This window comes from Cuculus canorus, chromosome 16 (assembly GCF_017976375.1).
Source record: "Cuculus canorus isolate bCucCan1 chromosome 16, bCucCan1.pri, whole genome shotgun sequence".
Taxonomy (NCBI): Eukaryota; Metazoa; Chordata; class Aves; order Cuculiformes; family Cuculidae; genus Cuculus; species Cuculus canorus.
In genome coordinates, this window is record NC_071416.1 from 9890107 (window position 1) to 10002030 (window position 111924).

Sequence of the window (111924 nt, forward strand, 5' to 3'; positions counted from 1 at the left end):
CTCTCCACCTTCCTATGTGCATGTCGGAAAGATGCAGCACCCAGATCAGGCATCAGGTCAGTGAGTGCGGCCACAGCTTATCTGCCTATAGAACCTGCTCTGAACCTCCTTTTTTTTCCTCTTTAACTTTGAACTCAAACTTTACAGTAGGTACCAAAAGTCATTTCATGTGGGTTGACTATAGCCAGTCTATCAGCTGGGTTGGTAGCACCTCAACAACTCCCAGTTCCACAGATTTCCTGAAGAAATCTTTTCTCTCCTGTTTGAACAGTACTTTTGAAGATTCACATCTTAAGACTCTCACCTATATAAGAATGACTCCAGACAGTAATGAGGAGAGTGATGGAAAAATAAGAAACTGGAACAGAATTGCCATTGCAACATCTACTGCAAGAAAGTTTTGGACAGAACTTAAGGAAATATACATGTATTTTTCATCTTAGCTGTCCCAAACTCAAGAAGCACTAAATGCCATTGAATTCCAGAAATCACCAGAAATCAGCATTTCAGGGTTGCTTCAGAAGCTGTGGGAAAGCTGCCCTTATTTCCCACACAAGCAAGGCAGGACCCCAGTGCCAATGCATGTGAGCCAGTTACTACTCAACTATAATTGAGATTTAAGAGCTATCATTTCCTCTTGGTTAACCAAGGAAATATTTATGGCCAAAGTCTGGTGCCAAGCACAATATTTATGACCAAATTTTTAGCACTGACTGCATTTTTTAGTGCTGGTATTTGTGCAGAGGACGTAGATCACATTCACACAGATGTGGGCATGAAATTGAAGCCTGGAGTCCTCAAGACAGAGTTTGGAGCATAGTCTGTCTTTGGCAGATCTCATGCTTGCCTTCACAGCAGCCTCAAAGAGACCACTTGAAGTAGATATAAGAAGGTCTGGATTGCTCTGCTCTGCTCTCCACGCCCAGATAAAATGACCTCTGTTTAGGGTACTGGTACTGGCATGGGTGTTCTAGATTGTGTCTATGCATTGAGATGGAGGGCTTCAAATCAGAGTGGCATCTCCTGAGCTACCCCGATTCAACGAAGGCTGGAGAAGCTCGCAGCTCGTGCTCTCCAGATGGTCCACGCACCACTGAGCCCCTGACATTTATAGCCCGTAGTGTTCAGGAGATTTATTTCACTTCACATTAAGTGAAGACATGTTCCCCCAGGAGCTCAGGTGAGGTTGTAGCTTATTCAGCCACCTCATCTTCCTAAACCCTCCTTTGCTTGTAGCATGCAGTGCTCTCCAACAGCTTTGAGCTGGTTGGGAAGGTGTACTCTGTAGCTGGTGCTGATTATAGGGAGAAAAGGGAAAGGATTTGTCAATCAGTCGACTTCAGGTTACTTTAACAAATAAAAGGGGCATCCATTGCCCTCTGGTGAGGAAGGACAAGAGACTAATTTAGATCTACAAAGCTGAGTAGTGAAAAGAAAGCTATCCTTGGAGCGCAAACTTCTCAGGAGAAACAGGGTTCTGTTCTCTAGTTTAAAAAACACCTTACTGAATCTCAAGAGGGGAGAAAACTGCATCCTTGCTGTTCACAGGCTCTTTACAATGAAGTGTAACATTTATAAATAACACATGAAGTTCATCTGATTTGTAACGTGAGGTCTTTAACAGCTGTAGAGATGGAAGCCTTAATGAGGCCATGACTTGCTGCTTTGCTTCTTTTCCATTTTGATGGTTGGGTCACTTCGTTTGTTGCTTTGTTTTAGCATAGCCAGAATCACAAACCCTCTTGGTGTTTTATTAATAATGAACCTTACTTGGAAATTCCCAGGTAATGTCTGAGTGAGGAACAGCAAGAGGAGAAATCCAGAGAAGAAGAAATAGCTGGATTAGTGCATGTTGTCAATACCATGAGTCAAGGACTGGAAAAAAGGATCATCGCCATTTACACAGCTGTGGAGGAGAGAGAGGTGGGAACCAGCCAGGAGACAAAGGTGGTGAGAGAATTCCCCTTCCATTCCACCAGCACAGCCTGTCCAGTGGTAAATATGACTGGATGCTCCCCAGAGCTTTGTTAAGGTCTAATCCTGTAAGGTGCTGAGCTCCCTTAACTCCCCGCTCAGCAATGCATGAGAATTTCAAGTACCACAATAGGTTAATGCATCAGGGCTCTTGTGCTTGGATTCAAATCTTAATCAGCTCACAGACAGGAGGGAGAGATGTTCCATTAGCGATACTCCCTGCTGAGAAGAATATATATAATCTGCTCCATGGAGCATCTCTGCATGGAGCAGAGCTGTGGGGGCTGGAGCCGTGGAGGCTGCCCTGCATCAGGACTATGTGGCCCTGGCTGGAGGACACATGTCTGCAGTGGCCCTGAGTAATCCCTGATCAAGACCCTCTTCCCAGCTTTTCTGGAGCCCCTTTCAGTCCTGGAAGCTGCTCTAAGGTCTCCTTGGAGCCTTCTCTTCTCTGGGCTGAACAACCCCAAGTCTCTCAGCCTGTCCTCATAGCAGAGGTGCTCCAGCCCTCAGATCATCTCCGTGGCGTCCTCTGCAGTTGCTCCAACAGCTCCATGTCCTTCCTGTGCTGAGCACTCCAAAACTGAACACAGGGCTCCAGGTGAGGTGCCACAAGAGCAGAGTAGAGGGGCAGAATCCCCTCCCTTGTCCTGCTGCTCACACTGTTTTGGATGCAGCCCAGGACAGAGTTGGCTCTCTGGACTGCAAATGCGCTTTACCAGCTCGTGTTGAGCTTCTCATCTACCAGCATCTCAAAGTCATTGCCCAGTGGAAAGCTGGTTTCTGGCTGTGGATGCAGTAGTTATAAAGCCATAGCACTGCCTTTGTCCCCAGAATCTGGTTGTTGTCATGAGGATGCTCGAGCAAATAATAAGAGCCTACAGTAATATTACATGGTTGGAAACCCATCCACCCCACAGACAGCTTTTGAGACAGAAAGAAGCCTGGGTGTCATAACCATATCTACTTCTTTGGAAGTAATCATTACTACACTTTCTTTTTCTTTGTTGTTTTTACCCCCATGGAGGTGTCTCAGCTTTCCCGCATAGCCAAAAATCACACAGTAAGCATATTTGATTTAGTTCAAAATGTCTTTCAGACTCTTCTGGCACTTTGCAGGCAATCTGAAATAGATCTGCATAAATCAGAGTCACTTTTGTGAGGCCAGCAGTACCCTGCGGATTTCCGCAGAGGCAGAGCGAGCGTGCTCTTCTGAGAAACAGCTTCTCACATCCTTCTGATCTCCTAATGCCAGTGCACATTTCACTGAAAGGAGATCTCTCCTCCTTCACTGTTGGTTTTCTTCTCACTGCTTTTGCCTCACCTGAAGTCTCGGTTGATGACAAAGTGGTTAGGAACGAGGAGAGAAATTTTTATCACAGGGAAGGAGACAGGGATGGAGACAAGGAAAGGAAAATCGGATCACCTTTGAAGGCAAATATGTTGTTTCTCAAGCATTCCATTAACTGGCTTTGTCCCCTGTGTCAAACCCAAACAGGGAACGAGTAAGGAGATATTACCATTATTATGTCCCGCTTCTGTAGATTCAAACATGCGGATGACATTTTACAAGATAAACAGAGGCCAAGGGCTTGCCCTGGGGAGCTGGCAGGGCCATGGGAGGCAAGACCATGGAGAGAGAGGGCAAATTCAAAGAAAACATGCAGTCCTAGGGTTCCCTGTTAGTGCCTCTGCCTCCTTCAGCAGTGGAATTTGTTCCATATTGAACCAGAAAGGGCTGAAATGGGAAAAATACATGTCAGAGTGCAGAACACAAGGCAGTGGATTCAAGAGTTAGCAGGTCCTTGCAAAATGCAGGGCTGCATCAGAAGAAATGTGACCAGTAGGTCAAGGGAGGGAATTCTGCCCCTCTACTCTGCTCTTGTGAGACCTCACCATGAGCCCTGCATTCAGTTCTGGAGTGCTCAGCACAGGAAGGACATGGAGCTGTTGGAGAGAGTCCAGAGAAGATCACAGAGATGATCTGAGGGCTGTAGCACCTTCTGTACAAGAACAGGCTGAGAGACTTGGGGTTGTTCAGCCTGGAGGAGAGAAGGCTCCAAGGAGACCTTAGAGCAGCTTCCAGGACTAAAGGGGCTCCAAGAAAGCTGCGGAGGGGCTCTTGATCAGGGAGTGTAGGGATAGGATGAAGTGGAATGGTTTTCAGCTGAAAGAGGGGAGATTGAGATGAGATCTCAGGGAAAAATATATAACTGTTAGGGTAGTGAGGCCTTGGCCCAGGTTGCCCAGACAAGTCGTGGTTGCCCTCTCCCTGGTCAGGTTGGATGGGGCTTTGACAACTGGATCCAGTGAGAGGTGTCCCTGCCCATGGTAGGGAGTTGGAGGTGGATGATCTTTAAAGACCCTTCCAACCCAAACCATTCCATGATTTTATGAAAATCATGGAATTCTTCTAACTGGCCCCAAACTCTTGAACCTGAGCTTGTTATTGGCTCGTCCTTATTCCAAGGACAAGTCTGAGATTTCATTGAAAGCCATGGGGGAAACACTGCTGTAGTGTCTCTTCAGTTCAGTCTGCAATCTTCAATAGCTGGGATGTTTGCATTCAGTTTTTGTGAACATCTGGATTACGCAAATTATCCGCATCTTTTTCAGACAAAGGAAGATAATAATAATGAGGAGGCTTAGAGCCGGTTGCCTAAGAATCAGGCCAGAGTTGCAGCTTTCTCCCACAATAAAATATCATTAAAACCTTTAAATGGCATCTTTTGTCCCAGTCAGAGTCCCTTGCACGTGTACCAGTGGAAGACATTGCCTTCCAAATACACACAGGAACTGATGGAAATTTTGTTATGGTCCAATGATGCAGAAAGAAACTGGCAGTGAGATTTAACAAGGTCACTTCAAGGCACAGGCACCTCTGTAAAATACGCTCATTCCCCACATCACATAAAAACAGGGCCAGGGAGGTGAGGGATAAACCTTTCACTTCTAGGAAATGATGATTTATGATTAATTTCTAGAAGAAGGAAATCCTTTTTTAATCAGAATTATTTATAGGGTTAATCCAAAGGCAGTATTTACTCTCCAGCTCCCTTCCTCGCCAGCACAGAAACCAAGGCAAGGTGAAGATGGATGGACTTTGTCCATGGGATTTGAATTAACTCTGCGCAGGAGGGCCTGTAGTCAAGGATACCTGTGTTATTTATGGCCAAGGTTTTCAAAAGGGAATAGCTGATCTTGGATCCCTTGGGTCTGGTGGCCCAATGCATGACCCGTGCAGAGTATCAGCCTACTTGAAAAATGGCCTTTACAAATCCTATTTCCCACCACGAGCATTTGGGAATTTGCACGATTTGTTGTATCTGGTGCTTGTGGTTGGAACTGGATGGGCTGAAACCAGGATCCCCCCTTTTAATGCTGCTGTGTTTGAACTACACGGTGCTTTATCCAGCAAGGAGCGGAGGAGCAGGCACCCTAAGGGCTGTCCCCCTCCCTCCAGATTTTATATAGCAGTTTAAAGCAATGGGTTTTCCTGGTTGCTGTATGGATATTTGGGAATGTGTGGTTGCAGTGTGTGACTGAGCGATGCTGCTTTTCCCCTTTTGCTACCCTACCTGCACAGGACCTGGCTCTCAGGATGTATCCCACACTTCAGCTTTAAGTTAATTTGATCTCACATCTGCTGTTCATTAAATTAACTCTGGATGGTTCCCTGGAATGAGCGCTACAGATTTTTATAGCACATCACAGGTGCTCAGGTGCAGCATTGAGGGTCAGGACATCCAAAGCAAGGCAGGGAAACCATGCAGGAGTCCAACCACTTGAAAAATTTTGGAAAGGTTTGTCATTTGAAAAGACTGACAACTGTTGAGGAAGAGATGAGACAAGAAAAGATGAGACGAGTTTGGTACTATGGTGGTGTTACTTACAATCTCACTATAGACCTGTTTTCTCTTGTGGCTTTAATCCTCCCCATTTTCAGTCAGCAATCTATTATATTGGAAGATATTTGAGACGGTTTGGGAGTAGGGAAATCATTATACATAAAATATGTAGCTAGTACTATCAGAACAGACTTTGATTAATTTTGCAGCTGGCAAAATTACCCCTGCCTGCAAACGAAATCCATTTGCTATCCATGTGGAAGTAATTGTGTTAATATCAAAGCTAGTTTTAAAATGAAAGAGAGAGGGCTCTACTCTGTGTCTCTCATGTGAGGAATCAGGGATGCGAGATGAAGGGCTACAGTGAGAATTCCTTGCTAACACAAGGAATTATCCTTTCCTCCACAAAAATTCTTTACGACTTCGTTATTTATGGTGCATGTAAGGTGGGCTCAGGTGTAGAGGTACAGACAAGGGACCTCCTGCCTCAGTGTCACCTTTGGGTTGGTCTTGCCTGTGGGCAGAGACTAATATCTCTATTTGTACTACGTGTTGGTACGGCACCGAGCCCTGTTCTCATGGGCAGGTTCGTCAACCCAATAACTGTCGACAGCAAAAATACACGCCCAGGCCAGAAATATCTCTCAAACTAATTACCTTGTTGGTCTACAGGAGTGATTTTGAAATGCACTTGGATGAGATTAAACAGACAGCTTTTGTTAATTAACAACTGTTTGGGTCTCCGGGTGTTATAAAGACCCCAGATGGCCCCTTATCCACCACCTCCCGCTGCAGCTGGGGTCTGGATCTTCCCTTTTATTCCTCATTGGAAAAGTTTTCCTCCCTGCAGCCTTTTCGCTGGAGTGCCCAGATTCTCTCCTCCTCCTCCTAAGCAGGGGGTGGGCAGGTCTAACTCCATTAAATATACAAAGATATTGTGTTCCCTCTCTGCTCGGAGGGTTGGCGTGGGCACCGGTGTCCCCAGCAGCAGCAAAACCTGAGCAAAGGCTGCCCAAAGGGCTGGGGGAAGGGTGAAAGCAGCAGCAGCAGCAGCAGCAGCCACAAACACACTGAGCAGCCAACCCACCCCCTTGGAAAGGGGAGAGGAGGAAGCAGGAGAGCCCAGAGAGGCTGTGCATTTGGTGGCTCTTCACAGGAGCTTTCTGCAACCCTTACTCATCTCTTGCAAGTATTTGTGCCTCGGTGCCTAAAGGGAAGAGCATCTTTCTAGGAAGAAGAACTGCACTCCAGTCAGAAGAGAGAAGAAAAACAAACCAACCACCGGGTCTCATCCCTTCCCAGAGGCAGGTGAGAGGGAGAGAGAAAGGAGTTCAGGGGAATGAAGCTGGAGGATCCGGAGTCTCCGAGAGGAAAAGTTGCCCTGAGGGGAGACTTTGCATACTAGAGCCTGAGCTCTGTTCCACAATGGGATTTCTCGTGTCTAAAGGAAACCTCCTCCTCCTGCTGTGTGCCAGCATCTTCCCCGGTAAGTTTGAGAAAGCTTTCCTCCCCAGGCTCTGCTCTTTAGCTGTTTTCTCCTTTAGCCCTCTTAAAGGCTTGCTGCGAAGAACGGTGCCTATCAGCAAGGAATTCCCCCACTCCTGCATCCTCCTGCCCCATCGCTGCAGGACCCCTGAACCTCCCCCCCGCTTGGCTTTTATTTTCTCCTCCTTGCCTGCTGTGGTGGGGAAAGGGTTAAAGCCGCCGTGGGGAAGGGGACAGGAGGGAGAATCCAGGCAGGGGCTCAGCATCCTGCTTCTTGTCTGGGTTTGTCTTTCCCCGAGTAAAGTGTGTTAATGTGTCTCCAGGCTACGGCTCCGGGTGGGCAGAGCGCAGCCGGCGCTCAGCTAATGCTTCCCTTTGTATAATCCAGGGCAGCTAGAGACTAAGTAGGAGCCATATTCCGTGAAGGATGCCCCTGGCTCCTCTCCCCGCTGGCTGCGGTGGAGGATGCCTCTGCTCACAGCTCCCCTGGAAGAAGGGTGGCTTGAATTTTTAATAACCAACAGCTCCGGTAGCCTACGTGCAGGGTCAGGGCTGCTCCTTGCAGCCTGCAACTTCTAAAGTCATTGCGGAGGGGAGCTGCGCTCTTGTTATCCAATTTGTTCTCCCTCCTGTCCTCTTCCTCACCCATCGTTTTTGTGAAAAGCCAGCTAAGAAGGTGAGTTTGAAGAGCTGGATTTCGGTCTGCCCTTTTTTTTTTTTTCTTTTTTTTTTTTTTGGGATGCATTTGATGCCAATTTCTGTGTGTAAATCTGATCTAAAATGCCTCTCACCCAGGAGGAAGCTCCTTTTTGCCTTGCCCTTCTAATATCCCTCTTTCCTACTTGCAGGTTTCAGTGCTAAAAACTCGCGGTGAAGTGGCCGTTAAAACAGATTAAGGGGAGAATGGCCCATGTATTGGTTTTCAAATGGTTTCGCTGATGCTCCCACTTTCTGCAGAACAATCCTGCTCTGCAATGGAAACCCTAGATTGGGAGTTGACCACGGTGGGGGAAGAGAGTGAGAAATCCATGGCAATGCCTTTGGTAATGGGGAGGCAAGTCACCAGGGTGGCATCACCTTCCCATGTGTCCCTTTTTGCCCATCTCTGAGATTAGCTTGGTCTTCCCACCTTAGAAGGGTCCAGCTCTGCTGGCTCTTGGATCTCCAAGCGTTTCATGCCATCATGCCTTCCCCACAGCCTTCGGCCACGTGGAAACCCGAGCTCACGCGGAGGAACGTCTACTGAAGAAACTCTTCTCCGGTTATAATAAGTGGTCCCGCCCCGTTGCCAACATTTCTGATGTGGTCCTTGTCCGCTTCGGCTTGTCCATTGCCCAGCTCATCGATGTTGTAAGTGCAACAAGTGACCAAGGTTAACCAGGTCAGGGCTAGGGGAGAGGTGGGTTTCACTGGCTCATCCAGGGTCAGCTTGGGAAGACTTTGCTCTCAGCTGAGAAGGGAAGAGCTTTTGCGCTGACAGCTCTGCTGAAATGAGGGACGACTCATGTGAGTAGCTAGCTGGTCATCAAAGTGGATCCTATATTCTTCTTTCACTGTAGGCAAAATCCCGAATTCCTTATCAAAACCCGTGAGACTGATCACAGCAGAGAAGTGGAGCAACTGGTGTAAATGGCAGAGCCCTGGCTAAAGAAAAAAACAAATCGTTTGCAATATGAGCCACTAATATTGCACTAATTTACACAAGCTAATAGGAACAGTGGCTTATGCCTCTCTGGGAGACAGCTTGCCTGAAGAGCTTTCTGCAATTGAAAGTTTTGAGGGTTTTTAGGTTATATTAGCAAGGAAATTGTTTCTGCGTGTTTGCTCAAGTAGAAGTTACATGTGCACAAACCGTGGTTTGCAGTCTGGCCAGAGCGCACTGAAATGGTGTTTAAAGGATTACCCTGTCACAGTGTGGGGAGGTCAGGTGTGACTCTGAAGGTGATCCCTGCAGGGCTGCAGATGTTAAGCACACACAGAGGCTTTCTAGATTGTGCACATCTTCTGTCTCCCAGGACAGTGTGTTTGAGTAGACTTGGCATCTCTTGGGAAGTATCAGCCTCGTTTTCAGAGGCTCTCTGTCGCTTTTACTGTATTCATGTGGCAGAGTAGAAGGGTGATAATGGAAAGTGTAAAGCAACTTAAAGGCATTACTGGTGTGGGACACTCATAACGGATGACTGTCTGTAACATTCTATGTTTTGAAATCAGGGTTTCGAGATGCAGAGGAAACAGAGCCGAGGGTGCGGGAGGTGGGCGATCAAAGACACTAGTTGCTAGAAAGTTGCATCTCCTTGTGTACAAGCCATCAGCTTTCAGCTTCGCAGCACAGAAATGGTCTTCCACTCCTCTCCTCTCTCTTACGTCAGCTTACAGGATCCAGGGCTGTTTGCAGTTGCTAATGTTAAAGTTGTACGGTTCTCATCTGAATAATTGATAAGACTAAAGATGAGACATTAGTGACTGTGGAGGCATGAGAGAGACTTTCCATTATGTAGCTGCTGAGTTGTGGAAGAGAGCGGATCAATACACCTGCTTCGTAGTGCTATTCCCTATTTACTCGGGAGGAATTAATCTTAAAATCAAGTTGGTGGTTAGAAATGCAACCAGCAGGCAATTCTGTGCCAGGGCTGGTGGGTTCAGCTGGACGAGAGCTCTCGTCCCTTCCTGCCCCAGTCTGTGTGGTTGGGCCCTGGTGACACCCCTGCCACCACGGCAACACTTCAGCTGCCTCTCCCCCTCCCGACAGAGATGCTGTTTTGTTGCAAACCCCATTGCAATTGTTAGACCCAATGTTCAGCTCCCAACGACAAGAAGTCTGAAAGAGAAATCAAAGCCGTATTCAAACCCCAGCTCCTGCTGATAAAAGCTGGCGGTGGGGGAGCAAAAATCAATGTGGGACTTAACATCCCTGCATGTCCTTACCTCACCCTGGTGTGCTGAGGGACTTCTGAGCCCAGAAAAAAGCGGTAAGGGATCAAACATATATCTAGGAGGAGCCACTGAGAAACACGTTCGGACACCTAAGCCGTGTCTCTGCAGGACCTTGTGTCCTGCACTCACCTTGGGAAAAGAGGCTGGGAAGTGCAACACCATCTTTGGTTCAAAATCCCCCCCCTGTCCTCTGGGTTCATTGTGCCTGGGAGAAGTAAGCGGTGCAGGCGGAGGAGACAGTCAGTCGTTAGTGCCTTGCAAACTCCCTACGAGATAAACCCGTGGGACTAGAGCCATGCTTTGCTTAGGTCAGGAGGATGGCAGAGCCCTCAGGCTTAGTGATGGGTAGGAGTTTCCACCAAGGGACTGCAACCAGCCAGGAAGGAAAATTCCAGTAAAGGGTAGCATCTGCAAGGCTGGGGTCCCCTGTGGGGGAGACTCTGCTGGAGACCCTCGAATGCTTGAGTTAGAAAGTGGTGGAGAAACAGATACTCAAGGACTGGTCCAGCCCAGGGTATGGCAGCAGAATCCCACTAAATTGAAGTCCGTCTGCTCACAAGATTGCTTAGGTGCAGGCTCAGCTGTTTAGTGGTAGCAGGCAGCTGTGCCTTGTCCCATGTTAAATGACGGAAACATCTGCTTGTTGTTTCCAAGATGGAATTTATTTATTGCAGAGGTGATTTATAATTACAGAAACAAAGTGTAGTTAAAAGAAATTTAATGAGTTCCTTGGACCGCTTCCCTTGCTTCTGTAACTAATACCTGATTTTGTATTTCAGGATGAGAAAAATCAAATGATGACAACGAATGTCTGGGTGAAGCAGGTGAGTTCACCAAAACGTGTTTTTCCTTGTTCCTTTTTAGTTTTTCAATCTGAGCTCTCCCAGCTTTGTAACGGCCTCATTTTTTGGCAGGAGTGGCATGACTACAAGCTACGCTGGGACCCCCAAGAGTATGAAAATGTCACATCCATCCGAATCCCCTCAGAGCTGATCTGGAGGCCAGACATTGTCCTCTACAACAAGTGAGTCTGAACACTGTGACCAGGGGCCAAACCCATCCTTGAAGATTTTCCCTGCCCATGGTGATAAGGTGCTTCTTGTAATTGTTCCTCCTTATTTTGGTTGAATTCTGTGTAGATTCTCATAATATTGGTCCCTGAAATGACATGAGTAACGTTCATCACATGGTTTTCATTTTCCTAATGATAGTTGCTCTGGACAGTGAGCTTTGTTGGAGAACACTAGGTATTGTTTTCTCTTCTGTTGGAAACACAATTAAGCTGGAGTTGAGCTTTCAGTCCTCTTGAGTTTCATTTCACCAAGCCAATTACCAAAGATGGGCTTAAATAAGGAAAATAGGCTGAAACATCGGACTTCTGTGTCTACAAATTGCAGGTCAGCCCAATAACATTCTAGAATTCTTCTTAAATAGATACTTGTTCCTAATCCCAAATGCTTGAAATCTGTCTCTTGTATGGACACTTTCTAGGGAGCAGGTGGGGTTTTTCTTGCTTTCCCTTGGAGCCTGTTGATATTCTTAGAAACGCTGTCCAAAAGTCAACGCTGTTTTCTCCTCGGCTTATCATACCAGAGCTCTCCAGCCTCCTAAGATGTAGGGTATTCCAGCCTCCCTCTCCAGCACAAGCTTCAGAAAAAGCACTTGCTGCAGGTATCAAACAAAAACATCTTTGCATGTGTCTAACACTCAGAGAAAATGCTCACAACAGAAGCCAGGCTCATTTTTAATGAGTAGTTCTAGTTCATTATGATTTTGCTTTTGTTTTGTTTAAAAAAAAAATGGCCGAGGGAGGAATCTGTCCAGGGGATTGTGAGCCCGGGAGACCATGGAAATTATCTTTCCCATTTGCTTGTCTCTGATCCTCAGCATTGTGGAGTGATTGCAAACCTCTTGGAAATTGCTACACCCTCACACAGCACCTTTCAGAGATTAGCCCGATGGCAATGACTAATTCGTAAGCACTTGGACCTTCCTATCCTACAGGGACACACTGTGAGTGTGAATATTATACAAGTGCCTCACATTGCAGCCAAGAAAGGTGTTCACAATTTCCATTGGAAGAAGAAAATGAATGCCCTTGTCATTGTTTAATTAGTGACAATGGTAAGGATAATTTTTTTGGAGCTGGCCACAGCAGCTATTCCAGAACATCCTCCTTATCCTCTTCTGGGGTGCGAGTCTTTCCGCCTTGCCCACCTTAGGGGTCCTGACTCAGTCTGTTTTGCCGGGAGGCGTGGCAAATAGAAGGTCTAACTTATAGGCGACCTTCTACTACTCAATGAGATCTAGTGCCCCACCTACCTAAATCCAAGCTATGTCTCTCTCTTTATCCATACTAACTATTAATGATCATGCATTCTTCTCTTGGTTGTCATGAGTCTATCTTGCATTTTTAATAGGTTACTTTATCCATGAATTAAACATAGATATAGGCGCCAACAATTAGCCAGTCAGTAATGGTTTTCCATTAATTCTTTATCTCTTTATTGCTCTGTTTGCCCATGCTCTTTCATACAGTATTGTGTAGATTGTTTTCTGCCCGGAGAGATACTTCTCTCTTCTACCTAACTTATTAAACACATCTGAAGCCGCAGTCTGTATCTTGGTTGCACTGCTCTAACAATCAGGTTTCACTATTTCAAGGGCTGCAGGGCAAATGCGGTGCATGCAAGGCAAAACCTGTAGCGTGGTGGGACACCAAGATGAGGGATTTTTGCATGGTAGCTCATCAACCGCATGACCAGACAGGGTTTCTCTTTGCAGGCATCTCTGCTAGAAATGTTTCAGAAAGAAAGGTTTTGCAAAGACAGTGACCGGGCATGGGTGATGCTGGCAAAGATTCCCCTCTCATGTTTTACCTATATATAGAGTTTAGGTTGAATTCAAAGTAACGTACATGCACAGAATTCTGTGTCCGTAAGAGCAAGAGGTTGTGTGCAGAGAACTTGGTGGAAGAGAGGGAGCAGCCACACTGTCCTTTTGCACTGTTGAGGCCTTTTAATGTGGGTTATTTATTGCTTATCACATGCTCTGCTAGAAGTATGGCATTTCTGTTTGCAATGGTATCCTTTGGAAAAGAGACCTTCTGGACAGGGGATTATACAAATGCCTCTTCTGGTTTCATCTTGGGGTATATATAGAAATGGTGAAATTTAAATTGATTTGAGATTTACATCTTTAAAGAAAACTAACTCCTTGTTCTGAGGTTATTCTAAGTATCTAAGCTCATTATTGTCAAAAACTTCCATTTATCCACTCTAGAGGCCCAAATTAAATCAGTAAACTCGGCCGGTTTGGCCTAGAGAGTACATGTAGATGTCAACATTCATAAGGAATCTAAAACCAAATTAATATCCTACAGGGAAATTAATATGCTGTTGAATTTTCAGGCTTGATGAGATAAGTTCCAAGACTCTGTAAACAGTTTCTACTAGATGTGAGAAAGCACATGCGTAACAGAGTAAAATGAGTTAATAGTGAGCGATAAAGCCTCTTCTTCTCTGCCAAGAGGGCCAGCTGTTCCTTATCTGAGGCTGTAAAAGCTCTTCAGACACCACCAAATCATTTATAAATGAATTATCTAATCCTCTGCATTGGCTTGTTTTCCCCTTCATGAATTGAATTTAAGCACGTTTTAGTTTTCCTTTGTATATTTAAAGTAAAAAAGAATAATTATTTTTGTCTAATCAGGGAATAAGTTCTTGGCACTGGATTTAGATTTCCCCCCCCCACTTCTCCACCACTACATGGAGCCATTTGGACTCCATGGAACACGGAAACTCCAGAGGAGAAAACCTTTGAGCAGGGAATTTGAACTAGATCATCTCCAGAGGCCCCTTCCAACCTGTGAATTTGGAGTTACCATTTTGGTAGCACAAAATGATCGTTAAATAAAATGCTCTCTGATTTGCCTTTGGAGACTATTTTAATCTGAACATTACAGAAGCATCTCTTTAATGCCCGCCTAAAGAGTGCAGGGTACATTCTTTAAAGGGGTCTTGAAACCCCAGTTTGTCTTGGTTACTGCTGTTCAATGAAAAATGCTCTAAATGAGGACATTCGAGCTATATCCATTTATGTTTATAGCTAATTTTCAGGCTTTTAAAGCTCTGTTTGGATTTAAATTGTATCATCAGAAATTAAAATAAATATGTGCCTCATTTACATGCATTCTGAAAACATTTAATTTTGTGAGATGATGTATCTCCCAACTTCAGGGAAAATAGAAACTGGCAAAACAAAAAAGCCCACATTCTCCATCGGCGGAGCTTTTTAATGAAATGCTGTGGATGGCTGCCAGTAAAACAATGCCATTCTTGAACCCTTATAAACTTAGAAGTTGTTGGAAGATCAGCCTTTATTCTCAGAATGGGGAATCAGAGGCTACAAAACACAGCAACACGATTACCATTGGCAAAGGGATAACTGTCTTCTCTCTATTGGTATGCACTGTTGTAGTTGACATGAAAATATAAGAGCTCCGGTACTTTATTAGTGAGGGATTTTTAGAGCTGTTGGGTCAAAGTAATCAGGAGAGCCTGACTATCTTAATTGTCAAGTGCTCATGGGGATGTTTACGTTGTGCTCACTCCTTCTTCCAAATGGCTTTTTATGGCAGCCTTCAGAACGCAGTGGTCTGGGCTGGACGAGATGAAAATGTGCTACCACGATAGAGGGATGACTGCAGACTTTCTCCATCCTGCTATATCAGATCTCCCACCTTCCTGTCTAAGGAAACACTCATGTCAGTGCACAACTTGGCCAGGAATGTTTTTTCCCCTCTACAAAGCTTCCACAAGGAAACAGGGTTTCCCCAGCCTCTTTCCTTTGCAGTCAGTTGTCTCGCCTTCATTCCTTGGAGGAGACAGGGGAAAGGCTTTAAAAATACCATCAACAGCCAGACGACCTTGTTTGCTCCCTCTGTCATGTCAGGAGGAGCAGAATGAAAGCCTCACTCAGCACGGAAGCATCTCTCTAGGCTCACCTCACACCGGCAGGGTGCCAGCAAGTGTAGCTTTCAATCCAGAAAGCATATGCTTGAAGGTCCAGTGTGGGTGGTAAGCTTGAGGAGGGAAGTAAAAATATATGTGTGCACAAAAGGCTAAAACAACTTTGAACACTACCTTTGCGTGATGTAGCTGGCTTGGGTACAGTCTACATACAACAGCATGGCTAATTTACCCTGCTTACAAATTGCTTAAGTATCTCTACATGGAACTGCAATGAGGAGTTCAAACATGCCCAGTAAAGTCAGAAATTACTTCAGAGCTCTGTTTGGTTGGTGAGGGAGAAGGAGGAGGATCGTGGTGTTTTATGGCTCCTCAGAGTCCTTAGCTGACTCAAATGCAAGAAGCTATCCTGCTGCTGGTTTCACTCCTGCCACAGCACTGCAGGTAAAATCCAGCTTGGAAGGCAGTGCCTGTGTTACTTGTAAACGTGCGTGGGCCAAAGGCGACTCAGGATGAGGCTGGTTTGTTAGGCAAGCAATTAAAAAATATCTTTCCCATCAAAGCAGCAGGTCATTTGTGGAAATAATTGACTCAGGAGATCTGCAGCATCACACTGGTTGTAGCTACGCTCACAGGAGAGAGGCGTGTGGCTGGTCACGCAGAGGCTGCAAAACTGCCAGACAAGACACTTCTGGGAATGAAACACAACCATGTGAATTATTATTGCTCCTGGATGGATTTTTACCAGGTTTCCTGTCCTTTTCCAACAGTTTTCGAAAGGAAAAACAGGCACCTGTGCTGTTTATCCAGCACCTTACACATTGCTCTACCTAAGAATGGAATCACTACTGGATGCTTGTTATCCATTTGCTGTAATATGAGTCCAATTACAAACATATTGTTCCATTAATGAACGATTTAATCATGCCTCAGAGATCTCATTAAATGCAGAATTGGATTCCAAATTCCTCTTGAGATTTAGAAAGAAAACCACCAAGAACTGCAAACACGGACTGTTGCTTGTTCTTGTTTCAGTCTGGCTTTAGAGTGCAGGCAAAGCCCAGGAGAAAAGATGTTTTTCACCCAAAGCAGGTGGTCCTGGTGTGTAAATTAGATTTAAGAAAGAAGAGGTATGAAAGGAGTTGCACAGGATAAGGGTGTTGCTTGGTTTTGTTTGCATCGCAGTGAAACACAATGGCGGTTTTGCCTTGACCCCTTTGGAGCAGCAGTCTGGGTTTGTACATATTTTTAGCTTCCCTGTCAAAAAAAGAAAGACATTTTAAAGGTTTAGAAAAAGTCTCATTCAGAAGTCAAAGAGCTCTAGGTCCTTTAGGGTTCTTTTGGGTTTTTTTTTTTGTCAAAATCTGCCATGAAGAGCAAAGGCTTTCAATATAGAAACAAAGAAGAATCATAGAATGGTGTGGGTTGGAAGAGACCTCAAAGCCCATCCAGTCCCACCCCCTGCCATAGGAAGGGACACCTCCCACTGGATCAGGGGCTCCAAGCCCCATCCAACCTGGCCTGGAACCCCTCCAGGGATGGGGCAGCCACCACTGCTCTGGGCAGCCTGGGCCAGGGCCTCCCCACCCTCACAGGAAAACATTTCTTCCTAAGATCTCATCTCAATCTCCCCTCTTTCAGCTGAAAACCATTCCACCTCATACTGATCAAGAGCCCCTCCCCAGCTTTCCTGGAGCCCCTTTCAGCACTGGAAGCTGCTCTAAGGTCTCCCCACAGCCTTCTCTTCTCCAGGCTGAACAACCCTAACTTCCTCATGTGGGAGGTTGTCCAGCTCTTGGATCGTATTCATGACCCTCCTCTGGACCAGTTCTTCTGCACAAACAATAATTCTGAGTTTATCTTTCCATGTATGCAGTCAACCTGGCAAACTGCCTCAAAAGGCAAAGATCTGGGCTGAAATCTTGGGAGCTGGGAGCAGTTGCCAGCTCTGCTCAGATAACATCAGTCAAGACAGTTCACTGAGGTTCAGATCCTTCGTGTTTCCCAAAGTGAACAACACTACACCAGTCTCACTGGAAGCCAGTGTGGTCATGGACTGACAGTGATGCTTCACGGGGCAAGAGGAAACATCAGTCTCTTTTTTTTCCTCCTGTTGCATATGAATTATGGTTGCTGTCCTAAAGAAATACACTTAGGGAAGTTCCTCTGCCTTCAGTGGTTTAAGGAACCCCTCTGGATTGTCCCCATAGTGTTTATGCTGATAGTGGTGAGGAAGAGGAGAGTTGTGATCCCTGTGTACCCTGTCGCTGTATGGCTGCTGTCACAGCATATCTGAGCATTGAGGCAGCAGAGTGGGGCCAAGAGACTTTGCCGACTGCAGGGAAAGTGTCTGCAGGCTGGATCAACTCCAGGCAGGAGAGCTTTCTATCTGTATCAGCCTGAATAATTAATCTCAAGTTTTTAGCAGAAGCTCTCTCTGCCCTGCTCAGCTTCCCCATTGTTTAGCAGTGTTGATGTTTGCCATTCAGCGTCACACAACAGACTTCTTCCTCCATATCCTGAGCTCTGCAGTGGCTTGAGGCGGGTGTTTAAGATGATCCCTAATTCCCCGCCTCCTTCTTGGATGGTCTTTTCTCTACACCTGTGGCTAGACTTGAGAACATCGCTCTACAAACAGATTCCACTTGTTTTTTGCAGTTGGGATTTCAACCTTTCAGACATTTGCTCTGGATGAAAAAAACAAATGCAGTTCTACCTAAAGCTCACCCACATTTTAAGGCTGCTTGAACCAGGGTGTTTGATGCAGGATGTGACTGTCCAAGGATACTAAAATCCTCTCTCTGCAAACAGAGATCAAGGGAGAGAAAAGTTGGAAGTTTCAGCCAACCACTGCACAAAGGGGCTGTGGGTGTAGGGGTTTGGCTCGCTTTCAGGTCATTCAAACGCCTAGTCTTCATCATGATGATTATTTGAACAAAGAGATATGTTGCTTGTGCAGCTCTGCATGCATCAGGTTTGCCTCTTTGTTTAAGCTGGCTGCAGATCCTGCACACGCTGCCTGGAAGAAGGACGTTGCTGTAGAGAAGGTATCTGTGGACTTGGCCCCAAACATGGAATTTAAATGTCACAGTCTACATATCTCATCACTGAGAGCAGGGGAGGAACAGGACATGTCCATGCAGGACATTAATTACCTGCTGTGCTAATTGACTGTATTAATGAGCTAATTTATTTCTGGGGTCTCCATGCAGCAGAACAAGGAGCAGATTCAGGTTAATGTGCAGCAGCAGAGTTGTGGGTGCAAGGAGGGAGTGGAACGGTGGCTGGTGATGCAGGTACAGGACAGGGCTGTCTCCAAGTTCGGTGATCCCTTTCCCAGAGTTAATCAGTCTCCCTCCTTTCTCCAATGCTATTACAGCTCAGGGATGGCATTCCCTGGTGGTTTTTCTCCACAGCTCCCCAGTACACTTACCTCTCCTGTTGCCTTTTTTGATCTCCTTCACTTGCGTCCAAGTCCCCATGATGAGCTGGAAGCAACTGGTGTCATGGATGCACGGCACAATGTTGCGGGAAGTCAGTGCACTTCTCCCACACCACCCAGCTGAGAAAAGGAGATCTGAAGCCAAAAAAATACAATGTTTTATTTTTTCACTGTCTGGAAAATGTCTTTCTGCTCTAAAACCTTGGGTTGTTATCTATTTGTCTTATACCATCACACAGACCCCAGCTAAGAGTCCTTGTAGGAAGACACCTTAAGAGGTAGCTCTCCTCCTGGCTGGGGAATCAAGAGATTAATTTTCATTATTCCTATTAACAGGATGTTCTCACTGTTTTCCATGTAAGAGGCTGAATGGTTGCCCAACAGTGTTTCATTTATAGCAGCTGTCACAATTAATTCTGCAGAGCCCGCAGCCACAGCACCTGATAGGGGCTCCTCCCACCTCTCTAAAGCAAACTCAACCCTTGACAAGGCGTTTATGGGACACCTTCAAGGAAAACTTGTATGCATTCACCTCAAGGACCCAACTTTCAGAAGGTGAGGGCTCACATCCGCATGCAAATCCAGTGCTGGTATGAGCCAACAGAGTTAAAAAAGGGCTGGATAGATTGGATGGAGCCAGTGTTTGCACATGGTGTGCATCTTGCATCTCCCAAGTGCCCCAAGTGACTTTTTGGAAGCCAGATACTCTATGTTCCATTTCTTTAACAGAGTTGAGAAGTCCCAGAGAAACCTTAGTCTTTTTTTTCCTCTTCCATCTCTTTTCAGTGCCGACGGTGACTTTGCAGTCACCCACCTGACCAAGGCCCACCTCTTCTATGATGGGAGAATTAAATGGATGCCACCTGCTATCTATAAAAGCTCCTGCAGCATCGATGTTACCTTCTTCCCCTTTGACCAGCAAAACTGCACAATGAAGTTTGGCTCATGGACGTATGACAAAGCCAAAATAGACTTGGTGAGCATGCACAGTCATGTGGACCAGCTGGACTACTGGGAGAGTGGGGAATGGGTCATCATCAACGCTGTGGGCAACTACAACAGCAAGAAATATGAATGCTGCACAGAGATCTACCCTGATATAACTTATTCCTTCATTATCCGGAGGCTGCCACTGTTCTACACAATCAATCTGATCATCCCCTGCCTGCTCATCTCCTGCCTGACTGTTCTGGTCTTCTACCTGCCCTCCGAGTGTGGGGAGAAGATAACCTTGTGCATCTCTGTGCTGCTGTCCCTCACTGTATTTCTGCTGCTCATCACAGAGATCATCCCATCTACCTCCTTGGTCATCCCCCTGATTGGAGAGTATCTTCTCTTCACCATGATATTTGTTACCTTGTCTATCATCATCACTGTCTTTGTGCTCAACGTGCACCATCGTTCCCCACGTACACACACGATGCCTGACTGGGTGAGGAGGATCTTTCTTGACATTGTTCCACGCCTCCTCTTCATGAAACGTCCCTCCACAGTCAAAGACAATTGCAAGAAGCTCATTGAATCCATGCACAAAATAACCAATACGCCAAGGCTTTGGTCTGAGACTGACCTGGAGCCCAACTTCACTACCTCATCTTCCCCCAGCCCCCAGAGTAATGAGCCATCACCCACATCTTCCTTCTGTGCCCACCTTGAGGAGCCAGTCAAGCCTCAGCCTATCTGCAAATCCCCTTCTGAGCAGTACTCAGTCCTGCACCCAGAGCCTGTACAGGTGACCTGTTCCTCTCCACAACCCTCATGCCACCCCCTGAGTGACACCCAGACCACCTCTATCTCAAAAGGCCGATCAATAAGTGTTCAGCAGATGTACAGCCCCCATAAGGCAGAGGAAGGGAGTATCCGTTGTAGGTCCCGGAGCATCCAGTATTGCTACCTGCAAGAGGACTCGTCCCAGACCAATGGCCAATCCACTGGCTCTCCAGCATCCCAGCGGTGCCAGCTAAATGAAGAGCAGCCACAATACAAACCTCCTCAGTGCAAGTGTAAATGCAAAAAAAGCGAGGCAGCTGGCAAACCAGTTCAAGGAAGCAAGAGTCACAGCGCCAAAGAGCAACATCTCCTGTTGATGTCCCCAGCTATGAAGCTGGCAGTGGAAGGGGTGCACTACATCGCAGACCACCTGCGAGCAGAAGATGCGGATTTCTCAGTAAGTATGCTCACTTACTTTGCTCTCCTTGGGTATTTGAAAAATATCTGTTGAGGAAGCCCCACCAGACCTGGGGGCTGTACAGAGAAAACGCTTGCTGATGTAGGTTCAGCCATCCTTGGCATCATGGCTTTTGAACACATCGGCACAGCTGGAGAGTTTTCCTTGGGCTCGTGGCAGGCAGATGAACCAAACGGCCTGATGAACCAAAGGCAGATGAAGCTGCTCTAGAACAGCTTTGATTCTCCAGCAGAAAACAGAAGTAAGTTGTTAGGTAGGAAGGAAACAGCTAAGGTTGTGAAAGAGACCCAAAAAAGCAGTCATCTGGTGGGAGCATAGCAGACTTATTAATTATAGAGAAGCCTCTGACAGACGGGGAATTCACACTCTCTGTTTTCTATTAAGCTTTGACTCTGGCTACTGAGCCTGGGAAGGCAAATTCCCCAAGCAGGTTGTGGATGTGGGAAGCTCATCGTAGCGTGGGCACATCGCAGGGTATGTTTAGCTCTACGTGATGCGATTCCTCATTAGTGGACTTCCTCAAGAGCAGGCAGCTCTCTGGGGGAAGGTGGGTGGACGAACAAATGTCACACTTTCTCTGAAGGGGTAAATATGGCTACAAATAGAGAAGGAAAGTAGAAGCTGGAAGAATTCCTTTTAATAGAGATGGTGATGAGTGTATGAATGCCACATCCTCTCACACCTCTTGTAGCTCCTCCTCTGCAACGTTATGGATATGGTGTGCTGGCTAATCATGGCCATAACAAAGGATTCCAAAAGGTAACTTGAAGTTAGGACTCTTGCTAAAGAAAAGTCTTATCTAGCTTCTCCTAGAGGGATCCATCAGCAAAAAGTACTATTTCAGCTGTCCTTACAGGTTGGTTATCTCAAGCTTTAGAGTGAGTGCAAGCCGTAGTGCTTTTATGCAAGGCTTCCTGGGTACGTAGAGTATCTTTATATTTGCATTTTTCACAGCACTGAGCACTTAACAGCAGCAACAAAAGATTAAATGCTGCTGTCCATTTATATACTCCATAGTACCGTAGTCTGAGAGGTCTCTGTTCTTTAATGTATTTCACTTCACAACATCCCTTTGAGGAAGTAACTGTTTATTACTCATGTTGAGGAGTGACAGCCAAAATACAGAGATGAGGCGACCTGTTCAAGGTCACAGAACAAATCTGTGGCAGAGATGGGCTGTGAATCCCTGTTTTCATTACTTGACAGCCCAGCACTCTTTTGCAGGGCTGAAGCATTTCACAGGCACAGTAGGACTGCAGGAATTAAACTTTGCTCTCTCCTCCCTGCAATAATCACAAGTAAACCCATGGAAGTGAGTTGATTTTAACTCATTTGTTTCCCTGTGGTGTAAATGAAAGATTATTGCACCAACAACACTTCCCATTTCAACTGATTCTCTTTCTGCTGAGCTTGTTGATATCAAGATCTGAATCAATAAATAACTTGGGTTCTTTCCTCTTAATCCATGATTACAACTTCTTTTAAAATGAAAACAGTCTTCAGAAGCCACAAATTGTCTTTTTATACCTTCCACTACTCTTCCTTTTTGAAACAAAGTGGTTATGCTGAGGAGAAAGCTATTTACAGGACTAGACATCAAACGCAGAAGAAAAGGAACAGTTTTGAGGGCTCCGAGCAGACCTCCCGCCAGCCCAGGCTGCAAAGACACCAGGAAAACACCCAGCAATGAGCAGATAAGGGTCACCCCCAGGACCACTGATGCATTGGGGCCCCAGGAAGAGCCTGCAAACCTGCCCAAAGTTTTCTGCTCTTTCACAGCAGTTGTGGTTGGCACAGGAAGCAGGAGTTGGCTTTTCAGATTTGGGGGAGTGATTGCTGAGCCTGGCCTGAGCCCATAGTGTTTTCTGACTCCAAGTAAAGCCCAGTAGAAAACACATTTTTTCTGGAGGTGGAAATGGCAAGGAAGGAAATATCATCTTCTGGAACTGAAATTTACTGTAAGGAGCAGAACCGATCTAATAAAATGAGAATTTATTGGGGGAAAAAAAGCAGTACTTGGAAATTTGCTTTCATCCTAAAATCAAATTGTGGCATTTCTTCATGGAAGCCTTCAACAAATCTTTCAGCAGGCACCTCTGCTGCAGCCACAGCCCCTGAGACACAGCTTGCTGTCTGCTGGGTAATATTTTCAGAGACATGCACCTTCCCAGAATGAGAACAGTGCTGCTTTTGAAATTTCTCTCTTCTAAAGCACCATTGCCACAGGGGCAGTTCTTCTAAATTAAAAGTAAATAGCTCATTTAATTAAGTGCTTCAGCGAAAAGAAATTGGGAAATGCAAGAGGCAGTTGTTTGTTACAAAAAGATATCTGCAAACAATGCCAGCGCAAAGGTACAGTGGGGAAAATGCAAGACTGAATCGTCACTGCACACGATAGAAATGCCTTTAGAAATTAATTACAGCCTGAGAATCAAAACAAGTTGCATATCACACGTGAGCCAAAAGAATCAGCCACCAACAGCCCTGAAAAGCCTTAACTATGTGCATCTCTGGCCGACTCTAATAAGTAGTTTGAAGACAGCTTAAATATAAAATGGGAGAGAATAGAACCGAGGGGGAGGGAACATGGGATAATCTCACCGGTTTATTTTTAACAAAGTAGAAAATAATCACTCATGAGAGCTCTAATCTGCACTGCAGGCTCTGGGTCCTGGGGATCAGAGGTCACCAAAGCACCTCAGCTCTCCGCTCAGATCCTGGGACAGGATGCCCTGCTCCCTGCAAGGAGCTGGACCAGGGAAGAGCTGCAAATTCCCTTACCTTTCAGGAATTTCGGGTGGGGAAACCAGGTGGTACCTGTCTTTGATCCTTTCCTGTAAATAGTTTTGAGCGAGCTTCTAAAAACGAATCAAAATAGAGCTCAGGAGCTGAGGTGGCAGATGTTGGCAGCTGCAGAGATGTCAGAGAGGCCTCTGTGGATCATGCTCCATGTCAGGTGCTGGAAGTCAGGGAAAAGCTACAGCACTGCCAGGAAACAAAATAAAACAAAAATCCAGATAATTTTATTTTCATTCTGCTGGGGTTTTTTTTGTCATTATCTCTCCATAATTTCCAATTTCACCCTTCCGTGCTCTCGGTCTGAACCTGGGTATTGATTTTACAAACATCTGATGCACTCCCAGCCATCATTTGCAAGATGGGCTGAGTACTCAGGCATAGACTATTGCATTTGAAAGCAAAGTTCTGTTGAACTTCTCAAGTTATTCCTCTTACCCGGTTTCCCCCTTCTTTTCTGAAAAAGAAACTAATCTAATACATTTCTTCTCTCTGCGTGATCTAGTAGTCACTTTTACTAGCATGGATACTCAAAAAAGAGCTTATTTTGCCAGGACAGGGCAATATTTACTCAATCCAACTTTCCAGTTGGACGTCGGATGGTAACTTTCAGATTTTCTTTCCACATCGGTCAAATAATGAAGCACTAATCCCATGAACACAACCACCCAGAGCCTGCTTAGCTGCTCTTCTCACCTGGAATTATAAGCAGGAGACTCACTCCAGCTCTTGTCAAGTGATGAGTAGACTGGAAAATGTACAGCAAAGGAGAGTTATCCACTGAGATCTTATCTTGGGATGAGGGAATTCTTTTTCAAGGGTCACCGTTTCTTTTACTCTCCCTCATCCATCTCTAGATGAATGAGCTAAGAGCTACAGAATCATAAACCAACATGGTTTCATAGAATCGTACAATCACTAGGTTGGAAAAGACCTCTGAGATCATCAAGTCCAACTGTTTCCTCCAAGAAGATAACAAGCTTTAGGATGAAGTTGTTTACCTCAGTCTACTGAATAATAAAGACCTGCTTAACTTGGTGCTGTTTTTAAAGGGAATAAGATTCAGGATCAGTTTGTGAAAGGTTTAACATGCCAAAATGAGGTAAATGCACACACCTTAGCTGTGAGGAATTATTGTCTTAGCTCAATGTTGGTCACAGAAACCAGGATTGTAAATGCTCTCGCTCTGACCCATCCTGACTTCTCTGTACCACCCACAAGGTATGAGATAAAATTTAGTGGTGCAGCTGATTAAAGAGATGACTCAAGGTGAGTTTTCACACACTACATTGCACTCACTGCATTGTGCCAAGAGCTTGTTTGCTTGGTGTTTGACAGATCATAATAGGACTTGAAGTTGCCACTGTACCTGTGAAAAGAGCATCTGCTGCTAATGGCTATTGGTAATTGGACTGCTTCCCTTACCGTTAATTTTCAGTATAATCATAGAAAAAAAAAAAATCAAGCCAGGGCTCATACAAACCATCTTTTATCTCACACCTACTGTTCTGGGCTACTCTCTTGTTATTATCTGTTTAAAATGAATGTAAAGCCTTCTACTATTGTGTTCTATTATTAATGCACTGGGTGTTTCACACTGCTACAGCCCCGTGTATGTGGCAGCTTCAGGCACTGTTTGCTTACAGTTTCAGACTGGTGGGTGCAGTAAAGCAGCCCCAGTCAAGATCAGCCTTGGCTTTGCTGCCTTCTCCTCCTCACACCACTCTCCTAACATTCTGCACTGAAGAAGTTTGAGCTCGCTCCCACTGAGATGTTTTCCCTTAAGAGCGAGGCAGCGTGCCAAATTCCATCCCTCGGGTCTATTAATCACCAAGCGGGATATTGTAGGAAATTATAATGGGTACAGCCATATCAAATAAAACTTTACCATCTGATCAGTCCTCTTCCTGGCAAGAAATTAATAACAGCAATGTAATAAAAGAGATTTTCATATGTATGTGGTTTCTTTCTTAATGAAATAGCCATTTACAATTCTTGCCTGATGGTATTAATAAGTACTAGTCCTCTCCAGAGAGGAATTGCTGGAAAATCCTCCTGCAGCAAGACAAAAGTGGAGTAAAGCAGAGTGAGGACCTCCAGTTCTCTCATTTGCTGGTTCATTTTCACTGTTTACTCACCCAAAGCTCTAAATCCCTTCACAGAAAGAGTTTGGCTTCGTTAATCTGCAAGCAAATCTATTTACGAGCATGGGGAAATGAGTAATTTCTTTACCCCCTCCCTGCCCAGTTTGAATTGCAGCCTCGTTTACACACCCAGTTACAGCTGTTGCTCATGAAAACAAGATAGTGAGTGTGCAGAGGAGCTAAATTATGGCATATGTCATCCCTGGAGAGCTGTGAATAGAGTTTGCAATTGCACATGCACACTCACACAATCTGGGAATCTGTCTCCCACATCAATGACAGGTAGAATAAACATTTGCCATCGTATGGGCCCACCCATACGATGACATTCTCCTTCTAGCTCTGGGCTTAAATTAAAAAGTCCTGCTTTGGAATAAACTATTAATAGTCTTAAGTAGTTTTCATCTCAAACACTCATTAATAATTGGCCTTTCCTTGCTGTGTTCCCAGGTGAAGGAAGACTGGAAGTACGTTGCAATGGTCATCGACAGGATCTTCCTCTGGATGTTCGTCATTGTGTGCTTGCTAGGCACTGTTGGTCTCTTCCTCCCACCATGGCTGGCAGGAATGATCTAAATGTAGCTCCAGAAAGAAGAAAGTATATCCCACTCTGTGGATTTTAGTTTACCTGGAAGGAGAGGAGCAGAGAGATGGAGGCAGTTCTTTCGATAACTTACCGGGTATCCGTGCATGAGTTGCTCCAGCGATTTCTGAGGATACTTTCTGAGGTTACATCATTTTGCCAAGCCATCTTCATCTCCTCCATCTAATTTAGGGGAAAAGTTCTTATTAAAGTCTGTACATAGCATGGTGGCATTCATTGGCATTTACTTGGCAATGTAAGAACACGAGCTTGTTCCCTAAAGCAGCACATAAAGAGGCTTCGCATCTACAAACCAGCTCCTGGCAAATTAGCTCCAGTCATCTTCAGAGGTCTCGGTGTGCCCTGCCTTAGTAATTTTACCCTGTCAAGCTGAAGTGGTTCAGGACTGCGTATCCCTGTATGAGTCATTTTATAAATAAAGTTCCAGATTTGGGATACCTGTGTAGGATGTGGTTTGTGGTTTGGGAAAGCAGGACAGACTAGAAAGGCTGAATGAACTCCTCAAGGCAGCTCAGCCCCTTTGGGACCAACGGTGATCATTAGCTCGCCAAAACCCAACATTTATGGTCTTTGTATTAACAGGTTTAATGGCTCTAAATCGGAAGGGGGAAGATTTAGATTAGACATTAGGAAGAAATTCTTCACGTTGAGGGTGGGGAGGCCCTGGCCCAGGTTGCCCAGAGAGAAGTTGTGGCTGCCCCATCCCTGGAGGTGTTCAAGGCCAGGCTGGATGGGGCTTGGAGCCCCTGATCCAGTGGGAGGTGTGGAGTGCGACTGGATGGGCTTTAATGTCCCTTCCAACCCAAACCATTCCAAGATTCTGTGATTCTAGATTTGACTTTAGCCAATGCTCTTCATGGCTGAGTGAGTATCATGCAAATGCAGGGATGATTTGGGGTTAAGGTTTAGACTGTTGGTAGCACTTTAGTGTATCTCCAAGGGAAAATTTCTTGGCTGCTGTGAAATAGCAGAGGGTCATCCTGAGCCAAAACCCCCTTGCTGTAGGTATAGAAGGTGCTTAGAGATGAGGAAGCCACAGCAGAAATCCAGGACAGTGTGCTAATGCAATAAGAAAACGTGCCAGTACATGGGAAAACCTAAACGGGACACAGAGGAATTCACAGTGGTGCTCTGCAGCTGTGCTCTTCCCAGCTCTATCCGAACTAAACCAACCTTTCTTGCCTACCTTATCCTTGCTTTGAGACTTCTTGCAAGAAGGCAGGGAAAGGCACCACAGGCCAGAGGGACTGGGGGAGGCTGGAGTGAGGTCCTACTGTAGGGGAACATCAATGCATGATGGCACAGCTGAACGAGACGTGTGGGAGAGAGGCTGTAAGAGAGAAGATAAGCACTGGCTTCATGTATCTTCTGGCTTTTCTCTGTATGCATTTGCAGCCACAGGAGAATAACCACACTGGGACAGACCATAAAAGTCTGTTCAGCTCAGCATCCCCTCTGTCTGGTATTTACAGACCCACCCTCCTCATTCTCATTGCTGGGTGGGAGCAGCCCAGCAGCACCCAGCCCAGCATCTCTTTGCTTACTTCACAAGTCTTAAAGGCAGAAGGGCTTATAAATGCTATGCCACAGTGTGCAAAGAAAGGCAGACACAGTCTAAAAATACAGCCTTCCCCCGGGACCTGCTGTGACTGCGTGACTCAAAGCCCAGGCTGGCAGCTGAGGGGCTCTGGGCTTCACTCAGCATCTCCTCCGCAGCCTGCAGCTGGGATCTGCATGCGTACGACTGTCTGGCCACGGTGAGATTTACGGCTGGGCAGCTCTGAGCCCAGAGCTTTGGAGAACACACACCAGGAGAGCCAAGCAGCTGCCTGGAGGCCAGCATGGAAGGTCTGGGTAGAAGCCAGAGCCTGGAGTAGGTGAGACTCCAGGTGAGATGTGTGGCACCACTAGCCTGGCACGTGAGGCTCGCTGATGCCACATCACTCAGAGAGCAGCAGAGAGCTGCATAGTATTGTGATGGCAACACTGGAACTGAAACAACTTGGTTTAAAGAGACTTCTTTGAAATCCACGTTGCTGCATTCAGTCTGAACAGTGCAGGCTAAAAATCAATGCAGGGATCAGCTTGTTTGGCCACATCTAAGAAGCCACAAGTGACCTCCGTGTTCACAGTCTCAGCCAAGTGCTTGGAGCCTGTACACCTCACAAAAACATAAAGTAGCCGTGGTTTGGGCCAGTTCCATGAGGAATTGTGCTAGCACAGTGTGGGGAGGGAGGATGAGGGAGCCCAAGCTGCTGCTGCCTCTTTACTTGTATTCAGAATAAAGAAAGACTCAGTCTTTGGAGACGCTAATTTATCCCTTTTCACAGTCAGTGAGTTTGCTTATGGCAATGGAAGGAAAACAAACAGTCAAACATCTTCAAGGTCTAGCGCATAACTTTACCAACAGGGGCTGCATTGCAGGCAGAGCTCGTGGAGGTGGCCTGAACTCTCACCAGTACCTTTCCACATTCAGAGTGCACCAATAAAATAATCCTGAAGCTGGGACAATTTGTGGCCCTGGGCATTGCTTGGAGATTGGCTTTATATTGCCAGACCACAGCAGTGCCCACAATGGCTATTCAGTGCTCCCACTACAACGTCCTCCTCTTCCTCTGTCTCCTGAAGCCACGAGTACCAAAAGCACTGGAGCAGGTGGGAGGCTTGGCTGTGCATGCATATTTTTTGGCAATAAAACCACAAGCACTTTCCAAGCTAGGTTGGAAAGGCGGCAGCAGCAGCTCGAGTCTCTGCTCACGCCTCCCAGCAAACATAGGCACAGGCAGCAGCAGAGAGACGGCCAAAGCAGACCAGGGGTGGTGGAGCCACAAGAGTGAGAGATGGTTTTAAGAGACAAATATTTAAGGTGGCATATTGTGAAATTCAGGTATAGGCTGTGCTTTGTTGACAGCAAAGGACCCATCTCAGATCTGCATTTTTTGTGCAAAACACAATTTTTTTTGCCAGTGCATGCAGTGTGATGGCAGCATCTCAAGGGGAGAGCTGTGCTGTGACAGCAACAGAGCAGGACTGCCTGGTGAGGACATGAAACTGCAATACAGTCCCTGACAGGACTGCCCTGCCATTCAGGAGGAGGAGGAAAGAGCCACACCTATCTGCTCCATTAGCACATCAGAAGTATTGGGTGTGATTAGGAGCGCTATGGATGTGGTTGTGTCCCTGAAGACTCAGCGGCACTGCAGGATCACTGGCTTTGTCAGGACAAGACGAGAAATGACAGCTGAAACAGGTTACAAAGATGTACTGGCATGCGGAGAGAAGCCTGGGTAACGCAGGTCACTGGCATCCTCTGTTTTCCTAACATCAGAACACTGTTCATACAGTGGCAACTCTATTTCTTATCAGGTGGCTTTAATAGTTCCCCAGTTTAAAGTTCAAATAAATTCTTGCCTTCTTCTTCTAATGTGTCTCTTTGTAAAATCTAAGGGGAGAAAATAAGAATAAACACCTACCGCTTTTTCTTAGACAGGTTATTCCACCCTGGAGGTTGTTAAGGAGGATGCTGTCCCTCTATAGGATTCAGTGATCAGAAACTGGAATAAAACTGGGACATGAATCAGACTATAACTGTGAAATAATGAATAATTCTACTATTCCAAACCCGTGAAACACAAAGACAGAGATTTTTAGCATATGAAAGACTCCAGGAAAATATATGCACCAGGCTGTTAATATTTGCAATGTTCCTAGCTCAGAACCGATTCCCAGGATTTGACTGAACAAGCTGACATCAGAGGAAGAGTGAAGAAGCAAGACTGGGATACAGCAGAAGCTCTAAAACTGACTTGGAAGAGACCCAGAGCAAAGTAACAGTTTTTCAGGATCTTGTAGTGCAAAACTAAGCTCAGAGACACCAAAGGCATCACAGAAAGCAGTTGTGGACGATGATCTTTCCTGTTTTACTTGTGGAGGAGAGATTGTATCCTCACCGTAGTGTTTCATGCTTTCCCACCAGCACAGCTCCATTGGCCATGAATAGATAAAGGCCAAATGCATGGAAATTTAACTGCGATAACCTTGGTTACAACCATTCTTCTGTTTTTCCCTACATCCTCTTTCTTCTGGCTCCCTAACGCTTTGTCCAGGTCACCTTCCCAGCCACTGGACACACAGGGTATTTTATCTGCAGCTGGTTGGTAGGATGATTTATGTAATCTCCATCTCCCCGGCTGTTTTCTGGACTGGTTTCCATCACATTATCTCATCCTGCAGTGAGCTAATCCACATAGCATGTACCACCTCTCCTTTGGATAAGTTTCTCTTTAGACATTTATCAAGAAGTCCACTTGTGTAGAGACAGACAAGCAGAAAAATACATGCATGAGACATAAAATTCACACACAGTGCTAAGGAAAATCCTCCTATAACAGCCCCACCTGCCTCAATAGTCCCCGTGGGCTCTCCTCCACCGCAGTGACATCTGTGTATAATATCATTTAAACCCATCCAGGATGCATTTTTTTTATTTCAACCTTAATTCTGGTCAAGCCACGACATTGAGCCTTAGAGAAAGCCTTTTCAGAGCAGCTTGTTAGTACTGCTAGTCCTCAAGACTTATTGTATCTTACTCCTGAGACCAATTTAATACCTTAAAATGATGCTTGTAGCAAAACAATCTGTTTCTGAAAGGTCCTCAGCTTCTGCCAGAATGCAGCTGCACCAGGTGGGTCAAAATCTGCAGCAGGGATAAAAATCCAAATTAATGGCAAGTTAGAGCCTGGCGGAGAGAAGCTTTAAAGAGAGTGAAGATAGGGTGTTACGCTACCTACTGTGGGGAAAAGAAAGTCTCTATGACACAGACACTTGAAGGCAGCAATGAAAACGAGCAAATGAAGACAAAGGATTTCAATAACTGAACAGAAAGGGAGATAATCTGACAACAGTCTGCGAAGGGGAAGGAATGGAAAGAACTTGTGGGATTTCACAAGGATGTGTTCAATTTATGCACGGAGGTTAATCCATAGTTATCCAGAAAACAGGTTTGAATCCAGAAAAATGTACATCCAAGCATTTATTTGTAGTGATTAAAGCTTTGAGAATGAAGTCCTCACTGAGGAAAGATCAGCAAGAGAACTTTTTAAATGGCACTGCTAATGAAACAATACTGTTCTTCACTACAGTTTGTGTTAAAAGTGATAAATCGGGCCAGAAAAGTACAAAGCATACTGAAGAACAGCACAAGAGGGAAAACAACAGGTTGTGTTCAGCAAAGAGCGTGGGATGTTAATATTCACAAATGCTGGTTCTTGTACTGACTGACAGAGGAGGGAACAGCAATTTGGGCTGGGCAGGGGCTCAGAGCTTTCCCACACCTCCACCTTTAAGGCTGCTGTGTTTCTCTTTACTGAGATCTTTTCTGTTTGTTGTTTAATAGCACACAACATTCATTGCTGGATTAGGACACCCTCAGTGCCTAAAATCTCCCAAAAGAAGTGCTCCTTCAAGGAATCGCCTTACAAAGCACTTGTATGTATGCTCTGTGATAGCAGATAGACTAAGTATCCATGATTTCAAGTGACTAAAACCCCCCAACTGACAAAGCTTAGGAAGATAAATGGACAAGTTGTTTGTGCAGGTTGTCTGTCTCTTAATCAATAGCCCTTCAGGGACCCAGTGTTGTTAAAGTCTGACCCTTTGCGCTGTGTCTGAAATAATCACACAAATAAAGGTTACTTGAAATTCTACCAAACAGATTAGATCCCAAGACAGTGAGATGATGTCGGTGACTTTCAGAAATAGTGGATAAAGAAAAATAGAGGACCTCTATGTCAACTCACCTGCAGTTAGTGGCTTTGAGCAGACAGAACAGCAAGTTCAGGAGTAGGAATTCGGCTGTGCTGATTTAAATTGGAAAGGGAGAAGAAGTACCTGCAAAATGCAGATGTTGCACATGGATATACTTACCTTCCCATGCCTGTGAGCATTCCATGGGAACAATTTTAGGTTCTGCTGTGCAGGGCATCTCTTTTATCTTCTTGCCTTTCCTGTGTGCTGCTTTGTATGTGCCAGTTATCATGAATATTGAGTTTTACATCCAGCGCTAAATGCAGAACCCCTTGGAATGCAGGGTTGGTAGGTTTATTTTCATAATGTTTTCACTTTTCAGAGAACAGGGGAAACAGATCAAAAGCTCTTTGACCTGTATGAACAGAAACACCTGCACACGTTCAGGGTGCGTATGTCAAAGAACGTGTGTCTTCCAAACACCACGTTCTCAATGTGCTCTTCTGACGTCTCCTCTTTCTTCTGGCTGGAGCCTTGTCTGCAGCAACACTTCATCTAAGCTAGAAAGATTTCTATTTCTTATGCCAAGGCGACTCTGGAAAGTTCATTTTGAACAGAAATGTTACTGCTATCAGAGTAGTGTTTCTATTAATTTTCTGATATTTTCCAAAGGGAACTTATGTCATACTGAAAACATTAATTCTTGGGAGTTTCTAGACAATGAATATACATTAAGCCAAGGACTAATTTGAATACTTACAGGATGCAGTAATCATGTTACTTTTGTTGCAGAAAGACTCTCCCACAGGTCTGATATGTTCAAATATTCCATTAGCAAAAGTTTTTAATTCTATAGAATCATGGAATCATTAAGGTTGGAAAAGACCTCTAAGCTCATCCAGTCCACCCCTCAGCGCAGCCCCACCATACCTGCTAAACCACGTTCCAAAGTGCCACATCTACAGGGTTTTTTTTAACCCCTCCAGGGATGGAGACTTCACCACTTCCCTGGGCAGCCTCTTCCAATGTTTCACCACTCTTTCAGTAGAGAAATTTTTCCTAATATCCAATCTAAACCTCTCCTGGTGCAACTTGAGACCATTTCCTCTTGTCCTGTCCCTTTTTACTTGGGAGAAGAGACCAGCACCCGCCTCACTACAACGTCCTTTCAGATAGTCATAGAAAGCAATAAGGTCACCCCTCAGCCTCCTCCAGGCTAAACAAACCCAGCTCCCTCAGCTGCTATTCATAAGACTTAGAATTTTTCCATAATGTCAAGAAGAAACAACATTTAGATTCTGTGTCTAAACAACCTAATTTTCTTAAGGTATTTTTCTCTTTGGTATTTATGCGACAATCCAATTTCTAAATGTGGATTTATTTTCTGTTAAATCGTTGAAGACCGACTATAGCCATAAGAATCCCCAGTTTCCAGTCTGCACGTAGGTACAGAAATTGCACATCCAAACTAAGCGCACAGGAATATACACGACGCTCCATTTTTTGCCTCTTAGCATCTTTGAAAAAACTGCGCTGATACTTTCTGCTTCGTTCCACTTTTTCAAAACCAAAATATTTTGTTGCTCCAGGTTTAAATCAGTTCAGAAACAATTGTTTCTGAAGCAGGGGCAGTTTACAAGCAGCCCAGCTGAGCACCGCCTGAAGCAGCAATTGCAGAGGAGGTACGTGTTTATCAGCACCTGTACAGTTTGTTCTGGATGCATATTAGACTATGGCTCACTCAAGCACAGGAGTGTAACGCGACAATTATCTCCATGTCTTGTATGTAAAAGTCAGACTTGGAGCTATTCAGTGTTCCACCTGATAAAATGTAAAGTAGCTACTGAGACTGCAGGAGGCAGAGCTGGAAAAGGCCAGTAGGTTAATCTCCAGCTCCTCTTGGTACATGGCTTTGCTCTGTCTGATCTGAGGCTTTGCTTGACAGTTACCAAGCCCCAGAGAGCAAGGTTAAACAGTAGGGTTTGTCACGTCACGGGAAGGTTATCACGCTGTCTGCGATGCTTGTGTACGTAACAGCCCTGCAAGGAAGCCATCAACAGAAACAGTCAAAATGGTGTTAGGCTGTTACCTTGTCAACCAACAGAAAAGGCGGTTTTGCTCTAGTGGATTGGCATCTCTAGGCACGAGGCGCTGTTTTTCTCTGTGCTGGGGGCACAGAATAACAAGTGACAAAAAGAAACCACAAACAGGCAAATGGGCAAAAATGACCTGTTATTTCTGAGTGTTTCAATACATTATTTCTTTTTTCAATACATTATTTCTTTTTCAAGTCTGTCAGCCTGCACCTGTGACCGCGCCTTTGCTTTGCTGTGGGATGTGCGGTGTGAGTTGGAACGCTGCAGTGCTCCGGTGCTGAAGAACAGACACGTGACTCGTTTGAACACAGGCTGGTTTGCTGGATTTAGTGTTTGATTGACTTGTCCATAAAGAAATGATGAGACATTAAAAAAACCACAAACAACACATCTGGTGTTCTGGTTGCTGCTTCCCTCGGAGCGCATGGAGCTGTCACCCAGAGATTTCCAGGGCAAAGCAATGTCTTCAGCTGCCTCTGCACCACCCGTCAGGGGATGAAATCTGTGTGTGGAAAGAAGACGAGGCCACTGAGCAGACGGCTAAATCAGTGTCAAGTACTGAGAAGGAATGGTATAGAATTAATTCTTCTCCTTTGTAAATCTTTTGTTCGGTGCCAGTGATCCTCTTCATTTCCCAGGACTTTGTGCAACTGAGCCTCCATGAAATGCATCTGTGGGAACTGAGATAGTGTTCCTCTCTACCCATCATGGAAACATTGATGGGGACATTAAGAGCTGAAGATGCCCCCATAACCACTCCATCTGCTCAGATACTGCTGCAGTTGTGTGTTAATCTATGAAGGATGGCTTAGGAGCAGACAATTGAACTGGCTTTTATCCATATGAATTGCATGTGAATCATCCTGATTGCTTTGCAAAGGAGGCTTTTGCAGGACAGTTAGTGTCTGAAAGATGGGCAGAGGTCTGTGCTCAGCTTAGGAGAAGTAAACACAGAGACCAGTTCTAAAATCAACTTTTGCACCTAGACCATCAGGACTTACCTCTTCTACCTGCCTCATAACATCCAGAGATATCACAACCCCCTGGATATCCAGGCTGTCCAGGTTGCCCTCTGACACCAGGAAAACCTGAAGGACCGGCATTCCCAGGATAACCCTTTGGACCTGGCTTCCCCAGTACGACTTCTCCTGGTGGGCCTGAAGAAGGAGAAGCACTGTAAGTTGTAGCAGATCTACATTGGCTGCTTCAGTGTAATACCTCTTCTATATTTTCTCCATCCTAAACAGTATCTAATTTTCTAAGTATTGTTTCCTCATTTTAGTGGAAGAATTAGACCTGCCAGTCAGAAAATGTCTTCTGAATCCACGTCACTAGAGGTCTTATTCTTTAACTTAAGGATATCCAGCTTGGCTAATAATGGAGCCAGGCTGTAAGAAAGCAAAGCCCACCCATGTGTCAATGCAGAAAATCACCTTAACCCCAGGATCCCTCTCAGAGTCATTGTCATTTGCGTCTTTACGTCACCAGAATAAAAATTTAAATACAGAGGGATACGTTTGACTGCCTTCCCTCGGTAGTGTCTGGTTTGTTACGCCAGTGGCTAACCTCCCACCGACTTTAAGTAACAGGGATCAGGATGGAGGAATACGCCAAGTCCTTACAGATTACTCCACAAACCTTGCGGGTCATGAGCTGAATTTTCAAAGAGTTTCAATTCCCTGAGTGTCTGGTCTTGCATGCAAAAAGGCAGGAAAGCTAAAATTCCTTGAATGTGTCTCAGATCCTTAAAATACATCATTACCTGGGAATGAGTACCAGGGGGAAGAGATTGCTTGGAGCATTCACATGTCCTAGCAGAGAGGAACCATCCAGGATGGTGCTGTGGTGGGAAGATCAGTCTGTCCCACCACAGAGGTCTTAAGGCTACACTTAGTATCTGGCAGCTGGCGAGCTCCAGGTGGCCTTACTGGGTGAATCCAAAGAGGTTGTAATCACTCTACCTGTTCTTCCTCTGGGTCCTTGCATCCCTTCCTCACTGGCTCCAGGCATCCCTTTTTCTCCCTTGGGCCCTGGGGCACCTAAGCACAGATAAGACAAAAGTGTCACTTCACTGCGTTTTGTGTTTTACTCTGAATTAATGCTCCCACTAAGGTCTTCTTAGACGAAGTGAAGCAGAGTCACAGCCTTTGGCAGCACAGAGAAATACCCATTACTTTCAATTCTGTCTGGGGCTCTACTTGCTCTTCCAGAGTGGCCAGTTGCCCATGACCAACAGGGCTCCAACCAACAGTGACTTGCAGCTAATACTGGTGAAAATGGAGATTTTAAACAGAGAAATACATAGTGGTGGGGGTGTCAGTGCATTGGCTGGAGTGTGACTTTGAATATTACTTTGTTTTCCTCATGTCTTCCTTTAGCATTTTCCAAGATCTGCCATTTCCGCTCAGACGTGATCCCTTCCACCGCCACGTGCTCATCCAAATGTCTGTTTCTTTTGCCTTTCTGTCAAGAAAGCCTCCCACCCTCTAAAATCAAACTCTCCATTCACCAAAGCTAAAAACTGGCCTTCCTCTCAAAACAGAGCTTTCCAAAACAGTGGGCCTCCTCTCTCTTCTCCCTGCTCTTTGAGCTAACTTGTGTTTCTCTTCCTAGAAGAGAGAGGTCCAAAAGGAAAATAGCAATCAGATGAGATAACATCATGGGTTATATTTTGAGGACTGCTGGGAGTACTGAAATGTTTAGTTACAGTATCAAAGTTCTAGTAAAGAATGCTTACGAATCCTTCTGTCCATACCTCTTTCTCCAGGATACCCATCTTTGCCTGGCTGCCCAGGGATGCCTTTTTCTCCTCTTTCTCCATTGCTCCCAGGTGGACCTGGAGGACCTGGTGGTCCTGGTTCCCCTGGTTTTAATCTTTCTTCCCAAATAGGAACTGGTTTCCTTGAATGTTCATGAATGAATGAGTCAAATTTCAACACATGAGCTGAGAAGGGAAGATAAAAAACAAATGAATGTTTCCTTGGCTGGAAAATTCAGAGAAGAGACAAAAACAGAGGATGTTGTCTGAAAAGGTACTTAAAACTATCAGCTAGTGCTAAAAAGTTGGCAGTACAAACTCAGAAAGTGAAGACGAAGATGGGCAGCTGAGTCACGACTGTGCTGTCTGACCCTGGGCAAACTTCTGCTTCTCTTTGTGCACCACAGCACAGGAGCTTTACCAAAATCTCATGAGGAATTAGCGAAAATCACTGAAAGAATAATTCCCTTCAAAGTAGTTTCAAGTCTTCCCATCAGAGAAAACTAAAAGAAGCATTGCAAAGTGGCCAAGGGTTTTCCCAAGACATATTTCACAGTTCACAGTGCTAATACCATCCAGTAAAACCAATGCAGCACTGAGAGCCTGTGATGAGGCATTTGTTGCACGTGGTGCTCAGCACGACTGAGGATGAAGGAGCTCCTTGGGTCACTACAGCTTCACACTGTCTCTCCTCTGGTTTTGTTCACAGCTGCTGGAGAGGCACAAACACATCGGCAGTTGGGCTGCTTATACTCATAGCAGAATAATAGAATTATTTGGGTTCCAAGGGACTTCAAAGCTCAACCAATTTCACACCCTCTGCCATGGGCAGGGACACCTCCCACTGGATCTGGGCTCCAAGCCCCATCCAACTTGGCCTTCAACATCTCCAGGGATGGGGCAGCCACCACTGCTCTGGGCAACATCTGCCAGGGCCTCTGCACCCTCATGGGAAAAAAAGTTTCTTCCTAAAATCTCATCTCAATCTCCCTTCTTTCAGCTTAAAAACGTTCCCCCTTGTCCTACCCCTGCACTCCCTGATCAAAAGCCCCTCCCAAGAGCTTTCCTGGAGCCCCTTTCAGCACTGGAAGCTGCTCTAAGGTCTCCCCAGAGCCTTCTCCAGGCTGAACAACCACAACTCTCTCAGCCTGTCCTCGTACAGGAGGTGCTCCAGCCCTTGGATCATCTCTGTGACCTCCTCTGGACTTGCTCCAACAGCTCCATGTCCTTCCTGTGCTGAGGACTCCAGAATTGAATGCAATACTCACTCTGAATCATCCGCTCACAAGCCTGGCTAACGAGCTGGTAAATTGTGGCCAGAGACTGCGGTTCCCCCTAAAGTGAAACAATTTTAAATAGAGGCAGAAAAAAAAAAAAAGGAGAGTATTAATGTCTCTTAGAAAGGTTCAACAGCATAATGCACGATAGCTTTCTGCCCATTCTTTATGTCAGCTTGGGTTTCAGAGGTATTAATTACTGTGAAATGCAGCTTCATTTATTTATCACAAAGCTCTGAAGCTGCAACACTGAAATTGGGAAACATCAATGATTGCCTTTCTCCTGCACATCAAAAAGCCCAGACAGAATCTCTATAATTACCGAAGCTACCAAAAAAAGAAGAGTAAATTTCACTCCCAAATTTTATCAAAAATGATGTTCAAGTCTAAAACTCAATGTTCTGTGATATGTAAAACATTTAATATGATCAGATATTACAATATCCTATCTTTGTCTAAATCTTTTATGAAGATCGATTCTTACCGTTACTGTATTCTGAATAAATCAGATCTGAAGGATTCTTTAGAAAGTTTTAGTGAAGTAGAGAAAAGCAATAAATATGCAAAAAGCTGCTTAAAAATAAACACTGACTCAGTGAAAATTCATAACGATCACACTCACTACCTCCAAAAACATTTATAAAATATACAGCCCCGGCTGGATCACTGTGCAGATTACCCAGGCTTAAAGAAAAAAGCTTAAAACAACACCCAAGGGAGGGGGGAAAGGAACGTTCTATGCAAAAAAACCAGAAAATGTGTAGAAAAGGAAAAGCTGGTGGGAATACAAGGAGAATGTTTTTAAATATTATAATACTGAGGCATTAACTTGAGAGGAAACTGATTTGACAAAAGCAGCTCACCCCTGTCTGAAGCCTAATTCACATAAGTCAGTGTTCTGGTTTGAGCTAAAGTAGAATCAGTTTTCTAACTTCTCAGTTAAGCCATGTCTTAGCAACTTCGTTTTCTGAAAGTTAACTGCGTGTTTTACAGACTGTTTCTCTCTAGAAGTGAAAACACAGGGCAGAGGGATGCAAAAAGGCCAACACTCATCCCTATAGGAACCAAGGCCATCCTCGGGGTGGTGTGATGTTGTTGGTGAAAGGGAAGGAAGAGGGTCACACCTGCAGGAAGGAGCAGACAGGACGAACACCTCCAAACTGACCAGCGGAGTATTCCATCCCATATGTGACATACTCAATAGAAAACTGAGGGATTGATGATGGGGTCAAGCCCCCTTCTTTGATGGCTGGTGTCCAATATAGACCTCATCTGTCTTCCTGCCTCCCGATCCCAGGTCCTTCCATTCCTGAATCTGGTTTCTGAGTTCAACCTCCTCCTGCAACTGAGTTCAGCCTGAGACCTTTTCCTCATGCCTGCTCTGCAGCATCAGTGGTGACTTAATCATCCAGGGAGAGGGCAATTTAGTATATTTGTTAATATTATTATTACTATTGCTGCTGCTGTTGCTGCTTCTGTTTAAAGCTGTTTTAGTTTCCAACCACCAAGTCTCTTTCTCTCATTTCCCTTTCCCTGGGAGGGAAGGAAGGAATTGGGTCACAACTGCTCATGTTTAGCTGCCAGTCAAGCCAGACCAGGGCTAAACTGTAACAGTCAGTCTTGACAATGAGACTCAGATTTGTAGAAAGACATGGGGTCTCTTTTTAACCAAAAGTAACCTTCAAAGGCAGCGTAGAGCTCCTGCCCTCATGGCCCTGTGCTGGGGTGTGCCAGAGGACTACCACAAGTCATTTCCCTCTTGCACAATACATTGAAAAAAAGAGCAACTTGATCAAGTCAAGAGGTTTTGGTTTTTTGTCCTCGGCAAAGAATGGCAGTTGGCATTTCTTCTTCATTACCACAACTGATACTAAAAAGCTCCGAACTGCTGCAGGATTGTTTATATCCCACCAGCACGGCCAGCGCAAGAGAATGGAAAGGCAGCAAGAAGCTATAGGTACCTAGAGTTATTCAACACCAAGAAGGTTTATATGTGTAAGAACAGCCTGCAAAGCAGGTGACCACATCCACTCTTTTGAGTGTAGGATACAGCGACAGTGTTGTTGCCCAGCACCAAAATAACTCACTTTCTCTCCTCGTTCTCCTTTAGGACCCGGCAGACCCTACAAGGAAAGGAAATTAAAAATAAAAGTCTAGGGAAAGGAAGAGCAGTAGAAAACAGAAATTCGGTTGGGTTGGGAGGGTTTATGTTAGTGGGACACGGAACACAAAGGTTGTTTCCCACACTCTTGTTGTTTCCTTGACCTCGTGACAGTGACCAGAAGAGCTTCAAGCTTGTAAGAACATTTTGGCTTCTTTTTTTAAGGAAAAGACTAGTAAAGCAGCAGCTGGAGAAGTGGTGTAAAACACCGTCAACACAGATGCAGAGATTCCTCAGATGCAAACTTAGATTTTCCAACAGAGCAGGTTTTTTTTCTCATCTGAGAAGTAATAACTGTGACACCTAGACCTGCTGTTGCCACTACAACCCAGCACCGACCACTCCAGCTCAGGACTGACTTTATTGCTTTATTACATCAAAAATTTGTTTGGATGTTGGATTTTGTGCAGCTTGTGAATCTACAGAGAGCAAAGGGAGGTAGGATGTGTTAAATGCTCTATCAACAGTTAAGTAGCCTGGGCTTTGCTTATCCAAACATCTTAGGAAGGATGAGTGTGAATTAAAACTGTTCTTTAGACAGCTCAGAGGGAGAGCTGCTGTAGGAACAGCTTGTTTCCACTAAATTATTTCATCTCTTGGCCTTCTTTGAGACCCTAAAGCAGAAACTTACTGTTGGCCCAACATCACCTGGAGGTCCCTTCTCCCCGCTGTTGCCTCGGGAGCCTGTCACTCCTTGGAAACCCTGCAGATATTAATTACAAAACACAGATAAAAGTCCAATTACTTCCAAACTTTCTTCATCTTCTGTTCAAGGCTGACAACTCCCTACATCTCCAGGGGCACCAGTAGTTTCAGTTTAGAGGACTCTAGAAAGGGCATTGTAGCCTTAAGGTTTATGTCGGTACCTCACCCAGTCATGAGTCCAATGCTAAGAGTATACTGGGATGAGTCATATTCCCATCATTTCCTATTACTGTCTCAATTACTGTCAAGCCAGTGAAGCTGAGTTTTGCCAACAAACTGCAACGTGTTTTTCACTCTACAGGCTTTAGATCCTTCATTATATATTCAGATTCAGACTCAGCCTAGAGCATAACCTTTTCCTTCAGCCTCCTAACACCATGCTGTTGTTTTCTTTTTCTTTTAAGACCTGTGTTTGCCTTTAATGCTTTACAACAGTAGCAGTGCCTTAGAGAGTGGGAAGTGTCTTCTTCGGTGATCTCCTCTTTGTGAAGTTTCTGTGCCCTTTGGAGCCATAAAAGGAAGAAACAAATAAGCCAAAACCAACCAGCAGAAATACTTTCTCTTACCATTTTCAAGCTATTATGTTTAAGCACAACAGAGATTAGCAACTCTTCTGATCAATGAAAAGGAATGAATCTTCAAGGCAGCACCAGAACAGCTCTCACAGCTCTGAAGGCTGCGGTGCTTTCCTCATATTTAGAAAGCCAAGGTTCAACCCTGTTGGCTCCACATCTTCCCAGGATGACCAAATCAAGGTTATGAGCTGAATTCAACCTTAGCTCCCCAAAATACCTCACTTCACCACAAATACTGTGGGGTGTAATGCAAGTGAACAATCTCCATCTCCCACTGTTCAAGACTGCCAAATGCCTTATAACTCAGCAGCGAGAATCTGTAACTATCAGGCCCCTCTCCCATCATTTAAAACCAATTTTGGTTCAGTTTCCCATGTAAAGTGAAGGGTACCTGTTTCACAGAACTTGGAAGGGCTGTGGTGCTTTCAAGTTAGCACATGGATGTAAACCAACAGATGTAAGGGTTCTGCTCTCCTGGGGACGACAGAGTGTAAATGTAACTGTGTACAGGCATCCTTGGCAGCAGATATTGGAAACATGGAAGGGATGGGGACATTTCACACCTGCCTGTATCCTCCAGCTCCTGCTGGTTTCGGTGGAAGAAGCCCATGTACCTCAAGCTGAACTAAAGTTGAAAAACATAGCACCCGGAAAGCAAAAATAACAAACCAAGCATGTCCTTGCTGGTTTTAAGTTTCCCCAGGACTTATCACAAGAAATTGAGGATTTTCTTTTTACACTGGCAGAGGACATGGACATGTGCACAAACCCCTCTGAGAAGGGGGTTTGCCCTGGCACCTCTGGGTGACACCTGGTCAGTTGTTCCTGCTGAGGAAGAGATATCCATATGCATCACTCACAGCGAGTACTCACCCTTGGTCCAGGAGGTCCTGGAGGCCCAGCTGTGCCTTCTAGTCCCCTCACGCCCTGCAACACCAAGTCCAGTCGTTTATTAATGAAAGGAATCAGAGACCTAGTAAGCAATGGGATGGTTTTTCTATGTGCTGCTTTTAACAGGAGCTTGCTAGGAATAGGTAAAAAAAAATACATCTGCCAAGCAGGCAAGAAGGGTGGCACGTGGTCAAATTTGGCCAAACCAGAGATGGCCCCATTTCCCTCAGCCCAACCCTTCTGGTTTTGTGAAAAGACCATTTGTTTGTGCACTGAGTGTATTAGGAGTGCTGGAGGTTCCAGATCTCTGCTGATACACTCAAAGCAGAACTTCAGGCACCCATGCATGAAAACTCAGACATGAGGTATTTTTACCTTTGCACCTTGAAGACCATCCTTGCCTGGAGCTCCCTGCATGCCAGGAATGCCCTGTAAATCAGAATTGCTGGGTAAAGTTGGCATCTGATAATCATTGCTCTAATTCATCTTGTGACAGGGGACATAAGAAAAAGATGGAAGAAGAAGCAGAGTTATTCATAATACAGAGCAGTCACTGTAATCCCACCTTTAATTCCATTATATCTAGATCCAGATAGCACTATTTTTCTTGCACCAACTGACTCAGTTTCCCTTGGGAAAGTGATGATAGCCCAAAATTAAAGGCAGGTTCCAAGCAGACCACAGTAAAACTATGGCATTTCAGTCCTGCTTAAAGTAGCTATTGGGAAAAGTGGACAAATCTTTGAGACCATTAGAAGGACCAGTGACTACCATTACCTGCATGCCAGGACTTCCAGTGTCTCCTTTCTCTCCTTTAATTCCTGGTGGTCCCTTGAATTAAAACAGAGCACATAATTAGGCACAATGTGGCATTCCTTTAAGGCAAAGAGCATCCTGCTGCTCCACATCCATATCCCAGGTTGTTCCAGCTCGCTGTGGTTCTACAGGATACTTTACAGCCACAGCACATGCATTGGGATTCTGCCATCCCAGACACGCAAGAAGCAGCTTCTATCTCTACTCCTTGCCAAGCAATAATGATCAGTGCAAAGAAAAATGCTGGATTACTCCACTGGGCTCTTTTCTTTACAGGCACATTAGAGAGGGTTCAGACAAAAGCAGTCTTTTGCCAGAATGACTACATGCAGGGCCTTTTCAGCATGGAAAAATGACCATCATTTCTCTCTAGTGCAGCTGCCCAGCTGTTAGTCAGGATGATGTAAATGTATAGATCACATTTTGGGGGCTTTATTGAGACACCCATTTCTAAGACACGATCTAACTGCAAAGAGCAAGTGAGAAAAAAAAACCAGGGGAAGAGATCACATACCACAGGACCCTGAACCGTGATTCCTTGGGAACCTGGAGAGCCTTGTTGGCCACTAGGACCCTTTGGCCCTGTTTGTCCAGGTGGGCCTGGTTCACCCTGAAGCCAAAAACATGGAGTCAAACATAAGGAAAGAAAGCAATTAGTGCCAGCTCTCCACAAACGCTGCACTGTGTGACCTGGGTCACCATGAGCTATCTACAGGGTTCAAGATGAAGTCAGGACAGGGAAGGGATCTCTAGTAACTACAGCTGCATTTGCCTTTTAGGTCCAAAGTTTTGGTGCATCTTTCATGGGAACAAAGCACAGTTCACCTTTCCAAGCTGCGAGTCATTCCTGTTATTCCAGGTGGCCAGAGAGCAAAGGGAAATGTTTCTTAATCAGTGGCTGAGATCTGCATCCATTCACATTCCATCCCCAAATCTTTCCCCTGTAACCATAGTGCTTCCCCAGATGTTATCCTGAAGAAGGGGGCCACTGGGCTGGTCAGTCTCTGCCCTGCATTGTTCAGTGAACACTTGCACCAGGGCTTGATCCAGTTGTCCTGGAAGTTTGAATTTTCATACTCAGCCATTTCCTATACTCACCTCCGGGCTGCTCCCAAGGGCTTTGTGTGCTTCTTGCTCTGCTTCGCTCCTCATGCTGTTCTGCCCCAGAGCAGTACCAGTTTGTCTAGTTTGGAAGCTGAGCAGCCAGAACAGGCAGAGCACAAAGACTGACAGTCTCCAGCGAGGCTGCTTTCAGAGAACATTGCTGCCCACGTACACTGCATTAACTCAGGATAGTCCCCAGCCTAAGGAGTCCAGCTCAGACCAAGACTGAACACATCCAGTTGCACTAACAGAGGAGTCTACACTGCTGCATCATGCCCCCAACACGGCCTGAAGCAAATAAAGCCAGAGGCAGCACTGAGGACAAGGACTCACCTTGGGTCCTGGCTCCCCCTGCTCCCCTTGAGGGCCTCTCCTCCCAGGGCTGCCCTGCCAGTAGGACACAAAGCTGCCGTTAGGAATATGATCATCTTTATTGCAGTGCAACCATGAGCCTAGGGGACAGAAGTTGGTGCACTTTGCTGTGCACAGTGAAAGAGATTTCCTGCCCAGGAGAGCTTGCAGCAGGTGGAGGCAAGAAGAAAATGCATCAAGCCACCCAGCAAATGTGGAAAAGCAGAGAAGAGATAGCAGCACAGCCTCTCCGTGACAGCTGTGCTCACCACCAACAGGGAGAGATGGACCTTCAACCCGTTCAACCACCTCCCTCCAAGAGCCCCAGCAAAGCCCTGCTGAGACAACGAATAAAGAAAAGGGTCACATACAAACATGGGAATACGTTTGAGAAGGAAAGGAAAAGGCACTCATGTCTACAACCCTTTAGGACTACTATGTTTGGTTTAACAATACCATCCCAAGAGAACACATACACACTGAGATCAGGAAGAGCAGCCAACTCTGGGGAGACCTGGCTTAGCTCTGCAACTGCATAACTGCAGGACGCAGGGCAGAAACCAATCCCCTGGCATGAACCAATATCACGCAAACTTTCGCCGTCTGAATCTGAAATTTTCTATTCTTGTCTCTGAAAAAACATATTAAGGACTACATACAGGCAGAGAGCTTTGGGAAAGGTGCTTTCAGAAGCTCCCAGAAGCTCATTTCAGAAGTCAGCTGGACCTGGTCAAAACCACTCATTAAGGACAGTGCTAAATACAAGGTGGGACATAGCCTTGCTAACTGGAGTTTTAAAAATAGCAACACATGCTGTTGTAACTGCAGCAAATTACCAAGGGTTTAATGGTGCAAGGATAAGGTTATGTGTCAAAACTATATTTTCTCTAATGCTTCAAAGAGTCTTGCTCTTTAAAGAGTTGTACTGCAGAGATGTTTAAACCACAGGGCAATGCAAGCCGGTAATTATGTACTTAGGATATTGAAGCAAACTGTTATGGTGGAGTGTGCTGTGTAATTAAACTTCCACCAGAATGAGCATGTAATTACTCTGCAATAAGGCGCTGTGCCTTGCAAAGCGTGAAACTGAATTCACAGTTAAACCACAGCAATGCAAGGGCTGATCTGAAACCTTTGCACTTGAGCAAAGAGGCCTGTGGTTTTATTAATGGTTATATTCCAGGACAAAAGCACCTGGAGGGGTCAAAATGGGGTGCTCTGGGCAGGTTGTAAGGTTTTGGCTGCCTTGTGGGAATGAAATGCTTTTCCCTAAACTTCCAAAACGCAAACTTTTTAATAGCAACTGTCCTAGTGTTTAACTGGAATATCTCCTCCTGCAATTCAAGCCCGTGGTGACTCTCCTGTGTTCATAATGAATCATAGGATCATAGAATGGTTAAGGTTGGAAAAGATTTCTATGTTGAAACTTAGGTAGGTTGAAACTAGATGATCTTTAAGGTCTCTTCCAACCCAAACTATTCTATGATCATCAAGTCCAACCATCAACACAACACCAACATGCCTACAAGACCATGTCGTGAAGTGCCATATCTACATTCTTTTTGAATCCCTCCAGAGATGGTGACTCCACCGCTGCCCTGGGCAGCCTCTGCCAGCACTTCACCACTGTCAGTAAAGACAATAGAATCATAGAGTCGTTAAGGTTGAGGGCAAAATATTATAGGAACGTTATCCTCATGCCTGACACCCAAACAACATGAAGCAACACAAGAGCATGCAATATACTGGGTGGAAGGCTGGACTTACAGGGGGCCCTGGAGGTCCTGGCAAGCCCGGCCGGCCAGAAGTACAAGAGCAGGCAGGAGCTAAGGCAGGACAGGTCTCCTCGTCCCTCTGAAACAGAAGCAAGCCAAGGTGTCATGAGCAGCAGCCTTTCAAGAGCAGGATGGACCATAGGTAACATTTTGAGTATTTCAAAATTCAGTTTTTCAGCTGGGGAAGAGCAAACTTTTTCTTTACTCCACTGAGATTTTTTTTTTTTTTTTTTTTTTGTGAACAATTCGGTGTTTTATTTTCCTCTCAAATAAGCTTAGACAAAAAAATATGAACCAGTCCTGCCTGACATTGCCATAGCACATACTGGGAGATAATTTTCTCCTTGATACCTATTTATATACCCCACCCAGCAGCTTCCTGCTTTGAGAAGAATATATGAAAGGAAGAGTGGAGGGTGAGGGGGATGTGTAGGTGTGGGGAGTAGTGGTGAAACTCAGGGCTGAGGTGGCAGCAAAGCCCTAGGACTGTCAAGGCTGCTGTCACAGATGAGCTCCTGACAGGAGGGAAGTTCACTGCACCGGCATTTGGAGTGTTCTTTCCTTTTGAAACAAACACAATTTTGTTCACTTCACCAAGAATATACACAAATGTTGTTCCCAAGAGAAGAGGGAAAAACTATAGTTTCCCTTGTGAGCCTATCAAAATCATTTGCAGTGTCACCTCAGTGCCATGGACTTGTTCCATCAAGCCCAGCTTCACGTCAATTAGCAGAGAGGTCCCTCTTGTCTTACCAATGCAGGGAGATCACAGCATCTGTCTTCCTCCGCCCCTATGCTGCTGCACATGATCTGCAAAGACTGCAGCTGGAACTGTGGAAAAAAAGAGAGTTTGACAAAAAAGTAGCATTGGCACACATGGGCCATCACCGAATCTCATGACATGCTAAAAATAACCTGCAGTGATGATTTGACAGAACTCCTCTATCTGGTCCCAAATATAATTATGCAGAGAAAAGTCATGACGTGTAAAGTACCACTGACCACAGAGTGGTTTACAAGCCCTCGGATCTCTGTGTCTTGCTAAGCAAGTCAAGAAGCAGCTTCACACCAGCAAAAGCCAAGACTCCACCTAAACTGTTCACAATCCTGCAATAGTGAGCAGATTCTTAAGTAATTTGGCTTCATCACCAGCAAAATGCGAGCACAGACTTTGCTTTACTCCCCTCAGGGGCATGGAGATAAGAGCAAATGTGGCACAAGCACTTCCCAGGACAAATGTGATGCCCTCCCCGAAACCCCCAACCTGTCTTTCTCACCACGCTGTCGCATCTTCCCATTCTGATTAACAAAGCACACACTGCACAAAGCCAAAATGAAATAACAAGGCAAAAACCTTTTTTTCTCTTTCCTTGACACCATTTCTCATCTTTTTCTCCTTCCACTCCATGCATTTAAGAACGAGCAAGCTGTAACAGCCCTAGGAGTGTGCCATGCAGCATACAGATATAGATGAGCCCCATAGAACAAGCGGGAGTTAAAGATATCTTAAATTAAATAAGGTTCCATGATAAGCAGTAATGAGACACTCTGTCTTCAAGGGCAGCAGAGCTGTGGAAGATGTGAAGTTTTGCCAGGCTTGAAAGGCAATGGGAGCAGGGATGGCATGAAGCTGTTCATCACTTATAGCTGGATCTGTCTAGCTAAGCTGCTAGCAGGGAGAATTTGTGAGGGACAAGGAGAGCACAGATTCCTGCCTTGTTGGCCACAGGTTTGGGATCAAATTGCCGCAGAATTTCTTTAGGAAATAAGCAAATACTGCTGGAATATTGTCCTCTGCTCTGTTATACAGCTGACCCCGTATTTTCCAGGCAATTCCAAAGTCCACTTTTATCCTTAAACATCCCGGACCTCTGCCTCTCTCTTTGCAGTCAGGCACAGCAGACAAACTGCTTTTCCTGCACTGCTTTGAGACAAGGGAGGTTGTCTATTATCTGATGGGCTGTTTTCCCCTGGACTTCTAGATCTAGAAGCAGAGCTAAGGAGTAAAACCTTCATAGGAGTCATGAATTATTCTCTACAGTCCCATGGTGAACGATGGACTTGCCCCTTATTTTCCTTCTATTCAACATTCCCATTTTGTGGAGTAAAGTGTGGCAACGGACTGCCAGGTGGTGTCATTCATGGGTGGTTTTGCCCACAGGGCCAAGTGTTGGGCCATCATAAAGCGTGACACCAAGCTCACACTTTCCTTTATTCTTTCCTATCACGGGGAGTGGGATCTCTGCAGCGCCGAGTGATCCAGGAAGGACTTTGTGATCCAGCCTGGCACCGAGTATTTGAGTCGGGTTTTTTTTTCAAGATTATTTTCCTGTCATTTGCATGCAGACAGGCGAGCTCAAACACGCAGGGGGCTGAGGCGCATCCAGCCCTGTTGCCTTCAGTCACCGGCATTTCCCAGTATCACTTGGTGGGGGCTGATGTGCACAACCTTCCCTTGCAGAAGCGGATCCCAAACGCTGCCTGCTTCTGCCTCTCAGTGCAGAATCGGTGCTTCCCTGGTCCCCAGGTGACGCTCACACTGCTGCCTCTGATCACCTCAAAGCGAGGCAGGAGGCGAGGGGGACAAACGTCGCGCTAGGAAAGCTCGTTAAAATCACAGGGATCAGCGGGATCAGGGCACGGTTGTGCATCACAGCAGCGTTTGGAGGCATTCCGAGTGAGAATGATGCAAGATGGCACTTCTCTCCATCTGCCCACCCCAGCCAGGCCCAAATTGAACTTCCCTGGCTCTCTGACAGCACGGACCACTGGGGACTCACCGATGCAGACCCACTCCTGGGTCCTCTGGTCCTTGTCACCTTGCCCAGCATGATGAAGCCAGCGGTGGAGATGCTGCCGACGGTGTTGATAGGCTTCTCTGCTATTTTCTTACAGTCCAGATAGAGTTTGATCTTGAAGTGGCTCACGGCCACGTGCACCTGGGCAGCAGGTGGAAAGAGGCGGGTTGGAGCTCCACGATGAGCTGGGGGAGTCTTTTAAAGACAATCATGCCTTCTGCCCAATTCCCAGACTGCTGCTGTTACTACTGGTGTGTTTTTAATGAGCAAATGGAGCAGTGGGGCTCAGGAATAAGCTTTGGTACGTGCTGTGCCTGCTGTGCAGCACTGCACTTTTCCCTGATGTTCCCTTCATCTCTCCTTCGCAGAAGCCTTTCTGGAGTTGTAGTATTAAATAATTCACTTTTCAGAACTGGCTGAATAATGAAACTGCCTACAGTACTGATAGAAAGTGCTTCATGCTTATTTGGGTGGGATACTTTTGCTCTGAGGACAGAGATGACCAAAAAAACCCATATTATGAGTGATAAAGTAGTTTTCTCACAAGGATAGATTCACCTTTTCCCTTCCTTCCAGCACTAAATGGCCACTAAAATCCCCACATTAAAAAAAAAAGTTTGATTTTTCTATTTTTCCTGATTATTAAGACCTAAACTCCCTCATCTTGGAGTTTCTGGGGGGAAAGGAAAGAAATCAATATGTGAAACTCATATTTTAAGTAGAGGATGAGGCATGATTTTTTAGAATCAGACTCCAGCGTATCAAATAGGTTTGCCAGTTCCCAGCCAATCTGGATGCAAAGCGTTTGTATAATCACTCCTCACTTTGAACAAGACACATTGATGGCATAATGCTCTCAGAGTGGAGTGAGATCGTGAGCCACATTTCTCCCTCTCTTGATAAGGACCTTATGAAAGCTCCCATAGAATATCTTCTTCACTTCCTGCTGGTCAAAGGAAACTTCCTGCAAATCAGCCTTGTAGTCGTGATTGAAATAGGTCAAGGATTTCTTACTGGCTACAGGGAGAATAGAACAAATGACAGCTTAGAATTAAAAGAGAAATTAATTTCTCCCACATACTGAACAACAGTAAATAAATAGGCTTGAACATGGTGAAAGACTTCATAATTTATCATTAAATATTTCTAGAAAAAAGGAATGTGTAAAAATAAAGAATATGCTACAAGCAGACTAAAAATTAAAATATATCTTTTCGTTGCAGACGGAAGCATTTAAAATGCAAGGTTGGCAACAACAACAAAGCTTCTCAAAACTTCTGACTGATAACAAGAACATTAAACCATTAAAACTTTCCAAGGCAATACCAAAATGAGTTCTGCTGCTTGCAGAAATGTATGCAAATACCTGAATTTAATGTATTCAACAAGAAACCTTACGGTCAAGGTTAACGCCAAGGAGGGGCTGGAAGTCCTCATCTGTTATTTGCCACACAGCGAAGGGCTCTTTGGGGGTCTCGGGCAGCAGGCGCAGGAGGATGCTGATGGTGTGCTCGGGTGGGATTGCAAAGAGGTGGACATCACTGGAACGAGACAAGTCAAGTGTCAGTGGCTTAAAACAGCGAGAGTCAGCAGGCAACATCCTGCAGACTGGGCTCATCCATTGTGTTTCTTAGGAAGAATGGCCTGGAAAAGCTTCACCCAAAGGAGCTGAACATGATGCACCAGGAGAGAGCCAGGGCCCTGTATTGCACATCACTCTCAGGCTGTTGAAGTCTGTGCTGAGTGATGAGCCCCCACGGGCCTTCCCCTTGTGCCCAGGGACAACCAGGTGGAGCCGTCAGTGTCAGTCCTTCACTGCCAGAGCTTCCTTGGGGAATGTCAGGAAACGGCAAGTGCAGCCTTAATGCTTTTCAAAACAGAGCCCAGTAGGAGCTTGCAAAACATCCCTGCCAGGCTCCAAACCACTCCCTCAGGTCTCCTCTTCAAGAAGGAGGAACGATCCTCAGGTAGCACGGGCAAATCTTTAAGCCTTGGCAGAAATTAGTGAAAGTTTCTTTCAGGGCTAAGCACAGAAAACCCTTTCTAGGTTCCCACATCCCAGCTGTAGAATCCAGGCTGAGCGCAGGAGCTCCTGACAGCACAGCGATGCCCATCAGCACAACCCAGCTCCTCCAGCAGCCACTGCCAAACCTGTCGGAGCACACGGGGCAGGAGCAGCAGCGAGAGGATACGAGGCAAGGAGGAAGGTCAAATTGATTATGCCTGAAATATATCTGTAATCTGAACCAGGACACATTTGCATGGGCATACACACAACTCATCAAGCATCTTCTCAGCACTGATTCATAAGTAATGCCAGGTTCTTATTTCTCTCTCTGTTTCTGAAGGAGTAATGTCCTTGAAAGGCAGCTGAACAAAGGGATTTACCCATAATTTTCTGAGTATTTAAACCAAAGACTTCTCCGAATCTCCCCTACTCTGTTTACTCTAAGAAGCTTTGCTTCTTTAACTAAGATTAAACTGAGCCAGTGCCTTAGTAATTAGGCTTTAAACAAAGTAGTGCTGAATGCCAGGAGTCAGATCATTCCTGATTTTTTATCATAAAGAATGAGGGAGATCATGGGAGCTGCCTGGCATGCTTGGGACCCTAAGGAGAAGCGTCATATGCAACGAAACAGGGTCAAGACAAAACCCAGAGTCAGTGGTTATTCCCTCTCCTCAGTAAGGACCCAAGCTGAAAAGAGCAGCTATGAGAAGTATTTTCTAAATCGAAGACCTGTCTCCAAACTGGAGATGCTGGGAGGAGGGACTGAAGATGAAAGATGTGACCTCAAACTGCCATCACTAAAGTGTACGTGGTTGTGGGCAGAATAACTAAAGAATGGTGCAGTTTCCTACATGACATGATCCTTACATCCATCAAAGCAACCAACAATGCTGGAAAAAGGGATTTTGTAGAAAGGAAAAAACCTCACTGTGAAAATGTTTGTCTGCACAAAAAATGTAATGAATACCTCTGTTGTGTCCCCTTAACTTCGCAGGACACAGTCCATAATCATCTTGAAGCAAGTTAGAGATTAATTTCTGTATGTATTAAAGAAAAATGCTTTGGTGCTCTTTTCAGTCTACCTATGGTTGGATTTAGCTCTTCATCTTTATAATTTCACATTGATGTTGCCAGTGGGGCCGCATCATTCACCCCCAAATCAGCGATCTTCCTCTGCTGTGAGCATAGCTAACGTGTATGTGTGAGAGCAATGACAGAATGACACCGGTCACAGCTCTGGTCCCACCTGGTCCTCAGGGTGAGCTGAGTGTCTCTGAACAGGGTGAAGGTACGGGAACCGCTGAAGATGAATGGCTCCATAGCTACGCCGTTAATGGAGGCGTATTCTTTCTCTACTAAGCCAAAAGCTTCCATCATATCAAATCCTGGAACAGACAAAGGAAAACAGAAATAAAAGCGGTTAGAAAAGAGCGTAAAAAAGGGCGATTGCAGAGAGGATAGAATTAGCCTCTAGCTACTACGGAGAAAGCAACAGAAAAAAAGCCATAGCAACATGGACATCAGCAATGCTGTGCAAGCTCACTAGAAATCTGGCGTGTACTTCGCAAGTCACAGCCACGGAAAAAAGTTTGCATCCGAATCTGCACCCTCTGCACATATTTACTGTAATCCCCTCCTCTCGGAGAAGAGTAGACTAAAGATGGAGATGGTCACAATTATGTTTTCAAATCTCCAGAATGGAAAACAAATGAGAAAGAAGTTACTCCAATAAGTTCTCTTTTTCAACGAGATGCGAAAATATTATCTTCAAAAGACATGGAATCAGTCCAGTAATTGCTAGCAAGGAAAGAGAATTATTTCTGCCCTGAAATGCCTTACATTTAAGAATCAGGAAAATTAGGAAAGAACTTTAAAATACAATCATTTCCATTTCTCTCTATTTTCATGAGACACCCAGGGGTGAACTGCCTGACACGGTCTACAGAAATTCTCTCCTGACATCTCTGACATCGTCTCCCTGGCTCGTGCAGCTTCATCTCGTTCTCCCAGCTCATCATTAAAGCTCCGACTCATTTTCCCATTTCAGTTTTCTCTTTGGTAAGACAAGATCTTGCAAATGGGATTCTTTTTTCTTCAGTTTATCTGAGTTTGCAGCAGGCTGGGATGAAGGAGATAGCTCATTCTTTAGCAAATGGAAAGGCTACAACTTTGTTACAACGTCGTCCCTTCACTCTGGATTCCCTCACCCCTTCACCATTTACAATTTTCTGCAGTCTCTACGTTTGAGCTGTTGTTTCGCCTGAGGGTTGGTCCAAGGTGCTGCTTTTTTTTTTTTATTATTATTTTTTTTTTTCATTTTCCAGTAGTACTAAGGAGTTTGTCAAAAGAAATGACCTACTTGAGAACCATTTATCTCTGAAATAGAGCTTCTGGCACTGGAACTTCCTTTAAAATGTGCAGGAAATAATGTAGTGTAAAGACTGAAAATAAAGCCTGAGTCATAATTATAAACATATTGCAATATCATAGAATCATAGAATGGTTTGGGACCATAAAGCCCACCCAGTTCCAGCCCCTGCCATGGGTAGGGACACCTCCCACTGGATCAGGTTGCTCAAAGCCCCATCCAAGCCAGCCTTGAACACCTCCTGGGTAGTGTTTTGCCACTCACAGCCCAGCACCACTGAGACTGGATGTGCTACTGTACCTCGTACGGAGCCTTGGGTAGAGCTGATGGTGGGGCAGGCTGTGAGAAAAAAACAAAGGAGAAAAATTATTAGGGAAAAAAGCACAGTGTGGATTACAGAAGCAAAATGAAGACTGTTCCTCTAGGCAGAGCAATGGGAAAATATACAAAAACTTAGAATACGCTACAGCTTAATTCAGAGCCTAGACTTTACCTTGGTTTTTTATATATATGAAGAGAGTTAATGTTAATGCAAACATAAAGGTTGTTCCTTGGCTTACCCATCACCAAAAATGAAAATACTGTCTTTCATCACCAACCATTTTCATGATTGCTTTCTAACTCGCCTGGCACCTTACAATATGAGATACAAGGGAGCATCATGTTCTGCAAGATTCTATTTTAAAACAGACATCAAAGCACTAGGTGCTTTAGTTTGGTTTTTTTTTTTCACTTTTACTGCAACTTGCACCTTAATGTTGTTGTAAAATAAACAAAAGTATCTGCCGCTCCAAATTTTGTACCTGAAATTCAAAAGACACACAGCAATAATACGTATCTCAACCTGAGAATTTGCCTTTTGAACTCACAAAGAGTTTTGGCAAAGTTACGCAGTTTGCCTTTCAGAGATTCCTTTGATGAATCCTGTCAGATGCCACAGGACAGAAAGCAAAACCAGAGGGGAAAGGGCTGGAACACGAAGCTGGAACACGAAGCTGGAACACGAGGCACTGTGGCTACGAGCGCTCTCCATTTAGAAGGCTCAGGTGAAGGGCGGTATTAGGGAACAGCGCACGAATGCTACTTTCAATTATTGCTACCATGTAAAACCCAGGCCGTGGGTGCCAGATGGAGCTGGGACAAAGGGAAAGCTTGACACAAAATGAGAATTGTCCCTGAAAATCAAGGACACTTGAGAGATAGACTATTTCATAAATGGTTTTCTAGGTCATCAATATAATAGAATCTAGCGGATCATTATATTGAGGCTCCAGTATAGCCTTGCTATTGCTGTTCTTGCTTCAATGCCACCTCATACCCCATCAGAAATGCAAAGCTTTCTATTTTCCACAGCTAACTTTTGTAAAACACTTAAAAATATTAAAGGGGGGCGACTTACCGTCCCCCCCCAAGGCACCTGAGATTCAAGTTTGCAGGAGTTTCAATGCCATCAAGACACACATTAAAGAAAGGGCACCCAAACCTATGATTTTGATGGTGTCAGGACCACTGAAGCCACGAGTTAAGTCACAAAGACAAGTTGCCGTGACCTCCATTATTCAACCTGAAGCTTAGTTTTATACATACATACCATAATTCCTGTAGAATTGAGTATAAAACTGTTGAAGGTGTCTATGGAAATCAGTTACTGAAATGCGAGCCTCAAAATCATCTCGTTGAGCTTGACCAGCCCCCGGTTATAGAGTAATGTCCTGCATCTAGCATGATCTGACTTGTGTTTACAAGCTATACATTACTCTTTCCCTCCCGCTTCCCGAATCCAACTAGCTCTCCAGATGTGAAGAACTGCTCAGAAATTGAAGTATAATGAAGAAAATCACATAAATCCCCCAGAAGTCATATAAGCAGCCTATAAACTTGCCCATCTACCAGGTATCTGACTTTCTTGCTTGGGAGCCAGGAAGCTCTCTCTGAGCCTTGCCCAGACCCCAGGGTCCCTCTTGCTGCTCCTGGCAATTCTCACCTCCTTCCCAAGCTGCAGGCACTTGGGCTGCTCACGGCTCTTTGATCTGGCAATGCTCGGCTCAGACAAAGCATAGCAGAGGCAGGGCAAGGACACCTGACACTGGCAGTATGCACTTCTGCTTTGAAGACTTTTTCCTGGTTTCCAGCCTAGGATCCCTGCTGTCTTGTTGTTCTTTTTGTTTTCTGTTTATCTCCCCAAATCCCAGCCAAACGCAGTTATTCACTATACAATAAACATTCACTCCTGCAACATCACGTCATTTCTCTCAGTAATTTGGTTACGTATCAATATTTAAGTCCTTTACTGCACATCAAACAGTTTTCCCAGCGTTACTACAAATCGTCTCCACTTAAAAAAAGCTACTTTATGCAACACACAACTTAATATTTCTCCTCTTCTCTTTCCAGCTATTACAGCCAAACAGTTATATTAAATTCTACAAGGTGACTCATCGGCCTTATGAGACAATTGTTTTCTGCTTGAAAGTTCACAAGACTTTTCCACTGCGGTCTGAACACCTGTGTGTTTCCTCACTAAACCACTTGAAAGCTGAGTCTGATATATCATGCCTTAGATACAAACTAATAATTTCTTATCTAATTCACTGCATTCTTCCTTTGTGCCTTCATAGAATCACAGAATAGTTTGGGTTGGAAGGGACCTTAAAGATCATCTAATTCCACCCCCCTGCCATGGGCAGGGACACCTCCCACTGGCTCAGGCTGCCCAAGTCCCATCCAACCTGGCCTTGAACACCTCCAGGGATGGGGCAACCACGACCTTCCTGGGCAACCTGAGCCAGGGCCTCCCTACCCTGATCATGAAGAAATTCCTCCTTATGTCCAGTCTAAATCTGCCCCTCTCCAGTTTATACCCATTGTCCCTCATCCTATCACTACAAGTAAGCCTTAAAACTGAAGTTTTGTTTAGATTTATTTCAAACAGAGAGGAAAAGGCATTACTGCCACAATATCTGTCTCCTGATATTTGCTTCTTAACAACTTTTTATCACCCCATTAATTCAATTCAACATTTCTCACTAATCCGTTTCATAGTTTGCTTTGTATCAGTTATGAGAACATATGCTCATTAAATTTAATAAGGGGCTTTACAGGGAACTTTAATTTAAAACATGTCATTATTTCCTTTGCTCCATTTTGGTCAAGTTGGGCAGAAATCCTCTAAAAATACTACCAGTCTCTTTGCTAAGGGAATCTGATTTTAAGAAGTTCTGTGTTTTCTGGCTGTCCTTGGACAGTCCCCAGGGGCATCTGTCAAGAACTGATGTATCCCCTCCTGCTTGCTCTGCAGAGCTCACACCGTGCAATTTGTTACTGAGAAATAAAAACCAAAATCAAACAACAAAGCAAGACTTCATGGGAGATTATTTACCCTCTGTTTTAGATGGAACGAATCCTCGTATTGAAGGGAATTTAGAGGACACAGGAGCTGAAAGAGAAAGCAATGCACGTGTGTTATTCAGGAGACTGATGCCTGGCACGAGATCTAGATGATCACCAGCCCTTCCCAGTCATCCCTGAATTGCCAGTAATGTATAGAAGTGCAGAAACTGGGGCAGGACTTTCCCTTTTCAAGGCTAGTAGTATATCCTGCTGAGCAAAATTCTGGCCTTGGGCACAGCGCAGGGCAAACAAGTGCATTGTTGCCCTGATAGAGATTGCCTCAAGACTGATGGATGAGAGGTTATGAAGAACATGCATGTTCTGACTGATACGCTTACCCGTCCGTCCAGTTATGGATATGCTCTCGCTCTCTCCCGTATAGTGGATGGCAGATATGGTCACCTTGTAGGCTCGATCGGGCAGCAGCGACTGCAGGGTCACACTGCTGCTTTTGCCAGAAGCCATGATCTACAGCAGGGTGGAACAAGAAACCCGTATTTGGCCGGGATTCCTGTTACAGCTCTTCCAACGCAGAGCTACGCGGAAGGGTTATAATAGTGACTTCTGGGACAGTGGGGCTCAGGGCAGCATCCCTGATTAGTTCAGGCAACAGTAAGAGAAAGTCAAAGAAGCCTGGCTATGCCCAGGGAAAGAGCATTTCCCTGTGTAAAGATCCCAATATCCCCTGTACAAATGCAGTAAACGCGCCTTATAACATGGTAACCAGTCTGGATTTGAGTAGTCAAGCTGGGTTTTAAAAGGTTAGTGTTTAATGTCTCAAAGTCAGAGGGGTAGGAGGCTCATGCTCCACCCCTCTGCCTCCCAAATTCCCCATCCCAGTTCAGGGAAAGGAGAAAGCTGAGTTATTAGAGCTTTGATGGACACAAATATCTTAATCACAAAGAAGCCTGGAGGTCTTCTTCATAAAGCAACATCCAGCAACCCAGGGGAAGAGATTTGCTTTTGTCATCCTGCAAACCACCTGTCCTTATGGCAAACCCTACTGGAGTGAGCTGAGTTGCCATGGGCACGAAATTGTCCCCGTGTCCCCTTTGTCCAGTGCCTGTTGCCTACAAAGGAGCTAGAGACTTACTGTTTGCTGAGCACCAGCATCAGAAACGGGGCTGTAGGTGATCTTGTAGTGCTGTATGCGGCCATCAGGAGGGGTCCAGTGGACTTGGAGGCTGGTGGGGCTCTCAGAGTCAAGGAAGAGGTTGGTGGGAGGGCTCCGGGAATCTGCAGCAGGGATTAAAGGTGAACAGCGTAAAAGACAGGTAGTAACGTCGGTAAACAGGGCCAGCAGCATTTGCTTCCAAGCCTGTTTGTCTCTTTCTGCTGTGCTGTTAACCGATGCTCAGAGCAGAAGCAGTCGCCTTGGGGACCAGGCAAAACAGAAAACAGATCCTGGAGGGATGAAGATTGCCCGAGTACAACACAGTACAACTCAAGCGTTCAACAATTCAAATCCTAAGACCTGGAAGTAATTATTGGAAGGATGGAACAGCCCTAGAAGCACAAGAAAAAGAGATCTTTTGTATATACCAAGAACAAACACCAAAGGATATCCTTCATAAAAACCCAAACAACAACTGAATATCAAAGACCTGGAGATAAAGTGGACAAACATTCTGATTACTGGTTAAACCTGGATCATACTTCAAAGTTAACTCAGCATGATTTCTAATATTCTGCAGTTTTGCTTTGAATTTTAAAATTATTCTGAATTATGGAAAACCCCAGAGCAGCTAGCAAATAAGAGTTTTATCTGGCACTTCCCACATCAACACATACAGCCTCAAGGAAAGCAGTACGTACAAGTGCCCGAGCTATCTCCCTTTTCTGGCCTTGCACTTGATGCATAGATGTATCCCAAATAGGTGATGGGGTGAGCCGTGGTCAGCCAGAAGAGGGTTTGCCAGAGACCAAAGCTGAGCATTTTTAATTATGTAAATGCATTTCTCTCCCTGAGGTCCTGCTGCGGAGCAAACTGGGCCTGGTAACAGAGGCTGTTACGCTACAGTGATTTGTCTGAGCAGAGGCTGAGAGTCAGTAAGGGAAAGGCAGAGGGGGCTAAATCCATCAGCTGCTCAAACAAGGGGCTCAAGAGCATGCGGTCATCTGCTCCTGGAAGTCGTTATAAGCCTGTGTCTTGCTCTGAGTAAATACAAGTACCTGGCCTTGAACCTGTACTGTTGTGAGGACACAGAAGTTTTGGGGAGAGAAAAGGAAGCCTTTTATTCAGAAGAGACTAAAAATTATTGGTGAGCCATGAAGACAGTCAAGGACATGCACCCAGGCTCCGAGATTTCAATTCTGCAGTTTTACCTGTAAGGCTCTTCTGCCCACCCAGCAAAGCCCAGGGTGACTCCAGAGCACAGGCTGAGTGAAGATCGTTTGCATCTTCATTGATCCTTCTTCCCTATAAAATGAGCTTACTGAAGTTTGCTGGCAGCTGAATCAGGCTGGAGGCTGTTGCTGTGCATCACCGCAAGGTAAAGCGAAGAAGAAAACAAGTGTGGGAGGGAAAGTCACTTCAACAGCACTATTATTAGTGCTGTACTTTGCAGCTGCATCTCTACTGGCTGCGTTGGCTATTTACTTCAGCTGAGGGAAGTGGAGATTCTTTTTAAAGCTAACAAAGTGAAAGTTAGGGGAAGTCTATTGAATTGGTTCTATTTCAGAAAGCCCCCAGGCCTGGCAGAATTTGATGGCATGGATCTGACAGCCAGGGGAAAGGTCACCTCCTCTGAAGCCACCCAGGAGGAAAGAAGCATCTCTGGCACAGAGGACACCATCTGTGCCTTCGATTACCTCTTGAATCTCTGCTCCTCCCTCTGGGAGGAATCCCAGCCCGCTTGCTCTGGGTCTAAGCAGCATCGCAGCCACATTTTCAAATAACAATAAAACCCTGGAATCCATTCCATCAAAATACTCTTCTACAACAATTACACAGGCCATGCCTTTTCCCCTATCTGCCATGTTTTGAAGCTTCTTCCCTGCATTTCAATCCCCTTCATTTGCAATGTATGCTCTGGTAGGACAAGCTCATTGAGGAGAGGGATAAAGAACTTGAACGCACTTATCAGCCTCAAGCTGGAGATGCCTCTGGCACAGCTTACGCAGAGGAATGAGGCACATCAGAACGTTGCTATCCACTTCAGTGCAAAGTCAGCCAGGGTGGCTCAGCCCAGTTTTATCCATCCAAACTGCTCTCTCATTCTCCACACAGGAGAAGATGAGACACGCTCGCGTGCACTGTCCTGGTGACAGAAATTTCCCAAACACACTTTCTGGTCAGATGTAGAGGATGGGGAGGGGTAACATTGCCAAACTTGTGAAAATCTTCCTGTCTTTATTTACTGATTTTTGCCTCATCTTGCCTAAGCTGAGGAACTTCTTTCATGGCCCCACCTCTGTGGTTCTTGTTCTGATGGATCAACAGACAACATGAGCTGTCTTACTGCAGTCTGGTCCCCTTGTCCCTCTGCCTGCAAAAGCCCATGTTAGTAAACAGTTGAGATGCAGAAATGCAGCTGGGATGTGGTGGTTTTAACACGTAACCACTCCTCCACTGAACATCAGACACAATGCAACTTCACTTTAAATTGCTGGGCTGGATTTGAGCTAAGCTGGGCAAGGTGAGCAGTTATGGTGTCACCTAAGCATTTATGGTGACACCATAATTCAGCTGATAGGTTGCATAACTTGTTATCCTGCTGAAATTCAGTTACATCTTAAAGTGCTGCCCTTGCATTGAGGTTTTTGAGTCATGTCACATGTAGGGAGGGTCCCTGTGTCTCCATGGACTTCTAACATCCTCCAGTGCTATTAAATATTGCTGCTGCCTCAGAGCCTCAATCCTGAAACACTGTGGCAGGGAGAGACCTTAGTGTCCTTGTCCTTCAGAACAAATACGTGACTGTTTTATTTTGTTCAAGCTCCTTTTCCCCAGCCTGGATGAAAGAACTTCCTCTCGGCACAAAAGAGAGGTCCCTGTTTGCTCCTCAGCAGGATCAAAAGCTACTCTTTCCAACACCTTCCAAGGACCACAGCTCAGCAACACCTTCGCGTCCCAGCAGCATTTGTGAAAGCAGCACTTTTGTGAAAGTTTTATATATTTTTTAAGTACCCCTAAGCTTATTAATTAATATGACACACGGTCGCTGTGTACAGCCTTCGATCAAGGATAAGGACTTTGTCACACTTGACAATTTCTAGTGAATACTAAAAGGACAGCTCTTAACCCAGATGAGACTTCAATCTAAATAGAAGAGAGAGACGAGAAGAAACATCAACACTGTGGGTAAGTACATAATAACAATTCCAGTTTCCATGGCAAATACATCCATGTGCTTTTGTTCCTGCTCTTCCTCTTGGTCAGTCTGCAGAGAACAGTTTGCTTCACTGGATTACTGAAAAATAATCCTAAACTTTTTCTTTTTTGCCCTACTCACACCTAAGAATTGAAAAAAAAAATGTCTTTGTTCCATGCATTTTGTGACAAATTCGCATCAGGTTTCTGCTTGAATTTCGGGCTCCTATAGAAGGAGGGTGATGACAGGGAGGCACTAAGCTCACAGCAGCAGAGGGGTGAGGACTTGCTAGTGCAGCAACAGGGAAGGGTAGCCTACCCCAAGAAGGACACCCAAACCAGTTCCTGGTAGCGGGAATGAAATTAAGGTATCTCAGTTATTTATTTTGCAATGATCTCATGCCATGTTAATAGTTAGATATTCAGATAAATAATAATGTGGTTTTCAGAAAAGGCTGAGGATGAGAGGCTTTTCCAGCTATGCTTTTTAACTCCAAAAGTAATTTTTACTCCGTCTTGCTCTCTCTGAATATTTAATTACACCATTACAACTTAAACACTGAGTTCTGAGCTAGGTAAGAAGATAAGAAGGGACCTGCACCATATCACCATCTCCAATTTTTGTTCATTTTCCAGCTAAAGATATTCAGCCATTTTAAGTAAACATTTTGAAGATAAATATCAAGCCATAACTTTGAAATAGTTTTTCTGCCTGCTAGGAAGAAGATCAAACCTGCCCCAAGCCTATCGAGTGACACATCACAGCGATGAAGGGGTTTGGGTTTTACAAGAGAGGATGATGTTTCTGGTGACCTGTATTGTCTGTGAGGGACTGGTGTCCGCAGAAACCCTTGGCCTTGAAGTGGGTTTTTCAGGTGGGGAGAGAGGGATTAGTGGTCCCAAACACAGAACTTGGTGTTCTCACCTTGATCCCAAGGGAGGAACGTTGCTCCATTTCACAAAACCAGCGTGAAAAGAGCGTCACTCTGACCTGGCATTTTCTCCCTTAACCTTCAAAAATAAATTACTCCAAGGAGGATGAAGGATGGGGAGAGAAGCTCGTGTTACCGGTGCTTCCTGCTGAGTTTGGGTTCAGCACCTGCCCTTAGACTTCTGTGCTTCTTGCAAACCCTACTGAGTCATTTTTAAGAGAAACTTCATGACTTGACCTACTCCTGCACAAAGGGACACTGCCAAGAGAGGCAAAGAGAAAAGTGATGATGAAAGGACAAGAGTCTCCTCAGCCTCCTCTAAGGTACACTTTTGTTTGCGTTCTGCACAGCCTGATTACTGTTATTCACCAGGTTGCAATCTGAAGTCTGTCATCCTGAGGAGAAACAGGGAGCTTTCGGTGTTGTTTCAGCCCCCAGGATTTAATTTTATGATGGAAGTTAGGGTGGAGCAGGCTTTTAAAAATCAAACCAAGGATTTGGGGTTTTCCAGATAACATAAGAATTTGACATACTGAAAGAATTACCATCCAACAGCTCTGACATGTAGACTGACCCTGCAAACATCCTAATCAACTGTAATTGCACAGTATAAGATGGCAGCCTTTGCTTGAAACAGTGAATGTGTGAAGTATAACCACATCCTAGAATTTCCCAGACCCTTGCCTAATGCCATATGTTCCTATAGATCCTTTGCACAAGTCTTAGTCAATTTGCTGGCATCCACATGTATCCTCTGAAATACCCAAAATCATCACTCCTTCCTGGAAATCATCCTCCATCCCTTCTCCTGGGCTCCTTTCCCCCTGTGGGCATTTGCTTTAAACATTTAACAGAAGGAATCACCAGCAAAGGTGTCGATTGCACATGCAAATATTGGCCCTGAGAAGTGGGACACTGCCCTCCCTGCTCACGCAAACTGACCGGCAGCACCCAGGCACTGAGACTCCACCTTGTCCACCCAGCTGCACGCTGGTTTCTTCGAGTGCTTTGCTTTCTTCACACAGCAAGGCAAAGTCTGAGACCCCTGAAGCATCCCTGTTCCTGAACAAGGACAGCAGCTGACAAGCAGAAGTCAAATTGCCTTCCATGTCTCACCAGGACACCAGTGCCAGCAAGGACTGGCTTGGTGCCCTTCCAGGCATACTTCAACATCACAAGCCATTTGCTGAGGGAGCTCCTCTGACATTTGGTAATTCATGACTCAAAACGTAGCCATTCATTTTCCAAACCCTCTAAACAGCTCTAATTGTCCCTTTATCACTGTATACCTGTAGGATGCTTTTCTTTTTTCTGTTGGTATGCAGCTCCTAGGTACTCACCTGAGGTAGCATCCTATAAACAAATGTTGTTATTATTCATTATTAATAGAACCTGAGCTTCTTACTCCAAGACTGCCATTTACTCTGAGCTTTATCAGCTCAACACCAGCCTAAATGAGTTTATTCTGCAAAGGAGGTTGAGAGCTGAGAGGTGGAGGAGGAGAGGATTGCTGCAGTTGAATGAATTGTACTCCATTCACTGCCAACAAAGCCATTATACAGGCAATATTAATTAAGAGGACCTCTGGGAGTGCCACTTTTTAACCTCATACCCTCTCTGTACAAAGCAAGATTTAGATAACGCTTCCAGGCAGGGTTTGCCTGCAGGATTCTCTCTCATTTTTCTAAGTGCCCTCAAATGAAGCACGGCTCAGCAGTGACGTAGCTGAAGAAATCCTCACTCTCCTTCACAGACGATATTTTACCAACGGGAAACACCCATTAGGCAGCACAGTGACATTCAGCTGAGCACCCCTCAGGAAGCCAATTCATTTGTATCAATACACTGTACAGAAGAGAGGGGGAAATTAATGTATTCCGCTTGGAACACATGGCAAAGGTATTAGATGCCTGTAAGATTCATCAGGCTTCTCATGTTTGCCTAGCGTATTTGTCTCAGGACAAACTCAGAACACTCAGATGGAATCTAAGTAGATCTAACCACTTTGAGACATTCAGGGTTTGGAGCTTCAGAGCTGGAAATGACCATATCTGAGCTGCTGGTCTGTGACAGGTTCTGAGACATCCTTTGCCCTGTTTGTTATCCCCGGGCTGTGGATACCAAGCACCAATCACTTACTTGTCCTGTGCTGAACAGAAACCATGTCACTTCGAGCACCATCTTTGTAATAGGCCCAGATGGATATTTTATAGTCAGTGTTCTTCTGCAAGCCTGGCAGGACAGCAGTTGCCACGTTTCCAGCAATGGAGAGCTGCAGCAGGGGGAAAAATGAGTCAATCGAGTCCCCAGGCATCCCCGAGCTAGTTTGTGCCATCCAAGTGTCTGTCTCACAGATTGCCCGTAAGCACAAATGAGTTAGCTCTGGGCTTTGGGGATGAAGTCTACTGTTGTGTGTCGCACATATCTATACAAAGAAAAAATTTCATCCCAGATTAATGCAGGGTAGATGCCCGTGCACTGCCACGAAGTTATATTCAGCAGTTACTTCAGTACCACAAGGCAGTGCTCCCACACAAGCCAGACAACTTGAGTGGAACATGAAATCCCTTTGCTTCGTTTCTACCTTTTAGGTGTGCTGGGAACAGAAACCCCAGAACACCTCTATTTCAGCCCAAATGTGAAGCACTGTCTGAGAGACTCATGTATTTAAACCACCATTTGCTCTGCTGTTTGCACCCACACTGGAAACAGGAGCTTGAGATGGAAGAGGTGACCTGGCCCATCCCTGCCTCTCTTGTACCAACTTTGCCTCTGGTCATTCTCCTCTGTGTGTTCTTCAGTTGGACCTCATCCTTCTGAAAGAGTAGGATCCCCAAAATAGTCAGTGCTTACCGGTACTGAGGGAAGCAGAAGTTTCTTCACCTCTCTTAGAGGCGACACCTCTAGCTATAAATACTTGAGCATTACCTTTGTCTTTCCCACAACAACTTGACATTGTGGGCTGGTGATTCTCTGCAAACCCAGATCTTTTTCTACTGAGTTGCTTCTTAGCTATTTGTTCTACATCCTGTATACCTATAGTTAATTATTCCTGCCTAAGCTTAATACTTTCTGCTTGTCCCTATTGAGTTTCATCCTTGAGTTTTTCCAGAACACTTCTGCAATCTTCCCAGAGTCTGTAGGACTCCGCCCCTGCTGTCCCGCTCACTTCCAGCACTCAAGGTGACCGCTCCATTGAACAGAGTTAGACTCACGACACATCCCGTCTTATTCCGTAAGCTCCTTCGCTGGTTGCCCAACTGTTTAATTTCTTGAGTGCATTAACCTGAATAGTTTTGCACCTCCCTGTGTCACTCCTGCAGGTGAGTTCAGAGCCATCAAGGAGGCACAAAGCCAACCCAACCTCCCCACAGCATGAGTCCATACCTCCTGAGGCTTCTCTCCACTGACTGTGCTCCACTTGATCTGATAGACAACCACATCAGAGGCAGCGACAGCTTCCCATTGCAGTCGGAGGCTGTTCCCGGAGAGCTCAGTGACCTTCAGTGCACGTGGTGGGGGGACCTTTACTGAGAGATGCAGAAGGAAAACGAGCTGAAGCACAGGCACTGACAGTGCCTTGTCAGAGCCAAGGTGGGAAGCAGATGGTCAGGGAGCAAAACATAAACCAGGCAGATGTCTGAGACCAGCCTGTCTTTCACTTCTTCAGGCCCACATGACAACAGCCATCAGGCCAGAGAGGGGTAACTTATTTCTAAAGCCCTAATTAAGGAAGTCTATCTCATTTGTGGAGAGGACACATATCATACCAGTAATGTTGAAAGTGAGAAGGCTAGGAGGGCTCCCAAGGATGCAGGGGTTAGTGATACAGTGTGCGTTTTCTTCAATAGCTTCGTCTTTTTATTCTTCCCACCTCATTTTAAACATGACACAAAGAACAACCGTCATGTGAGGTTTATGCAAGGGTTTTGGCCATCAGCTGCTGGGACAGGTCTTCAAAACATCTCGGCTGAGACACACACAAACCAATTTTGTCTCCTGTTACCAGGACCAAAAATATTTCCATTCCCTACTCACGGGTGGTAACGTTGCCAGTAATTGGAAAGGAGTCTCCGTCATCATACTTAGATCGGACACTGATGAAGTACTGGGTGAGAGAGGACAAAGGTCTCAGGACAGCGGATGCTGCAGTGCCAGGAACCTCCACCTGCCGGGGAGGAGTTGTATGAGTGTTTGGGGAAGAGCGTGGGGACAGTTGCAGAGGGGCACATTTCAAACCGACCCACTGCCAGCAGATAAGCCCTCCCTGAACCACGTAGCTGAAGGAGAACGAGCCAGCCTCCGAACGCCCAAGCTTCTTTTCCTTCCACCAACTGCTTGAGGACTCACCTCCTCAGCATTGCTCCCTCTGCTAGAAACATAGGAGACACGGTGAGCCTTCACAGCCGGAGATGCAGCCTCCCAGCTGACTCGAACGGACGCGTGGCTGAGCTCGGAGAAGCTCAGGTATCTGGGAGGACTCAAGGCCACTGCAACAACAGTTAGTGACAGCACTCTGAGGTTTCACAGACTGCACAATGACAATGCCACTGGCTGAGACAAACCCACCTTGAACAAAGAGACTCATTCACTATGCGGGAAAATATTCACTTGACATCACTACCATAGATGCCTCTGGGGTGCGATGAGAAGAATGAGAGGCTTCAGGTGAAGAAACAGCCAAATAATTCCCCTTTCTCCCCAAACAACAAGGACCCCAGGGAACAGTTCTTTCAGAAGCTCTCTTACCAGGGGAAAAAAAAAATCAGTCCTTTTCACAGTTCATGATGTCATTAGAGATCCCCTCGGGGACCATTATTTGCTTAAGATCAGGCAGGGAAGAGGCAGCGTGTTTACAAGCCACACTCACGATATGGGAAACACCTCATTTAACACATCTCTTCTGCCTTAAACATTTAATAACAACTCAGTAAGCAGCAGCAGCAGCACTTACGGGTGGTTTCCTGGATGCTGGCTGGATCGCTCGCATCTTCCCCATACATCGCGTACACTGCAACAGAGTACTCCGTGCTGGGCGACAGCCCTTCCAGAAGGACCTCAGGCTGGGCCACCTTCACCTGTCAACAGAAAGGTGTTTTGGGGTTCTGGGCTACCCACAAATGCTCTCAACAGAGCAAGATCTTACAGAAACAGAAGACAAAGTCCCTTTGGTTACACTAAGGGAAATTCTCCACTTTGGGGCTTCACCACTGGGGTAGGTGCTCTGCAATAGTCAGTGTTCTTCCTCTATTGCCAAGGGATGCCAAACACATCAAGAGTACAAATAATCTTCTGCTACCCTGGTCTACAGACTGGTTTAAGTCTCATATAAAGATGCCGCTGCTGTCGTTGTCCTGGGTGCATGTGAGAGATGGGAGCCCTCTTTGCTCAGACACATGGAGAGCTCTTGCAGGATTGCTGCAAGCAGAGCCACAGCAGCTGGGTTGCTGCCACCTGCCGCTAATGGAAGGGCCACAGCTCTCCTCCGACAGCCTGCTCACTGCAGAAATGCACCCCAGAGACTTTCGGGAGCCTGCAACAATGGGGTACGGTTGCTGGGGACATTTTAATGCTGATTTTGCAGATATCCCGTAGCCTTAAAACATTTCACTTTTGCAGAGCGCAGGTCAGGTAACTGCAGAAACGTTCCAACATGCTAAAACACATTTTTAAACGTTGGTCTCTCTTCAAGCATTCTGAATCTTAACGAAACACAATTATGCCCTGAAAGAGGAGGATAAGCATGAATTGCTGTGTTTTGAAAGCCATCCTGCATCCAATTGCTGTGCATTTAGGAGTGAATCTGAGCCAAAGAGACTCAGAGTGTTCACCTTACTCCTTTGTTGTTAAATTCATACCCTCTGCCCACAGGTATTCCAGAGAACTCATTAAAATGCACACGTTGTGAAGGGTTCTTAGATGGTTTTAAGGATTTTCCAGTCATTGAGCACTGTTTTATTCTCATGCAGTGCTGTAGGTCTGGGTTTAGAAGTCAGTGAAAGCTGCCCTAACAAATTTCAATTACCATTTTAAGATAAACAAAGCAAAGGCATTTCTGTACGACCTCAAGGATACAGCAATTACACTCAGGGCTGCAGAGATGCGAGTCCAGTGCCTGGGTTTCCATGGCCCCATGAGGTACTCAGTACTATGCCTTAATTTCCCACGTGAAACCCTCAGAGTTAGGAATCGCTTTGAGATACACCTTTAAAAAAATCTTCAATGCAAGATGTTGCTGGCAGTAAGGCAGACATTTCGTTTGTAAACACATAAAACCAATTCACATAGGTTAGAACTGGAACTAAAACTCAGCCCAGACACATTAAAAACGATATTATCATTATTCTCATGAACACTACCTCTGTCGTATAGTCTTCTGATCCATCAGGGGCTGCAGAGCAGAGCACCAGGTACTGCGTGGCTCCCTGGGCTGCCTTCCAGCTCAGCCTGATGCTGTTGTGGCTCAGCTCGGAGACACGCAGGGAGCGAGGGGAAGACAAAGGCACTGAAGGGAAATACAAGGCAGAAAGAGATCTTCAGTGTATCAGCTCTGCTATAGGTCAAACCCCAGAGGAGATGTGGCTTTGCAACAACTACTGCAGGCTGGTGGACTTCTACCCCACATCTAACACGGTGGAACAGCCATTTTACAAAGAATAGGTTTAATTTACATGGAATCCAGGGATAAAAAGTAGAAAGGGGTTGCAAGATATTTCTGCCACATCAGTGATCTCCTTTGCAGAGTGATGAAGGTGGAAAGGGGCTCCTGAAGGTCTGCAATCCAACCTGCTGCTCAAAGAGCAGATTGCTCTGGGTCTGGTCTAGTCAAGTCCTGAACATCTCCACAGAGGGAGACAGCTGTAGACGGACTGAGCTTAAGGAAGGCAATACAATATCAGGCTGCAGTCTGAGATGGTCCTAAAAAAAAGAACTTTATTCACTTATCTTAAGCTTGCATGGGCATAATTCTCTCTACTCACGACCTACGTGTGGAGGTGACGCCTCTCAGCCCATCCCCAACGGCTGTGTCATAAATAGGAAACACCGATACGAGATACTCTGTGTGTGAGGTCAAATTGGAAAGCTGCAAAGACGACACTGCTCCATCTAAAACCACCTGAAAGCACAAAGGAGAACTGTCACGATGGGGAGGTCCTAGGTGCTCTTTAGCAAAAGAATGGCTGAACTGGCCTTCCTGATAAGCATGGCTTCTTTGTAGCAGATCTGTGCCTAGAAACAAGAGGTCCACTTGCCCTCTGAATTTTGTGTCAGTATAGAGAGGTTAGAGGCAGTAACCATTCCTGTCCTTTAAGGCCAGGATCTGTGCAGTCACCAAGCACAAGGCTCTAGTCATACCTTCACTGAAATCAATGGAAATCTGTCAACAATCTGGATTTGCTTTTCTATCATATCATATCCATCCTAGATAAGTATCTTGGACAGTTCTGTGTGCCTGGTGCATCCTCTTTGAGTGAAAATAGATGCTTTAGAGAGGGGATAACAGTACAAGAGGAAAAATCGGCATCAGCGTGGCTTGTAGTATTTCTGGCAAGATGATATTTGTCTGATGTCCTCTTCTATCTGGTCATCCTGTCAGCTCCCCATATTTACAAGCAGTGTCCATTGAGTTTCACCTCAGGCTGATGTCCCACAAGAACTGCACCTCTGCCTTTGTCTCTTTGACTACTCAAGTCTACTTAAATCCCAGCCACCACCTGAAAGATACTGCGGTCTCAGACATCCAAAGAAGGGTCTCTCACCTCTTTGGGGATGCCACCCTTAGATGGATAATAAACAATCCGATATTTCTTTGGTGGTCTCAGAGGAGGACTCCAGGTCAAGTGCATGCTCTTAGAGGTCACAGAGGATATTTTAAGGTCAGTTGGGCTCAACTGCGAACCTGTGTTCACTGGGATATCTTTCACAGTGCTGCCTGGGAATTAAAAACACAGTTACTTTTTTATATTCAGACTTCTCTCCCCAAATATACTTTCCAGCTCATAAATATGAGTGACGGTTTTCAAATCATTTGTCTCCTTCCCTATAGAGTATAGAAAATGTTCCCAACTGCTCTGAAAGTACTAGTTTGAGCCTCGGTGTACAGAGGACATAAATACTTCTTCACAGAGAACAGGCTGTACATTTTGCTGGGTGCTGGGAATACTTTTTCAACATAAGTCTGCATATTTAGGTATATCCAAAAGAGGGCTGAGCAAGACCAGCACTGGAGGAGAAGGTTAGATGGTGCTGACAGGTTAGTGGAGCATGGAAGGAAAGATACCAGAAAGAGTTAGTCCTGATGGCAAGGAAGGTGGATGGTGAGCAGAAGAAAGTTCAGCCCTGATGGAGGAGGATGCACTTCACCTGCTTTTTCCTTGTTGCTCTTTTCCTTAATCTTGGTGCACAGGACCCTGGTGAGCTTGCCAACCAGAGAGCTCAGCAGTGGGAAATCCAGAACGTTGTACACAGTGAGATCCAGCGGCTCTGAGGCCACCTGCTTCAGCTCTGCCTCATCTGCGTTCTTCACCCCTGCAACCAGAGCAGAGAATGAGACTGAGAAAACTCCCCAGAGAGGATCAGCTTCTGCCTCCTGCTTCTGTGTGTTTTGTTCAGAGGCAAGATGGGTCCAACACCATCCTGCTCTCCAGGTAAAGCCTCCCAGTCATTTCAGTGGGGGTGGTGGTGTCTAAGAACAGCTTTAGGCTTTCCTGCAGCAAAAGCCTCAGTCCAGATTGGTCTATAACCAGAGAGGAACAGATCTTCAAGAGATTCCAGGTACAGAGATATTGGTCTCTTGTGCTGCCCAACATTCAGCTGAGGCTTAGCAGCTCCACTCAGTCCATGAAAGAAATCCCAGTGCCGGCCACTTAGCTACAAAACCCTATTCAATAAAGCCTTGCTTGAGTGTTCCCGACACAAATCAGTAGTTCTGGGGGTTGCAATTTTAGGAGAGTTTCTAAGCAACTTCATTACCCACGTAGCAGTCTCTAGTTAGACTTTAGTCATCAAGGACAGAGCTGCTCAAAGCCATTTTGTGTCTCATTATTGCTGCCAGATAGCAAACAGCAGATAATGTTATTACTGAGAGAAATGGGAAGTTGTGAGAGGCAGTAATTATAAAGGAGGTTTCCTGCCCTCCCCAATGCAATGTTCTCTTGCCTAATTCCAGCTTTGCAGAATTTCTCGTACAGGTCTCTGAGGCTTTTAAAGGCTTTTAGATGGGAGGTGTGAAGTCCCTCATATAAATGAATGTTTTTTTCTAAACAAATAAAATCCCCTTTGAAGGCACTGCTTCTGCTGAATAACTGATTTAATTCTTGTCTTGGCCACAATATAATGAGGTCTTACTCACTACCTCAGTTTCACAGCCTCAGAATGCTTCTATCAAAGTTGAGGGAACATTACCTTCAATTTGAAAAAGATCAAAAGTAGATTGACTTTGCCCTATAACTTATTGATAACTGTGATCTTACCAATGGCAAATATCTCTATACCCAGGTTTTTCAGCGTCTGAGCAGCCAGGTTGGCATCATCCTGGGATTTTCCATCAGTCAGGAGGATTACCAGTTTCTCAGCCTCCAGCCGGGCACCAGCATCTGGTCTCAAATTCTGCTCCAGGACATGGGTCAGGGCCAGACCTGGGGAGGAGCAGAGGCAAGAGATGTGCTACAGCCTCACACATAAGCCGCTGCTTTTACTCTTTTCTCTCCTCCCAGCAGCCTTGCTCCCCACATGGTTCCCCTTGTTCCCACATCATTTCCAGGGAACAGCTTTGCTCACTGCAGCCACGGATCATTTAGCAGGAGCTCGTGAGATAGTTACCTGTGAAGGTGTTGCCTCCCTTGTACCGCAAATTCTTCACAGCCTCCAGCACCTGCTCCCTGGTAGAGTAAGCGCTCAGGTCCCACTCTGTGCGGGGATCGCTGCTGTACTGGGACAGCCCTGGGGAAGGCAAGAGCTATCAGCATCACGCAAGGCAAGGTAAACTGCAAGAGCAGACCTGTTTTAGGGAGGTGGTGTCACGCTTGCCGTGACAGGATGCCGTAAAATAACGAAAGGCTTTGGGGCTGAGCAGATTTAGTTTCTTGCTCTACTTCTCTGCATGGTTTTTGTCATGCGGGCAGCAAGGTGGTGCCCCAGACCCCACTGGGAACGGTGGACTTTACCCCTCTGGAGGGGCTCTGAAGTATTTGACAATTTGTCAGTGTTAAATGGAGTCAAATTAGTCAGCTGCAAGGTGTGGGAAGGATTTATACAATTCTGATTTCCCACGCAGCCTGGCCAGTGCCGTCCGATGGGGTTAGCATCACTCAGAACTGGGAGCAGCATCCTTCTTAGCTGAACTCAAAGCAGCTCGAAGGCAACATTGCCACCACATCTGTTTGTGCAGTGCTCAGAGGCTGAGCACCTCACCAGAAGTAGGCAGGAAATCCCAAACACTTCTCAGCATCAATGCTGCCCAGAAGACTTCACTTGTGTTCACTGTGCAGCTATTGCTTACAGCCACTAGAGGCCAGAGCTTGCTACCAAATGGGAAAAGCAGTCAAAAGCAGCAAGCAGGACCCCACCCTAAAGGAATAAAATCTCTTTAAGCAGCATATAACCACAAGAACAGAGACTAAAACCCCTTTGGACATGGCCTTCCCAAAGTCAAGAAACAGGAAAGTGTCCTACCTACTCTTATCTTGTCTTGGGCAATACTGAATGGGGAAATCAAGTTGCTCAGGAACTCCTTTATGAGTTTGAAATTGTTGCGTCCGATGCTCCAAGATCCATCCACAAGAAAGACAATATCAGTCATTGTAGATGTGTCACACTGAAACTGGGAACCTGGGGAGATAAGGTTTGATACTCAGAGAAGCAATTTTAAGGAGGAAAAACTGCTTCAGTTTTAAGATCAAAACCAAATCTGCTGTATAAGGGCTTGTCTGGATGGTGGATTAGACCATCTGCCAGCCTGATGCTTCCCAGCATCTTGGGAAAACCACATGGCTACGGGTAACACACCGAGAAACTGAGTGGTGTTCAGCTGTACTTCTGTGAAGGATGGGTTAAAGCTGTCAGGAAGTGTGTGCCTAACCCAAGCACTGCTCTACGAGCTGTCAGCTCCATTATAGATCAGCCCCAGCCTATCACTCCCTTTTTATCTAGACTAAGTCTCCAAGAATTGCAGGTGATTGCTTAATTCCATTCCGTCAGGAGATCCCCCGTGGGCTATAATTATTTTGTGACTTTATATTAAATCCAATCTCCCTGCTGGCATCACAGATACTCAATTCCTGCATTTCTCCACACCCCAGGCCTGCAGCTTCTTAGAGGATAGGATAGGGCATGTTGCTGATTGAATGCATCTTCCCCCAAATATTTTTCAGATAGGGGATTTACTATCTTTGGTGGAGGAAAAAAGATGATCCCAACAAGATTCAGTGGGCTGCAAAGAGGTTGCTGTCTCTATTCACAGCCATGGGTTCCTACTGGTTTCAAGGAAACAAATAAGGATGTTCCGGCCAATCCCATTCCCATCACTTCAACGGGGCTGTAAGCCACCTAGCTGATGAATCTGAAGGATCATCGTGGATCAGTTATCTGTGAAACATGAAGAAGTAGTCCAGGAGGTAGAGCAGGTTGGGTTAAGAAACATCACTGATATGCTCCTCCCCTTCTGAAGGCTAGGGAAGATCCATGGCTAGGGGAATCTGTTGAAGACACAAACTCTTACATGGCTCTCAGGGGAAGTTGGCTACATGAACAGAGAGAATAGTGGCAAATCAATAAACTAATCTCTTTGGAAGGAATTTTTGGCCTAACTCCAGTTTGCCTTAAGATCTGTTATGTCCTGCAGAACTCCAAACTTCTCCAGTGATTCCTGACAGCTCCCAAAATCACAACCTAGCAATTAGAAGCACTGTCAGCAGCATCTGTGCTGTTGGAAGTCTTGGTGACAGAGTGGGATGGCAGGCTCGTATTCAATGAGCTTCAGGGGAAACAGTGGGGAAGAAGTAAGACGTTTGAAACCCCTCTTACCTCTCCTCCATGAATCCTTTGTGGGTTTTTCTTTTCCTAGAGACTCTCGCTCCGAGTGTGCAGGAGTGTGCTTGGATGATCTTGTGGCTGTTGGCGTTCCTTCTGTCACACCGGCCTCCACACTGGGCTGGTTTCTTGTGGGTTCTCCTGAGCCCTTTGCCTGAGTCCCCTTCTGTCTTTTCTTTTCAGCTCTGTCCTTTGCTGTGCTCCAAAGAGAAAAAAAAACATTTTCCCTTGCTGTGTTACCCCCATGCGGCCACTGCACTCGCTGGCTGCTTTCAGCCACCTATCACAGAGGTGTAGGGGACTCAAGAGAGGATAAAAGTCCTACAGCCTTTGGCAAAAAGGCAGTCAGACAGAGGAGATGCTCTTCATTCAAGCCTCTCTGAGAGGGCTGCGAGTGGGCTAACGGGTTAATAATAAACTCAGTAATGGATCGCATCAAAAGCTTGTCCTTCCCATTAGATCTGATGATAGAAAATAATGACTGCTCATAAAATATAAACCAGGGAAAACATGCCATGGTACCTAACACTCAGTGTGCTTTCCAGACTTCGGCAATCTGTGGCTTAGAAACACCCTATGTTAGGGCCAGTCTTTTTTATAAAGGTCCTGATGGATTTTTCTTCCATCAACACATAAAAATGCTTTTTCAAACACATGTAAACCTTGTTGTTAGACACAGGAGTGTCTGTGCAGTTATACGCAGCCCCCAGCCATAGGGGAGAGATCACACCTTCTTGTAGACCATCTGCCCCCTAGGAAATCAGGCATCATTAACCTCAGTGCTTTGGGAGCAGCTTCTTCTCAAAGGATTTGCTCTCAGTTGTGACTCTCAGAAACACAAGGATGTGCTTTTCTCAGGCTGGACGGTTTGGTTAGCATGAGGGGCAAATATCTTTAGGGTTCTTACCCTGTTCTTGTAGTTAGAGATGCATGCAAAAGGTGAAACTGGACTAGCACGTCTCATTGAATGAACATCCTTGATGGAGCAGGGGTTGCATGGGGTGGAAGGGGTTGTAGGGACAGCTGTGCACCCACCTGGCTGTGTCAAGACGGCATTCAGAGGTGGTGGGGTGGCCTCTGTCACCCTGCTGTGCTCAGCTGCTGGACTCCCCGAAGAGGTGAGATTCTTTCCTGATGCAGTTTCTGAGTTTCTTCGGTTATTTCTAGTCTGAGATGCATTTTTTAGCTCTTCTACTATAAGCAGGCCAAAAACAGGGAAAGAGAGTAAATCTAGACAGGTCTGTGAGTCACAGCCCATCCTTTATCTCCTGGGTCTTCACCATCCACCTTTCCAATCAAAATAGTGACAGGCTCTACGATAGTGGCACAGTCCATGGGGCGTCCTCTGGAGGATGAGCTCTTAGGAGCCACATCTCCAAGAGCCTCAGGAGCTCTCTGAATGGTAAAATGTGTCTCTCTACTTACTCACAAATTTCCTCTTGGCAAACAGGGCTTCCTGGGAGCCGTTGAGCACATAGACCTGCAGCGTGTATTCCTTGGTAGGGCTCAGCCCCCCCACTGTGGCTTTGGGAGTTTTGGTTTTCAGCATGACTTCTTGCTCCGAGTCCCCTGAGGTGGGATGAGAACACAGTTCAGAGACTGTTAGAGCTTAAATTTAAGTTGACAGTAACAAAAGCACTGATAAAATGCAGGGAATGTCTGCCTAGGGACCTCAGACAACTCCCATTTCTTTTTTAATTTTGTGGATCTCTGATTTTTACTCTTTTTTTTCCCCAATCCAGAGTTGAGAACATTTGTTGTTTTTTTTATTTTAAATCCCCGAGACGTGCCCAAAATGGAAAACCAGTTTCCATTCACCATTAGTGCAACTTTCACCAACTTCTTGAGAAGTTCCTGAGTGAAAAGCCAGTCTCCAGAGGGTAAAGACTGGACAATTCCTAGTAAAGACCAACTATGAAAACACCTAAACAGCTGACACGCCTGAGGTCACACATGAGAAAATAAGGAAGTGGCTTGATGTTGTTGGAGGTCATCACTGGCGCTTGGGGATCATCTTATATATTCCAGCCACTCTCCCTGTGCTGTCTCGCCCCGTCTCTCTCCGAGCGCAGCTGCTCTCTGTGGTGAGACGGCTCATTTCTGAGGCCAGCACTGCCTCCGGAGCCCTCCCAGCCATGCCCCACAGCGTTGGGGCATGTTCTGGGTCTATGATGCTTCAACCAGCCGGGATCTGGGGCAGTGTGGTGCTGGCATGGCACTGAGCAGATGGAGCAAGGGAGCTCGGCAAAGCAGCGGCCAATGCTGCGTCGCAGTCTCTGTGCTACAAAAAACTAAAGGAGAGAGGCAAACTAAGTCCCTCAAATCCTGTGATTAAGAAAGGTCTGCTAACTTTAAATTATGGAAATGGATGCTTTCCAACGCCACCATCCCTAGGAAGAGGAAAGCCTCAGGCATGTGCTGGAGCCAGGGCAGGGATTCCCTGCATTCCCGGGATGCTCAGAGCTCTCCGTTGAGCTGAGGCCTGCGGAGAAACAGGGCAGGGAAAGAATGAGAAACTTCCTGCTCCTGCTTGGGAAACAGGTGGAGGGTGAGCTAAAAGGGAGTAGATGATCTCAAGAGCTCTTCCTGCACACACTCCTGCCTGGAAGCTCTCTTCTCTGACTCACTGGGAGAGCAGCGGTGACTGAAGCCCAAATGCCAACCAAGACGAAGGTTGTCTCCAACCACTGCTCCCCCCACCAAGGGACACTGTGTCCTTCCAGCACCACCAGGTTCAGCATCCAATGTCAGGGAAAGCTGGAGCTTGGCTGGAGCAGGGACCTGGGGACTCAGTACTGCTCTTCCCACAGGGTTTAGGACTTCCCATCCACGTCCCTGCAGGTGCAGGGAGAGCTAGGAGCTCCCCCAGAAGAAGCAGACAATGAACCATTCTATTCTGTCTCAGACAGCAACATTTGCTGGCTAAGGCTTTCCCCTAGGATGAAGGGGGATGAATTCCATCTCTGTCTGTGAATGAGTGGTAAGAGGGACTATGCCTGCACTGATGTGGTACTACAGACTTCTCTCATTGTGACCAGAAAGGCTTCTTGTCCGTACTGCACGTACAACCCAGTGGAGAGTTTTGATTTAGGTACTCAACACTTGAAACCAGAACAACTAGCAGATGATTCCCTCTTTCTTATTTGTATCACCTTAAAGGCTAAATAATGCTCTTACTTAAGTTCTGTTGTCCACCTGTTAAAAGGAGGAGCTCAGTCCCTCACTCATAAACAAATCTCTGCTGAGTCTGATGTCCAAAGCATTAACACATACCTGCCATGGGCTTTACTCGAACTTTGTAGCCGTTGATGTCCCCTTCAGTCTCTTTCCACTTCATTTGCAGTCTGTCTTCTGAAAGGACAGTGAGCTTCAGCCGGCCTGACCCTGGGGAGGAGATGCGTGTGTGCTGTTATAGATGCAATACCTCCCTCTGCGTATGCACACCCAAACACTGCATACACCACCTCCTCTATGGACATGGGAACAGCTGTGGCGCAGAGGAAACCTCCACCAGCCCATGCAAGTCCTCAGCATCCCCTGATGCACAGCAGCTCCTGCGCTCCCTCTGCACCTTTGCCAGGGAACCCACCTCGAAGTACCGCAAACCTGCAGCCTCCGCCTTATGCAGAGAGGAGTTTCTCAGGTGCTCACATAATACCACAATATATATCTCTGCAAACACGGAAAAAAGAGGTGAAGGCTTTCTCTGCACTGCTCACAGCCTGGAGGACTCTCCAGGAACATTCACGCAGGATGTTTCGTTCCAGCAATTGTGCTAGTGCAAACATCTGAAACGGGGGGGGGGGGCAGGGGATAGAGAAAAGGACTTCGGGAGGCTCCTCAATAGGCTTGGGCTGCTGAGAAATACAGAAATTCCCCAGGTGATGGATCCCATACTCATACAGAAAGTTCATTTCAGAGGCAGCTCCAAGGACCAGCTGGGTTTAGAATGAAAAAAAAAAAGAAAGAAAGAAAGAAAACCTAATAAAGTGTAAATAACAGTTCCTGGCAGGGCCGTAACTCATGGGCACCAGCTTGGATCAGTTTGCTGCAGGGAGCAGCAAACCGAATGACAAATCTTGAAGAAGAAAATAATATCAGGCAAGGAAGTAAAAAGAAGAAAAAGCACATTCCCTTATCACCTCCGGATTTCACAGGTATGTTTTAAACCCCAGCTAGATGTCTGAACTCATGTATCACCCTTTGAATCAATGATTCCACAGTAAAACAGCTGTGCTGCTGTACAAACGTCACCATATGAAACTTTTTCACTTGACTGGCTATGGGAGGGCACTCAGCAGATTCGCCTCCCCTCCTTCCTGGCATCGTACCTACAGCTGCCTTTCCAGCAGGCTGCCCTAATTCAATGAGTGAGCGTGTCCTTTGCCTCCACCATAGAACCATCTGCACTCAAATGCCCACCCTCATCTGCAGTTGTTACCAATTTCTTTCCCTTTACTCACAAAAAGATCTTAGGGTGACCTGGAGCATCCTGCTCAGTGCTGGCAAACTGTTTGTGTCGCACTCCTCAAGTCCCTAATCTAGTTTTATAATGACGTTCAGACATCTCCTGACATCTTTGCCATGAAGCCACAGCCCAGGAAAGCAGTGAGGACTTGCTTGTCTCAGCCCAACATCTGTGCCTTAACCTTTCCTTGCAGGGACTTCCTGCAGTCTGCCCAACAAGCAGACAACTATTTTGGAGAAACAAAGCTCAGATTTACTTCTCAGCCCTGGCAAATCTGAAGAGGAAGAAAGAAAATATGAGGAAGAGGGGTTAGGGGCAAAATCAACCCCCAGAATCAAGCTTAAGAGAAATAATAAAAGATCACGGAACAATGAGGGGGATTCATAGTTAGATTAATCATGGAGCTGTTGTCTTTTAGCCAAGTGCAGTGTAGCTCCTTGGCCATCACTCTAGGAGCCCAGAAGCTAAAAAGGCAAGAATGTCCCCGGACAGATCAGAAAGGACAGCATCCTCTAAAGAGCCGTTATGTGCTGGATGCAAATGAGCCCCAGTGCTTTGAAAGCTCCACTGTTTCTCTGGCCTGCGTTGGATGTGTGCTCTTTGATGCTGTAACCTTGCTCTCCGGCCGACAGGAGTTAAGCTCAGACTTAATTACAGAGGCTGTTCTGGAAGATACACAGCATAGAGTCGTGTCTGTCCAAATTCTGAAGTGCCATGGCTTCTCTAGAAACCTTTATGCTGACTACTTCCCTAAAAGGTCTGAAAATAATATCAAGGTGGATCTTCAACATCAGAAAGGATGTAGTGAGGTGCTATAGGTATTTTCTGATAATATATGGTACTATGAGAACACTATGTATTACAGGAGGAATGCACTTTGGGTGCTTTCTTATCCAGATGTTGCACCACGTGTCACCACGTACATCCAAAGCAATAGTTTCAGAGGGCAGGACACACACGGGACAGAAGCAACACCTCTCTACATTCCTGTTTCTCGAGCTCCATTGCGGGTCACCTAAACACCCTGCGTTGCTTATACAGGCTGAAATGCATCCCTGGTGCAAGGGAGCGGCCCGCTGAACCCCTGCCAGTGGCGAGGACAGGCTTTGCAGGGTGGGGAGGGATCGAGATACTCTCCCCAAATGGGCCCCTTCATCTCCCGTTGCTCTCCATGGGTGGGAGCAGGCTGACTGGAGCTTCACCAACAGACACCAGAGCACAGCAGCCCCCTGAACTCCAATGAGTGAGTGAAAATGGTCCTTGCAAGTGGTACCACTGTCAATGGGAAGGGCTCAGTTGGATGAGTTGAGCCAAGTGACATCCAGACCAGAGGGAACTGCCCAGAGCAAGGGCAGACGGGCTCCTTACCTTGGCCTCCTCGTCCCCAGACATGGCTCATCACAGGCAGGCAGGCAAAAAAGAAACAAGTGCAAATCAGCATGGTGATCAGGACCTACAAGAAGGCAAACACCAAGAAGGAGAAGGAAAATTTACATTTTACCATTTCAAAACCCAGGTTTTTGCAGTCAAAATTTAAGGGAACACAGCTGGTATATACAACTCTACCACTGACAGCACTGAAAAAGTGGATGGAGAAGCACCTACTAAATTTTCCTGCAATACCTATATATTATTTTATATCCTTGGTCTCTCCAATACAGATCTTGAGTGCCTTGGATGAGCACTACGTTGAGTTGGGCAGTAGACCTTGACCTAGTACTTCTCTTAGCCTGCTTGGTCCTGGAGATGGGCACTGCCCTCTTGATAGGTCGATCTCAACAGTGGTGCAATAAGTGCTGTGTTCTGCTCTGATCACAGAATCATAGAATTCCTTGGGTTGGAAGGGACCCTTACAGTCCTTTACATGCAAGTAAGCAACATTGACCAAAACACCAGATAGACAGATTCTAGAACAACTTCTGGTTTAAGCCATGCAGAGGTAATTATTTCTGATTATCATGACCTACATCAATATAGTTATACAAACATAGCATCTTTCTCATCTCCCTGCAACGCACACAGGAATCATAAGGGGAAAAGCATTTAGGGGAGCACTCTTTGGTAGATGAGCACTTCACGACACAGATTTAATAACCCTGTGGTTGCTGCTATAAAGAAATTGTGTGGTAGGAGGGACACAGCAGATGTAGCTGAGTTTATATGTCAGCTGTTTAGAAACAAGGGGTTTATTTCTTATTTCATGGTGGAGTTCCCAAGAAGTTGTATTCGGGACTTGTTGGGATAGTCTTGTTTTAACTTGTTCACCTGAACAAGACTGAAAAGCGATGCACTTACGGACTTAATCGTAGCAGAGGGTCAGTTTGAGTTAGAAGTACCCTCTGTGGCATTGCCAGAGCTCGCTGGGTAAGGACAGCCACCCCCCAGCACTCGCCCTGCAGCCTCCAGACCTCAAGCACCTTCCGTGGTCTTTGCTGGTCTGTATTTCAATTCCATTCAGCTTGGGTCAGGAATGTCAGACTGGCATATAACCACACTGGTGGAAACAGTGCCTCCCCCTCATCTCAGTCTCAATTTACCAGGTTGAAAACACACGCTGTTCGGCTTTTTGCAACGCATCATTGGCATCTGTCATTTTTGTGCTATGCATTTCACCCTTATTGCTTTTGGCAGAACCAGACCATACACAAATTTCCTCCACCACAGTCTGCAGTGAAATTTCACTTGTGTTCCTTTTGATGGACAGGTATTCAGAGGCTCCTGGCAAATGCCTCTTTCCCCTCAAATACATCAGCTTTTTAGTGATTTCAAGGAAAAATAAATATGCACATGAGTGACCCAGCCGTGATCTCCTGGAGTTTAAATCAGTTCTAAATTGCTGTAAGAATGGATGGAAAACTATGCAAGTTATAACAGGGAGATGTTAACCACTCTACTCCATCTGAGATTAGTTTTTTTGGATGGATGATCAGGTTATACAGAGCAACTGCAGCGTAACTGAAACCCTTAGCCATGGGAAACACTTGCTGCATTTTTTTTTCTCCAGCTAATATAATGAAGTCATTGCTTATGAAAAACAGCAAACACTTTACAGGTGGGTGTCAGGAATCCAACCATGACCTCAAGAAAAGCAAAGCCTGCCCTGGCTGTAGAGGTAAATGTGACAAACAACAGCAAAAAGCCTGTGTTGTTTAAAACATTCCCTGTTTCAGAAGTTCCTTTGTGCCATTTTTGCAATGCCACAAACTGCTCTTGATTTCCTCACAACTCCCCCGTGGCTCTGCTGGCAAATGGGATGCCAAACCCAGGCAAAGGTACAAGACTGCCCACGACTTTTTCATGTTAACCAGGGTTATATGGGATCCGAAATCCTGTGAAATAAACAGATGGGCTTCTCCAGCCTGCCCTGAACTGAGCTTCCTGCAGGGCCCAATTCAGCCAGGAGCTTCACCCTGATGTGTCAGTAAGGATGAGCTTGACATGAACCCAGGTTGGATCCGCTAAGTCCCCAGGGTGGAGAGCTTTGCTGCAACCAAAGCAAGGAGCAGGCACTTCAGCTCTTTTCCTAGCTCAGAGGCAAAGCCATCGCTATTTTGCTTCTCTAGCTTTCATTTCCCTACCTGTAAAGGAGGAATAACATAGGCATCTGTTTGAAATGATGGAAAACACACAACTGGAGGAGCTATCTCTTCCCCAACCTGCAGAGCATCTTCTCCACAGGTTACCTGCTGGGCCTGCAGCCCCTCCTGAGACCCCATGGTCCCTTCACATCCATTTCAGCTCTCACCAGTGAGCCAGCCTGAGATGTGGATTCCAGGACGGAGGGGACCACCGTGACATCAGCCGGCTGGCAGGCAGGCAGCCTCTGGCACGCTGATGCCTTGCTCTTATTACTTGCCCAGGGAAGGAATTTGGAGAGAGCAACACATGGAGCATGTGGCATTTCCAGCGACTGGAAAATGGCTGGAACACACACACACACACACACATCACTTCCCACTCACCCCAGCTGTGTGCTTAGAGGGGATTTGGAGGTTAATGCAGTGGAGATCCCCTTATTTGTACATGGAATTTTAAAAAGTTGTTGCTGTAATTACAGAATAAAAATCTATGCAAAAAAAAATCCCCACCACATCTTTAAGTCAGCACAATTAGAAGTGGGGATTCTGGGGGTGCTGTGAATTGTTTCCACCCTCCACTGCAGCAGTCTGGGCACATTTCCATCATTCCTCATCCCAGAGGGCATAGCTGTCTCTGCACACAAGTGCTGACAAAAGCAATGTCGCTCCATGGTCCTCTCACTGCCAGACACACGAGCAGCGCCAGGGTCAGCCCTGCAGAAGAGACAGTGACCTGCCAGAAGTGGCCACCTCCAAGGAGTAAGTCTATCCCACACTGCTCAAGTGCTTTGCTAGTTAAAGGACTCAGATTTAAAAACACATTCACCACCCCCTTTCTGTTTCTTTTTTCATGGAATTCTGTATTTCAGTTCCACTGTTGAACCAAAGTTCTCAGGTATTACAGCACAAATAAGTAAGGAACAGGTTTCACTTCCAGGCTGAGCAGCTGCAGCTCTCCAGAGCCCAGGCAGGCTTAGGAACATCAGCTTGATGCAGACCCATACCAGAAAAATACCCAACAACTGCCATTGCTAACAAACCCTTCCAAATACTTGTCCTTTGGCAGCAATTTCCTGCAGGTCTTATGCTGTTAACCACCAAAAAAAAAGGAAAAAAAACCAAACCCATAACAATAGAATAAAACACGAAGTGCATTTCTCACTCAAAAAGAACTAATAAAGCAATTGATAAAGCAGTCCTGGCGACATCCAGACCTCACCTGCAGCAAAAGTTAGTCTTGAAGCTACTCTACCATGAGAGGATGAGACCTGTGCAGCATCAGCAGTGCTGCCCCAGCTCCAAGTGTCCCAGAAAGCAAACCCCTGCAGAAGTTTCCTGCAATACCCAGGCTTGCCCCAAAACAACACAGCCCCTCCTCGGCATCTCTGCAAACTGAGCCCCAGAGGAAAACGAGCCACAAACCTCTGTGGTGCGACGCGGCTTTCCCTGGAGTTGTCGGAAGGTGCGATGAATCCAGCTACATTCTTAAATAGGGGGAGAAGCAGCCCTGGCGCCTCGTCTGCTCCTCGGCGTGATGAGATATTTCAATCCCCAGACGTCAGGAGGGATAAAGAAGGGGAGGGAGAGCAGGGGGAGAGGGATGGCGATTCCCCCACCTCCCTCTCACCACACACTGCTTGGCCCCTACATGCTGCTAAATAAAGCGTGCACGAAAAGCAGGAGTCTGCTTGATGAAAGATAGCAGTCTACTTTTAGGGGAGTTGCTAATTATACGCTAAATATACATCTAGGAAGCTGCACGCTGATTTCCTAGAGCGCAGCAACAAGTCGTGGCTGCCGCCCACTGTCAGACTCCCAGGGATGAGGTCAGTCCAACCCCATACACATCCCATTAAAGAGTTTTTGAGTGCCTGGCGTTTGCACCGAAGGCAAATAGCGTTGCATTTGTTTAAGGAAATTAAGCACATCTGTAAGTTTTGCGAGGCCAGAGGCTGAATCATGAACTGGAGCGCGACGGTGCTGCAGACTTCCCAGCTGTGGGATACAGCCCTGACCTCCACCGGCATGTGGTCCCCAGCCCCAGAGTGCCTGGAAGAGCTGTTCACTTCCATGCCAAAATTGTTTTGGAAAGATTTTGTCCTTGTTGCCAGGAATGGAACAACTGACAGGGGCATTTTTCAGTACAAATGGAGGCCAGATTTTCAGCTGCTTCTCCAGGGACTGTCAGCATCACTCTCCCATTGCAACAATGAGCTGCAAGAAGCTTCCAATTGCCATTCTATAGGAAAAAAAGGCACCTTCGAAAGCATCAACTCGGATAGGAAAAAAAAAAAAAAATCATGGTTTTCAAATATTTGTGCACTCTAAGGAAACATTTAGTGGCAAAACAGCAACATTCATTGCCATTTCACTTTATAATCTACTAAGTATTTAAAAGCATTGCAATATACAGACCAAAAGATAACATTAAAAGTAATCATTTAGATCTTGTTAAGACAAAATATAACTCTCCCGTGGAGAGAGAGTTGTCACTGCCCTACATGTAAATACCACAAAATACCGCTTCTGGAATTCCTACTGCATTTCAATTGGTGCCCAGATTTGCTACAGTTTACTTTTAAAACTTGCAGGAAGTGAGACAGGACAGAGGACAGTTTTCCTACACTTTACTTCTAGGAAATTCAGATCCAGAGCTAAAACTTGTGCTCTGCTTATGTCACAAAAATCTGGAGCTGCTTCCAGTGCTTATGTTCAGGTTGTTGCTTTCAGACCTACTTATCCCAAGGTGCCCACAAAATGCTGTAGTCTCTTGACTTTGATTTTAGTTCAAGCTCAACAGTCTGGATATTAAGCCTTGGGGCCACTATAGACACCCAAGCCCTCCATGAACAGCAACACCAACCAGAACTTAAAAAGCAAAATGGCTTTGGGTGCTCCTTTGCTTGCGCATGGAACAACTAGAAATAACAACTATGAGCATATTTACAACAGGCTTAGAAGATTGTCTGCTTTCACTTAGAGGCTGGAAGGACCCCAGTGAATTATCAATGCAAACATCTCACTTGGACCATGTTCCAGGAATGCTATGCTCCAAGTAGTCCTAATACCTCTGCACCAGCGCTGGGGGACCACATATATCCCTTTATAACAAGGAAAAAAAAATGCAGCCAGCAGTAATGCAACACCTAATACACAGCTAACACCAGATTTTCCAAGAAAGTCAGCTCCCACTTTAACTAAGTGAAAATGACTGTGGTTTTGGGTAGGGCGTTTTTTTTTTTAAGACTTGGTTTGTAGCCAGAAGAGCTGCACCGAGGGACCTGCTCTAAGCAGGAGTGCTGGAAATCATCCTGCTGTATGCAGAGCATTGCAGGCTGATCACAAACAGGATGCTCAGTGAATTGGAAAGCAAGAACCCTACCCAGTTTCTTGTTATTACCTGTTTTTCTGTACTTAGTTCATTCGCAGGAGAGTCTGCATATGAATATTCTGCACCGCCTGCAAATGAACTCATTCTGGGAGCAGCAGGGCTTGGGGGGCCTGGGTTTTGGTGTCTTTCTCTCATTTCTGTTCCCTCCCTACAACACTTCCCTTATGACAGACACCATTTGGGGTTTCTCCTTCCCCAACATTGGCTGTAGCAGCCTATGATGTTGAGGACTTCTGCCTGGCCGCATGCCGAGGTGAAGCTTGTTAATGAATTTAAAGGTTATTAGGGGTGGGGACACAAGAAGTACACTCATGGAAGTCTCACCTTTTCAAGAAACTCAGTTCAAGACCAACCAGTCCTGGCTGTGAGCATGGCAAAGCCAAGAGAGTAGCAGGAGCCTCTAACTTTCTGTACGAGGAAGCATACATCACTGTACTCATTTCCTTATTTTCTTGACAGAGTCAACAGCACGGCTTATCGGACCATATGGGAAGCACATTGTGTTCTCGGTAGACTGCACAGACAACTCAGCCGAGCTCAGATGCACTCATTTGGTCTGAAACTTCTTGCTACCTACCAGCTTGTAGCACTTGCCTTGCAGCTTGGTTGGGTGAGTGGCTTGTCCTCAGGCTTGGGTTCGTGATGTGCCCAACTGTCGCAAGGAGTTGCAAGACCTTAGACCCAAATAGAGCCAAATATTTCAAGAACATCGAAATCTGAGACTTGTCCATTAGAATATATTTATTTGAAAATATATTAAAATTCCTGGCTAACATTTCAGAGTGAACGGTCATGCTTGGTCCCTTCCCACAGTCCATCCTTGCTTAGTGGAGTATCCTGCTTTTCCAGACAGCGGCAGGATGAGATTCTTTGCTCATTCAATGGCTTCCATGACTTCCATCACAAGAGTTCGTGGTCCTGTCATAATGAGGTTGCTGATGGTCTGATAGTCCAGATGCAAAACGTACATACCATTCACTGAGAAAACAAACTGGCACACCTGCAAGCACAGGAAGAGTGGGTTATGGCAGCCAATGTCTTCGTGACAGCTTCTGCCCATGCCCGACTAGAGCCAGAGCCTGAAATGTAAATAACTGACTACAAAACCCTGCAAACCTCAAAGCATTACCACTCCATAAGCTACACTGACAATCACTGTGCTACAATCACTATAAGGTAAAACACGGACCGCGGGGATTTAGACTGTGAGCTAGCAGAGAAAAAAAAAAAAAGACTCATTTATGAGCAGTGATTCATTTCACAGATGGAAATATTAACAATATTAACACCTAGCAATCCAGTAGCAAATGAGATGAGGTAAGGAGACATTAACTGGGCTCTTGAGAAAATGAAACAAATTCATCCATCCCCTTTCTAATACTGCTTGAAGCAAACAAGAAGTCACACTCTGCCAATCATTTCAAATGCCCATGTGACTTTAGACTTACATCAACTTGTAGAAGTCACTCCCTTGCTGCTGGGATTTTTTTTAAGGAAGAATAGAATGGAATGGACTGTATGGAATTACCATAGAGGGTGCGTTCAACCTGGATAGCTCAGGCAGGACTTAAGTCTTCACAAGTAAGAAGTACCTTCATCCCTGCAGCAGCAGCAGGTCCTCCGGGGTCCACTGCCTGGATGTGGCACGGCCTTCCTCCTCGGACCACAAACCCCCAGCCCACCGCATCCCCTACAATCTACAGGCAGAAAAAAAGGATTTTAAAAACCAAGGAGTGGGCTGGATAGAGCAGAAGTAACAGTTCCTAGTGTCATAGAGAACTCTGCGCTCATGATCTTGATTTCTGCCATGCGTGGGAGAGAAAGGAAGGGTTTGCCTCAAGCCTCCTCTGACCAATAGCAAAATGACAGGACCTTCATGTTTTGTTTAAATGTCTTAATACATTTGGGTAAAATACACATTTTTAAAAAAACACTGAATCCTCTGAAGTTCCTCCAACACTACTGTCATTCAGGAAAGCACAACGGAATATTCCTGGGCTACACAGCAAGATGCAGAGCCACAGATTATCTGCTCTCTGCAAATCTGCTTTCTGATGAATATTCCCTGCCAGCAAGCACGGAAGAGTGAAGTACAGGCAGCAAGAATTAGCAGTGCGAGTGCACCAAGAGTGTGCTGAGAACATTTCCGGAGCACGTACACGGTGCCTTTGCCTTGGCACAGGAGAGCATTTCCAGGGTGGAAGTAGCCACTCTCAACTTTTCCCACTCTGATCTCAGTCTGTCAGAGCAGTTTGCTGTGATACTGTGGCCATCTGATGTGACAAAAAGGGAAAAGGAATTCCCAAAGGACTTTGCGCATTACCCGTATAAATAAATAACAGCAACTGCACAGCTAAGCAGAAGGAAATGAGCCATGAAAGGCCCAGGCTGGCAGAGTTGAAGGGCAGGGCAAGAGCATTCAGGAGGAGAATGAACAGCATGTCCTCATGCATGCCACACTAATCACCAGCTTTATTTTTCTTGCTCCTTCCCACCAATTTCTACAGGACAGTTAATTTGGAAACCTGATCCACAGCTCCTCTGTAACTCCACCTGTGTCAAACCAGTATGGCAAGACAGCCCTCATGCTTCCTAAACTGGTCAACTGGAAGATTTCCCCCTTTCAAAGCCAAGCAGGAGGAGGCTGAGAAGTTTTATACAAAAGTCAGGGCGTTAGGATCTGCAGGGCAGGAACTGCCTCAAGACACTGACACTCAGCACCCACCTGCCCTGCCCTGACCTGTTCTACAGCTTTAGAAATAATTAGAAAAGCAGAGGCCCAAAGCTCGGGTTGTCTGCAGCATCCTGGAGATTTTCCAGTGTGTTTCTTTTGTCCATGGAAAAAGCCTGTCATAAGAAAGGCAAGAGTGCTCCTCAGATGCTCCCCGTTCAGAGCTGCTCCGGATGCTGATGGATCAGTTCAGCATGTCTGACCTGCAGCAGGAACCTCACCGATGCATAAAGCCATGCATAAAGGTGATCGCTGTGTGACAGAGGATCAGCGTCAAAGTCTCAGCTGTCACAAGACTTGACTGATTCTACAGTCTGTATGGAGCTGGATGAAACATAAATGGGACCTCTTCTGTCCAGGAAATGCTTTCTTTCCTGGTTTTCCCCTTCAATATACCTTAAACTCAAGCAGAAGCTGCACACATTTTCATCCATAAGAATATCTGCAGACAGAGGCATTGAGACTCACTAGAAAGAGTCATGACGATGTGACGTGCAATCAAGGTTTCTGTATACAGAGGTCAGAGCAGCAGACAGAAACCCCTCAAAGAACAGTCAGAGCGCTCAGTACTGTTGGGTCAGCAATACCATTCACCGTGGTCACTTACCGTTAGAGTTTTCTTGACGTACGGGGCTCCAGGGGACAGGAGCTCTTCATTGGTGACGGGTCTCTTTAACACTAGGAGCACAAGGTGATAGATCCTATCAGAATCAAGGGTTTCATACATAATGAGTGCATAATGAGGCAGCCTGGGGATTACCGCCAACAGGAGAACTGATGTTAGAACCAGCCACAGACACTGCACACAGAAATCTTTGCATTCATCTCAGTGTTTTTCGAAGCACTCGCACGCTTTTCTAAACCACACTCGGAGGTGAGGCGAGCCCTCTCCTCTTGCAGGCCACCAAGCTGACAGCGGATAGGTTTGGATATGAGACTTGAGCTACCCCATGCCCTGAAGGAATAGAGTATCCTGACAGAGCAACACAGAAGCCCAGACCTGATTTGGGATTGCACTCAGCCACAGGAGGGAACACCAACGTAGGAGTTGTACTGAAGTAGGAGTTGGAGTTTCCAGCAAGGGAAGTGATGCTGCTCCTTCGAACTGCCGAGACAATTTTGATCTCCTTGTTGGTCTGGACTGAAAGAAGCAAAAATAGCAATTATCCAAGGAAGGAGATTAGTTTAAAGTAACAAACTTCCTCCACCAGCCTGATACGCATCTGAAAGGTAATCATGCGCTGAAAATAGCATTTGAACTTAGAATAAAACTAGCTTCAAAGAAAGATCAAGAGATGGGCTGATGGTAAATTGAGGTATTTTCCAAGGATAGGGAGCTGTGATAGACATTGCCACTGCATTATGTCCATCCATCACAAAAAGATGGGTGGACAATTCATGGGATGCCTGAAGGGATACCCTGCACTCTGCTGAAGCAACACCCTCAGCTCTGGGATACTCTGGTAATGCAGTCCTTGCTTTCCAATCCCTGCACAAATGCATCCACAGTTACCAGAAAGAAAGCTGGTGTTGCTCGGATCTGGGTTGAGCTTGCGAAGACAGAAAGGGCTGTCAGGGCTCTCGGACAGGGCACGAGAAGAGTTCTCATTGAGTAACTCTGTGAGACGACGCCTCCGTCGAAAGTTGATCCAGAATTGATAGAGGACGTCACTGTCAAAGAAGTGATGCCTGTTGGAGACTAGGAGAGAACAGCAGAGGAGGGAGAGGATTAGAGGGTGCAAAACATATGTGGCAAATAATCTGAGGGACTCAGCTGAATTGCTTTCAATGCCTCTGTGTTCTATTGCAGTTTTCCTGATGCTACCTGCAGGGAAGGAGGAACAGCAGGGCCCCTTCCCCACGAGCTGCTGTCTCTCACCATGGAGTCACAGCCCTCTACCTGGCCCTGCCCAAGACACTCAGAGGATTCCCTGCCTTCCGAACTGAAAGATTAATTTCTGCAGATGGTTATGATCTCCAGCCAAGTGGAGCTGAACATTACATCCTCACAACCCAGCACTCAAAACCCCAGGGGTGGATCCCAATCCTGTGGCTGGAGGCTTTGAAGAACTGAAGAGCAATAGCTCAAATTTCAACTCAAAGCCTTTGTGAATGATGGAAGATTGCTCCGATTTCAAAGGTCACGAGCTCCAAACATAGAACTAAAAGCTCCCATTGCCTTTTCCAAGTGGGCACTTGACCAGCACTTGTTCCGTGACATGAACGGGGATTTGTTCTTAGCACAGCCTTGACAACTATGCTCATCTCTTCCTTCCTACCCCAGCTCCAGCCAGACCCTTGCTCACCATGTTGAATGATCCCATGCTCCAGCAGTGCCCGTCCCAGCTCCACCGCTTCCTTTCGGTTCTCCACTTCTCCTTCCTGAATGAGCCAGTCAATCATCTCACAGCCCAGGAAAGTCCTCTGGTACTTCACCGAGTTCTCCTCTCTCACCTTCAGAATTGAATCTTCCATGCTGACCAGCCTGCCACAGAGGTGGGACAGGGCTCCTGTGATGCCTTACAGCCCTACTGCCCCACATGGGAGCTGCAGCAGCCGAAGCAAGGCCAAGAGAAGCAGGCACAGCATTACAGCCAAATTATTGCTGCCTGGGAGCAGTGGGAAGAGAGGAAGAAATGTGGGGCTGCAGTAATAATGTAGCTTGTAAATCTTCATCACAGTAAAGGAGGCAACTTCGGCAAAAGAAGTTCAGCTAAAGGTCGCAGGGGAAAGCCAAGCAAGCAATGGAATGCATGCGACAAATGGCAGAGAGTCCAAATTGATGGAAAAGGTGAGTTTTGGTAAACACAATCAGTTCATAGCAGATATGAGCGCTAAATCCAATGTTTCCACGAGAGGGTGCAGCAGGCTCAGTTGTGAGACCCGCTGGATGCTCTCCCATCCCCACTGCAGAGCAGAAGTGAAGTACAAGGGATACACCACTGCCAAAAGGGCAGAGAGCCAACCTAGACCACCCCCAGCCTGGCTGAGGGACTTCTCCGTTGGTGCCAGTTCAAGAATCTGACTGTCAGGTTTGAGGATGGAGAAGATGTGAAGGGAAACAGGTCCAGAGGATGGTCTGTTGTTGAACCCCCTCTCACAGAAAGGACTTGTTACATGTCTGGGAAGTTGGTTTGAATTTAGAACCAGAAACAATCAACACCAAGAAAACCTAAGCAGTTTCAGAGAGAGGAAGCTAACCATGAATTAGGTCTTCCACTACAAATCTTACAGACAGTCTGAGTGACGTGCAGGGATCCAAACCCATAAGGGTCCTGAAGATCCTACACCCTGCTGTCTTTGGTGGGACATACATGGGAGGCTGGGGGAGTGCTGGGAGCAACCACTGGACCTGTCCATCCCAGAAGCACTCAAACTGCAGACTGGAACCACCTAGTGCTTCCCTGTACTGGAGCCCATACCTGCACTTGGGTTGGAGCCCTTCAAAGGATCTGTTAGTTCAGAAAACAGCTCCTGTCCCAGCCTCAGGGAGGCCAGGTGTCCTGTGGCTGTGACAGAGCTCAGAAAGCAGCATTTCCCAATGCTACAGCACAGAGCAGGAAGAGAAAAGGCAGCTGTAGCTGTGGCTCCCAGCTTTAGAGCATCAGTGGCCAGCGCAATCAGCAGAGTGCACTCCCAGCACCCCCAGCTATGATTTATTTTGCAGGGAAAGGACTCACATACTTCTCATAAATACTCTGCCCTCTCATGAACACCTTTACGTCCTTACTGAGGGGGAAGGTCCCGTCATCCTTGCGGAAGCGATACAGCAGCTTGGCATCCTTGTAGTCGGAGTGCTCGTCGCAGACTGAAAGGAGGAGTTGAGAGCGGGATGTCAGCTCTGCGGGTGGCTGACAGTCTGCGGGGGACAGACAGAGCTGCACAGGGCAGACTCAGCAGGGTGAGATCTCTAGGTTAAAAGCTACGAGGGTTGCATGCAATGTCCTTCTCTGTGCCTCTCGCTTTGCAGGGCAACCAGCACCTGAGCCTTTGCCACGCACATTAGGTGCTGACAACTGCCTGCAGCCCATGCTGGTGGGACAAGGCAGTCCCAAGGAACAGCCCCTGAGAAAGCTTGAGTTTGGATCTATATTTTGATCCAGCCATTAAAACATTCATTGTAATGAAGGGGTTTTTTAATTTAAAAATATCGGTGTTTTGGTTTAAACCAGAAGAGAATAAACAGCGATGTCTCAGTCAGCAGTTTTTACAAAGCTACTGCCACGTGTGAGCAGACTCGGAGGACGGGAGAAAAAACCCACGCACTGCATCTAAAACCCAGAAAATCACCCCTCTGAAATACATAACGACAGCAAATTTTCCACACCATTTTGTGCCAGCCCTCCCCAATTCATTTGCACGGCAAACGTATCTTGAGAGAGAATTTTTTCTTCAAAGCTAGGTGTGTACAACTGGAATAGTCAAATCTGTTACATATGAAAAGCCCCAGTTTCATATTTAGCTTAAGGATAAGCACACAATCTGTAAATTCACAGCTGTTAAGCGTCTGCAGCATTTAGCAGGTAAATATTTGGGATATGGCATTGAGATAAACTTGACTGCCACAAATTCCTAGACCACAAGTCAAAAAAACAAAATCTCAACCTAAAACCACAATCTCCCTCTCAAATCAGCGAGACAGCCTTCCCTCAGGTCTGCCTGTCAGAAGCAAGAAGGGGAAAATTCAGTCGTGAAAAAAACCAAACCAGAGTAAAGGATCTGTTAGAGTGAGTCCAGAGAAGGTGAGGAAGGGCTGGAGCACCTCCCATGGACAGGTTGAGAGGGTGGCCCAGTGAAGTGGTGGCTGCCCCATCACTGGAGACGCTCAAGAAGAGGTTGAATGGGGCTTGGAGCAACCTGATCCAGTGGGAGGTGTCCCTGCCTGTGGCAGGGAATTGGAACTGGATGATCTTCAGGGTCTCATCCGATCCAAACCATTCCACGATTCCATGATAGTACACTCAGAAAACATGGCAAATTTTCAGGGCAAGGGGAGAACAACTAACCGGAAAAAAAAAAAAATCAACCAAGAAATATTTTCTTGCTAAAGTAATGGAATTCACTAGAGTGAAGTTCAAAAGACGGAAGATACTGCTTGTGACAATTCTAACGCTTGTTCAATCTTCCGAGCAGACTGGGAAAAGTTCATTCCCCTTTCAGTGACCAGCAGAATGCTAAAAACTGTCCAATTACCTGGAGATCATCATTCCTCCTGAGCAGCAATCTTGGTGTGAAATGAGGACTCTCAAGCCCCCATCAGTCAACAAGGCAGGTTAAGAAAGTTGTTTTAAAAGGCGAAAGTTTGCATCTTAACAACTCCAAAGAGCAAGAATTCAGATGTCACTGCAATCGGGCATTGACCATAAAACCTTACAGGACCGTGCCCTTAGAAAAACAAAGCTATTTTACTATTTGAAGACCTATTTCAGTGTGTCTCCAGCATGCAAACACAATAACAGCTCAAACCACATCAGGCCGTTAAGAGTCAGCACAGACAATGTTCTTCACGAGATAATTATTGCCTTCTGGATCCCAGCGGAGAAGAGGGTAAACAGTTTTGATAGCAAATTGCAAAGCACTTAGCACAGCGCTGCAGATAGCAGACAGCCCCCTTTCCTTACGACTAATGAAAATGAATGGTCATAAGATAAGTTGGAAAGTCAACTTCTGTGTCCTGCCAGGAATTATCACAGAAGCAGGAGGGGCGTGTCCACGATAAGCAATCAAAACAGCACGGGTACCCAGCGCCACAGAGGTTTAATTAAGTAATGGATTTATTTGAAATCATGGGCTGTAGAGATGGAAAAATAATCAGGTTTAACTGTTAATGGTTAATTGGGAATTCACTGCTTCAGCTTCACACTTGTGTGATAAAGCACAACAGAGAGTTTATTTTTACCCAAGGCAGCTTAATGTAAAGGGCAATAACCTCAGCAAGTAGCAGATGGCAACAGTGTTTGCATTGCTAGTGGTTAAAGGCAGCTATTTCTGGACCCTAGAGAAGAGGAGGAGATTTTGTCATCTGCTTCTGTCTCCTCAGCTGCATCCTCGTGTGAGAAATTCCCACCAAACTCCAGGTTACTGTAGCTCGTGTCCTAAAGACTTGGAAATAAGAGAGCTCAGCCAAGAGCCAGCAGCTCAGCCACTGAGGGCAACAGCCTCCCAGGCCTGTTTGATAATCCAGGACTTTTGTTCCTGACTGGGCCTGAAAATCACAGGGAGAGAAACCGCTCTTTGCCCATGTGAAGCTCTTGTTTTCCATTGTTATATCGGGACCAAGGGCTGCACCTTGGGGAGTGCTCTGCAGACCACAGTACCTGACCCGAGTTAGTCCAAAACTGCTGTACGTCCCAAGTAATGTTTAAAAAGAACAAATCCTGACTACTCAGAGCTGGGTTTGCACACTAAGATTTTCTCCTCCACTCCCTCCTTTTTCTTTTCCCCCATCTCTTTTAACAGGTCCTGCAGACAAGCCTTTGAAATGGCATCACACACTGAATTCCCAAGGGAGGCATTCCTCCGGGATCGCTTCAGGCCCAGGTTTACAGGTACCAGATGACTTTTTGCTCTGAGCTTTGTGGGCTCCACACCCTTACTTGTCCCACCCCAGCATGGGTGGGGACACTGAGGAACACTGAGCTCGTACAGTGAAAAAATGGACTTTTCTGCAGATGTGAGGCATGTTGTCATTTAGCTTCCACTGCTGCGCGGCAGCAACATGAACTCCCGTAAAAATACCCACCACCAGCTGCCAATGCAAGCACTGTAGGACAATACAGGTCAGGTGTTACAGAAATTGCTTTCAAATCAGAGCCATTTCAGATGCTGTGTCATGTAGCTCCAACCCCACACCACCTCATGCCCGCCCATCATCTTCTGGATCCTCCAGGAACCTTCACCCATACAAAGGTCATGAACAGGGACCTAACCGTGATTTCATATCCTAGGCTGATGGACACACGTGTTGACCGGGTACACAGCCACCACCCCAGGGAGACTCAGCGGGCAGCAGGGAAACCCACACACCGTGATGGATGATGTAATGGTCCATTAACTTCTGCATGAGGCGGATGCCCGTCTCTCGGTCTGGTGCTTCTTTGTGGTCGATCAGCCAGTCTGTGAGCTCCTTCGCCACAAAGCAGTTTGGGTATGTCCGGAGGTGGTAACGTCTGTCTTTAATGAGCTTCCCATCGTGGAGGCGAAGCCTAGAGAAAAAGACAGCCATTGAGCCTGGCTGGTGTTACAGGAGAATTTAGGTCTAATAGCCCAGTGTCTGCCCAGCCTGGAGAAACCACTGATGATCAGCGACTTCTGGCAAGCACCCAGTGACTTATAAATTCAACCAACCCTTTTTGCTTCGCAAGACTGTATGAATCAATCCTAAAGAGCCTTCATCATCCTCTTTTCTCCTAGTATCACTATGCAGGTTATATTACCGCCTGCACCAGACTTAGTCTGAACAGTACATGTCTCTTTGTCCTTACAACCCCTTAAAAAAAATACACAGCGCCTACCTGGAGCTTGTGAAAAAGGGTCAAAACAGAAAAAAATAACAGTACTTTTGTCATCTTGGCACACCATACTTTCTTCTGCGTGTGTCTAAGAGATGAGTGCTGTGTGCATCCTACTAATGTATGTACTCACTAACCCACTGCAGCAGTGGTCAACAGTCCTGACATTTTCTGGTTCAAATTACGATAGACCAGGACAAAGCCTACCAGAACAGCAACATCCTGTCCTGAAAACCCTGGCTTTATGGCTTGTCTGTGACTGCAGTGGAAAGATATGTATGGTTGAAGATTACTCAGGTGAGTATAGCTTTGACTTTTATAAGAAACTTAACAACTAAGCAAGCTACAAGGCACAGAGATCTTCTGTGTTCAAGCCAAAGCCAACCCAGCTTGGCAGGAGATCTGTCCAGAAGCCAGAAGCTTGCCCTGTAGTCACGACTGTTCCCAAAATACCAATCCTGGAAAATGCCCAGTGCATGCAGCAGACTCAGAAGGGAGATAATTAATATCTCCTCTTTAACTCCAGGATGTTCCTGGTTTCAAGTTATCCATTTCAATTCACAGTTGAGCCCCAGGTCAGTGTATTTTACAAAGGCATTAATCAATGCAGCCTTTCTTTATTTAGTGCCTCACGCCCTTTTGTTCCTTCTGAAGAGGTTTTGTCCACAGCACCATGTGTGGGACAACAGTTTCAGGCACCATACAAGAAGTATTAAATATCCTAACAAACTGTCAGATAACAATGTATTATCCTATATTGCAGGATTTACAAGTACTAGGGTCTCAAGACTCTTAAGATAAAGCCTTTTGTTGGATCAAGAACTAATATTCAATTTTTGCAATTTATGCTGAGGCTACTATGAGCCAACATCATTCTTCACAGATATTTTCAGACCTTCCTGATAACTAAAATATTAAACCAAAGATTCGTGTAGTGCCAGCTCCCGGTCTTGTCTTTGACTGATCCCCCTCAGACACTGAAGTCCATATTCAGTATTTCACTTTCTTTACCTTGTGCTGACTGCCACAAGTGACCAGCAATCACTTTGCATATGGATTTTGACCAAAAAAAAACCAGTCCACAGACAGCTGCCTGCTGTTTTGAAAGTTTTCAGCTTTTCCCCTTCTTTATGTCGTGGTCCACTGTCAAAATGCAGATCCAAGCAACAGCAACTGCAACCAGAGAGGCTCCCGACCCACACATCCCCCGGCTACAGGAGAAGGCAAATAGTCATTTTTTATATATTGTCTTTCCTTGCTGATCAAAAAGGGGAATGCCACTTCAGCAGCGTGTTTGGTAGAGATAAGAAATGTTTAGCCAAGAGTACGCTATTGCTATCAAAAGCCTGCAGGAGTCTATAAAAACTGTATACAAATATACACACAGAGACACACACACACACATATCTTTACCCACAGTAACGCACAGACCATAATCCCACATGGCCTTAATAGAATCATAGAATTGTTAAAATTAGAAAAGACCTCTAGGATCATCAACTCCAGTCATCAACACAATACCAGCATACTCACTGGACCGTGTCCCGAAGTGCCACATCTACACATTTTTTTTAACCCCTTCAGGGATGGAGACTCCACCACCGCCCTGGGCAGCCTCTCCCAATGCTTCACCACTCCTTCAGTAAAGAAATTTTTCCTAACATCTAAACCTCCCCTGGTGCACCCTGAGGCCATTTCCTCTCATCCTGTCCCTTGTTACTTGGGAGAAGAGACCAGCACCCACCTCGCTACAACTTCCTTTCAGGCAGTTGTAGAGAGCAATGAGGTCTTTCCCTCAGCCTCCTCTTCTCCAGATTAAACAATCCCAGATCCCTCAGCCACTCTCAATAACCCCTGAGCTGCAGACCCTTCCCCAGCTCTGTTGCCCTCCTCTGGATGCATTCCAGCAGCTCAATATCTTTCTTGTACTGATGGGTCCAAAACAGAATCCAGGATTTGAGGTGGTTCCTCACCAGTGCCGAGTACAGGGGGACAATCTCTTCCCTGGTCCTGATGGCCACACCATTTTTGATACAAACTAGGATGCTATTTGCCTTCTTGGCCACCTGGGCCACTGCTAGCCAAAAAGAACAGAAACAGGTTGGGAGAATACTATTCCTACTACAGGTCATTTTTTATCACGTTTCAGAATACTGCAGAAAAATACAAAGACGTAGGATTTTAAAGAAAAAAGATAAAAATAGACTTATTCTGAAACTATTATATTAGGAACAATTTCCATGATAGAAATTAAGTGGTTTTCAAGAACTCCTGGAGCAGCAGGGACTTGGCCATTCTTGGGCTGTTTTAAGTTTCTGATAAGTTTGCCCCCTTGCCCACAGACCCAGGGCAGCGGAAGACACACAGCTCAAATGTCCTTGTGGTCTTTTCACTTTCCTCTTGTTTAGTGTTTTCCATCAACTATGAGGAGACAAATTCTGTCCTTCAGACGAAGGACAAAACAACAAGTGTGCCTTCAAACAGCTCAGCTGGCACCTCTATAAACCAGTCCATGTACAGCATCGCAAAACAAAGCCAATAAAATTGAGTGGCTTAAAATTGTGCTTCCAGTTAAAAAAAAAAAAATAAGGAAGGATGTGTAATGCAATATTATGAGTTTTCTAGGTGCCAAAACCTACCCCATGTATATATTAATTCTTCAAAAGAGAGGGTGAGGGAAAAGGCAGAATAACAAGAGGATAAAATGCTTGCTGGAACATGAGTCGATTCTTATGAAACCCTCCTCGCTTGGCCGCTGGAGCGCTGCTTTCACATGCTTTGGGTAGGCTATGTTGGATAACCAAATTGCTTCTTTGTCAAGGTCACTATAAAGACATCATTATTCGTCCCGTGTAACCTTGCTGAGAGGCAGATCCGCAGCAGTGTAAACATGAAGGAGGAAAAAAAACCCACGACACAAATCTCTAGGGAATTAAGAGTTTGAGACCCTTCAGCTGTTACAAACATGATTTCCCCTTCTCCTCTGACAGGGCAGTGTTTTCCCAGCAGCATTCCGGATGTCTACTGCTGGAGAGCAACTCAAAGAGCTTCTCTCCTGGTCACTGCTGGGTGTTCTTGTTTCACATGATTTCAGAACACAATCTGAATCAGGGGCTTACGCAAAGGGCTTTCTTGTATTGGAAAATGCGCTGGTTTTATTGCATCGCAGTTTCACAGCCAGAGCAATCCCTAAAGTGGTAATTATTCCACATCAAGAACTCACGCCTGCCTGCATGGAACCGGAATGTATCTCTGGAGCACTCTCCATCATCTCCGACCCATGTAAACAGGCCTTGAGCATCTTAAATGCCAAGGTGGATCTTTCAAGGATATTAACTCGGGTTCACATTCCCACAGCAGCTGAGTACAAACAAGTGGCCTTGGAAAGATACATCACCCAAAGGATCTTTTCTGTTCTTGTCTTTACACAAAAAAAACCCAAACCAGACAAAACCAACCAAACAGAAAAAAAAACCCAACAACCAACAAAAAACAACACACAGCTGAGTGCTCAGTAAAAGGCAACAACAGCCACAACATCATATCTGCAAAGTAGCTTCTGGAGAGGCAGATTCAGGCAAAAAAACCTACTGCAAATGCGCTTGGCAAAACCCAGTTTGCTGTACTCCCAGTCTGTAAAAGCACCGGTACATTGCAGGGGAGAGCAGAGAGCTTTGCACACCTACAGCAGCCTAAGTGAAGTGGTGCTGAGGTGTTTTATCTCCCTGCTCGTACTTTAATGTACATATAGAAAAAAGGGACCTAAATCTCAAAAGGAAATCCTGGTAAACACAAGTCTACTTCCTAGTCCCCACTGTCACCACTGCTGAAAATTTAATAGGGTTTTCAACATCATTCTGATCCCATAGTTTGGGTTTTTTTGAATAATGAAGCCCAGAGATGTTCACCTGGTGACACCACATCAAGCAGTGTCCCACCACTCCTCCAGGGAGACATCTCCACTTCCAGAGATCCAAGTTCTAGAGAGAATGACCAAACATCCTGTGGACCCTAGATTTTTGGCCAGGAATACAAATTCTGGCATGTTTAGCAACACACCTTTAGGTGAGCTCAATTTCCAGAGCATCGACGTACGAGTGCTTTACCAGCATCTCAATTTGATTATCCAAATAAAAGACTCTGAACAGTAGCTGAAATCACAATTTTACTCCTCATTGGAGAAAACCTTCATTCTCCTCTTACTTTTTCTGCCCAACACATAAATTTACCAAGCGTATTTTACATTGAAGAGTGATTAATGCAGTGTAACAGAGCTACTAGCAAACAGCCGGTTCACTTGACCACGAGGAATACCCAGAAGAGAGAGTGCACAAGGGCTTGTCTAAACTTGAGAACCTCAGATTACAGCAGGGTGTGAACTCAAAGCCCGGTAGCTGTTCCAGAATACCTCTGTTCAGATAAGCCATTTGTTGCAATTAGAAATTACTAATTGGGCCTCTCTTACAGAACGCCACCCAGGAACACAAGCGCCCAGTAAAACTCATACGACCTTCATGCAAGTTTGTATGTCTGAAACAAAAACATCAACAGCAGGAGATGTGAGGAATGAGCCTAAGAGAGCAGCCCTCCCCAACTCAAGACCAAGATATCAATAGGAATTATTATATCTTCGTCTTTTTGATGAGGAGACACTCAAGACACAGAATTCCTCTTCCCACTCCATGGACTAGAAGGCACCATCCCCATAGAAGCAATGGGCTGTCAGAGTCCCTAAGCATAGAATCTACTCTCCCCCAGATTCCTTCAGGATCGGTTTTGTTCTCGGCCATCCCCATGAAGCATTCCCTCAGCCGTTGCTTTTGTGGTTATTTCTGGCTGGGAAACGCACCCTGACACTGAACAGACTCATCCTTGCAGCCAAACCAAACTCAGAGGGATTTGCAAATTTGCTGGGAAGCCAAAGAACTGTAAAGACAGAGCAAAGGTTTGTTTGGTTAAATACAATAGCAAGGAGGCAGGGCAGAATGCGGAGAACGGGGCAAAACAAATGTTTGAGATTTTATGTAGATATAACAGCGTTATTTGCTGATCGAGGCTTAGAGTCAGGGCAGAACAGGAGGCTCCTTTACAGGCTTCATTCCTTACCTGAGGAAGAGGAAGGCAAAGAGGACATTTAGCCCTGTCCCATCTGTTGCCTGAGGCATCATCCAGCCACTCTGCCTCAGTTTCCCCATTGCTACCTATGTGACATCCAGTTCTTTGGAAGAATCATGTCACTAACCCCTTACCTGCCAGGCTGTAAGAACCCCAAAGCATGAGAGACAGGCTCGAGCTGTCAGCATGCTGTGCTCTGCACCACTCCGTTCTCCTTTCAGCCACACAAATTGCGAGGGAAAGAGGAGCCCAGTGACAGGTTAGTGGTGTCCATCTCCAGACCCTCCACCTCCCCAGCTTTCACGCCCTGTGCTGGCCAGCAGTTCCTTCCAGTCTTTCTGCACTGGGAACGGGCTTCAGCCAATACCGAAGCAGAAGGATGCGACAGCTCTGTGCCAAGCCACCAGCAAAAGGACCCACCTTTCCATCACTATGAGCACCGAGTACTCTGAGACCCTTGGCATTTAGACCCCTCACCCACTAACCACAGCTGAAGAAGAGAGCGGTCACGCAGATGAAATCCATCTGATATTCTCCATGCAACAAAGAGCTCAAGCGTTTCAAGAGCAGGTCAGGGGCGTAAAGCAGTTGAAGCTGCTCCAAGGCAGATCAGGTGTGCTCCCTGCGCTGCAGTGTTTGTGAAAGAGCACGTGTCTCCCAGAATCCTGTTCTTAGCATATGCCAGACTCGGCGGTGAGAGCTCTCGCCTTGTCTCTTCACTTCTACACGCTTCCTATCTCTCCCATCACCCCTTCCAGCAGAAATGACCTGCCTCAGGCTCACCTTGGGGAAGCAAACTGAACAGGAGCAAGCAGTTCAGGATTGCAACCTGCAGTGATGGGCTGGGTCTGAAAACACTCAGGTTTTGGGGGCTCTCTAACCAGGAAGCTCAAAGGCGCTCCAGCTGGGGAGGGAGAGAAAAAAAAAGACACGTGCCCCCAAAGTATATATATTTTAAGTTTCCTAGTTGTCTTTATCCCAGTCACACTAATGGAAAGTTAAGCCCTCCCTGCACAAACTCAGCCTCTTTTCAGGCTTTTAGCATCCTTTTAAAAGGCTCAGGGTATGTTCACGCTGACAGCAAGGAGTGAAGTTTCCAGATAAACGTTGGGAGGAAGAAATGATTTGGTATTATTGGTTTTCGTAAGAGTGTAACATTTGTACTCTACCTTTACCATGCTTATAAGAACTAGCATCGTGTGCAGTATAGTAGAAGAGCTCTGATCACAAACTGATTTATTGCATCCTCTTCTCCTCCTTACAGGCACAATTGCCAACTGCTCTGGGATCTGATATGCTCCTGTCCTGCAAAAGGCACAAGGAAGCCACATCATTCCCCTGCATGTGCACTGACCAGTTTTAACACAGCTCGACTACTTTATTTCTCTCTGACCACCTGACCCCTTCCTTTGGGCCAGGCTATAGGACCCCTTGGAAGCCTCAGTCACTCCAGAGGAGTAAAATGCTGGAAATATAAATATAAATGAGCCAGCCCTGCCCACATGATACAAAAAAGTCACAACTGTATGTCTCTTGCACTGAATTATTGAAATGAGACATATCCCTCTTAGATCAGCAGCTGCTTTTCCCTGTAACAAAGTTAAGTTCTTTTTCAAAGCCTTGCTTACAACATGGGTTGCAAACACTGCGAAGGCATAAAGGTTGATGCAGCCTCTACTCCCCAAAGCAGCTTTCTCAGTCACTACCCAAGGAAAAGATTTAATTCCTGAAGCTGGCACAGTAATATTTGTGAAAGACAACAGTCTGAAAATGTGGTTAACTATCATTACCTATTTAAAATCCAGCCACTTCGGACACTGGCTGTGTTTTGGAGATGAAGCCCCAATCCTTAGTTGGAAATTACCAATCCCTGATACAGTACAAATAATAAAGCTTAAGCTAACATGACTCACCGAGAATGGACAACGCGGCCACAAAGAACTTTAACACGCTTTTTACGCTATTCAAGGATATATTTCTATTCTCCATCCACAATTCAAAACAAAAGAGAGCAGCTCTGTATACAAGCAAGCAAACTCTCCTCAAGAGCTGGAAAGTTGCAGTTGTGTGCTTAAGAGCAGGCAGGGGTTTCTGATCCCCAAGTACTCAAGGAACGTGTTTTCTCAGCCACACAGGTTTTCTTGCATAGGAGAATAAATTTCTGTCTTCATAAAAAAAAAATAAACCAAACATAAAAAAACCTCAGGAGTTGCTGAAGAACTGGGACAACAAACCGGCAGAACTTCCCAAAAGTGACTTTCAAGAGATGGAAGACCCTACTTGTTGCTGTGCAAAACAATTCAGGTGCTTGGCACCCATGGGATGACCTCCTAGACCACCCCAAAAGTCCAAATGCCCCCAGAGGTGGTGCTGTCCCCATCCAGCCAGAGACCAAGGACCATGGGGAGGCTGCTCAGTGTCACCACATCAGGCTCTGGGTTTAGGGAAGGATGCTAAGAGGTTGGAAAAAACCTGTTGCCATCAAAATACACCTGCCAGCCCCCTGGCATCTGAAGGTGGAGGGGAGGAGATGTCCAGGAAGGAACAGCCAGACAAAGTAAGACAGGAAAGGATGTGCTTCACCACTACTTTGGTAGGTGAGGGAAGGATCAGCAGATAATAGGGAGGGGGAAACGCTAACATCTAGAGGTGAAACACTTGCTCAAGGATAAAGCTTGGAGCCTCCTGTTAGCAGGATGCAGTCCAGAGCCTCAGGAGCCAACCGTGGGCACAGCTCCCAGCTGGGGAAGGGCCCCCACCACCTCCTACCTCAATTGCTCTCCAGCAATCATCACCTCCGCCCTGTAGTGCTGCTCCGTGACTTTCTTCTTCAGGCTGTTGCTCAGGCTCTCCATGCCTGTCTGGAGGAGATGCACCCAGGGGACCTGCAGATCCCATGGGATGCGGGCTGTGGAGATGCTCGCCCAAGCCCGGTCCCCAGCCCGGCTGGCAAGGTGCAGGTAGGCAGCCTGAAGTTGCCGGTTCCAGCTCCTCGCCTGTCCTTCCCTCTCTGTAGCCTCTGGAGGAGGAGCCTGCTGCAATCTGATCCTGGCTTTGCTGGTTTCTCACCCGCTCTTCTCCAGCCAGGCTTCAGCTGAGAGCCAGGAAGGTGGCAGGTCTGCTTTCCAGCAGGCTGGAGACAGTCCTCTCTGCTTGCTGGGTGTGGATGACTCCAGCAGGCTCCAGGCGTGCACAGGCTGAAGGATGAATGGTTTGATCAGCAAGAAGATGGACAGAGAACCGCCTTTCTTATGCTGTAATTTTCCTATGAAGGGTTCCAGGTGTGACATTGCCCAACGCACAACCTCAGGGTGGATTGCTCGCAGTCTCTTCCCTAAGGGCTTTCCACCTCTCCCCCCAGAGCCGGCTAAATCCAACACTTGCTAAAAAGTGGGCTCAGAGAAGTTTGAGCCCTTCCTCGTTGCAGCAGCCACCACAGAGGTCAGAAGGAGAAATAGGCTGCAGTCAGCAGGATGGCGCTGAGGCGTCGGGAGCTTCGCTGGTGCCAAGGTGCTTGCTGCGTGATGCTGCTGGTTCCAACCACTAACACCTACCTCCAGGCACCAATAGATAGCTCGGATATTACCAGTCCTTTCCATTGTTTGAGGTATTTTCTGGAGACCAGAGCTGACCCAAAAGTGATGGTGTTCAGCAAACAAATGACAGAGAAACTGGGATGTGGAGATGATTAATTACATCCATCATTACCACTATATTTCCATGCGATTATATTTCCATTAGTTAAAGCGGGGATGATAAATACTAGCGGGCATAGAGGATCAAAGCTCAGAAACAGAAAGGAAACCTACTAAAAAGGAGTGTGGAGAAGATGGGGTGAGGGAAGGGAAGGAAATTGTATCAGCTAAGGAGATTCTGCTTCAATGTGAAGCCTAATAAAGCAGCAGTAAACTAAATGCTGTCTTTAATTAGACCATCTTTAGCAGCAATTCATCAGCCAGCAGCTAATTAGCCAATATCCCCATCAGCACAAGCAGCCCCTTCCAGGCTTACATTCCCCCTATGCCAACAGAGCTAAATCAAACACGCTCAGGTTAGTGTTTTGAGAAGCGGAGCACGCAGCGGCCAGGGCCGAGGTCTGAAATCAAAGGGAGAGCTGTGTGCCTGCTGCCCTGGGGGAGCAGCGAGCTGGCACACAGGACCACACAGCCTTGGCACTCCCAAATGAGCTCCATGTCCTGAAACATCGCTCGCTGCCTGTGGTCGTAGGACGGCAGACAAACAGGAGGACCAGCTTTTACGGATCGTCTGCCACCCTGGCTGAGCTCGCCCTGGGCTCCAGTGTCCTCCTTGCCTTTTGTGACCTTTCCTCCCAAAACCAAATCATTGAAATACTTTTGTCACCAAGTTCTGCAAAGTAAGATTTTAGATAGGAATCCCAGAGTCTGCGCTATCACCAAGAGGCGGATGATGAATCATTTCAGAGGGGAAAACAGCTGCCTTGCACCGCGTTAGAGTCCAGGCTGAGGTGCAGAGCCCAGTAACACCCATCTGGTGAGATGGTCTCTGACAAATACTGCTAATTATTGCTAGGTCAGGAGGGGATTTTCATATCATCCCAGCTCTTGTAGCCACTGTTCTGTGGGTGCCAAGGCACATCTTTACAGCACACTGAATGCATGCCACACAGCTCATTTGTCAAGAAGCAATTTGCAGGAGCACTTAGCTGCGGGCTCTAGGTGCTGTTGATCTCCCATCTGGCAGCCTTATCCCTCCTTGGATGGCCGGGAACATGGTTGACTTCATCTGATACACTCCAGAGCTCTGTTGTGGGGCAGAAAACCTATATCAGATTTCACTGATCTGCGTGAGTTGTTCCACCACGTCCATATCCTTTCTGTTAATCAGGATGCAAGCACAGGCCTTCACACGGAGGATACCATTGCCCACCTGGATGGGACAGGCATCTCACACCACGAGAGACATCAGTCCTCACGTACAAGCAGATAGCCAAGTGTATCTCCAGACAGCCAAGTACAAAGCACAGTCTGAGCAGAGGGGGAGAAAGTAGGCGATGTTTCTGCACAGGCAGAGATGAGGGCAGAGCAAGAAGGAATAGGTGACACAGGGTAAAGGCACTTCCGTAGCTGGAGATACACTGGTCTTCCTCTGGTGAGCATCACCTGTGGCTCTGCTGATGGAGGAGCAGCAGAGGTGTAGCTAGTGAGGCTGAACAAATCTCAGCCTCGGTGCTCCTGTCCAAGTTAAACAGCCACTGAAGCCCAGCTGCGTGGAGAGCCGCAGCGATAGGCTGCACCAACAAGGCTCCTTCTATCCAGTCTTTCCTGGAGCATGCTCCCTCCCGTGTCCTGCTGATCACACCATGCCATAAGTGCAGGAAAACAGGCTTTCCTTGTGCGCTCAGGAGGGTTCAACCAGCAGCTCTCGGGCTGTCTCCTGGAGTCCGCTCCAACTTCACTAACGCTGGTTTTTCTGTTGAAGCCTCAGCAAAAGGGCCTTTAAGATGCCCCCAGGGCAGGTGGGGCTTGTTCCTGCCCACCACTGCAGCATCTTTCACTCATAACATGAACGCATGCCATGGGGAGAGCTCCCCTGCCCATCCCATTGCTTTCCCACCACAACACGGGCAGCCGTCTCCCACACCCCAGGGCGCTGTGTTCATCCTCAAACTGAAGTCCAGCTCTCATCCATCTCTCCCCAGGCCAGCCAGCCTGCAGAACCACCACCACAGAATCACAAGGTTGGAAAGGACCCATTGGATCATCGAGTCCAACCATTCCTAACACTCCCTAAACCATGTCCCTAAGCACTTCATCCACCCGTTCCTTAAACACCTCCAGGGAACGCGACTCGACCACCTCCCTGGGCAGCTGTTCCAGTGCCCAATGACTCTTACTGTGAAGAATTTTTTTCTGATATCCAACCTGAACCTCCCCTGGCGGAGCTTCAGGCCATTCCCTCCTGTCCTGTCCCCTGTCACTTGGGAGAAGAGCCCAGCTCCCTCCTCTCCACAACCTCCTTTCAGGTAGTTGTAGAGAGCACTAAGGTCTCCCCTCAGCCTCCTCTTCTCCAGGCTAAACAACCCCAGCTCTCTCAGCCGCTCCTCATAAGACTTGTTCTCCAGCCCCTTCACCAGCTTCACTGCTCTTCTCTGGACACACTCCAGAGCCTCAACATCCTTCCTGTGGTGAGGGGTCCAGAACTGAACACAGTATTTGGGTGCAGTCTCACCAGTGCTAAGTACAGGGGGTGAATAACCTCCCTGGACGTGCTGGTGACCCCATTTCTGATACAAGCCAAGATGCCGTTGGCGACCCCATCCTTTCTCCCAGCCCGTGGCCACAGTGAAGCCTGCTGAACGACAGCACCTGCAAGCCGCTGCTTTCGTGATGGAAAGAATGGCACAGAGCTAAAAGCAGAATGGTCTACAGTTAATGCCACCTCATCACCAGCATTATAGGTTGACGGGGTTCCCTGCTGCTCTGAGCGGTCCCATGACCACATCCTCGCACTCTGGAGGTGCACAAGGGATCAGGAGTGCCCCCTTTGCCTTTTGTGCCTGGTATTCTTTACTTCAACTAGGGAGAAACTGCTGCTGTTTTATTCAGTGGATATTAAATGTCTTCCTAAAAAAAATAAGAAAGGAAAAGGAAAGACTATTCAAAGTGAAGCTCCAAGCCTGAGGGCAGGTATTTTGGTGTTATAGTAACAAGGTAAATGATTTCAGCTGTTGCCAGCTTCTATCATGAAAAACAGGCGGAAAAAAAGCTTATTGCTTCCATAAATAACCTTGTAGAACGCACCCTTTAAACAAGACATTATTGTTTCTGTTTAAGCCACAAAAACAAGAGAACCTACTAAAAATATATTATCACCTCCAGCCCTGAGAATACTCATTCAAGGGAACAGAGGGAGGGCACGGCAGCCAGTGATGTCCAGGTCTGCTGAGGACGTGCTTAGGAAGCTGCCTGAGGGGATGATGGGCTGCCAAATGGACTAAAACTGCTGATGAGAGGACAAAGGACCACTGTAAAATTACACCTGCTATAGAGAAGGTGACTACAGAGCAGTTTTCTCTCAACAAGGACCAGAGCCAAGCTCATAAAATGAGTTAGCAGGCTTGAAACAAACTATATGATTTTTTCCCCCCTTCACCAGCATAAAACTGAATCGTGTAAATTTATCACCACTAGATACGAAGCCTCAAAATCTGAATTAATTAAAAATAAGGGATTAGGTAAATGCATGCAGGAAAGATCTTGGCCCTGAACACGGTAATGCAGATGCTTGTTTCCATCTTCACTGCTGGAAGACACACAAATATGTTGGTAGGGAGGTCACTTACCATTTCTTATCCTCTTACCCTGTGCTACTGGTCCACAAGCGAGCACAGATCTGGGCCAGGAGGAACTTCTGCTCCTCTCAGCCCAGCAGCCACAGTGTCACAACTTCAGGTTTTTGCATTGAGTGGGGAGAACACCTCATCAATTTAAGAGAAAAGAGATGTTAAACTTAAACCAGGCAGGACCTGTGCTCACAGCACTGAGTTCTTATGTCACTTCAGGAGGTGACATAACTCCATCCTGGAGGTGACAGCACTTCATGGCTGACATATCCCTGGATACACCTCCAGTACCCCCACACAGAGGAATAATTAGGTTTAATTAATTATCAGCTAGATCTACAGATAAAAAGGTGCTATTCATAGCATGGCTTTAGAGACCAAGGTTACAACACACACGCATGCACCGCCGCAGAGCCACTTTGTCTAGGTTTCCTTTCCAGAGGAACTGTAGTGTCTGGCTTTTTCTGTTTCAACAGATTAGTGAGTAGTTTGACTCAGTAAGTGTTCAAAAAAAGCTGGAAGCACTGCTGGGTACAGTCAGTTCTCTCAATTTTCAGCTCCCAACGTTGTTATAAAGCCGAATAGAAGGTTTAGCACCCACGATTTCCCCCGCCCCCCCTTTTTGTACCCAGGCAGAGCTAAGGAAGAGACAGGGAGGAATTACACCGGTGTGGTTTTAAATTTTAAATGCACAAGTTGTCAACAACCAAAAAAGCTATTTGTAAACCATTCCGTTTCATCTGCAGGAGCCCGGCAGAGCGCACCAGGAGCTGCTGCCCTCATCCCTGTCAATGACTGCAGAGTTTGACTAAGCTTAGTCCTCCGCAGGCTCTGCATCTCAAGTGCGCAAGCAGAGAGCTGCAGAAATCTCTTACGAAGGGCAGGAAAGCCTGGCAACAGCCTGAGATTCAGATTTTTCCTGCTCCGAGCTGGCATACACAATGCCAGCAGCCTGCAGCTGGCAACCAACCGCTGCTTCTCCACACACACACACTGATTATTTCAGCTTAGCGAAAAAAAAAAAAAAAAGAGTTCACAGCCAACATCAACACAATAAAATCTCTGATTTTGCAGGGCCTGCCTTTCCTCTGAGTGAGAAAGACCTCCTCGTGCCAGCTGACAGCAAGCTGTTCTTGCCAGAGACCATTTTCCCTGGGGGCAATAACTCCTTGTCCCCAGCAAGGTGTGTTCACCTGGGCTGGAGCCTCGCCAGCCGGGCTGGGCAGCACAGAGCTCAGCACTGTTTGGGAGCCAGGCTGTCCCAGCTGCTTTCAAAATAAAGAAGTTTATATTTGTCTGTAAAGCTCACAATCCACCCCCAAGGCTATTTGCTGCTTAACTCATGGATGTCAGTGCCACAGCAACTTCCAGAGGCCACCTCACAGCAAAGACCTCCGCAGAGAAAGAGTTAAAATAGCAGATGGGCAATATTGGGAGCATCTTGCAGGGCGATCTCTCACCCAACAGCAGCCAGGAGAAGGGTCTTGTAGGCGTTAAAGCCAGCCTTGAGACTGCTGGGCACCAGCGAAATGTGTTGAACCATGGAGACTCCTTTGTTTCTGTGTTGGAAGCTGATAATAAGAGTGGACATAAGTGTTCATAGAGACCAAGAAGTTTGGGAAGATGTATTACCTTCTAGTGGCAGAAAATGAGCATCTTATTCAGTAAGATCTCATTAGCCAGTTATAAATCTAAGCTGGAGCTCTCGTGTCATTGAGTATCCTTCGTTTTGTTCCGGAAAATAAATTTGGATGTTAGGGCAATACCTATTGCTTTCTTCCTCAGAAAAAAAAATAAGGACTGCTAACCCCAAGTAATCAAATGTAAGTCAAAACAAACTGGCTGGCTTCAAAAGAGCAAAAGAGCAAATTGTTTCCCTTAAAATTTTAATTACAGCTCAGTCATGGTAGTCTAAAATTACAACGATAGAACATTAGCTATTAAAACACAAACCCAGACCTCTGAAAAATGAAATTCTCCCACAATTGCATCGCTCCAGGAACTGCAGCTTTAATAAAAACTCCACCAAATACTTACCTTCATAACGAAATAATAAGTCTTCATTGGAAAAAAAAACAAAGAAAGAACAACAACAAAAGAAACATTCTTACACAACAAGACATGGAACCTGCGTCATCACTTCCCCATTCCTATTAGAAGAAACACTGAAAACTTTCAGTAGTCCTTAACTTTCAGCTCCTGCTCCAGCGCTTGGGTGTGAGACTTTGAAGCAGGTGAGGTCAGTCTCATTCCCTCCACACTCGCTAAGGGTGAGGCTCTTCAATGTGGTCGTTTAATATCAAAGTCGGGTGTTGCAGATCACTCCAACAGGGACATGGAGACTTCCCAGTCTCTACAAGACATCCCTCGTTGCTCCAGCTCCACAAAAGCCTCCCGGGGAGGAGCAGACCGCAGAGCTGCACTCACAGCCCTCCAGCATGGTCTGGAAACCCTAACCTGGGTCAGGGTCATGTCCTACACTGCCCGGTACATACAGTGGCCAAATCTAGACTCGCATTTCTCCTGGAGAAGGAACCCCCAAGCTTTAGAGATGGGAAAGTCTCCGGTCTCATGCAGCAACAGGAATGTGCTAATCACGTTACAATTAGCTTTCACTGAACACAGCCAAATGAATCGCTCCTGGCAAGGCGAGTGTAATCCTATCACAATCCATTAAAGAGAACTGTGAGCTATTGCTGTGCCACACCATCAGGGGTGATGGAGAGGACAGCCCTGTCCTGGCTTCGTACCATGAGTCTGCTGCTTCCTTAACGTAAAGAAAGCGCTGTCACACCGGTTTAACAGAGGGCCAGGATAATAGAGGTTAATGGAATAGCCTAGAAACTGGTATTTGTTAAAGCCTAAGCCTGAAACTGCCTCCATCCAGCCTGGTGCACACACAGCCCTAGAGAAAGGAGAGGTAAAACCGTAAGGCAGCAAGTAAAATCAAAGGAGTATGCATGTGTGGTTGGGGGGAGGAATTCACTGCATGTAGGCTTAACACAGCCTGAAAGTCAAACGCAAAGGACAGGATGGGGCTGTGGAGAAGCAGATAGACAGCAGGAACCCATTTCTAACCTTGCATCCAGCTATTCAAACCTCTCATTTAAGCCAAGTCCCTTCCACAGCCTTGCACAGCAACACAATCCTCTCTAAAGGAAGGAAAGAGAAGTGAGGCTCCTCACCAGCAGCGTTCCTCAGACCACAGGCTCTGACAGTGGAACAGCATCTCCCACATAAGCCAGTACATTGCCCCAGTTCTTCATCACAACCAGCGCGAGAGGGTTTGCTGGGACTAATCTGGAGGAGTTTCAGCCCAAGGAAGGCAC

The 111924-nt window shown here is 46.0% G+C and overlaps 3 protein-coding genes across 9 annotated transcripts; 1 reads left to right on the plus strand and 2 right to left on the minus strand.

Annotated features, from left to right (window-relative positions):
- Window positions 1-6708: 6708 nt before the first annotated feature.
- On the plus strand, window positions 6709-26783 carry CHRNA4 (cholinergic receptor nicotinic alpha 4 subunit). 2 transcript variants are annotated; one of them, XM_009562683.2, is made up of 6 exons: window positions 6713-7308; window positions 8506-8657; window positions 11021-11065; window positions 11156-11265; window positions 19440-20820; window positions 26232-26783. In XM_009562683.2, exons 1-6 carry the CDS (start codon window positions 7248-7250, stop codon window positions 26355-26357), a joined length of 1875 nt encoding a protein of 624 aa, XP_009560978.1. In that variant the 5' UTR covers window positions 6713-7247; the 3' UTR covers window positions 26358-26783. The 2 variants fall into 2 exon arrangements, with proteins under 2 accessions (XP_053937785.1, XP_009560978.1); XM_054081810.1 differs by having other exon boundaries at window positions 6709-7308; window positions 11021-11265.
- Window positions 26784-34367: 7584 nt separating this feature from the next.
- COL20A1 (collagen type XX alpha 1 chain) lies at window positions 34368-84321 on the minus strand. Of its 2 annotated transcripts, none has more exons than XM_054081829.1 (40): window positions 83946-84321; window positions 80314-80398; window positions 77751-77861; window positions 75903-76046; window positions 75513-75668; window positions 74472-74672; window positions 73122-73277; window positions 72270-72389; window positions 71921-72085; window positions 70812-70976; window positions 70208-70380; window positions 69435-69564; window positions 68807-68952; window positions 67402-67525; window positions 66798-66937; window positions 66486-66615; window positions 65835-65977; window positions 64587-64719; window positions 58297-58439; window positions 57542-57671; window positions 57193-57249; window positions 54114-54152; window positions 52692-52830; window positions 50836-50978; window positions 50345-50454; window positions 49420-49578; window positions 47393-47470; window positions 46632-46718; window positions 44847-44900; window positions 43924-44019; window positions 43371-43424; window positions 42969-43022; window positions 42576-42629; window positions 41054-41125; window positions 40349-40384; window positions 38253-38319; window positions 36982-37170; window positions 36188-36265; window positions 35228-35383; window positions 34368-34728 (listed from the first exon to the last, which is right to left on the minus strand). In XM_054081829.1, the coding sequence occupies exons 2-40, from the start codon at window positions 80384-80386 to the stop codon at window positions 34715-34717; spliced, it is 4419 nt and encodes a 1472-aa protein (XP_053937804.1). In that variant the 5' UTR covers window positions 80387-80398; window positions 83946-84321; the 3' UTR covers window positions 34368-34714. The 2 variants fall into 2 exon arrangements, with proteins under 2 accessions (XP_053937804.1, XP_053937803.1); XM_054081828.1 differs by having other exon boundaries at window positions 75513-75671; window positions 83946-84320.
- A 2321-nt stretch (window positions 84322-86642) lies between these two features.
- LOC104060838 (DEP domain-containing mTOR-interacting protein) lies at window positions 86643-104488 on the minus strand. Of its 5 annotated transcripts, none has more exons than XM_054081706.1 (9): window positions 101692-101947; window positions 95672-95850; window positions 92330-92453; window positions 90952-91130; window positions 90159-90344; window positions 89646-89786; window positions 89253-89323; window positions 87507-87611; window positions 86643-86914 (listed from the first exon to the last, which is right to left on the minus strand). In XM_054081706.1, exons 1-9 carry the CDS (start codon window positions 101733-101735, stop codon window positions 86789-86791), a joined length of 1155 nt encoding a protein of 384 aa, XP_053937681.1. In that variant the 5' UTR covers window positions 101736-101947; the 3' UTR covers window positions 86643-86788. The 5 variants fall into 5 exon arrangements, with proteins under 5 accessions (XP_053937681.1, XP_053937682.1, XP_053937685.1 ...); XM_054081707.1 differs by lacking the exon at window positions 101692-101947 and adding an exon at window positions 97168-101573; XM_054081710.1 differs by lacking the exon at window positions 101692-101947 and adding an exon at window positions 104041-104481 and having other exon boundaries at window positions 86645-86914; window positions 87443-87611.
- Between the last annotated feature and the right edge of the window lie 7436 nt (window positions 104489-111924).

Bases quoted from the DNA above. Each gene is read 5' to 3' on its own strand.
- CHRNA4 (XM_054081810.1), top strand. From the start codon at position 7,248: ATGGGATTTCTCGTGTCTAAAGGAAACCTCCTCCTCCTGCTGTGTGCC. The intron at 11,266-19,439 runs GTGAGTCTGAAC...ATCTCTTTTCAG, and splicing joins GACATTGTCCTCTACAACAA to TGCCGACGGTGACTTTGCAG. The intron at 20,821-26,231 runs GTAAGTATGCTC...CTGTGTTCCCAG, and splicing joins CAGAAGATGCGGATTTCTCA to GTGAAGGAAGACTGGAAGTA.
- COL20A1 (XM_054081828.1), bottom strand. From the start codon at position 80,386: ATGCTGATTTGCACTTGTTTCTTTTTTGCCTGCCTGCCTGTGATGAGC. The intron at 72,390-73,121 runs GTAGGACACTTT...TGCCTTCCCCAG, and splicing joins CCAAGACAAGATAAGAGTAG to GGCTGTCCCAGTACAGCAGC. The intron at 72,086-72,269 runs GTAACTATCTCA...GCTCCTCCCCAG, and splicing joins GGGAGGCAACACCTTCACAG to GTCTGGCCCTGACCCATGTC.
- LOC104060838 (XM_009562684.2), bottom strand. From the start codon at position 104,126: ATGGAGAGCCTGAGCAACAGCCTGAAGAAGAAAGTCACGGAGCAGCAC. The intron at 90,345-90,951 runs GTGAGCAAGGGT...GTTCTCTCCTAG, and splicing joins GCATGGGATCATTCAACATG to TCTCCAACAGGCATCACTTC. The intron at 89,324-89,645 runs GTCTGGGCTTCT...TTGTGCTCCTAG, and splicing joins TGAGTGCAATCCCAAATCAG to TGTTAAAGAGACCCGTCACC.